General features: G+C 35.2%; 4 protein-coding genes and 11 non-coding genes across 19 annotated transcripts; 2 read left to right on the forward strand and 13 right to left on the reverse strand.

Moving 5' to 3' along the window:
* The first annotated feature begins 12,339 nt into the window (after positions 1-12,339).
* Positions 12,340-26,550, forward strand: LOC100244584 (ADP-ribosylation factor-like protein 8b). Its single transcript, XM_002266385.5, has 6 exons — positions 12,340-12,529; positions 14,981-15,062; positions 15,166-15,198; positions 15,341-15,462; positions 25,561-25,722; positions 26,061-26,550. Exons 1-6 carry the CDS (start codon positions 12,492-12,494, stop codon positions 26,176-26,178), a joined length of 555 nt encoding a protein of 184 aa, XP_002266421.1. The 5' UTR covers positions 12,340-12,491; the 3' UTR covers positions 26,179-26,550.
* Positions 26,551-40,564: 14,014 nt separating this feature from the next.
* Positions 40,565-40,637, reverse strand: TRNAP-UGG (transfer RNA proline (anticodon UGG)). Its single transcript has one exon. It is a non-coding gene; the product is annotated as a tRNA-Pro (tRNA).
* A 16,984-nt stretch (positions 40,638-57,621) lies between these two features.
* On the reverse strand, positions 57,622-57,693 carry TRNAP-AGG (transfer RNA proline (anticodon AGG)). The gene has a single exon. It is a non-coding gene; the product is annotated as a tRNA-Pro (tRNA).
* An 825-nt stretch (positions 57,694-58,518) lies between these two features.
* On the reverse strand, positions 58,519-58,590 carry TRNAP-UGG (transfer RNA proline (anticodon UGG)). The gene has a single exon. It is a non-coding gene; the product is annotated as a tRNA-Pro (tRNA).
* A 1,590-nt stretch (positions 58,591-60,180) lies between these two features.
* Positions 60,181-60,252, reverse strand: TRNAP-UGG (transfer RNA proline (anticodon UGG)). Its single transcript has one exon. It is a non-coding gene; the product is annotated as a tRNA-Pro (tRNA).
* A 3,936-nt stretch (positions 60,253-64,188) lies between these two features.
* On the reverse strand, positions 64,189-64,260 carry TRNAP-AGG (transfer RNA proline (anticodon AGG)). Its single transcript has one exon. It is a non-coding gene; the product is annotated as a tRNA-Pro (tRNA).
* A 1,158-nt stretch (positions 64,261-65,418) lies between these two features.
* Positions 65,419-65,490, reverse strand: TRNAP-CGG (transfer RNA proline (anticodon CGG)). Its single transcript has one exon. It is a non-coding gene; the product is annotated as a tRNA-Pro (tRNA).
* A 1,568-nt stretch (positions 65,491-67,058) lies between these two features.
* On the reverse strand, positions 67,059-67,130 carry TRNAP-UGG (transfer RNA proline (anticodon UGG)). Its single transcript has one exon. It is a non-coding gene; the product is annotated as a tRNA-Pro (tRNA).
* Positions 67,131-68,705: 1,575 nt separating this feature from the next.
* TRNAP-UGG (transfer RNA proline (anticodon UGG)) lies at positions 68,706-68,777 on the reverse strand. The gene has a single exon. It is a non-coding gene; the product is annotated as a tRNA-Pro (tRNA).
* A 1,315-nt stretch (positions 68,778-70,092) lies between these two features.
* Positions 70,093-70,164, reverse strand: TRNAP-UGG (transfer RNA proline (anticodon UGG)). The gene has a single exon. It is a non-coding gene; the product is annotated as a tRNA-Pro (tRNA).
* A 1,431-nt stretch (positions 70,165-71,595) lies between these two features.
* On the reverse strand, positions 71,596-71,667 carry TRNAP-UGG (transfer RNA proline (anticodon UGG)). Its single transcript has one exon. It is a non-coding gene; the product is annotated as a tRNA-Pro (tRNA).
* Positions 71,668-72,246: 579 nt separating this feature from the next.
* TRNAP-UGG (transfer RNA proline (anticodon UGG)) lies at positions 72,247-72,318 on the reverse strand. Its single transcript has one exon. It is a non-coding gene; the product is annotated as a tRNA-Pro (tRNA).
* Positions 72,319-76,078: 3,760 nt separating this feature from the next.
* Positions 76,079-77,671, forward strand: LOC100266902 (LIM domain-containing protein WLIM1). Its single transcript, XM_002266463.4, has 5 exons — positions 76,079-76,399; positions 76,494-76,590; positions 76,690-76,736; positions 76,930-77,019; positions 77,165-77,671. Exons 1-5 carry the CDS (start codon positions 76,265-76,267, stop codon positions 77,378-77,380), a joined length of 585 nt encoding a protein of 194 aa, XP_002266499.1. The 5' UTR covers positions 76,079-76,264; the 3' UTR covers positions 77,381-77,671.
* A 692-nt stretch (positions 77,672-78,363) lies between these two features.
* LOC100251573 (uncharacterized) lies at positions 78,364-100,788 on the reverse strand. Of its 4 annotated transcripts, none has more exons than XM_059735952.1 (18): positions 100,642-100,787; positions 100,018-100,080; positions 98,909-99,002; positions 98,653-98,761; positions 98,530-98,568; positions 94,303-94,386; positions 93,985-94,046; positions 92,524-92,626; positions 91,712-91,861; positions 91,440-91,508; positions 91,285-91,341; positions 90,924-91,151; positions 89,615-89,698; positions 89,293-89,403; positions 84,581-84,651; positions 79,673-79,897; positions 79,363-79,456; positions 78,364-79,038 (listed from the first exon to the last, which is right to left on the reverse strand). In XM_059735952.1, exons 2-18 carry the CDS (start codon positions 100,076-100,078, stop codon positions 78,694-78,696), a joined length of 1,986 nt encoding a protein of 661 aa, XP_059591935.1. In that variant the 5' UTR covers positions 100,079-100,080; positions 100,642-100,787; the 3' UTR covers positions 78,364-78,693. The 4 variants fall into 4 exon arrangements, with proteins under 4 accessions (XP_059591935.1, XP_010647911.1, XP_019074568.1 ...); XM_010649609.3 differs by having other exon boundaries at positions 90,888-91,151; positions 100,642-100,785; XM_010649611.3 differs by lacking the exon at positions 78,364-79,038 and having other exon boundaries at positions 79,707-79,897; positions 90,888-91,151; positions 100,642-100,788.
* Positions 100,789-104,986: 4,198 nt separating this feature from the next.
* LOC100261713 (telomere repeat-binding factor 1) lies at positions 104,987-123,370 on the reverse strand. 2 transcript variants are annotated; one of them, XM_002266830.4, is made up of 7 exons: positions 123,099-123,370; positions 120,215-120,403; positions 119,827-120,044; positions 115,634-115,718; positions 110,608-110,691; positions 106,872-107,222; positions 104,987-105,438 (listed from the first exon to the last, which is right to left on the reverse strand). In XM_002266830.4, the coding sequence occupies exons 2-7, from the start codon at positions 120,362-120,364 to the stop codon at positions 105,424-105,426; spliced, it is 903 nt and encodes a 300-aa protein (XP_002266866.2). In that variant the 5' UTR covers positions 120,365-120,403; positions 123,099-123,370; the 3' UTR covers positions 104,987-105,423. The 2 variants fall into 2 exon arrangements, with proteins under 2 accessions (XP_002266866.2, XP_010647910.1); XM_010649608.2 differs by having other exon boundaries at positions 120,215-120,412; positions 123,099-123,250.
* Between the last annotated feature and the right edge of the window lie 20,809 nt (positions 123,371-144,179).

Here is a 144,179-nt window from a genome sequence, read left to right on the forward strand (position 1 = left end):
TTGATCAAAGCAGTTTGGCGGGATGTCCTCAGCATTTGTGCTAGTAAGAATTTTTAACATGGTTGACACAGCTAAGATAATCACCACCTTGCAAACTGATTTCCGAAGCACAAAGTAGCAACTGGAATTTTCGGTATTGGCAACATGTATCCTTCTTTAAATATAAATGATTGGGAATAACCATAAAATTTAGCTGCTCAATTATTGTACGAAAATGTCTTAGAGATCTCTCTTCATGTGCCTTCTGTAGAAAATTAACTATCAACAAGTAATGTGCATTATGGTTCCAAGACTCTCTATGTAACCACTTCTGTAGCTGTGGTATTGCCTCTGGTCTACTCATGCACCAGTATCTGCATGCTGGGAAAGAGAATTTCTGGTTGCTCTCTGCCACTGGCAAAACAAACAACTGCTCTAGCACCAAGGATCTCAAATGCTGATTTTGAACTCTCTTTATTGGGAGAATGGGAGGGGTCTACAATACAGCACCTACTAGCATTATGAGCATCTTCCCCTTTGTGAGAGGATAGTAAAGAATAACCGAGAAGATTCCTTATCAAAACACTATTTAAGGAACATGTGAAGAGCTTTTCTAAGGTGATGAATTCCATTTTCAAATCTAAGGCAGTGCTCTGATCCTTGTGTGGACTCATCACCAATTCTAATGATGGGACTGTCCATCAATATGTATAATACCTCCAGTATCTTCAAACTCTGCCTGTGGATTGAATAACCTGTTCTTTTCAAGCAGTAAATAGAGGTCCTCCCAAGCGTCAGGGAAAGATTCTTTAACTAAACTTCTTACACAGTGGTGCAGAGCAAGGAACTCATCATATATCGCCAATACAGCCAACTAATTTTGGGGATTTCCACTATCTGGCCAAATTATTGTTGCGTCTCTATAACAGGTAGCAGTAACTGACCAATCGCAACTCTGAATATCAGGTTTTTCATAGAGTTCTCTGTATCTTTAGATTTGATATTCTGTCTTGCATCAACTGGATAATATTCATTGACAATATTGACTCCTATTTAGATGTCTTATTGGTCTTCTTCATAACTGAAGGTCTTCTACCAATTTTCTAGGATTGATGAGACTGCATATCTTAAATCACTCTGACAGGACCACTTCAAGCGGGGTTCACAAGCAATGGGATATTCTTTCCATAAAACTTCAGCATGCCATCTGGTTACCTGTCCCGTTTCTACACAATTCTCACACGATCGACCCAGATTCATAAAATAAGCTCCAGTTATGGAGTGTTAGCGGGACCCAAAACTGAAGAAATTCATACCACATATTCACCACTTTTCTGGTAACCCATGTCTCAACCAATGTAAAGCTTCCAAACTTCGGTATCAAAGTTTCAGCAGGCATTATCATTTGGTGAAGCACTTATGATTATGCACCCAAAATCCCTCATGAAGAACAAAGGGATGCAATCGAGAAAACAGAGTATAAAGAACGAAAACAACACAGAAAAAATAAATAAATAAATAAAACTGAGGAACTCATGAAAGCCTTATTTCAAATTTCATTCAACAGGCTCGGATCGGTGGGAGGATGATCAAGAACAGATTCGAGGCAAACTAGCAAATAACCAATATCAACAAACAATTTTGTGGCCCTCTTCGTCCACACCAAAGAACAGTATATTAAACATTAAAATGAACATACAGAGGAAAAATCAGATATGGGTAAGAATCCCAAAAGTAACGAGAAAAATACCTGGATAAACTCGGTTGCACTTGCTCCTTTCCTGGTCCTTTGTGCTTTCTCCAACTCCTCTGTGCTTTCTCCTAAAAAATCCTCAGAATTTCTCATAATCCTCCAATGCGTGCTGCTCCACTAATCTTTTCCTTTTCTCACATATATATATATTACCCCCCTAAAACCTAAATCTCTTTAAAAAAAAAAAGGTAAATTCTCTTATTTCCCCTCTTCTTTTCTCCCTTTCCTTTTTTTTAAATCTTCCAATTCAAAGGCAATCTTCCTAATTTCAAATCCCTCTCCAAAACCTTCCAAGGAGAGTCCCACTTTCCTTAAACTCCAATGGTAAGTTTCCTTGCAAAAGCATGAAATTTTTTAAAGTAAATAATTGAGTGAATAACTAAACAAGTAAACAAAATAAATAAATAAATAAATAAAATAAAATAAAATAAAAGTCTTAGTAGGCCTAGTGTGCCTAAACGGGCCTAAGGTGAGACTAAGTGGGCCAAGGTGGACCTAATGGGCCAAGAGTGCCTAAATGGATCTAGGGTGCCTAAATGAGCCTAAGTGCCTAAGTGGGCCTAAGGTGCCTAAGTGGACCTAAGGTGCCTAAATGGACCTAAGTGCTTAAGTGGGCCTAGGGTGCCTAAGTGGACCTAAGTAGACTACCCTAAAAGCTATCTTAAAAATGAATGAAAAGCCTAAGTCTAAAATTGGGCTGCCAAAGGTCGCAATAAGAGGTCAGATAATCCCTCAGCTAAAATCTCTAGGGTGACTCAAAAAAAGGTAAGTCGTACGAGTAGTAATGGGCCACCAAGGAGTTACTATGGGGCACTGAAAACGAATTTAAAGACATGTGCTAAAGGAACAAAATTGAGGGTCTACAGGTAACCTGTCAAAGCATTAAATGCTCTAACAGCTAGTGATCCAATCAACCCCCAGCTCGACCAATCAAGGTTACCTTTTGCTATTTTTGGCTCTCGAGCTTAGAAACCTATAAATTGAGAGCTTCATTTCATTTATTGAAAAGATAACACTTGCAATCAATTGTCTACCTACATGTTCTTGACCAAAAAGCTCTCATTTCTTTCTTAGTGCATTAAATCATCACTTGCATATCCTTTAGTGCACTCTTGTGTGTCATCCTAGCTTTGTCTTGTATTTGAGTTATCCTTAAGCTAGGTTGAGGGATTCATTCTTGTAAAAACTGAGTGTTAAAGTTTTCAAGAGGTTTGAATCTTGAAGAGATTGTGTAAGAGCCCATTGGAGCTGAAATCCAAGTGTAAGAAGTTTGGAAGCTTGGTTGAAGTTTCAAGTTAGTGGAATCCTCACTCGATTAGGAGATTAAGGAGAGTGGACGTAGGCAAGGAAGTGTCAAGCCACTATAAAACCCGAGTTTGAATTCTCTAACTCTATCTCTTTATTTTTGTTTATATTGTGCTTGAACTTATTGTGTTTTAAAAGATTTTAAAAAACCCAATTCACCCCCCCTTTTGGGTGTTTTTCTTAATTAAGCATAGCTTTTATTTTCTCATATTCTTCTCAAAGATTTACAAATGAAGATATGAAATAATCTCATAAAATCCTAAAACAAAATTTTAGGCTCAAATGATATAAGATAAACTAAGATTGAATGGTGAACTAATGATATGCAAGTTTTAGAACAATTGTGCACTTAAAAACACTCTCTGAAGGCTCAAATATATTCAAAAATGGTTTTGAAAGATTGAATTCTTAAATCAGTGAAGATTGAAGCATTCTTAAAAAAAAAAAAAAAGGTCAAACTAGCTATTACGCATGTTTGGGGTCAATTGGTCAAGCATCAGTTCAACTGATTCACTAGTTGTTAGCATTTAATGCTCTGATAGGTGACTATTAGGGTTTGTCCGGACCTCAACTAGGAAAGGTCTAACCTCGACTAGGAGAGGGATACCATCAAACGAGAGAGAAATACCCTTGACTGGAAGAGCAACCCTTCTAGAAAAGAGAGAAGATTTCTTCACCCTTTGACCGGTTCTCAACCGAGAGAGGGTAACTGGTTGACCGATTCCTAACCGATTGAGCCAGTTCAATTCACCATTGACTGGTTGGACCATTTTTAGCCCAATAACCATCTTTTTCAACTCAAAACCTTTTAAACAAGTTTTAGAAAGTATTTAACTCAAGTTTTATTTGAAAATAAGAAATCATCCAATTATAAAATATTTTAAACAAAATAACTCTTAGATGATTTTTGGTACAAAACAAATAAAATAAAATGTATGAAAAACTTAATGCACTAACAACCTTACAAAAAGATCCTATAAAACTTAAGTCTTGAAAGTATTTATCTTTGAGGTTTTCTTTTTCTTCTTCTTAATTTCCCTTTAACTTAGTTTTATGCTTGTAATTGCTACTTTGGAAATATTCTTGCTTATATACACTTAAGATAAAACATTAGATCCAAACCTTATTTTATTATCATTAAAATCAAGATTAACCAAACCTTAGCTTCACCATTTCCCCCTTTTTGTAAAGACACCAATGAATTGTAAGGTTACAAAAGTTGTAAAGTCATAATGAATTGTGAAGTCACCAAGTTGTCAATTCACAAATAAATTGTGATGTTACAATAGGTGTAAAGTCACCATTAAAATTTGTGTGAAGAGTTATGTTCCAAAGTAATCATTCACATCAACCTACTTTGGTTAGAATTTAACTAACTTGTTAAGAGTCAGTTTTTTTTTTTTTTTTGTTAGAATGGGAAATTTCAATTAGGCAATTTGTGAGTTTTAAGTAATTTTCTATCAATATATAAAAAAAAGTACTCTATAGATTTTACTAGTATTGTTTTTACATTGAGTGTTGGGTGTAATTGGTTCTTTGCATTAATAGAATTGAAGATGATCTCAAATAGTGGATGTAGGATCATCTTGAGTTGAACCACGATGATTTTCTTAAATGAAGATTTATTTTTCAATGATGTGGCTAGGATAGGTACAATAGCCATTAAAATGTATGATGGGGTCACTAGAATCTTGAAAGAAATTAGGCATGTTCTTGATTTGAAGAGGAACTTGATTTCACTAGGGATACTCGATGAATTCGACTACTCTTTCAAAGTTGAGAATGATCAGCTTAAAGTCATAAAAGGGGCTCTTGTGGTTATGAAAAGAAGTAAAAGGAATAGATTATATATTCTAAATGAAAGCATTGTTGTTGGTTTTGCATATACAACAAGCAAGTCTAAATTAGATAAAACCAAAATATGACACCAAAAACTTGGTCATTTGAGTGATAGAGGCTTGCAAGAATTGTACAAATCAAGGATTACTAGGATGTGATAGTGTATCCAAGCTTGTTTTATGTGAAACTTTTATTTTGGGAAAGCAACATCGATTGTCATTCAAATTTGTAGTATAACAAAAGAAGTCTTGGAATATGTTCATTCAAACCTTTGGGGACTAGTAAAGGTTGCAACACATGGTGGTAATAGGCATTTCTTAACTTTGATAAATGATTATTCTAGGAAGGTATGGTTATACCTGGTAAAAACTAAATTAAGATGATGCTATTAATAAGTTTAGAACTTGGAAGTCTTTAGTTGAGAATCAAACTAGCAAGAAACTCAAAGTTTTGAGGACTGATAATGGGTTAGAGTATTGCAATGAAGAATTTGATAATTTGTGTAGAGAAAATGGGACCATAAGATACAAAACAATAAGAAAGACCCCTTAAAAAAAATGGTTTACCAGAATGAATGAATAGGACATTGCCAAATAAAGTGAGATGTATGTTATATGGTTCTAGTTTGTCAAAGTATTTTTAAGGAGAGGCTGTTACAACAACTTGTCATCTCATTAATACAATTCCATCCAATGTTATAGGTTTTAAAACACCTAAGGAAGTTTAAGGTGGAAAACCATCCAGCTATGGCTATCTCAAGATTTGTGGATGCGCTACCTATGCACATCAGAGTGAGGGAAAACTTGAACTAAGGACTGTTAAGTTTGTTTTTATAGGATACCCTAAGGGAGTCAAAGGCTATAGATTATGGGTTATAGATGCACATAGAGTAAAGATAATTGTTAGCATAGATGTATCATTTAATGAAAATGAAATGTATGCAAAGACTATCAATGCAAATGAAGAAAACTCAAGTGAAAATACTAAAGACAATTTTCAATTTGATTAAGAATGTTTTGAGTTTGAGGTGGAGTCTCCAACATAACAAGTTCTAGAAAATTCAAAATTTCCTATTGGTCAAGAAAGTAGTGGAGATGCAGAAGTACAGGATATAGTGCAACACACTAAATTTCATATGTCAATGCCATAGGATCTTTAATGTATGCAATGGTATGTTCAAGGTCAAACATTGTTTATGTAGTAAGCTTGAACCAAGGTAGAGATTGTGAAAAGTTATGTTTCAAACTAATCATCCACATCAACCTAAGTTGGTTAGAATTTAACTAACTTGTCAAGAGTCATTTTTTTTGTTAGAATGGGAAATTTATGTTAGGAAATTTGTGAGTCTAAATGATTTTTTATTAGTATAAAAAAGAGTACTTTGTAGTTTTTACATTGAGTGTTGGGTATAATTGGTTCTTTGAATTAATAGAATTGGAGGTGATCTCAAATGGTGGATATAGGTTCATCTTAAGCTTAACCACGATGATTTTCTAGCATGAAGATTCATTTTTTAGTTTGCATTTTTGATAGCTTATATTTGAATCTTGTTAGTGTGCATTCTTGATTGGTGCTCAATAAGTTCTTGAGTTTTATCAAAAATTGGGTTACCTAACAATTTGTAAAATTACAAAAGATGAAAAAAAAATACCATGATTTATTTGTTTTGTTAATAAAAGGATGAAAGTACATCATAATTTCAACACTTTTCATTGTTGGAATATAGGCTTCCGATTTTCCCTTTTGTTTATCTCAAGAATTTTAATTTTGTAGCACAAGACTAGAAGGGTATGCATGTGAGCTTGTGGAGGGTTTTGCACTTGTGAAACCAAAGTGAGGTAAAAGAATCTTTACTTCTCATTCCTAAGTTCATACATTCACATGTGAAGATCAAGGGTAATTTTTAAGGATTTGTTCAAGTTTTTCTAACAATTAGTTCTTATTTGTGCATTAAAAAGCTACAAAAAATTCTAAGATGTCATGTTTTATATTGATTAGTTAAAATAAATAAATAAATACTACTAGGAAACTTGGTTTAATTAGGTCAAACTATAGTTTGGAAGTATGCATTGGTGAAGGTTTGTTCCCCTAGGACCTAACTTTTTGAAAAGCTATAAGGATGTTAGGATCGATGGATGAAGAAGGAAAGGAAAGAATAAGATACAAAATATCGTGGCCTATTCAACAATAGAGATAAGAATTGTTTTCTATTTTCTAAAAATAGATAAATTATAATATTACAAAAAATATGTTTATCATCTTGTCTGAAATTGTTTTGATAAGTATTTCCTAGAAAATAGGAATTTTTTAGGCAAAATTTATTATCTTATTATTCATTTTTAAGTATTTTAACAATGCTAATTTTTTTTAACTTGGTATTTTTTTTCCCAAGAAATGCAAAAAAAAAAAAAAAAAAAAAAAATTTGCTATTAATAAGGCCTTCAATTTCAGCCCTTCCTTCATGAGATATAAAATAAGAACATGCAATTGAAGTTAAGCTCGGGAAATAGTAGAGAAAAAAGTACTATTTGACTTAAATTGAAATTATGTTTTCACTCCATTTTTTCTTGCTATAATTTCCAAAAACAAATTGATTCTAAAAGGTTCGCTTGTTTGAATCAATCATTTTCATAAAAACAAGATTTCAATTTTTTGTCCTCCAATTATTGTAGAGATGTTATAATGTTTCCTTACACACCAAGAAATGTTGGTTGAGAGATCGAAAGATTTTTTTTTTTCAACATTCTACTCAAACTAATGGATGAAGAAGTCAACATTTTATAAAATAATGGTTGATTGTGTCTATGGACTTATGATGCTAATATAGCAATTTTTTTAGGGAGGATTATGACTCTAAGAGCTTGGAGATATTGAGTGGACAAAATGTTCAATCATATATTTAGACATGTAATTGTTAGCTAGAACACTTTACAAGCTTTGATTAGTTTAATATGTAAAGGAAGCAAACTTGGTTTAGTATGTACAAGTTAAATGTTTAAGAATGTTGATTCAAACATATGTATGCATGTTTATATTAATGAGATCGAAAAAATAAAGATGATTGATATTTTATGAAGTTTTTTTTCTTTGTATGTTTCTTTCTTTAAATTCTTCGTTTAATATTATGTTTATATGAGATATTTGAATATCAAGGTGTAATAATTGTATGATAATGAAATTAATAAAAAAAACAAAAAAAAAAACTAACACACAATACACTGGCACTTTTATAATTGTCAACGTAAGAAAATAATTGAACATAATGATTTTTTTTTATAAATCTCATTGTCTAGGTGATAACACATATGATGATGCTTTCTATGAGTGTCAACATAACTAATGAAACTTGCCTAGCCAATTTGATAAAATTCACTACAAAACAATGATGCTTATTACAAGCGTCGAGGAAAACAGTGCATCATATAGACTCTTATTTTGAGAAATGATGATGTTTTTTTGAAATAAGATGATGTTTCTAATAAGTGTCAAGGATTATTGGCACCGAAAATATGGGGCTCTTAGAAGTGTCAACATATGATATATTTATTTTTTATAATTGATAATATGATGCTTCTCTAAAGCATCATTTTATCTCTTCTTTGACACTTTAAAAACGTCATTAATTTCTTTTTTTTTTCTTTTAGTGAATTTAATTATAATAATAGTTTTTCATTTTATATCTTATATTTTAGATTTAAAGATGAATAATATCAAATATAAATACCAACGGCTATCACACATGGATGATAAAAAATAAAAAAATAACTAACATCCAATATCATGTCAATATTATTTCTTAAATAATTCATTTATTGCCATCTTGGACAACTGTTAATAATTTTACAAGTAGAAAAATTCATCTAAAAAATTAAATTATTTTTAAAAAGAAATAATATAATTTAATATAATATTACTTTATATAATGAAATTTAATTGAATATTCAAATAGACATAAAATAATTTCCTATATACATATTTACTATCTATAATATTAAATAATATTATCTATTAATAAAGAAATCGTTCATCAATAATTATCTGAGACATATAATAATTTAAAATATCATAACTTAGAAACAAATGAGAGATTTTTTTTGCTAATTTTTTGAAAAAAAAAAATTGTCAATATTTTACCATTTATTGGTTTTTTTCGTTGATTTTTCGAGAATTTTTTAGTGCTAGCTCTTGGTTAAAGGGCGCTCCTCTTGTCTGGTCAACCCCGTCAAACTCCCCAGGTCAAAAGACTTAAACTGAACCCTTGGCAACCCCCGGCCAAATCTACCCTTAGATATATATTATATGCACAAACATTAATATATTAAAGCCCATTATAAAACAAAAATATTAAAAGAATATTTTAATAAATTATTTAATTTTAATTATTTTATATTAAAATCATCATTATAATTTTATTAACAAGTCTTTTTTTAATATAATTTATATAATAATTAAATATAAAAAATATAAATATTAAAAAAATCATATATGTGTCATCATTTATTTTATATTATTGAATAAATTTGAATTAAATAGATTATAATTTTAATATTAAATATATTTTCAAGTTGAACATATTATTATTAATGTTATAATATTGTTATCAAATAATATTTAATATAACTTAATAATGGATACACACTTACAAAATTCATTTTTTTTTTATTGATGCACGTGATATTATTATTGAATATGACAAATTATATCAAACATATATCAATTTCTTCAACAAAATAATATCAAAATGTCTATTATTACTTCTTTTATCATTCTTTCTTAGATTTTTCTCAATATTTTCATGAGTTTTAATCAATTTTTATGTCATTGATATTTTGTGTTAAAATATGTACCAATATTTTTCGATATATTCTGATATATACATAAAATAAAGTTAGCGATATATTTACTAAAATCAATATTTTCATCCTCACTTAGAAATTCATTTTTGAAAAAACTATATTTTATGTCCTAAAAATAGCTATCAAGGTAGATTATCTCATAATTATTTTCTTTTAATTTCATTAAATACATTAAGTGATCATGAGAGGTCTAGAATGAATCTAAAATGGGGCTAAATATTCATCCAATCCCTTTTGTGAGTCACTCAAGAGATTCAAATAATCAAAAAGCACTTCAAAACCCCTTGGAATCACTCCTAAATCTTTCACATAAATGATTCTTTTATCTGCTCATGCATCACTAATTATATGATTGTCTATAATAATTTAATTATTTAATATAGCACAACTAAATATTATAATGAAAGTCAAAAGAATATGCTTCTAGAAAATTTGGGCCATGGTATGGAAAGGATATTAATATTTAAAGAATATAATTTCATTTTCTACAAAGATAATAAAATTAAGAAAATAAAAATGTTATAATTAAATGCTAAATGATCCTTGTTAAAGTAACAAACACATAATTGGAATATTTATTCCATATTGCATAATAATAAATACATAAAAAATAAAATAAACAAATTTACATGATAATATATAGAATCTTCATCACTAAATGTAATGGGGTTTTAAAATTAATCATGAATTTTCTCTATAAATATAACAAGAATCGGTTTGATAGTGATTATAGGAAGAGTCTTTAATTTTTTTAACGTTAAATTTTATTTTATTTTCAAACATTAAAAACGCTTCTTAAAATCATTATCAAATACATTCAAAGTGTTCTTCACTCCACACTAGAATTCAAAGATAGAATAGAACACAAATTGTATTGAAATAACTTCAAAAATTCTTGAGTCAAGGAACAGATCTAGTATATGTTTCTTACACATCTTACAATGAAAAGAAAAAAAAATGGAAGAGAAAAATTGAATATACTTTGCACAAGAAAAAAGAAAGAAAGAAAAAAAGGGGGAAGAAAATGAGTGGGAAGTAGGAGGGAGAGAGGCTCAAACTCATCATCACTTTCCTTGCGCAGGCCTGTGAATAAGAAAATACATGTACATGATCTCATTCATCATCGTCTTCTTATTGCTATAAAACACGAAATAGCAGCCATTATCACAGTCATCGCAAGCCAACTCACGTCGTCAAAGATGGCTGAAAACCTCATCTCCTGCAGATCCCACAGAGTTGATATACAGAAGCTCATCCCATCAACCATCCCCATCAAAATATCCATTAATATTAATTTTCTCTCTCCCCAAACACCTCCACCCACTTCAACACATATAAGTATATATCAACACAAAAAGAAGACCAGCTCACTTCAAACAACCATACATATATACTCAACCTTTTTCAGAGCCGTACTGTGTGATGAGTTAAGAGAAAGGAGTCCATCTCAATTACCATATACCACTTGTGTGTGTTTTTGAGCTCCTTCCTGGATGCTTCCTTCACATTTCTGCAGGCTTCACTGTGGGTCCTCCCAGTTTAACTTCACCTCCAAATTCATTAGTTAAAAGTGGGGGAAAATTGAAGTGAGAAAAGGAAAAAGGATGTAATAAATCTAAATTTGTCACTTTGTCTTAAATTTTTAATTAATTTCTTGGTGGGTAATTTCACTTTCATGAAAATGGGTGTTGCCTTGTCATGATCTTTATCAGGTAGAGAAAGCATTTGAAGAAAATTTTTTGAGGTTGATGGTAAATGTCCTGGGGAGTTGTCATTAAGGAGATAGGGAAGTTGGGGAAGCTTGTAAAGAAAGAGATGGTTAAGTTGGTGGAGAATTGAAGCTTATTCAAGGGGTAAAACCCAAAAAAAAAAAAAAAAAAAATTCATTATCGTGCTTATAAATCGAGACCATAAAAATAATGTGTGATTTTTTATTTTTTTTATTTTATAGATACATTTGTAAAATCGTGAGAGTTCATTTAGATATCTGATGACATCTGACATCGAATAACATTTTTAAATTATAAATTTGAAACAGAACGAGTAACACTTGTACGGTCGGAATATAATTTAATTAATATTTTAAATTAAAAATTTAGAAAAATATGATTTTTTTAAAACTAATTTTTTGTCAACTAATATGAATAAGTTATACTATGCAATTATACCAAATGACTTTTGTTTTTAGGGCAAATTAAATAAATTTAATTTAAAAATATAAATGCCAAAAGGAGGTTGGAATTTAAATGATGAGTCAAATTATAGGAAAACGAACACGTGGCCAGGTGGTGTCCTAGAATGACATAATTACCCTTACTTTTTATTAAAATGACGAAAGCACCCACCAGTGTGGGACTGGGAACATCGTGGCGTCTGCTCTCCCGCAGAGCGATTTTATTGAAAGGCCTTAAAACGATGTCGTTTCATAAGCGTCTGTTCCAATTCGTTTCACAAGAAAAATCTATAATCACACTTAGATCTAGCGCGTGTAAATCACTGTTGAAGTAAACGATGTCGCTTAGGAGGCACTCTCCTCCAATGCGCGTCGAGGTCCTCACTTTTATTATTTTTTTATATTTACTTATTTGTTTCATCGCTTTTATTTTAAATAAATGTTATTTTCATGATTAAATTTTAAGAAAAGTTTTCAAAAAGTGATTTTTATTTTCTTCTGTTTTCAGAAAACGTAGAAGTTCTCAGAATTTCGCCATTTCAAAACCCTAATTTTTTTTGGTTTTGAATTCTGAGTTTCGTTTCGAATGGGGTTGTGGGAATCGTTGCTCAATTGGCTGCGAAGGTAAATTAGGTCCCTCGTAATCCTCTGTTTGGTTGCTGGGAAAAGAGAATTTTGAGTTTTGTTTTAATTTATGAAGATAAAGAAATGATAAACTCACCTCAGCGAGGTTGAGTGGTTGCATTGAGCGGAGCTGAGTGGAGGTTTTTGTTGCCAAACAATGGCATTGTGCGATTTTGGATTTTTTTTTTCTTGCATTTTCTGAGGAACGAAACGGAGCCTAATGTGTTTTGCATTTGGGATCTTCTGTGTTGCATTTCTCGGTGTTTTCTCAGGCTACATGGGGTTTGAGTCTCAGAAAAATTTTGAATTTTTTGTTTTTCGCACACTGGTTTCTTTGGTTTTGGTTTGTTACTTGAATTGTAAGGTGGATGGTGATATGGAGTCTTTATATATTTTCCGTTTGAAAAATGAGTTTCTCAGATTGAACTACTAATTTGAATTGTGTAAGATCGAAGGTCATCATGGTAACCTTGATTGTTGAATTGATCAATGCCCCTTTGCTGCTTTAGTTATACTTATCCTTTGATGACCATTTTGGGTGCATTATTTAGGTTGGAGTCTGATAAAAACTTGCGGCATAATGCAAGGATATTAGGATTAGGCATTTTTTAATTTCCTTTCGCTGTCTATTAACATGTTAATCTGAGTTAAAGCCTCAGGATGCCAATGGTATCATAAGATATGCTCTCATTTCTGACTAATGGTATAATTTTGAAGTTGTCTTGTCTGGCCAGAGTAACCCACTGCATGCATTAGGTCCAAGGCAGGAGGTTGGTAAAGAAGTGATGTTTGGATGCTGCAGTTGCCCAGATCATTGTCTGGTTACATGGTTTCTTGGGCACTTTAGTTGGAAAGTTCAATATTAAGACCCTTGAATTATTCTAATTTCATGTTTTAATCACTACGGATAAGGCGCATGTGATATGTGTATGCATTGCAATGGTAATGGTGTGTTGCAAACTTGCAGAACGTTAAAATAGTGGTGAAGGTGGTGGTGTGATGGTGCTGTCCTGTGGTGGTGGGGACTGCCAATGGTGGCTAGTGGTCGTGGAGGCAATGGTTATGGGGAAGTGGCTGTGGTGGTGGGGGATGCTATTAATAATTTTTGCTAATTATTGATTGTGGTGGCAATAGTCCTTTGCTGACTGTGGTTTTGAAATGGGCTGGACAATTAGGTATTGTAAACGCTTGGCAATTATTATCTATGGCCTGTGGGATCTACAGAAATCAAGAAAGTTGCACCGGTTTTGCCCTCTAGGAGCTTTTGGAGCTTGGTGAGGCCAATAAAGTGGATTTGATAGCTCTTTTGATGGATTTGAAAGAAACTTTGGCATCCATATAATTTTTGTGGAATGTGATACATTGAATCTCATCAAGTGGATTAAAAATGGGACATAAGGCCCTTGGAAAACCTCATATCCTCTGAAAGAAGTTGATTTGCTTTTAGAACAGGGATTATCCTTTGGGTGTGTTTCTAGAATTTTTTTTCTTCTTTTGGTTTAAATGGGTGCCTAGTTGCTAATTGAGAAGTGAACACTCTATCTAAGAGAGGAACTGTGACCTTGCTTCAGTGAACTCTTTCTCTGTAGGAATTCAATATCCCCATACCTGCTTGGTCCTTATGTTTTATTTCTTGGATATGTTGGCACTTGCTTGTATAATTTATATGCATTCTTTTGCCTATTTTGTTTGAGGAATCCTCTTTGTCCCCTATAGGTTACCTTTGTCTCCTTGAAAATTTTTGTTTCTTAAAGAACAAGTGGGAGAACCATTCTGGTGATGTGGTGTGATGGTTTAGGGACAATGGTGATATTGGCACAGTATTAAATTAATATTTGAGAGTTTAATTGATATATATAATGTAAATTTGGTTGTGTTAGAGCTTCCAATATGGCCATCTGTTATTTTTGGAAAAAGAAGATGCATAGAAGCATAAGTATTATTCACACCGTGGCCTTGAGGCTGGGCTCAAGTGGTAAAGGATTGGGGAGGGCCTATGGGAGGTTCTAGGTTCAAGTCCCAGTGGGCACAAAAATCCATCTATATAAAAAAATTTATTGTTCAAACCAGTGCTAGCTGCACTACAAATGTGGTTTTATTAAAATTATGGTTATTGGCTCCAGCTCCTTCACACCACCATCACCAGTGCTGCCTCTGCTATCTTTGGTGCCATCTCCAAGCCACCACTAAATCATGACTATTGTCTTAATCCATGCCAAAATCTCATGCTGGGACTGGTTCTTCCACTACCTCCCTTGCCTTTGCCTTGTACATCAATACACCAGGGTTAACATAAACTTTTTTTAATATGTGTATGCTAAACAATTTTCCTAATGCACATTGCTTTTTCTCTTGCCTGAAATTACTTCTGATAAAAAAATTTATTTAAACAGAGCTCAACTGAGCCTCAGTTGTCTTGACTTTTCCTTTTACTTTATTTTTATTCTGCAGCCTCTTTTTCAAACAAGAAATGGAGCTATCTTTGATAGGCCTTCAGAATGCAGGAAAAACATCACTTGTAAATGTTATTGCAGTAAGTAAAGTTCATGCAAAATGTGAGTTTTCTTTTATTGTTTCCCTCTCCTTTCTTTGGTTTGGCACTGGTGGCTAAATTCCTTTGTGGATCTTGTTGCAAGACTGGTGGATATACTGAAGACATGATACCCACAGTATGTAATCTTTCTTAATGAATCTTTTTCTTTTTCACTCTAAGTGTGTGTAGAAAGATGCTATTCTCCCATAGCATTGTTATTTGTAATACAATCACTTTATGTGTGGACATATCATGTAAGTCATATCTTTTGTCTTTAGGTGGGATTTAACATGAGGAAGGTAACTAAGGGGAATGTCACAATAAAGTTGTGGGATCTGGGAGGACAACCTAGGTTTCGCAGTATGTGGGAGAGATATTGCCGTGCAGTTTCAGCTATTGTGTATGTATCTTAACTCCCCTTTTTTCAGTTACATGTTCATAATGCTGTCAAGTACTTGTATTTTGTTGAATTTTATATCATATTCATTTCCGTCTATATGGTATGAAATTATCTCTAGTAGCTATTTTAACACAATCATTCTGATCCATTTCTCCTTGTTCTTAACTTGTGTTGGGATAAGCTGGTTACAGACAGTTGCACCCGTGAGCTTCATTAACAATGTATTTGTAATATAATGTATGTTCTATCGGAGGATTGAATTATCATATTCTGTCATCTGAGAAAACTCAAGAAAAGAAAAATGAAAACCTTGCTGTATTAGACTAAGTTTATCACTCTTTAACTCCCCAACTAATATCCTAGTTTATCACTTTCCTGAGGTGTCATTTCTTTGGCCAGGTAACAACTAGACAACATTTCTTTTATTTTTTAGACAAACGGGAAACATGAAACATGAATTAGAACCTATATGTAATAGATTTTCAGCCATTAGTTGTTTCTTTCAGCTAAATGTTGAAAATCCTTCTATTCTTGTCATGTTATAGAAATCCTTCTCCTCCATGGCTGACTTTAGTGGTTGTGCTTTAAGGCTTTGCTAGTTGTGTGGTATTTTTGAGTTCTATTTTATTTCAGAGGGCACAATTCTCAGCCTTCTACAGTTTCCAGGGAGGTGAGGACACTTGCTCCCTTTCCCTTGTGCTTCCAGAGATCCTGTAACATTTCAACCATTATTCTCGTGTTCTACTTCTCTCTGAGTCTCCAAACTTAGGATGGTGCTTATAAATCTTTTACTGTCTTTGGGATCTCTTAATAAGTTGAGTTTATTAACAGATCTGTGGATATCTTTACGTAGAATGAAGTTTAGTTTTATGTGTTCCTTGTTATAGTATCAGAACTGAATGCTGTGAGCTAATGAGCGAATTTGGCTTGAAAACTGTCAATTCTTGACCATTTTAAGTTATTATCAGTCTAAATTGCCCAATAAGCTCTTAGAATTTGATTTTCTGTACTAATTGATGTGTTTCAGATGGTTTTGAAAAAGGAGAATTCTTTAGGATCCAATTTTTGGTTAGCAAAATATGATATTGGCCTCTTTAAAGGCTTTGATTCCCTTGACATGTTCATCTACTTCCCGTTGAAGGTTGTCATACATACATACATGCATATATATATATATTTTGAACCAAGGATTTTTATTAAAATTAGTTTTCACATATGTGAAAACAATTAAGTATATAGCATTCAAGCATGATTTAATTGATGAGCAGATTATTTTAAACCCTAATTTTCAAATTAAGTTTATTAAACGAGAACATTCCATTCTTGATTACTTAACTCGTGAAATTTGCAAGGTTCACGAGACCATGGCCCCTAAAAAGAATGCCCAAGCTCCTAACCCACAGAAAACCCAATCTAGTCAAGCTCCTTCTCCCCATAAAATGCTTTGGAGTCAACAAGTAGTGAAGAGATCAATTATCCTAAGATCCAAAATGATTTAGATGATTGGAAGTTACCCAAGGTATCTAATTAAGAAATTTATAAGAAAGGAACCTTTAAGTTCTTCACAGACTACACCATTAGGACCTTTGAAATGTCAGTAAGCTTAGAACAAGACAATCAAGTCATAAGACTCTTAGATAGTAAGTCTGTTGAGAAGCATAAGAAAGACCACTACAACTTCATACACTTTGGTATGATTCAAATTGCAGCTAAGCCTTTAACAAGATTAGGTTTAAACACCTCTATTGTCATGTGTTTAAGAGATAATAGACGTCTCGACTATCAAGATTCTATTATAAGTGCAGTCCAAGCTGGACTGAATGATGGCCCTGTTTACTTCCAGTGTTTCCCTTACTTCATAGTTAGACTAAGAGATGCCGATATCTTAGATTTGGTTGTCCTTCATGTTAAGACCCATGGCTTTAAGTTTAGGAAAGGAAACAGTCCTGTTTCCATCATGACTAGGTTTGCCTATAAGAGCATGACCACAAGCGTTGGATCTGGAGCACTGTGCGCCAGTCCCAAGGGTGAGACCACTCTCTTCCACTCAGATGTGATAAACAAGTCTAATTTCATAGTCCCCATGAAAATCAAGTGAAATGAGGTTGAGTTTCCTGAAAATTGGCATTTTGCTAATGCCGTTCCAGCTATAGAGCAGAGATTTGAAAGGATTGAACAGATTGGTCAATATCCTAATGGAGGAGGATATCTGATTTTCTCCAACTCTTTTCGTCATTCTAGCAGCCCTAGAATTTCAGATTTTGAGCCCTCTAGAGCTTCAAGCTCTTCTATCCCTGTAAGAACCACTAGGGAAGAAGAAGGTTTTAGTTCAACAAATCCTAAGAATATTAAGCTAACAGGTGTTAGAAGTAACACCAACGTGGCCAGACCATTTCACACGGAGGAAAATGAGTCTACTTAGGAATCACAACAGGATGAGTCCCTTGTTATGTCTCTTACATATTCCCAAATGATTAACGCTGTAAGCCTAAGTGATGAGGAATTTGAGATCAACAAGGATCTCTTAAGAAAAGACTTCTATTCTGAAGTCAATAAGGAAAGGAAAGAATGGTTCTTTAGCACTGTTCTTAAAGACATTAGAACCCTCTACCAAGAAGAATTCTATGAGTACTTAAGACAAGAAAAGAAAAATATTAAGTTTTGGATTTGGTTTGAACTCTTCAAAAAAGAGGAATATCCAGACTATCCCTATAAGCGTATTAACAACACATCTACAAAAGCTAAGATATGGAAAACCAGTGACAACATTGTCATAGAATCCTTCATCCTCCTGAAGCTAAGATAGAAAAGAATGTTAATGGAACCATAGTTAAAGCTTCACCTTTTAAGACTAAGCCTGAGGATAAAGGAACTGCTAGTGCAATTGATATTAGAAGAATCATGGAATAGAATATTTACACTAACATGTTTCTTAAGACTATTGGTGATCAACTCAACAGGTTTGAGGAGATCATTGAAACTCAAGATCACATTAAGAATTCCTTTGTTAAGAATGACAAGAAGCCTTTGTTTAAGCCTTTTGAATGCTCTAAGAAATTCCAGGAAAATCCTCATATTGATCAAGCTTTCATTGATAGAATTAGCCAAAAGGTTAAAGACAACCTTGTTATCCCTGAAACACCTCAGCCTTTTGTTATCCCTGAAACACCTCTGCCTTCCCATAGGAGAATTAATTTGGTTAAGAGAAATATTAGTTCTGAAACAAAGGTTAATGGACTAATTAAGATAGCCAATGGATCTTCTAACCAAAGGGTTTTTAGGATCAAAAACCATTGCGATAGCCAATCAAAGACTATAAACATCCTAAGCCAAGAACAAAAGCTTGTCCCAGATACTTTAACTATTAAGGATCTTCAAGAAGAAATAAAGCAGTATAAGAAGGAGATTAAGGACTTAAGACAACCTGCAAGCTTAGAATTTTTTACCCTCCATGATCAAATCAACAGGGTTGGTATTTACCATCGTAATCCTAACCAGGAAAACCTTAAAGAAGTTCTTGAATCCTCACAAGTCAATAATGAAGAGATAAATGCATACTTAAATACTATTAGTAGAGTTATCTTCCAAAGGTGGGAAGTCTCCCTTACTATAGTAATTAAGAATAAATTTGTCATTGATATTATTGCTTTGATTGATTCAGGAGCAGCTTTGAATTGTCTTCAAGAAGGTCTAGTACCTACCCAACTTTATGAGAAAACCAGACAAACTCTTTTTGGAGCCAATGGCAAAAAACTTACTATTAAGTATAAGCTGTTTGATGCTCATATTTGTAACCAAGGCATTTGCATTAAGCAAACCTTCATTCTAGTTAAAGATCTTAAGGAAAAAGCTCTCCTTGGAGTCCCCTTTTTAAGTTCTATCTTTTCCATGTGGGTAGATGACCAAGGTATAAGAACTAAGCTCTTAGATAAAGAAATATTGTTTGAATTTGCCAACCCACCTGGTGAAAGAAGTATAAACACCTTAAAGGAACAGGTGATTAAGGCTAAGGAAAACCATGTTAATCTCTTAAAGCAAGAGATCGCTATGGTTAGAATAGAAGACTAATTAAAGGTTAAGAAAGCTCAAGATGCCATAGAAAGATTTAAGAATAAAATTATTGGAGAAGTTTACTCTAACATTCCTAATGCGTTTTGGCATAGGAAACAGCATGACGTAGAGTTACCTTATGAGCCAGATTTTAGTGAGAAAAATATTCCCACTAAAGCAAGACCAATCCAGATGAACAAGGAGTTATTAAGCTACTGTGAAAAGGAGATCCAGGATCTTCTTGATAAGAAGTTGATAAGGAAGTCTAAGTCCCCTTGGAGTTGTTCAGCCTTCTATGTTCAGAAACAAGCTGAATTAGAAAGAGGAACACCTAGACTAGTTATCAATTACAAGCCTCTCAATGATGTTTTAAGATGGATTAGGTATCCTATCCCAAATAAGAAAGACCTCCTTCAAAGATTAGTTAAGTCCAAAGTTTTCTCTAAGTTTGACATGAAATCAGGATTTTAGCAAATCCAGATTGCTGAAAATGATAGGTATAAAACAACATTTGTGGTTCCCTTTGGACATTATGAATGGAACGTAATGCCCTTTGGTCTTAAGAATGCACCTTCAGAATTCCAAAACATAATGAATGAAATATTTAACCAGTTTTCTAATTTCATCATTGTATACATTGATGATGTTTTGATTTACTCTGATTCTGTTGAGCAGCATTGGAAACATCTCAACAAGTTTGTTGAGACTGTTAAAAGTAATGGTCTAAGCTTGTCAGCCACTAAGATTAACCTCTTTCAAACTAAGGTAAGATTCCTAGGTCATCATATTCATTAAGGAACAATCACCCCCATTCAAAGATCAATTGAGTTTGCTGATAAGTTTCCTGATGAGATTAAGGATAAGAAACAACTACAACGTTTCTTAGGAAGCCTTAATTATGTGTCAGAATTTATTCAAGACTTAAGCCAACTTTGTGCCCCTTTAAGACAAAGACTTGAGAAAAATCCAGTATCTTGGAATGAGGATCATACCAAGATTGTCAAAACTGTCAAATCTAGAGTCAAGACCTTACCATGCCTTGCCCTAGCTGATCCAAAAGCCTTTAAGATTGTAGAGACTGATGCCTCTGACATAGGTTGTGGCGGGATTCTCAAGCAAAGGATTGATAACCAGGAGAAGTTGGTTAGGTATACTTCAGGAACCTGGGGAAGTGTCCAACTCAACTATAACAGTATTAAAAAGGAAATTTTAAGCATTGTTTTATGCATTTCAAAATTTCAAGATGATCTTTTAAATCAAGAATTTTTATTAAGAGTTGATTGCAAATCGACAAAATCAGTTTTACAAAAGGATGTTAAGAATATAGCTTCTAAGCATATTTTTGCTAGATAACAAGCTATTTTAAGCAATTTTGATTTTCAAATTGAATATATTAAAGGAGATAATAACTCAATCCCTGATTTCTTAACTCGTGAATTTTTGTAGGATTCATAAGATCATGACCCCCAAAAAAGAAAAACAACCTCTTAGGCCCATTAAGAAATCTATTGCCTCTATGAAATCTCATTTAGCTTTATCTGAGAAATTCATGCCTTTGTATTATGAACATTTTGATGTTGCAAGATCTTCAAATGATCCTATTTCTTTAGCAACTCTTAAGCATCCTTCTTCCCCTAACAAGGATAAAGGAGACATTTCGGATTCTCTACCTTTTGTGGAGGATTCCTTTCCCACAAATCCATCTTCTATAGACACTAACCCTTTATCTGTTTATAAAAGTCTTTGTGATTTGCAGGACAGGTGCAGGGTTTTGGAAAGAAAACTAGATCTAGTTGACTTTCCCAAAACACATCCGGATGCGCTTAAAAACCAAGCCCTATTTTCCCCACTGGGAAATGGAGAGAATAAGCAATTCACCCCACTGGTGAATGTAAAAAATTTAAGTGAGGAAGAGTGGAGTTTCCTCAATTTAAGAATGTATTTTCACAAGAAGCAGATTTTCTACTCTCTTAAGGAAGATGATGTTCGTCTTCTAATTTATGAAAAAGCTAAGGCTCTTGCAAAGGAAAAACAAGTTTTTATCTCTGCCTATCTTCAAGATCTTCACATCTATCTTTCAACCATACTTGGTCTTAGGGTTCCAGGGTTAAAATTGGTTAAAGATATGGAGTTTGACAATTCTAAGATTTGCAGAAGCCTTAGTGAGCATCTTCTCCATCAGCAAGACAACAAGCAGTTTTGTAATTGCAACATAAACTTTACTATCAGCAGAGTTTGCATTGACTTACAATATTACCAGCCAATTAGCTTTGCTTTCAAGAATGAAGTATTAACCCTAACCCCAGAGCTTCTTCTTGATTATGGGTTAGTTCACCAGCTGGTCTGCTTTGATCCCAGCCAAGCAAGTAATTTCAGAAGAAAAATTAACTTAGGATTAATTCAGGGTTTTAAGATGAATAAGAAGTTTGCTGACGCTATCATTATCAGCAAAGCTCTTGAATGGATCTCTAATAGTAGTCTTCTCCCAGCACAACATTATGTTTCTCTTCATTATCAGAACATGAGACCTACTCTATTGTCCTGCCCTTTGGAGCAACCTAATATCTGTGTTGAGCCTCTTATTAAGCAAATCAAGCATTGGAGAGCCAGAATCATTAGCAGGGATTTTGAGGCTTATCCTAAAAATATGGGATATTTTATTTCTGAGGATTCCCTTCATCAGATTTTTTGCAGTAAAAGGATTGATCCCCTGCCCTCCAAATCCATCGTTGAAGATACGCAGCTACTAATGGAACACCGGTCAGATTATATTCTTCCCTGATTCCTCATCAGTCCTCCTCCAATGACGTTGATTTTCCACTAAAAAGCTTTAAGCATTATCAACACCAAAAGCAACCTTGTCTCCCAGCATGTGCATCCACAGTTCAAGAAATGGCCTACCAGTCGTTATTTTCGCCGAAAGTAAGATTCCTTGCTGAAAAGTCTAAAAGTGCTACAGTAACATGTTACTGTTCACTTTTACTATTTATGCACGGGTTAACTATTCACAGCAGTTGGTCAAAAAACAAATAGTGTTTTGTCTCCTGATTGGTACTATTTAATATTCTCTTTTTGGCTATTTAAAGGGGCTTGATCCTCAGTTGTAAGCATCTCTCATTTTTCTCTTCCAGCTTATGCTCTCCCATCTCTCTTCTTTCTCTCTCATCATGTAAGCTCTCCAGCCCAAAGCTTTCTTCAAAGCTTTCCTCCCTTCTCCCATTGTAAGATATTCATCTCCTTATATAAGTATGTTTTATGTTACACCTCCTATTATGGATGGTTTTCAAGCTATGTAGTTATATAAGTATGTTTGATGTTTTCATTATATCTCCTATTATGGATGGTTTTCAATTTATGTAATTAAAAGTTTGTGGTTCCTTCTCTTTAAATTTATTGTTAAATATCTTGTGTATTTTCTGATTTCTCTTCTTTGTTTTGAATTTTGACATAATTCATGTTTTCATTGCCAATATCTTGATTTTGCTGAAAGTGGTGTGGGGTTGGCAGCCACCACAATTTGCTTATTTGAAAAAGAAGAGCTTGATGCTAATTCCTTTTGAGAGGGATTAGCTTTAGTAACCTGCTTAAAGGTCTAAGACCCTAAAATAGTTGGGTATTGGGTAGTCTTGACTGGATTAGAAGGATCTGAAAGATCACAGTACAAGGTCATCATCTTGTTGGGCATAAGATTAGAAGAATGAAGCCTTGCTTCTTCTTCAAGTTCAACTTGTTGACTCCAAAGCATTTTATGGGGAGAAAGATCTTGACTGGATTGGGTTTTCTGTGGGTTAGGAGCTTGACTGGATTGGGTAGCCAGAATACCCAAGCTCCTAACTCACAGAAAACCTAATCCAGTCAAGCTCTTTCTCCCCATAAAATGCTTTGGAGTCAACAAGTTGAACTTGAAGAAGAAGCAAGGCTTCATTCTTTTAATCTTATACCCAACAAGATGATGACCTTGTACTATGATCCTTCTAATCTAGTCAAGGCTACCCAATACCCAACTATTTTAGGGTCTCAGACCTTTAAGCAGGTTACTAAAGCTAATCCCTCTCAAAAGGAATTAGCATCAAGCTCTTCTTTTTCAAATAAGCAAATTGTGGTGGCTGCCAATCCCACACCACTTTCAACAAAATCAAGATATTGGCAAAATGATTTAAATCAACCTCTTTTGGTTATCGAAAGAGAATTTTTCTCTGAAAACCCAAGAGAGATTGCAGCAAAAGCTTTTCATGAAAATTTTCATTATCCTTCTGGTGATCTTTTAAAAACAAGAGAATTTTATGAGGTAATCCTCGTAGAAACTGGTTCTGTTAAAATTAAGCATAACGTTGATAAATAAAGTAATTTGGATTTGACATTTTCCACCTGTCATATCTATAAGATTCTTACTGTTAAGCAATGGGGAGGAAATCCCAATTTCTCAAGAGAGTTCTCTAAACCTTCAAAACTAAGATTTTTCAACTATTGGGATTATTAGAGATTATGGTTCAATGCTTTTCTGATCCAGAATAAGGACTTCCATCGTTCATGGATGTTCTATTTTCCATCTAAGCATCAACTTTCTTCCTTCCCATTTTGGTTCCACAATTGGTGGACTTATTTCGGTCCATCCATTAAGATTCTTCCTAAACCCATCTTAGATGGATTTGAGCTATTCAATAGTTCTTTTGTTATCCCCAGAGAACTTTCAGCTTTTCCCCCTTCATTATTCTTTTTCAATAAATTTGGCCTTGCTTGGATAGTCCAGTGGGACTACATTATCATTGCGGATGAATCAGCAGCTTTTCCAACTCTTGGAAGCAGTTAAGCAATATTTCCTCAAGCATACCACACAAGCTTCAGCTAATGATGATATGTCACAGTTTCTTCTCAAGAAACAACAGCTTCAAACCATGCTCGCAGCAACAAAAACCCCTCAAGATTTCCAGAGAATCCTTGATGAAGGAAGCTCAAGTTTTTATCAAGAAAACTCTTATGTAGAATCTGATGATTTAACAAGCTACCTTCCTGATAATGGTGATGACTGTGAAGGTATCCTTCCTCCGATAAGGAAATCCAAGTAATCTTTTGCTTCATGACTACAAGGTTATTCTCTCCAATGAGCTCATTTCAACTCCAAAAGCAGTTTTGTCTTCCAGCATGTGCGTCTACAGTTCAAGAAATGGCCTGCCAGTTGTTTTTCCCGTCGAAAGTAAGATTCCTGTTGAAAAGTCTAAAAGTGCTATAGTAAATGTTACTGTTCACTTTTACTATTCATGCACGAGTTAACTATTCACAACAGTTGGTCAAAAAGCAAATAGTGCTTTGTCTCCTGATTGGTACTGTTTAATATTCTCTTTTTGGCTATTTAAAGAGGCTTGATCCTCGTTTGTAAGCATCTCTCATTTTTCTCTTCCAGCTTATGCTCTCCCTTCTCTCTTCTTTGTCTCTCATCATGTAAGCTCTCCAGCCCAAAGCTTTCTTCAAAGCTTTCCTCACTTCTCCCATTGTAAGATATTCATCTCCTTGTATAAGTATGTTTTATGTTACACCTCCTATTATGGATGGTTTTTAAGCTATGTAGTTATATAAGTATGTTTGATGTTTTCATTATACCTCCTATTATGGATGGTTTTCAATTGATGTAATTAAAAGTTTGTGGTTCCTTCTCTTTAAATTTCTTGTTAAATATCTTGTGTATTTTCTTCTTTGTTTTGAATTTTGGCATAATTCATGTTTTCATTGCATATGACCTTGTCCTGGGTGTATATATATATATATATATATATATATATATCAATATTGCCTTGCCTTTTTAGTGTACATAAATTTTTTACTTGACTTTTTACTTTTTCCTTTGGAGCCGGTTACAAATTAATCATATGACTGATAGTCTGTTGCACATTCGAGGTTTATTTGTGATCATCTGTTTCAAAATCATTCATGATATGTCATCAAAGATCAGTGATGTTTTGTTTGTTATCCATCATTTAAGTTATATTTGACAAATATTGAAGCACTAGATTTTGACAACCCAACAACTTTTTGACCTGATTTTTGTTGTAGTTATGTTGTGGATGCTGCTGATCCCGATAACTTGACTGTCTCAAGAGGTGAACTTCATGACCTGTTAAGTAAGGCTTCCCTGAATGGCATCCCTTTGCTGGTACTAGGTAATAAGATTGACAAGCCAGGAGCTTTGTCTAAACCAGAGCTGACAGAGCAAATGTAAGTGGAGATGATTTTACCTTAATTATGTTGAAATAATGTGGGATTTGAGTAGTTTTTCAAAATGATTATCATTTTTTGTGTTAAACGACGGTGCATGATAATAAAAGTTGTTTAGTTGTTTGTTAAACTGTTAAAAAAATGCAAGAACTGTCAGTTCCTTTATCGAATGGAACAAACTGCAAAATATTCGATTTTCTCATTTTCAATAAACAACATTCAAGTCTTGAAAAAAAATGTGAATCCAATCCCCTTCCTTTTGCTTGGTTGTGATGGTTTAAGGTTCATGGCTATTTTATTTATGGTGTTTAGTGTTGAGAATGGTGCTTGCTTTGCAGGGAGCTTAGATCCATTACCAATAGAGAAGTATGTTGTTACATGATTTCATGCAAGAACTCAACCAACATCGATACGGTTATTGACTGGCTTGTAAAGCATTCCAAATCAAAGAATTGAGTATGATGATTCCATATACTCTGCAGCTACCACACTTTGATGATTGAGCGGCTGGATTTGAGGCTGGTGGTGGTTAGGTCTGCTGTTTGTCTAACTGGGTTTGTCACTATCATCTTCTAGTTGGCTTCAGTTATACTATATAAATATTATTTGGGTTGACATCTGTTTCTCGACGACACCCTTCTCTCTTTTACCAAACACAAAAGTGAGTTTTGAGGTTTTTATTTGATGATGTTGATTGGTGTGAATAGCATTCTAAACATGACAACGGGTGTAGTGATTTTTGATTGAGTGATGGATTTCTTGACACTCTTGTTTACTTGTTAGAACACAGAAGTAATTTGAGTTTGATTTATGATGTTGATTGATGAATCCTTGATTTCTTTTAGCTTTGGCGGGTTTTAGGGTTTTCAGGCTTGGATGGCAACCCAGATTGGAATGGAAAATGACCACCCAAAAATCTGGACTTAGCAATGAGAAATTCCCCAAATGTTTGCAGGTGCCCTTGTTCATCCATTGCCCTCTCCCCCTATTTAAATACTTTTCAATTTTCCAGATGGTAGCTACTGCTCAGGTGTGATCTCATATTGCATTGGCTCTCATGTAGAGCAGCTGAATCCTGAAAATGATTGCAGGCCATTTGGTGCCTTTCGCGTGGGCAGTTATTATTATCTAATATCATAATTTTTTTTTAACATATAGTTTTTCTTTAAAAAAAAAAAATTAATATATGTATTGTTGTTTATTTATTATTTCTTAGATATTTTTAATAACATTTTTATGGGTGAAAAACTTTTTATGCCATCATTTTTAATAACATATTGATTACATGATGAACATAGTTAGTGGGAGTTAAATGTTGAAATATAATTGTTTTTAAGACATTTATTCATCAAAAGATATGCTAACATGTTTTGGCATTCGCTTCCTTCAAGAAGTGACCACATTTTTAGTTGATTTGTAGAGTGAATATTACATTCATTGATGTTTGGTTGTTAGCACCATGACTCGGAATAATGTAGCACCAAGGCCTCGTGGGGGTGGCACCTTGCACCAATGATTGCCTAATGAGCAAGGCAAGGTGGAATCGAGGCTTACAACATGATGTGTGGAGGCTTAGTTGGGGTTAGACACCCCAACACGTGTGTAGACACAACAAGCAGGATGGCATCCGTGGGCAATATGTGGCCTAGCTCGACTTAGCTTGATTAAGACAAAATTAAAGTTTGAGATTTTGACATGCTGATATTTTTCCTTGAAGAAAAGTTTAAGATGGAGTCTCCGAATTAAATTTTCATTTTGTCTCCTTAAACACACCTATGATGTCTCTCCTTCAAGCATTTTGGAAATGACTTAAACTGCTCTTTTAAGAGGAGGTGCATGACTAAGTCAAAGGTGGGCAACAAGGCTTGAACTTGGCCACACTACGACCACATCTTGAGGGGCTTAGACATGAATGAGCCTGGCTAGTGCACATACATGAGCTTCACGGGGTGTGGTGCAACTTGTGAATACTGTAACATAAGGCACGATCGTGATACACACACATGCATGGTTCACTCAAGGTGGCTTGATCAAGTTTATTGACTCCCGTAATTAACATGGCAACACATGGTTCTGGCTTGATAAAATAGATTAAATACTTAATAATATTTAAAGTGTATTTAATAATAATTTTAAAAAACGTTTTTAACACTTGAATAATACAATTTTTAAAGTGTTAAAAATTTTAAAAACACTTCCTAAAATCACTGTCAAATAAATTTTTACTTTTCACTTTAAGTCTAATTATTTTGTGTTAGATTTGAGCTCAATGTATCCTTACTTTTTCAAGTTTAATTAAGTTTGAGTTAAATTCAAATTAATTGAATTAGACTTAAAATATATCGGTAAAATTTGAGTTAGGTTAAGTTTAATATGATTGAAACAACTTTTTAAACTGTCTTTTATAATATAAAATTTAAATAATAAATAACACTATTTTAAGATAATATAAAAATATATATATTTAACTTTATAAAAATAAAATAATATGTAATATAATTAAATTATTCTTTTTTTTAAATTATTTGAAAGTATATAAATTAAATAATATTATATATAAAATATAAATATCATAAAATATTAAATTACATTAAGTTAAACTCGGGTTATTCAAGTTCTTGGATTTAAACTCAACTCATTCGAGTTCAAATTAAGAAAATTCAATTTAATCCATATTTAGATATTAAAAACATTTTACCAAAATTTGGATTAAATTAAATGTTTGTTTTTTTATTTAATTGTAAAGCATGGATTAAAATCTATTTTTTAAAAAAAGCATTAATTTAATTTCTCTTAATTAGTAAATTAAAAAATAATTTTTAAAAGAATGGTATTTTTGTCAAAATCAGTAGGAACACGGAATTTACTGTGGAGAGTAAAGCACTAGAAAATATCAAATAAAGCGATCTTTACGAACAGAATTGTACGTAAATGTAAAAATCCAATCTTGTTTTTTACTTTTGTCCTTTCGGCTCGGAAATATCCCATAGACAGCACTCATGCTCTGTTTGTTTGTTGAGAAAATCTAAATAAAATAAAAGAATTGAAAATACTTTCACGCGGCAGTTTGCTTTGTAATTTCTGCTGCAACTGAAGAACAAGCAAAACGTTAACCTTTACTATTTTTCTTCTTTTCCTTCAGTTTCCAGTATTTTCCAGGCAGCCAAACAGAACGTGAGTGCCAGCCACTGCAACTGTTTCTCCGTCTTAGAAACTTCTGTGGATCACAGACGAGCTATGCTCCCGTGGTCGTGAATCTTAACGAGTGACAACCCGCAATTTTACCGTAATTACTGAAGCCTTTCCCCTCCTTTTTTTTTTTTTTTCCTTTACCCTGACTGAACATGGATAAATGCTTATCTTGAATTTGAGGAATGATAAATGAAGATTTTGAGTTATAGATTGTGGGTTTTATTTGTGTTAGTAAATTTTTTTGGTTTGGTTGGGTTCTGTTGAGTTTTTTTGGTGGTTGAAGTATCTTTAATGCCTTCTTGTGCTTTGGTTTGTTTTTTCTTTGCGGTTTTTTTAGTTTTACTGATATTACTGTTAGAATGGTGCTATGACAATTCCATTTATTGATTTATTTGATAGATGCTTCACAATTTTGTGTTATCATGTGAATTTTATGGTGCCCTTGTATCATCTTGAACAAAATCAACTTCTCATTTTTGTAACTTTTTGAGTTTTGGAATTACTTATTTGAGTTTTACTTCACGAGGGTTGTTGTGGAGGTAAAGGAAGAGACAATGTCCAACATTAATAGTATCACCTAACACATTTATTGTTGAACACCTATGGGTGATCAGCTTGGAAAATGAGATAATGGGCTTTCTACTTGTCTATGCCATATCGGTCTGGGAATTACAGTCCAATCCTGTGAAGCCTCATTGAAAATTTGGGGTCATCTTCTAAGAAGTGATAGCCGATAACAACTCAACTTCAAGGCCAATATGAACATTTTAAAAGTTTGAAAAGGTATGTCTTCTTTTTCCATTGAAGAAGTTTGTGATGGTGATTCTTCCATTTTTCTGTTTTCAGAGCTTTGTGCTTGTATTTCTTTTTGCTCTGTGATGCAGTATGTGTTGAAAGATCAGCAACTGAGACCTAGAGAGCTAGAGCGCAGATGGGAAGCTGAATTCTTGAGGTACCACAGGTGTCTTCTTGCCTCAATGTAAATAAAGGCTGATTGAGTAATTGGGTCTTTTTTCTTTTCCTCTCTCTCTCTCTCTCTCTCTCATGTCAGGTGCTTATTTATACCTTAATACTTGGTGGCATTTGGCTAGCTTTAGTTGTTTAGGTCAATAAATTAACTCCTAATATATAACTCATTTCATTCTTTTAGCTGATTGTGATATCCCATATTGGATAGGGGAAAAAGTTCATAGAACTATATATGTATGGGCTCCTTTTAACCTTGTAGATGCGTTTTAAAGCTGTGGGAGTCCCTATCTACATGGTTGGGAGCAAGCCATTACAAATGGTATTAGAGTTGAGTCTTGATCTCGATGTGGAGGTTAGTTTGGACTCATGAGGGGTGTATGTTTCTTTGGCCTTGCAATCTTGTAGGACACAATGAGGATGTTGTGTGTGCATAGAGGGGGGATGATTATGATATCTCATATCGGATAAGGGAAAAATTTTCTGAGGCTATATATGTTTAGACTTCTCTTAACCTTGTAGACGTTTTTTTAATGCCATAAGGGCCCTTTAGGCCTGGAGCGAACAATATCTATATGGTTGGGAGCAAGTCATTACAAATTTGGATCGACCCGCTCCCAATTGTGTAAATATTGTCCGGTTTAGGCTCAAAGGGCTCTTAAAGCTTTAAAACACATCTAATTGGTTAAGATGAACCCAGACATATATAGTGCTAGAGACTTTTTCCCTTATCTGATGTGGAATATCATAATTACTCCCCCATGTAGAGAGAATATCCTCGTTGTATCCCATGGGATTGCGAGGTCAAATAGACAGACTCTCCTCACAAGGCCAAACAAACTTCGCATCAAAGTCAAAGGTTGACTTTGATACCATTTGTCCACTCTGGCTCAGAGAGCCCTCATGGCTTTAAAACGCATCTACTTGGTTAAGAGGAGCCTATACATGTCGTAGAAGATACAATTATGTTATATACAATTGTTTCATATGCAACTATGTGTGTACACAACTATGTCACATAAAACGATGTGTGTACACAATTGTGTATATCTATGTACAATTGTGTGCATACACAGTTGTGTGTGGATTTGTGTATATAATCCTTGATTTGTAGGGATCTTTAATATTTCTTTTTTGTTGCTATATATATTTCAAGGGTTGTATACATTTAATATATGAATGAAAAATACAATTTTTCTCCACATGGTACCAAAGTCGAATTAGGCTCCTTGTGATTTATTTATTTTTTTTCCAGCCTTCATTGTTGATTTGTAGTACCCTTTATCCTCTGTTTTTTTTAACCCCAGTTTAATGGCCTTTATTGTCATTTCAAAAGCACTTTGCTATATTTTTCTCTAGAATTATGTCCAAAACAACAAATAAGGACACTATTTAGTGTACCTACTGCAAGAAGCCGAAACACACAAGAGATCAGTGTTGGAAACTCTATGGAAAACCTCAAACTTTGAGTAAATATTGAGGTTTCAAGGGTGGACAGTAGAGAACTCAAGCACAGTTCACCAAATCTTAGATCAATGAAAACCTGTTACAAGAGAGGTTGAATTCTAGTGGTAGTGAATATATTAACAAGAGATTGAGAAATTGAAGAATCTCCTAAGAACGCTTGAGAGTCCTAGTGAAGTTTACTTTCTTGCTCAGTTAGGTAAGCATTCCCTGTCTCTTACTTTTAGTGTCTCAGATATGTCTTTCCTAGGCTCTTAGGTCATCGACTGTGGACACATATGGTGTGTACATTAAACCACTGTCCAACTTCTCCTTAATAAAATGTCTATCTACTTCCACATGCTTGGTTTTGCCATGTTGTATCGGGTTCTGTGCAATGTTGATGGTTGACTTATTGTCGCAATAAAGTCTCATTGTTGTCTTCCATTTAATCTTTAAGTTCTCCAAGATAATCTTTAGCCAAAGCAGCTTACAGATTCCTTGATCCATTGCACGAAACTTTGCTTCTACAATAGATCTTGCAACAACGTTTTATTTCTTACTCCTCCAAGTTACCGAGTTCCCTCCTAGAAAAGTGCAATATCCTATAATAGACCTCTGACCAACAACTGATCCTACATAATCTACATCAATATAGGCCTCCAATGATAGCTCAGTGCTTTTCTTAAACAAGATTCACAACTTGAGGGGGAGTGTGAAAGATATAGCTATGTCCTATATGAGGTTGTGTGTGTACACAACTGTGTATATCTATGTACAATTGTGTGCATACACATATGTGTGGATTTGTGTATATAATCCTTGATTTGTAGGGATCTTTGATATTTCTTCTTTATTCTTTCTGTTGAGCTGTAAATAGAATAGGAGAATTATTTTCCTATTATGTTAGTTTCCTATTTTTGTAAATAGATAGTTTTATGATTTAGGAATAAGTTATGATTTAGGAATAAGTTAGTTTAGGAATAAGTTAGTTTCCTATTTCTTTTCTTGTAATCTCCTATATAAACTGTGTATAGTCAATCTAATAGACAAAACTTATTATTTTTCATCCCATATTTCGTGTCATGGTATTAGAGTTGTAGGTTTTTAAGACCTGAGCATCATTCTGGCCTTCATCGCCATTTTTCTGGCCTTCATAGCTGGATTTTTTTTTATTCACGTGTTCTTTACAAACCTATTGGAACTTGTTCAATAGTGAAGAAATGGAGAAGCTGATAAGCTTGTTGGGATCCCTTGACAAACCTACTGGAACTTGTTCTTTGGCTCTTTCAGGTACACCTTCACTCTCTTTTTGCATAAATGCCTTACATAGGGTTTATGATGATTCTTGGATAATAGACTCCAATGCCACAGACCATATGACCTCCAAATCTCAACTTTTCCATACCTATACCCCAAACCCAAGTAACAAGAAAATTGCAGTGGCTAATGGCTCTTTAGCTACCGTTGCAGGTTTCGGAGACATATACATCACACCTACCCTTATTCTTAAAAATGTCCTCCATGTACCAAAATTGTCGGCCAACCTTGTTTCCATTCAAAAGCTTACCCAATATCTTAAATGTTATGTTATTTTTTTCCCTTCTTATTGTGTTTTTCAGGAACAAGGCTCGTGGAGGAGGATTGGACTTGCTAAGGAAAGGAGCGGTCTTTATCACCTTGAATCATCTCAGAAAACTAGTAATAATTTGTCGTTGTCTTTTCTCAGTTCCTCAAATAAAGATACCATTTGGTTGTATCACCTACGTTTAGGTCATCCATATTTTAGGGTTTTAAAGGTCATGTTTCCTTATTTGTTCCAAGGATTAGATATTTATGAGTTTCATTGCGAAACTTGTGAATTGGCAAAACATACTTGTGTTTCTTTTCCTATTAGCAATAAAATAAGTTCTCATCATTTTCATTTGATTCATAGTGACATATGGGGTCCTTCGACTATACCTAATGTTTCTGGGGCTTGTTGGTTTGTATCCTTAATTGATGACTGCACTTGGGTTACATGAATCTTTCTTCTTAAACAAAAATCTGATGTTAGTATTGTTATACCTAATTTCCACTCAATGGTTCAAAACCAATTTGGGGTTAAAATAAAAATGGGCATTTACTCAACACAACCCAAGCCTTACTCTTTCAAGGGAATGTTCCTAAGTCCTATTGGGGGGAAGTTGTTCTTACTGCCACATACATGATAAATAAAATTCTCTCACGAGTGTTAGACAACCAAAGCCCCGTAGAGATACTTAAGAGTTTCTATTTAGGTGCACTGCATTTGTTCATGTCCACAGCCAACATAGAGACAAGCTAGACCCCCGAGCCATAAAATGTGTCTTCCTTGGTTACTTATCCACTAAAAAAGGATACAAGTGTTACAATCCTTCAGCCAAAAAATTTTACATCTCTGCAGATGTCACCTTCACAAAAAATAAATCTTTTTTCCCCAAGTCCTCTCTTCAGGGAGAGATTTCAATAATGAAAGATAGTCCTTGTGAGTCCTTTGAACCTCTTGATCTTCCTCATGTCTCAACCCATGGTGATGAAGAACCTGAGTCATTCGAGTCAATCACACCTGAGTCACCCAATTTTACCACTGAACCCGTGTCATCCCCTGTTCCAACTAGTGTCACTTGCAATTTTTCACAGTTTCCTAAGGTGTATTCAAGGGAAAAGGCCATTGCAGAACAAAAGCATGTCCAAGAATCCAACTCAGACCGTGGGAGTGAAATCACGGTAAGATCAGACCCACCTTTACAAACACAACTTGGTGAAACTTCCACTGACTCAATAAACAACCTAGACCTAGACCTTCCCATTGCTGTCAGAAAAGGCACCAAAGAATGCACTAACCGACCACTTTATCCACTATCACACTATGTGTCTCTTAAGCACCTATCACCAGCCCACAAGAATTTTATTGTGAGTCTAAACACCACTATCATCCCTAACATTGTTTCTGAGGCATTGACAAAAAAGGAATGGAAGGATGCTATGAGAGAGGAGATGAGTGCATTAGAAAAGAATAAAACATGGGAGATTGTTGAAAGACTGAAAGGGAAAAACATTGTTGATTGCAAGTGGATTTTCACACTGAAATATAAGGTTGATGGATCTCTTGAGAGACATAAAGCAAGATTAGTAGCCAAATGGTACACTCAAACTTATGGAGTTGATTATCAAGAGACTTTTGTTCTAGTTGCAAAAATGAATACTGTAAGAATCCTGCTGTCACTGGCTGCCCACTACAATTGGCAACTCCTACAGTATGATGTTAAGAATGCATTTCTTTATGGTGATTTAGATGAAGAGATTTACATGAACATCCCACTGCGATTTGAGGGAAACACAGGTAACAAGGTGTGCAAGCTGAAAAAGGCCCTTTATGGGCTAAAACAATCTCTTAAGGCTTGGTTTGGGAGATTTGCAAAAGTCATGAAAGAGTCTGGATACATACAAAGCCAAGGTGACCACACTCTCTTTATTAAGCACTCGGTTGTAAGGGGAGTAATTGCTCTTCTAATCTATGTTGACGACATCATAGTGACTATAAATGATGAGAGAGAAAAGCATGAAGTGAAGTAGAGATTAGCAACAAAATTTGAGATAAAGAAACTAGGGAAACTGAAGTGCTTCCTCGGTATTGAGGTGGCATATTCCACACAAGGGATCTTCATCTCTCAAAAAAAGTATGTGACTGATTTATTGGCAGAAACAGGGAAGATTGGGTGTAAACCAGTCTCTACCCCAATGGATCCAAACCACAAGTTTGGAGAAGCTAAAGAAGAACCAGTGGTAGATAAAAGAATGTACCAAAGGCTGGTTGGTAGGCTCATATACCTTGCTCACACTCGGCCAGACATCGCCTACTCGGTGAGCGTGATCAGTCAATTCATGCATGATCCAAGAGAACCTCATCTTCAAGCTGCTTACAGGGTGCTGCGTTACTTGAAAGACAACCTCGAGAAAGGAATTTTATTAAAGAAGAACAATACTCTTGCTCTAAAAGCATACATCGATGCTGACAATGCAGGTTCCCCAGTGGATCGAAGATCAACTGCAGGGTATTGTACTTTTCTTGGAGGTAATCTGGTAACATGGAGAAGTAAAAAGCAGAATATGATAGCAAGGTCGTCTGCAGAATCAGAGTTTAGGGGCATTGCTCAAGGGTTATGCGAACTACTTTGGCTGAAGATTATTCTAGATGAATTGAGAATCAAGTGGGATGATCCTATAAAGCTCTATTGTGACAACAAGTCAACTATCAATATTGCTCATGACCCTATACAACACGATAGGACAAATCATATTGAGATTGATAGACATTTCATCAAAGAAAAATTTGAGGAAGGAGTAGTGTGTATGTCCTATGTTCCATCAGAACATTAATTAGCCGATATTCTAACAAAAGGACTGAATAATTCAATGTTTCGCGATCTTATATTCAAGTTGGGAATGGAAGACATCTATTCCTCAGCTTGAGGGAGAGTGTTGAACTATAAATAGAATAGGAGAATTATTTTCCTATTATGTTAGTTTCCTATTTCTGTAAATAGATAGTTTTATTATTTTCCTATTTCTGTAAATAGATAGTGTTATGATTTAGGAATAAGTTAGTTTCCTATTATGTCTCTTGTTTCCTATTTCTTCTCTTATAATCTCCTATATAAACTGTGTATAGTCAATCTAATAGACAAAACTTATTATTTTTCATCCCATATTTCGTGTCACGTTCTTTTCTACTACTGTATATATTTTAAAGGTTGTATACATTTAGTATATGAATGAGAAATACAATTTTTCTCCACATATATAGCGTTAGTAACTTTTTCCCTTATTTGATGTGGGATATCACACCCATTGTTTGATTCTCTACCTGTGTGCTATAGTTGAGTGGATGGCGCTCTTTTTGTGTTTATGTAGGCAAGAGGTTTCACAATCAGTTCATCCTTCTTATTATTTATAATGATGGGATTATCATTTTGATCTAGCATGTTATTACTTCCCTAAAGCTAATAAGCCTCTCTTCCCCACTTAAAAGAATCTTTTCAGAGAACAAGTATCAAGGAAAAATTATGTTATGAGGTGAACTTGGTTGTCTGCACTCAGAATAATGGAGGGATAGAAGGCCTTGCTACACTGCTTCCTTGTTGTTTTGGTTTTAGCCTTTGATTGGTAGAGTGAGTGGGGACTTTGCCTCAAATTGATTAAAGTGTGGATTCTGTGTTTCTTAATTGATAAGACTGTGGATTCTGCATTTCCTCCTTTTGGAAAAACACAACTAGGTCAATGTAGGCAAGTAAATATCCTGGTCAAAATGAGTTTTCTTAGAATTAAAGTTAGGTTGTCTTTCACCAACAAGGATCATACCACTAAAATCAATTCCTGGTTATAGATTTGTATTGCGTCCTATTTGTAATGGAAAAGATGATGTGTTTGATATGACTTTGTTCTAGTTGCAGTTGTCTCTTCCTGCTGCTGTAATACATTATCCTACCTTTGTCCTCTTTGCTGCATTAGGTAATGCTGCTATGTTTAGTCTTAGGATTGGTTTGTATCATGTACTACAAGATGATTTCTTACCTTTGTTTCATTGGTGCATTAGTTAATGTTTATGTATTCAACTATAGAAGGGGAATATATGGCCTGAGATTTAATTTAAGTGGCACCTCTACTAGGCAATGACTGAGTGGTGTCTCAGCAAGTTCTATGTTGCTCCTATGGTACCTTCATCTCTTTCATCAAGTTCTGTGCTTTTGATTTAATATCTGTTTTGATGCTAGTAGCTCTTTTAGTAAGTCAAGTGAGTGCTCCTTTGTGATAGCGGGTGTTGGTGGGTCATGTCTATGTCATGTTCAAGCCTAGGTATTCCACTATATTGGTCAACCCAAACCCGACGCGAATAATAGCCGTGTCCAAAACTTAAAACCCAAATACTACCTAACTATTAAACATGTAATACGTCATGCAACCTATTTAAAAGAAAATTTAAAATAAGTCAAAATATGGGTTAAACAATTTATAGTTATAATTAGGTTAATCAACTAGATTATTATATGGGTCAATTCAGGTCAAATTTGTGTTATGTAGGTTGACCTAAAAATTACCTATTTATTAAATGGGTTATGCAAGTCAACATGAATTTGATTCAAGCCCAATTATACTCAACCCAAACCCACGAAAAGCGTGTTAGGTTTTGAGTTGTGTTGACGAATTGTCTCAAACTTTGCCATCCCTACTCTATGATTGACCATTTTTTGTTGAGAATACACATTATGACATACTCTAGTAAGCTTATATTAGAGCAATGATCCTCACTTGTCCACTTTGATGGTGGGTTTATGGGCTTTATCTCCTACTTTCTTGGTGGAGAACTTGAACCTACCAAAAACACCCACCAAAAAGAAAATTGAAATTTCCTAAATTAGTGTCTCTACTCCTGGCCCCTGAAGTTATTTCCAACATCACTGTAAATTAGAGAAGCATGAACGTACAATTTAAAAAAAAAAAAATGAAAAATATATGAGGTTCATACCTTTATCCCAGTGGGATCCCAAGAAGTAAACTTGGGATCTCTTGTGCCTAAAGCAGGATCTGTGCCACCAGTGAAGATTTGCAATTCTTTGTGCTTATCATGTCTGTTTTTGGACCTGTGTTTGGTTTAATATATTGGTCATTGCAATTCACTTCAGCTGCTGTATGTTAGTCCAGGAAGGATGATCTATTTTGGTGCTGTATAGTGGGTAAATTTACTCTTACATGAATGTTCCTTTGCACTTATTGCAGTTACCTTTGGCTTTAGTTGATCGAGTAATGATTTTTTTGTGTATTTATGTTTGGTCTGACATGAGGGCATGTCTTGATGATCAATTCTGCTTCCTTTTCTTTCTCATTTCATGGATGCAGATCCCTGTCCTAATTATTTTAACGAACTATTCTGTTGCAGGTTTTGGGTTGATTTGGTACCCAACTATGTTTATATAAAATAGTTGTAATATTCCGTTTGTGGTCAAAATGTTCAGCTTCAATTAGAAGTCATGGCAGTTGACTTAGTTTACAATGTGTTGACTTAGCATCCTATTGATCCATAGGCTGTAGACTCTACTTTTTAGGGATGCATTAACTAATCTTGGGTCTGAGTTGAAACCATGTGCTCTTTGATGTACTTTGACTGACTGATGCACATATCTTCACGCACCCACCTTGATTAATATGCAGCTTCTCAATCTATTGACGAAGAATCTTGTCAGGAAAGTAAAAAATATTGCATTAGTGAATATGTTCTGCTGATCTTCTAAATTCAGGATCAGATCATTCTGTTTGAATATTAAGATGAACTAAAATAGAACATCAAAAATTATATAGAAATGAATTCAGTGATTACTGTGGGGCATTCCAAGAATCGAACTAGGGACCTCTTGCACCCAAAGCAAGAATCATACTACTAGACCAAATGCCCAATTGTTAGTAATATTATGTTTTATTTTTGGTCAAGTGTTTGGTTGGATTTACCATTTTTTGCAGTAGAAAATTTTTGCTGCTTGTTGACTGAATGTACCTTTAGTCATTAATATTTCAGTATAGTTGGCTGTATTCTTGCTTATATATCATGTTATACTTATGATGAAGCTAATGCATGTAGCTTGATTTTAGTATTTGTAGCAATCAACTTTATGTGCACTATGTTGACTTAACATGCTGTTGATCCATAGACTCTAGTGTTTAGTGCTCCATCAACTAGACTTGGGTCTGAATTGAACCGTATGCTCCTATGGTTGCTCACATTCATGCACACACACATATGTTTCATGATACTTCTATGTAATTTGTTCACGTATTTTGATTTCTTTTGGTGGGTGTTTGCTAAAATAATATGTTTGATTTGGGTGAGAGCATTATTCTTCATTATGCCACCATTATAGCTTGCTGATAGCTCTTTTTTTTCTGTTCTAGTGGTTTTTATTTGAGTTGAGGCCATTGCTTAATTAGACAACCTTTGTAAATTGTCCGTGAGATCAATTTGTAGGTGGGAATCTCATCATGGAAAAAAAAAAAAGATAGTAGATTTTGATGATTTACAAGGTCTTCTGCTGCACTGAGTTGGCCTGGGTTATAATACTGAGTCAAGTTTGTGTCAAAATAAATAAATAATTTATAATAAAACCGTAAGTTTGTTTAATCCCTGATCTGGGCGGGGGCATTCCGTGAATCAAAATTGGGACATCATGCACTCAAGCCGAGAATCCTACCACTAGATCAATTGCCTTAGGTGTGTTTCTGTGGTTAGTTGTGTGTGCCATTAACTTGGTTAGGTTAGCTTTTTTTGGTTGCAACTGAAAATGTTTTTTCTTTTATTCTCCTCAATTGGGAAACTTTTGAATTGCAAGAAGAGGTGGTCTTTGGCTAGGCAGGTACTTAGAGGGTCCAAGAAATATGAGAGTCTTAATCAAATTTGATGCCCAGATGCTCTTGTGGATCTTTACAGTAATCTTAGAAGAAACAAAATTTCTGGGTCTTGATCTTTAGATCTCCCTGAGCATTCTCTATACCCTGCAAGTGACTGCAGATGACTCATCTGAGGTATTGGTCTTGAGATGGATGTGGTTATATATTTTTCCAATAACCACTAGATTGCGAAAAGAAAAAGGTTATTTGTGGTATTAAAAACTTCCTAATAAGAATTCATGCAATTTTTCATGTTTCTTCACTTGTTGATCCCTAGAAGTCATGACTGCAGCCTTAAACATGAGACTAGTAGTAATATAAAATTCAACTCAGTGAAAAAATAAGTGATAAGTACACATTACAAAAAATTAAGTATCCTTAATCACTATGCTCTGCCTTGGGGTGCCAAAAAGTAGCATATCATGTTGAGTAGCTCAAAAATTTGTCAGAGCTCAACTAAGGAGCTGATGCTAACTGTCCAAAAGTTCGATGGGGGTAATCCTTTTTTCCAACATCTCATTCCTATAATTTGTCATTGGCAAACTAAATTTGTATTTGGTGGGTACTGTATATTTCTCTCTGCACACTCTCTAGTTCATAAAAAGTATTTGGCTCAAATGTTCAAAACAGAATGGAATGTTATTTATGTTTGGTGTGTGCTGTATAACCCTTGGTGAACACTTTCTGGTTCCTACATGCTTCTCTGCTGCCTTTTCCTGATCAAACCATTCTGCTCAAATATTTAAAACGGGATGAAATATTGAAATGAATTCCTGATCAAAAGTGGGTCATTCCGAGAATCGAACTCGGGACCTCTCGCACCCAAAGCGAGAATCATACCACTAGACCAAATGCCCAAATGTTGAATTTTATCATATTCAACTTGTGATCAATGTGTTTGATTGGATTCAAGGGATTAGTCATTTTTTATCTCCAGTCACTCCTTTTAGTTTTTAAGTGGACCTTCATTTAAGGAGCAGACTGTTCCTGTTGCCTCACCTGTGTTGAGGTATAAGTGTGCCTAGCAGGGGTTGAATTTGAAAGCGCTACTTCTTGTATTCTTAATTTCAGAAGCCATTAGTTGCTTGTATAGGGTTTTGTTTTCAAGCTAACTGTTTGGTTTGGGTTTGTTTTCAAGCTAATTGCTTGGATAGGTGGGTTTTGTTTTCAATCTAATTGCTTAGATAGGGTTTTGTTCTCAAGCTACAAACTATTGCATTGATCCTTTTGTGAATCTCTTTGGAGGAACCAAAATTGTCTGATCTTGAACCTGAGGCTGCTATAGTTATTGGATTCTTCTCCTCAGAAATTGATTTTGTTTCTGTAGCCTCTGCAAGCATGGAAATCTTTTGTACGACAATAGTGTTCAATTTATTTCTTCTCTTTATTAAATGGAACTGTCTTGCTATAAAGTTCCACTGCAGGCTTCAGATGACTATCAGAGGCAATCAAGTCAGTCTGCAGTGTCAATCTTTTTTGTGTTAAGCTGGAGGAAAGCAGTGTAAGACTTGAAAGCGAATCTTTGTCTGGTGGCATTCCAAAACTAATTGGAATTCTTGCTGATGCTATTCCCAAATAAATCAGGCATTTTCTTTTTTTGATATGTAAAAGACAAAAGTATTTTATAAATAAAGAGAAAAGGCACCCAAAGGACAGCCCAAAGCATACCGGGAGTATACAAGGGGTGCCTCAAGGTGAAAGCCAAGAAGAAGAGGGGTTACAGAAACTTACCCACCCTCATTTAGAACCCAACTAATCAAAAAAGTCGATCAATGATAAAGGACCTACATCTATGACAACTTATTCCAAGACCAATAATTACAAACAAAAGAATTTTTCAATCTTTGAACCAAAAACTTCCCATTTTCAAAAGCAATCTTGTTTCTTTCCTTCCAAATAGTCCAAAAGAGGCATAAAGGGGTTGTCTTCCACAAATTTTGACGCTTCTTGCCCACAAAGGAACCATTTCAACCAATAAGAGTCTCTTTAACTAACAAAGGAAGAACTCACGACACCCCAAAGAGAGCAAAAATTAACTCCCACAAAGCCTTAGCCTTGGAGCAATGAATTAGGATGTGATCTATAGACTCTTATTTAACAAGGCAAAGGAAACATCTATTAGCTAGAGTCTACCCCCTCCTTTTTAATTGATCCAAAGTTAAGACCTTACCCCATGATGCTTCCCAAGTAAAAAAGCCCACTTTGGAGGGCACACATGTCAAAACACTCAGAAAAACCCTAGAAACTGAGAACTCTCCACCTTTATTATCCTCTGCATCCATCTATATACAGACGTATATCCTATACATGGAGTCTAACTGATTCCTAAATTGTATATGGTAACATTAACATATACATGGTAAGCCAATTCTGTCAATCTTTTCGTATATGTACAACCAATCTGATTCCTAAATTGTATAAGGTAACATTAACATCCCTTCTCAAATTGATGCTGTTAAGTCAACAAGCAACAATTTGCCAACAAGAAATTGATGCCGCTGTCGAGTCAAAGCTTTGGTGAAGATATCCGTCACTTGGAGATCAGAAGAGATGTGAGGAAGAGATATCACCCGACTTTCCAAGGTGTCTCAAATAGAATGACAATCAACCTCAATGTGCTTGGTACGTTCATGAAAAAGGGGATTGGTGGCAATCTGAATAGCACTAGTGTTATCAGCATGAAAAGGTGTAGAAGTTGTCTGAGGAAACCCAAGTTCCTCAAGAAGACCGCGCAGACATACAATTTCAGAACAAGTAGTAGACATGGCACGATACTCGGCCTCAGTAGAGGATTTAGAAACACGATCTTGTTTCTTACATTTCCAAGAAATTAAGGCATCACCTAAAAACATACACCAACCTGTAGTAGATCGACGTGTATTTGGACATCCAGCCCAATCAACATCACTATAGGCAACAAGTTGAAGAGAGGAGCCAGTAGGAAAGAACAACTCACGAGTAGGTGAACCTCGAAGATAGCGGATGATGCGTCGAATTGCAGCAAGATGGAGATGCCGAGGAGAAGGCATAAACTGACTGACCTGATGAACAACATAGGAGATATCAAGTCGAGTAGTGGTCAAGTAGATAAGACTCCTAACCAGGCGCCGATAGAGAGTAGGATCATCCAAAAGGTCCCCTTCATCTTTCCTATATTTGACATTTACCTCCATAAGAGTATCGATAGAAGAAGCGTCCTCCAAACCAGCCAAAGTGATAAGATCTTGAATATACTTATGCTGGTTCACATCCATCTGATGCAGTTGCCATGACTGTGAAGCGGCAATAGCTAAGATGGTTCAAACCGTGGTCATTTTGGCAACAGGAGCAAATGTCTCCTCATAATCAACCCCATATTCCTGCTTGTTACCCAGAGCTACGAGGTGAACTTTGTACCGGTCCAAAGAGCCATCAGAACGAAGTTTTACAAAAAAAACTCATTTACTCCTAATAGGTTTGACTGTAGGAGGACAAGGAACAATATCCCAAGTACGATTCTCCTCAAGTGCTTGAAGTTCTGCTTGCATTGCATTTTGCCAACACTCGTGTTCAGAACTTCTTGGGACAATCCCGAGCAATATGACCAAAATCTTTACAACTAAAGCACTAGACAACACGCATGCCTTGACCCTTATTTCACCCTTGTGCTGCATAAGCCACAGAAACAGGTGCACTAACATTAGCCCGATGTTCCATGGTAGCTTGAGTTACGATACACTGCTCCTCACGCAGAATTTCACTCAAGCAGGCATCCAGAGATGGTACAGGATGACGATTCATCAGATTAGACTGTGCAATTTCAAAGTCGGGTCGTAGCTTCATCAAGAATTGATCTCGCTTGCTAGTTGCATGCACTACTTGGACAACAGAGAGAGCTGCAGTAGGAACATTAGCATAAACAATGTTGGAATAATCAGTCCAAAGAGTTTGAAAACCAGAAAAATATTCCTCAATTGAGAGACTTCCTTGTGTGAAATTAGCCATCTCATACTCCAATTGAAAACGCCTAGCAGAGTTGTCTTGATTGTAAACCGTGTGGAGATAATTCCACATAGCAGCAGTAGTTTTATAAAGCCTTAGATTGAGAATAAGGTGAGGTTCGATCCAGGTCATAACTCGAGCATACTTAATTTCCCACTTAGACAAAGCCTCGGCATCACGAGGTGCAGGATTACTCTCATCAATATGACCCCATAATTCTTTTCCTTGTCAAATAATTTAAATTGAAACTCCCAAGCACAATAATTTTTGCTAGTAAATTTAATAGGAAATTATTCTAACTTATCTAATGACATGATGCAACCGAGAGACAAAGGAAATAGCCCACCAAAAAATTGAAACAGAAACACTCTTAGCTCTCTGTTGTCTGTCTGTTTCTCTCTCTGACTTTCTCTCTAAAATTAGCTTGCAGGTTTTGGTGTGGGTTTATGATGAGAGAGAAATTAGAGTTTCAGAGGTCATCTGTGAATTTCTATGATGGTTGTTGCAGTATCAACTACACCAAATCCGAAGACCTCGTCACGATGAACCCGATCAACACTATTTTCGATGCCAAACATTTGATTGGTAGAAGGTTCTCCGATGCCTTGATTAAGAGTGAAGAACACTATTGTTACAGTGCCTGCCTACTTCAATGACTCTCAGCGTCAAGCCACCAAGGATGCGGGAGTTATTACCGGCCTCAACCTGATGCATATCATCAATGAGCCAACAACTGCCGAGATACACCCCTCAAACGCAGCTACTAAAGGGATTGAAACCCAGAAAAAAAACACCCACAACAATCACAAAAAAAAAAAACCACAAATGCCCCACAGGAAGTGTCTAAATCTCCAAGAAACACGAACTCCACTCAGAAGGCGCCGAAACCTTGCTCTGATACCATGTCAAAACACTTAGAAAAACCCCAGAAACTAAGAACTCTCCACCTTTATTATCCTTTGCATCCATCTATATACAGACGTATATCCTATACACGGAGTCTAACTGATTCCTAAATTGTATATGGTAACATTAACATATACATGGTAAGCCAATTCTGTCAATCTTTTTGTATATGTATAGTTAATTTGATTCCTAAATTGTATATAGTAACATTAACAATGCAAGGGTTCCAAATGATGTTCCACGGAAAAGGAGTTGCATTCCTTGTCTCCAAAGCACCATAAAGAGACTTAATAGAAAACTCCACACTTTTAGTCTCTTTCCATAGCATCCTATCCTCCAAATCCACAAACACCCTCTTTTCTTGAATTATCAAAAGGAATCGCTCCATCAAATCCACCTCCCAATCATTGAGTAGGATTCCATCCCCCTACTTCACTCGATAAATCCCATACCTCCGCCACCCAAACCTCTTTAGAGTCCACCAAAGTATATACGAAGATGGGAAAGAATCGCACAAAGCAACATCACCACACCAATTATCCTTCTAGAATCTCACTTTTCTCCCATTACCCACTGAGAACCCAATTTTATTACTTAATAAAAATCCCTCCCTCGAAATTTCCTTCCACAAACCCACACCATACCCCTCCTTAATTGCTCGAGTACTCCACCCCCCTTTTTCTACCCCAAACTTCCTACCAATAATGATATAGGACAACCCTAGGATGGTTGCCTACACTCAAGGGTAGGTGGGCTAGGGTTTTATTTTTAGGGTGTAAGGAGAGGAACAAGGAATAAATTTTATGGTAGAGAAAATTATAAGATAAGAAATAGAGAGAGAAAAAACAATGAAGAAAAGATGGAAAACCTTAGAGCCTCAATAAGGCCTTCTAAGAGTCTCACCTAGAAGAAAATCAATGAAGTCTCACCATTGAGGGTTGCAACCTTGTACTGAAAGAAAGTATAATATTATTCATCAAATTCAACCCTTTAATTTACTTTGATTAGCCTATTTATAGGCTTCTCTAAGAAATCCAAAGTCTATTAGGATTCTAATAACCTGTTATGATTCTAATTCTAATTATAACATCCAAAGTCTACTAGGACTCTTCAAATTCTAATTATATTATAACTCAACTAGCTAATCCTAATTAGACTCTAACAAATATTAATCCTAATTTAATTCCAAGTAATATTAATACTATTTTAATTATAACTAATACTAATTCCCTTTCTTGATATATATCTTGAAGATTCATCCTCATCAATTCCCCCTGACTTGAAAAAAAACTCGACCTCGAGTTTTAGTGATTTTCCACGATCAATTGATATTCCGAGCAATGTCTTCCACCCTTTATTTCTTCGTCGTCTCTTTCCCATGGTAAGACAGGATCTCAAGATCTCTTGAACTTGTTCAATTTCATGCAAGACAAATATTGTGCTTCGAAAAACTTTTTGATGTTGTATGGGGAAAATTGTTGGGGGGAGTTCATACGCAACAATAGCAAAACGTGCTTTGTTGGGTAATCCAAACGCGATCGCAGTGAAGGTCAAAAGAGAGGAATCGATGGGATTGTTGAAGAAGTTGGAACACTGCGTTGTGGCGAGCAGGAGGGGTAACGTAGGGGAAGAGGATGATCTTGAGAAGCTGGGACAGCATTGGGCAAAATCGTGGGAGCTTAAAGGTAGCTTAGGGTTGGCTAAAATGGAAAAGGGAAGGGTTCTACTGGACTTTGAAGACTTGGAAGAGGCGCGTCGTGTTGTTTCTTCTGGGAATCGCACGATGGAAGGAGTCCAGGTAGGGCTGGATTTTTGGAGTCCGAGGAGTGGGTGCTGGACAGAGGAGGAGAAGGCAAAGGAGATTTGGGTGAGATTATTTGGACTTCCAGTCTCGTTTTGGAGCCCAGAGATTTTGAAGAAGGTGGGGGACGAATGCGGTGGCTTTATAACAGCCGACGAACAAATGAAGTCGTTGGGCGAGCTACAGTGGGCCAGAATCTTAGTGAGGGGAAGAGGTGATGCTCGTCCGAGTGTTCTGGAAGTCGAAGTGGAAGAGGAGGTCTATGAGATAGCATTATGGTGGGAATGTCGTCCGGTGATAAGGAGGTCTTCCAGACAAGCAGACGGTCGTTGTAGAAGCGAGGTTGGGGGTGAGGAGTCCTCACGCGCGGAGAAGCGAGTGACAAAGGGGTGGGTGAGCGTGAGGCTCGAGGACCTGCATCCGTCAGGTGATGGGACGGGTGGGTAGAGGGCTGTTGGGGGTCGGGTTGTATCCAATGAAGGCCGAGGCCCAATATTCCCGTCTTGGACTCAATTTGGTGCAGTCCACCCTTTAAGCCCAAATGCCAGCCCAAAGGTGTTAAAAGGGGACGGTGGGCCTGGGCTGAAGAGTGGAGTAATGGGATTAAAGATGAAAGGGGTGGCTTTAAGTTCAGATGCAGGCCCGTCGTGTAGGCCCGATGAGGTGGGCTGTTCCACTATAGGCCCAGTCTCGACATCAAACAAAGGCCTAAGTTCAAAGGGATATGGTCCACAGTCCGTTAGAAGTGTAAATACAAGGGAGGGCCCATCTTCTTCATCAGCAGGCCAAGACCATAATATCTCTCAGAAGAAGGACTTAATGTTGATGGGGCCTGATCCAGGTAAGACTCATGCGCCAGAGCCTTTTGTTGCGTGGGAGACTGAGGACTTGAGGAAGTTAAATGGCTTGGTTAGGATATCAGAGACGGATAAGGCACTTGAAGAGGAATCAATGAGGTATGGAAATGGGTTGTGGTCTTGGGGAAAAAGGGTTCTGGGGATTTCTCATCTCAACTCTTTTAATTTTGATCGGACTCCGGGAGTGGAGTCTTTCGGTCATTCTGGGGATTGGAATGAGGGAGTTCGGGTTGACAATACAATGTGGCTAACGGTATATGAGGGCTGTGTTGAGAGGAGCAATGGATGCAGGGAGGTGGGAGCAAAGGAAAGTAGCAGTGATACGGGAAGGGGGACTCTTGAGGTCGGTGCCATATATGATACCCAAACAGAGAGAGGAATGCAGGAGTATAAATGGGAGGAGAGTGATCTGGAAAAATTTAGTCAATTCCTGGGATTCCCCACGGAGGGATTGGAGAAGGAAATACTGAAGTTTCTGTCTCAAATCAGAAAGAGAAGGGAGAAAATCCATAGTAAAGAGCTATTGGAAAAATCTAAGTTTGAAAGGGAATTAAAAAGACTGGAATGCTCCATTAATTATGAGGGGGGGATTAAACAGAAAGGCTTGGTACAGGGCAAAGGGCGCCAGATTGTGATTGTCCAATGAAGATGAAAATTCTGAGTTGGAATGTGAGGGGAGCAAATGAAAGCTCTAAAAGAAAAGTAATTAAGACGTTTTTAAGGAATCAGAGGGTGGACGTAATCTGTATTCAGGAGACTAAAATTCAAGCGATGTCGGATAACATTGCGAGAAGCATAGGCTCCGGCAGATTCCTAGAGTGGAAGGCTATGAATGCGGAAGGAGCTTCAGGAGGAATTCTGATGTGCTGGGATAAAAGGTCCCTGGAGGTTCTAGATTGGGAAGAGGGCCAGTTTACCTTATCTTGTAGATTCCGGAATATAGAAAATGGGGCAATTTGGATTTTTACGGGAGTGTACGGCCTGTTCTCCAAGATGGAAAGGGAGGCTTTATGGGATGAGTTGGGGGCGATTAGAGGGCTGTGGGAAGACCCTTGGTGTATAGGGGGGGACTTTAACATAACCTTGTTTCCGAGGGAAAGGAGCAGCCAGAGGAGAATGAATTCAACAATGAGGAAATTTGCGGAAATAGAGGATGATCTGGGGCTAATGGATCTCCCACTTCAAGGGGGAGAATTTACTTGGAATGGGGGACAAAACAACTAGGTCTGGGCAAGATTGGACAGGTTCCTTGTTTCCCCTAGTTAGACTGACCAATACAATGGGATTAGTCAATGTAGGCTGCCCCGTCCGGTTTCCGATCATTTCCCAATTATGCTAGTGGGGGGGGGGGGGGATAAGACGAGGCCCAACTCCATTCAGATTTGAAAATATGTGGCTTAAGGTTGAGGGCTTCAAAGAGTTAGTGTGCAGCTGGTGGCAAGGAATTGAGGTTAGGGGCAGTGGTAGTTACAAGTTGGCTACTAAGATGAAGGAAGTCAAACAGAAATTGAAAGTTTGGAATAGAGAAGTCTTTGGGAAGCTGGAGACCAATAAATCCTTAGCCTTGCAGCAGGTGGAGTTTTGGGATAGGGAGGAAAGTGGGAGAATTCTGATTGTGGAGGAAACAGAGCTTAAGAAAGAAGCAAAGGATAATTATAGGAAATGGGTGATTATGGAAGAGACTCATTGGAGACAGCTCTCTAGGGAAATATGGCTGAAGGAAGGGGATAGAAACACGGGCTTTTTTCATCGTATGGCAAGCGCTCACCGTAGAAATAATCAGTTGGAGAGAATAAAGATCAATGGGGAGTGGCTGTTAGAGGAGCAGGAAATCAGGGAAGGAATTGCTAGTACGTTCCAAAGCTTGCTTTCAGAAGATATGGGGTGGAAGGCGGACATAGGGGGCCTTCGGTTAGACCAGATCAGCCAACAAGAGGCTGAGACCTTGGAGAGGCCCTTTACAGAGGAGGAAATCTACGTGGCACTGATGGAGATGAATGGGGATAAAGCCCCTGGTCCGGACGGCTTTACAATGGCATTTTGGCAAAGTTGCTAGGAGTTCATTAAAGAGGAGATTTTGGAAATGTTCAAAGACTTCTATGACCACAGTTCTTTCCTCAAGAGTCTCAACAATACCTTCTTGGTGCTGATTCCCAAGAAAAGTGGGGCTGAGGACCTTAGAGACTTCAGACCGATTAGTCTCTTAGGGGGGCTTTACAAGTTATTGGCTAAAGTGCTAGCTAACAGATTGAAGAAAGTAGTTGGTAAGGTGGTATCCACTTCTCAGAATGCCTTTGTGAAGGGAAGACAAATCCTTGATGCGTCTTTAATTGCAAATGAAGTGATAGACACGTGGCAGAAACAAAAGGAAAAGGGCATTATATGCAAGTTGGATATAGAGAAAGCCTATGACAGCATCAATTGGAAGTTCTTGGTGAAGGTGTTACAAAAGATGGGATTCGGGTCCAAATGGGTGGGGTGGATGTGGAGTTGCCTATCGTCAGCTAAATTTTCAGTGTTGGTTAATGGAGTGCCTGCAGGTTTCTTCCCTAGCACTAAAGGCCTTAGACAAGGGGATCCGTTGTCTCCTTACCTCTTCATCATGGGGATGGAAGTGCTTGATGTGCTTATCAGGAGAGCTGTGGAGGGGGGGTTCTTATCAGGATGCAACATAAGGGGTGGAAGTGGTCCCTCTTTGAACATCTCTCACTTGTTTTTTGCTGATGACACAATTATCTTCTGTGAGGCCAGAAAGGATCATCTAACTTACTTGGGGTGGATTTTATTCTGGTTTGAAGCGGCTTCAGGCTTAAGGATTAACTTAGCCAAGAGTGAAGTCATTCCAGTTGGTGAGGTGGTGGAGGTGGAAGAGTTGGCTGTTGAGCTTGGCTGTAGGGTGGGGACTTTACCTTCTCAGTATTTGGGTCTTCCTTTAGGGGCCCCAAATAGAGCGCCTTATATATGGGATGGGGTGGAGGAAAGAGTGAGGAGAAGACTAGCTCTTTGGAAACGGCAATACATTTCTAAAGGAGGAAGAGTCACCTTAATAAAAAGTACATTGGCTAGCATGCCAATCTACCAAATGTCCATTTTCAGAATGCCAAAGGTGGTTGTTAGAAGGATTGAGAAAGTACAAAGGGATTTTCTGTGGGGAGGGGGAAACATGGAGAGAAAAGTGCATTTGGTTAAATGGGAGGTGGTTTGTACAGACAAAGATAAAGGTGGGCTAGGCCTTAGAAAGCTAGCTTTGTTGAACAAAGCTTTACTTGGCAAATGGATATGGAGGTATGCATGTGAAAAAAATATTTTGTGGAGACAAGTGATTAAGGTGAAGTATGGGCAGGAGGGTCTTGATTGGAGGCCCAAAAAGGGAAATGGGGCGGTTGGTGTAGGGGCTTGGAAGGAGATTTGGAAAGAATCAGATTGGTGTTGGGATAACATGACATTCCGCGTAGGAAAGGGCAACATGATATGCTTTTGGACAGATGTGTGGTGCTCAAACTCTTCATTGGCTCAATGTTTCCCTCATCTCTTTGGTATGGCTGCGCATCAGAGTTTGACGGTTGAGGAAATGTGGGATCAAAATTCGGGTCAAGGAAACTGGAACCTACACTTTTTGAGGGACTTCAATGATTGGGAGATTGAGTTGGTTGGGGAGTTCCTCCACATTTTGAGGGGTTTTAAACCTTCTTTGGAGGAAGATTCAGTTATTTGGAGAAAAGGAAGAAGTGGTCAGTTTAGGGTTAAGGAAGCTTACAGTTTGTTGACGAATTCTGATGTTATGGGATTTCCTCATAAAAGCATTTGGGTGGCAAGAGTGCCAACTAAAGTTGCTTTTTTTGCGTGGGAGGCGTCATGGGGGAAGGTGTTAACTTTGGATAGTCTTCAAAGAAGAGGATTTCAACTTCCAAATCGGTGTTTCTTGTGCGAATGTGAAGAAGAAAGTGTAAATCATATCCTTATATATTGTACAGTGGTTAGAGCCTTATGGGATATTGTCTTTGGTTTAGTTGATGTAAAATGGGTTTTTCCAGGAACTGTAAAGGAGGTCTTAACTAGTTAGAGGGGCTCGTTTGTGGGAAAGAAAAGGAAAAAGATATGGGATGCCATTCCGTTGTGTATTTTTTGGACGGTATGGAAGGAGAGGAATAGATTAGCTTTTAGGGGGGGGGGAGGGGTTTGAATGTTCAAAAGTTAAAGAATTCTTTTGTTTGTAACTTGTGGAGTTGGGCCAAATTGTATGTAGGTGAGAAGGCGTTCTCCCTTATAGGCTTTTTAGAGTGGATAGCCTCCACTTAAAGGGAGGTGATTCTCTGTTTTGTTTTCTGAGGCCCATGCTATTTTGTATACTTCCTGTATGCTGTGTGGCGTTCAGCCTTTCTTAATGCATATCTTTTACTTATCAAAAAAAAAAAAAAAAAAATTTTGATGTTGTACAACAAGTTGATAATTCTCGAAATAATTATGTGTTTTCAACAAGCTTGTGGAAAGTTGTTTCCTACACTCTTCTTGTAAATTGTTTTGTGGAAGAATAAGATTCTTGAATTCCCCATATTCAAAAGAAATTTCAGCAGATTCTTCATGTTTGCCACCACTCATGATAATGTTTGGCCTTGGGAAATCAAACATCGATTCTTCTAAAACTTCTTCAACTTCTTTGAGTTCTTCTATTGGTTGATCTAGGATTAGTTTCATCACCTCTTGCTTTCTAGATTCATCACTGATGATTTCTTCCTCCTTTCTAGTAACTTCGACTTGCTTTTTAATAAAAATATTTGATGGCTCTTCTAGTTTCAAGGGTGCTAATTTTTCCTCTGGTTGCTTATGTGATGGAATTTCCTTCATTGGACGAAGGATCTTCTTACACCCATTGCGCACAAGTGTGTAAGTGTTCTCATATCCATCATGTTGGACCCTTTCATCAAAAAGCCATGGTCTTCCAAGCATAATATGAGCAACTTTCATCAGCAAAACATCACACCATGATGATAACTCAAAATTATTACTGAAATTAAACGTCACTAGACAACGAGAACTCGCCAAAATAGATGTGTCATTTACCCATGCTATTTGATAGGGATTTGGATGATCTTCTGTCTTTAGATTAAGCTTCTCAACAAGCTCCTCTGAAGCTAGATTGGAACAACTACCTCCATCAATAATCAAAGTACATAGTCTTCCTTGACAAACAATACGAGTTTGGAATATGCTAGTATGTCGCCAATCCTCCTCTTCATTTAGTCTTAGTATGTTCACCAATGGCTGCATAAAAAAGTTGTAGCTTTCAACCATGGTTGCATATGTTGCTCCACTCCTCAATTACATATGCCTTCATGCCAAGAATTTTCGCTCTGATACCAAAATTGATGTAGGACAACCCTAGGATGGTTGCCTACACTCAAGGGTAGGTGGGCTAGGGTTTTATTTTTAAGGTGTAAAGAGAGGAACAAGGAATAAATTTTATGGTAGAGAAAATTATAAGATAAGAAATAGAGAGAAAGAAGAAACAATGAAGAAAAGATGAAAAACCTTAGAGTCTCACTAAGGCCTTCTAAGAGTCTCACCTAGAAGAAAATCAATGGAGTCTCACCATTGAGGGTTGCAATTTTGCAATGAAAGAAAGTATAATATTATTCATCAAATTCATCCCTTTGATTTACATTGATTAGCCTATTTATAGGCTTCTCTAAGAAATCCAAAGTCTACTAGGACTCTAATAACCTATTATGATTCTCATTCTAATTATAACATCCAAAGTCTACTAGGACTCTTCAAATTCTAATTATATTATAACTCAACTAGCTAATCCTAATTAGACTCCAACAAATATTAATCCTAATTTAATTCCAAGTAATATTAATCCTATTTTAATTACAACTAATACTAATTCCCTTTCTTGATATATATCTTGAAGATTCATCCTCATCAAATAACCTGCTCCCAAAGAGCCCCCCTTTCAACCATAAAATGCCAACTTCATTTGCACAAAAGGGCCCTATTGAGTGTAGAAAGACATCCAACATCCAATCCACCCTTTCTTTTGTTTGAACAAACCACCGCCTACTTAACTAGATGAGGCTTCCTCCCTAAAGCCCCCCCTAAAGAAAGTCCCTTTAGATTTTCTCTAATCTCAATCTAACCACTCTTTGCATATGGAATAGGGACATGTAGTAAATAAGGAAGCTAGACAATGTACTCTGAATAAGAGTGATTCTCCCTCCCTTAGAGATAAATTGCCTTTTTCATAGAGCTAGCCTTTTGCGAAACCTCTCCACCACCCCATCCCAAACTGCCACAGGATTATGCGGAGCACCTAGAGGAAGCCCCAAATAAGAGGAAGGAAGCTCTCCCACCTTACAACCAAGCTCAAGGGCCAAAACCTCAAGAGGAAGGGAGGAGGATTCCATCCCCCTCCCTAGAGGAAGCCCCAAGCATTTTCTTGTAGATAGGGTAGCTATCTAAATTCTACCATCGATCATCTTTGGTTGGTTAAGTTGATTGAGTAATTTGAATATGCTCTTTGTGGATTTGTACTTTATGTTGCTGAGTAAATGCTCCTATATTTAAGTGATGGTCAAGTTTTTTCTTTTTGAGTTCTCAAGCATAGATAAGGAAAATTTAGTAAGCTAATTCACCTATTAAGGTGGGGCATCCAAGAGTTGAACTTGGGACATTTTGCACCCACAGAAAGAATCATTTTAGTGTATCAAATGTGCAGATGTTGTACATGTTTTGTTATATCAATATGATTGCTTCTTATCACCATTGTAACTCTTAAAAGTTTTTTATGCATGTTGAGTGAATGTGCATTTGGTTGTTAAAATATCAGTACAAAGAAGTGGCAAAAACAATAGGAGTAGATTTTATCCAGTAGCTTCAGAAATAATCAAAACTTAAACAGGAGTTCTGTGCCTACAATCCATGATTTGAGTGTCTAGCATGTTTGTCTCTAAAGTCTCTTGTTTATACAATTGCTTGTTTGGCATGGCAAAAAGCTGTTTCCTACTGTACAGATGGAATATTTTCTTGATTAGGTTTCCATCTATATTCTAACTTTGGTTGTGTTTGGTTGGTACTGTTGATTTATTAACTTGAATAATTGATTTCATCTTTGTGGATGTTCATTCCATGCAACACTTTCTGCTCTTTGTTATAGTGTATGTGTTGGGATTGGGCTGATGCATTTTTAAGGTGACTGAGGTGAAAGGTTTTGTTTGTCTTGCCCATGTTGATATTATTATCTGCTGCTTACTTATCAATGAAGGATAATTAACATTTTCTGTGGAAGTGTTTAACTTTGGATGACATCTTTGCCTAAATATTTAGAACAGAAAAATAGCAGTAAAAGATTGTATGTGTAGGTGAAGTCACTGATTAAGGTGGGGCATTCTGAGAATCAAACTTGGGGCCTCTTGCACCCAGAGCAAGAATCACACCACCAGACCACATGTCCAGTTCCTTTATGCCACAATATTTATATCAAATTTTCCATAGTGAGATGCTCATTACATGTTGACTCTAAAGAACCTTTTTGTCATCAATGTGTTTGTTGGAGCATACATACTGTGATCATGAATGTTGTCATGAACACAGAAAAATTAAAATGTTTCGTGGCAGTTTTTTAGTTGACAGGGAATTACATAGTTAAGCCAAAAAATTTAAATTAGAATGAAGTAAAAATATGCCCACTGAATTGGTTCATTACCACTATGATAACGATGGAGTATTTAGAAAAAAAATTCACTATTTCCTTGTTGAAAGAAAAAACTACCAGTCGACCAAATATCTCTCTCTCTCTCATCAGTGTTCAATTTGGCATGTCCTTGTGCTGTCCTTAAGTCTAGAGAAAAGAATGCCTGCTTGGATCCACTTGTTATTTTTTTATGACATGCATACTTTATCAATTGCATTGCTATAGTGTTTATATTGGTAAGCTGCTGAGGAAATGCTAACAAGTGTTATGCTTTGGGTTTGACCCTATTTCCATGAAGCCAAGTGTTCTTGCTGGAAAAGAGTCAAAGACCACTTTGAGAGACCTTTTTTTTCCTAATATGGTCTTGATGATAAAAGAATGTCCTTGAGCTTTTATTCTCTTAATCCATGACTGCGCTCATGCAACTCAAGCTGAAGAAACTTATTCAATGGTCACTGCTAACCACTTTTGGTCCCAAATCTTTGATGTTTACATATGAATCCCTACGTCGTTACATTCCATTTAGGATTAGGAATAGGCGTAAGAAGGAAGTTTGAGCTTGATGCAAATGGCTAAAATATCTTCCGCTTAGATAGATTATAGATATAAGAAAATCTAATAAAAAATGTTGCATTCATACCAAATCATCTGGCAGTTGTCCAAGGGGACATTCTAAGAAGTGATCTCAAATCCTTGCACCTAAAGTAACAGTTTGATTGCTAAACCAAACTCCCAATTGTCGTTTCTTATTGTTTTCTTTTCATTTTCACCTTTGTTGGACAACCCAGCTGCAACTGTGATATGTTTGTCTAAGATGTCCTTCAAAGGTAGGTAGCCTCCAGACATGGCTCCAGAGAGCTAAAATTGGAAAATAAAATTTTATTTTGTTGTTTTTTTATTTTTATTTTTATGAACAAAACTCTTCTGAATTAGAGGTACTGAAATCTTTTAGTCTATGGTAGTTTTACATTGCTCCTTTGAGTGATTAGATGATTTAGAAAAAATAAATTAATGATGAAATCTTAATAATTTTCGTGGTTCTTCTCATCTTTTATTGGCTAAAGTTCATTGAGTATTTGAATTTGTTCTTCAATTGGATGTTCACACCATGTGACAGTGCTTTCTCATGTTCCAGTGTTAACTGCATGTGTTGGGGTTGAGGAAGATGGCTTTCTGTGCCAACCATAAGGTTGCAGGTTTGATTTTTGAGATGCTCACCTTGATTCAAGATCTGCTTCTTGCTTCTTCTCAATTCATCCATGAAGAATATTGTCAGAGCAGTGTTGTGTCTGTACCAGTTAATTCTTTTCTCTTTTTAATTCTACTTCAGATCAGATTAATCTACTCAGAATTTTTAAACATATGATATTATGCTATAGTTCTTGTAGATTTTTTATGTTTTGTTTCATTGAGTACGTGAATGACTGCTTCCATTTCTTCTAATATTATGGCTAAGTTATGTGCTGCAGTTGAGGCAGCTCATGCTTGTTTCTTATTAATTAATTGTAAAGAATTTTGTCATGTTACAATTATTTCTGGTCTTGTTAAAACTTTCGATTACAGATTTTGAGTTGACTATAGGTCAGATTGTTAAAATATTTAAACAGAATGAAAAGGAGAACTGAATACTGTATGGGTAAACTAATTCCTGATTAAAGTATGTTATATCTGGCCTAGTGAAACTTTCCATAACAGATTTTGAGCTGACATTAGGTCAGATTCCTCGAATATTTAAAATAGAACGAAATGGAGAACTGAATACTGTATGGGTAAACTAATTCCTGATTAAAGTACTATGCTTCTTTACTCAAAGCAGAATGAAATGGAGAACTGGATACTGCATAAGTGAATTAATTGCTGAGTAGAGTACTTTGCTTCATTATTTAAAGCAGAATGAAATTAGACAAATAAAATGACTATGCATGAATGAATTCTTGATTAACGTATGTATCTTGGACTGACAAAGAAAGTCTATTACTTAAATTTATTGATAAAGTATATCTTAGTAGGTTTGGGTTGGAGTACTTGGCTCAGTACCTGAATAAATGAGCAGGGATAAGGTGATAAAACTGCTCGGTGGAGAACCCAAAGACAACTGCCACATCCCAGAACTGACAAACTTTTTGTGACCATGTAGAGCAGTTAAGCTGGAGATTCAGAAAGTTTTCATAAACTGAAGTTACCTACATAGGTAAGAAAGAATAACTCATTTTCTTTTCTTCTTATGCTATTGTTCTATTCGGTTTTAGTTGTATGAGTACTTGAAATTTTTTGTTTAAATGGATGTTCACACCACGTGACACTGAGCAAATTCTTCCATGTGTCCTTGCATTATGGTTAAGTGTGTATGCTGGGATTGAGGCAGATGACTTTTTTCTGCCAAACTCTGACAATGAGGCTGCAGATTTGAACTTTGGGCTGCCTGCCTTGATATCAATATCTGATTCTTTTTTCATATCCATTTATTAAGCCATCTTGTCAGAACAAAATTATATTTAGAGTAGTTAAATTTTTTTATTGCAGTTTGACTTTTAGGTGAGTCTAGAAGAGAGTGAAATGGAGAACTGGAAAAATGTGTAGATGAGTGAATTTCTCATAAAAATGGGGCATTCCGAGAATTGAACTCGGGACCTCTCGCACCCTAAGCGAGAATCATACCACTAGACCAAATGCCCATTTGCTGATTTTTATGTTTTCAGCTTCTGATCAATGTGGCTGATTGGATTTAAAGGGGTTAGTAGCTATTGCTCCAATTTCTCCTGTTAACTTCTAGGTGATCCACCTTCATCTAAAGGAGTGTGCTTTCTTGTTGCCCTCAACCTCCTAAGATTTGGATCTCACAGTCTGAACCCAAACAGCCTTTATTTTTATATTGTTTATCTTATAGATTCATAAATATTATGTAGCCTAGATATTGACTTGTTTGGTCCCTGGATACCAAGAGCTAGAAATTTAAGATTGTATTCTGACCAATTAGTGGTGCCCAAGTCTCTGAGTTATTGTCATCTTCCTTTGCTTCTTTGGTTAGTCAGACTGGAGGAAGATGAGATTAAATTTGAAGTCTTCCATGAATTGGTGGTTGTATGATTCAAAATATATGGGATTAACCATTTTTTTTAATCCCATAGTTCTAATAGATTTACCTGTATAAGTTCTTGAATTTGTTCTTCAAATGATGTTCAGGTGATGTGGCACTGAACAAATTCTTCCATGCGTTCTAGTATTGAGCTTAGGTGTAAGTTCTGGGACTGGGATAGATGGCTTTCCCTGTTGAGTGCTGGCAACACGATCACAGGATTTATTTTGGTCTGCTCATATTAATTGCTTCTTTTTTCTCATCAATTTATAGATGGAAAATCTTGTCAGAACACAGTTAAACCTGGACTAGTTAAAATTTTCATTGCAGTTGGACTTCAGGTCAGTCTACTTTGCTCAGATATTTAAAATAGAATAAAGTAGACAACTGAAAATATATAGGTAAATGAGCTTGTTATTAAAATGGGGCATTCCGAGAATCGAACTCGGGACCTCTCGCACCCAAAGCGAGAATCATGCCACTAGACCAAATGCCCAGTTGCTGATGTTGTGCTGTTCAGTTTATGATCAATGTGGCTTATTAAATTGAGGTCTTTATCACTTCTGATCTCCTATAGCTACTGTTAATATAAGGTGAACTTTCTTCATTTAAAGGCCATTTTTTCTTGGTACCACCCATGAGATTTGTATGTGATATTTCGAACCTGAACAGATTTTAGTATTATATTGCTTACCTAATAGATTCATAATCTTATGATTGCCTAGATATGGAGTTGCTTGGTTCCTGGATAGTAAGGACTACAATGATTAATGGCATCCAATTCTCTAAGTCTTTGATCAGTTTACTTTGCTTCTTGGTTGCCCAGAGAGTGGTGGAAAAAGAAATTAAATTTGAAACCTAATATGAATTGGAGGTTGTATGATTTAAAATATTCCTTTTCTTCCCTAAGATATCTTTGCAACCAAAGCATATTTTTAGCCTCGAAGAACAAGTTGAGCTAGAACATCAAATCCTATTTGTTGTCACAGCAAGATTAATCAGAATGCTTGTGTATCTTAATTAAGATTAATCAGAATGTCATGCATTGGGTGGTGACCTAACCTCAAAATCTTCAGTAATTACTGAAGTTTTGTTTGCTTAGTTTCCACGTAATTGTTACTTCTACAATGTTGTTGTGCACTGAAAGGTTGAGATGCTATTTTCAAGTACATTTAAATCAGGATGCAGATCAACTTTGAAAAGAGATAATTTTACATAAGGAAATCATTGATTTTTATGTTTTTTTAATTTTTAATTTTTTTTATTTTTGTATGGTGAAAAGCATGTTTTTTGATCCAAGAAAAGGTCTGTTACTTTCTTAATTTATTATTGGAGCATCTCATTGATAACTCTTAGGTGTACAAGTTGACCAGATCAGAATGCTTGGTAGAGCACTTGGAAAAATGAGCAGCAGACTGGAAAATTTGGTGGAGAGCCTAAACACAGGGTACCATATCCCAAGAAAGAACTAAATCTTTTGGCAACCATGTGGAACTGGGTGGTTGGACTTCCGGAAAATTCCCATAAACTGATCTCAACTACTTATGTAAGAATGGATGGCACACTTGTTTTCCTTTTATACTTTGGTTGTGGTAAACTTTTGCTTGGTTTAAGTTGATTGAGTACTTGAGCCTGTTCTTCAAATGAGCAACCACTTCCAAATTTTTTCTATGCCCAAGTGTTTGTGCCACGGTCAAGGCAGCTGGTGCTGGCTTCTTATTAGCTCATTGATAAAGAATCTTGTCAGTGCATAATTATATCTGGCCTAGCTAGAAGTTTCCTTGCTGTTTTTAAGTTGACTTTAGGTAAGATTGCTCACATATTTAAAGCACAGTGAAATAGAAAACTGAGCACTGTCTAGGTCAATGATCCCTGATTAGTTTATCTTGCTGTTTTTGAGTTGACTTTCAATCAGATTACTCTAATATTTAAAACACAATGAAATAGAGAACTGAATAACTTACCAGATTAATGATTCCTGATTAGTACTCTGCTTAAACATTTAAAATAGAATGAAATAGGTGAGTGAAAATTTAAAAAAACAAAATAAAATCTGTACAGGCAAATGACTTCCTGAATAAAAAGTGGGGCATTCCGAGAATCGAACTCGGGACCTCTTGCACCCAAAGCAAGAATCATACCACTAGACCAAATGCCCGATTATTGATGCATATTAGTTTTATTTTTAGTCAAGTGTTTAGTTGAATTTACATCTTTTGCAGTTGAAAATTTTTTCTGCATGTTGACTGAATGTACCTTTAGTTATTAATATATCAGTACAGTAGGCTGTATGCTTGCTTATATATCATGTTATACTCATGATCATGCTAATATCTGTAACTGGATTTAGAATTTGTGGCAATGGACTTTATGTGTACTGTGTTGACTTAATATGATGTTGATCCATAGGCTCTAGTGTTTAGTGCTTCAATACCAGACTTGGGTCTGAATTGAACCATATACTTGTACATTTGCTCACATGCATGCACACACACATGTGAGTTTGAAGAGGTTCTGGGTACTTGTATGTTTTTTGTTCACATATTTTGATTACTCGTGGTGTGTGTTTACCAAAACAACATGTGCTATTTCGGTGAGAGCTATATTCTTCATTATGCCACTAATATAGCTTGTTGATGGTTCTTTTCTATTCTAGTGGTTTTTATTTGAGTTGAGGCTATTGCTCAACAGGACAAGCTTTGTAAACTGTTCATGAGGTCAATTTGTAGGTGGGAATCTCATCATGGAAAAAGGAAAATTGTGATGATTTAATTGGTCTTATGTTGCAGTGAGTTGGCCTGGGTTATAATACTGACTCAAGTTTGTATCAAAATAAATAAATAATATATAATAAAATTGTGAGTTTGTTTAATCCCTGATTTGGATAGGGCATTCTAAGAATGAAAGTTGAGACATCATGCACTCAAGGGGAGAATCCTACCACTAGATCAATTGCCTTATCATTGATGGTTATCTATTATCAGAAAATTAGTGTGTTTCTGTGGTTGGCTGTAATTGCAATAACTTGGTTAGTTTTAAGTTTTATTGGTTGCAACTGAAAATGCTTGTTCTTTTATTCTCCTCAATTGGGAAACTTTTGAATTGCAAGAAGAGGCTTTCCTTTGCCAGCAGGTGCTTAGAGGGTCCAAGAAATATGAGAGTATTAATCAAATTTGATCCCCATTTTCTCCTGTGGATCTTTACAGTAATCTTAGAAAAAACAACATTTCCTGGTCTTGATCTGTAGATCTTCTTGAGCATTATCTATACCTTGCAAGGGACTTAGGTGACTCATCTGAAGCATTGGTCTTGAGATCGAAGCGGTTACATATTTTTCCAATAACCACTAGCTTGCAAAAAGGGTAAGAATGCTTGTGGTATTAGTAACTTCCAAAAGATTTCCTGAAATTGTTCATGCTTCTTCACATGTTGATCCCTAGAAGTCATGACTGCAGCCTAAGACATGAGATTTTAGTAGTATATGAAAGACAACCCTGTTGAGAAGATAAGTGATAAGTACCCCATACAAAAAATTAAGTGTCCTGAATCACTATGCTCTGCCTTGAGGCATAAAAAAGTAGCATATTCTGTTGAGTAGCTTGAAAATTTGTCAGAACACAAATAAGAAGCTGATGCTAACTGTCCAAAAGTTTGGTGGGGATAATCCTTTTTTCCAAAGTCTCATTCCTATAATTTGTCATTGGCAAGCTAAATTTGTATTTGGTTGGTGCTGTATAATCTGACTGGGCATTCTCTAGTTCATAAATGCTTGTCTGGTGCTATTCCTGATTAAAAGTATTCTGCCCAAATATTGGAAACAAAATGAAATGTTATTTCTGTTTGGTGTGTGCTGTGAAACCCTCAGTGAACACTTTCCAGTTCCTGAATGCTTGTCCAGTGCCTTTTCCTGATCAAACTACACTGGTCAAATATATAAAACAGAACGAATATTGAAATGAATTCCTGGTTATAGTACTCTGTTCAAATATTTAAAACAGATAAAAATATAGATAAAAGAAAACTGCACTGGTTAAGGAATTCCTGATCAAAAGTGGGGGCATTCCGAGAATCGACCTCTCGCACCCAAAGCGAGAATCATACCACTAGACCAAATGCCCAACTGTTGAATTTTATCATATTCAACTTATGATCATTGTGTGTGATTGGAATCAAGGGACTAGTCACTTTTGATCTCTTGTCACTCCTTTTAATTTTTAAGTGGACCTTTATTTAAAGAAGCAACCTGTTCCTGTTGCCTCACCTGTTTTGAGGTGTATGTGTGGCTAGCAGGGGTTGAATTTGAAACTTCTACTTCTGATACTCTCTTAATTTCAGAAGCCATTAGATTGCTTGAATAGGTTTAGTTTTCAAGCTAATTGCTTGGCTAGGGTTTGTGTTCAAGTTAATTGCCTTGATAGGGTTTTGTTTTCAATCAAATTGCTTAGATAGGGATTTGTCCTCAAGCTATAAACTATTACAGCAAGGAACCAACAGAATGTCAATTTCATTCCAGTATCAAATGTTCCAAATTGATTCTTTTCTGAATATCTATTTGGAGGAAGCGAAATTGTCTGATCTTGAACCTGAGGCTGCTATAGTTATCAGATTCTTATCCTGAGAAATTGATGTTGTTTCTGTGGCCTCTGCAAGCACAGAAATCTTTTGTACCACAATAGTGTTCAATGTATTTCTTCTCTTTATTGAATGGAACTGTCTTGGCATTAAGTTCTATTGCAGGCTTCAGATGACCCATCAGAAGCAATCAAGTGTAGTCTGCAGTGTCATTCTTCTTAGTGTTGGGCTGGAGTAAAGCAGTGTAAGAGTTGAAAGTGAATCTTGTTCTGGTGGCAGTCCAAGATTAATCAGAATGCTTGTTGATGCTATTTCCAAATAAATCAAATGTTTTCTTGTAAATAGGGTTGCTATTCAAATTCTATCTTTGGTCATCTCTGGTTGGTAAAGTTGATTGAGTGATTTGAATATGCTCTTTGTGGATTTTTACTCCATGTTCGTGAGTAAATGCTCCTATATTTAAGTGATGGTCAAGTCTTTTCTTTTGAGTTCCCAAGGATGGAGCAGGAAAATTTAATGTAGCATTCACCAATTAAGGTGGGGCATCCAGAGTTGAACTTGGGATATTTTGCACCCAAAGCAAGAGTCATTTTAGTAGATCAAATGTGCAAGTGTTGGTACATATTTTGCTACATCAATGTGCTTGCTTCCTATCACCAATTGTAATTGTTGATAGTTTTTCATGCATGTTGACTTAATGTGCATTTGGTTGTTAAAATATCAGTACAGAGAAGTGGCCAAAACAACATGACCATATTTTATTCAGTAGCTTCAGAAATCATCAAAACTTAAACAGGAGCGCTAGGCCTAGGATCCAAGATTTGGGTGTGTCTAGCATGCTTATCTCTCAAGTCTCTTGTTTATACAATTGCTTGTTTGGCTTTAAGGTGAGTTTACTGTTCAGATATTTAAAAGAGAAGGAAATAGAGAACTAAAAAATGTATAGATGAGTGAATTTCTCATAAAAATGGGGCATTCCGAGAATTGAACTTGGGACCTCTCACACCCTAAGCGACAATCATACCACTAGACCAATTGCCCATTTTCTGATTTTTATGTTTTCATCTTCTGACCAATGTGGTTGATTGGATTTAAAGGGATTTGTAACTCATGCTCCAATTTCACCTGATAACTTTGAGGTGATCCACCTTCAAATGTGCAGATGTTGGTACATATTTTGCCATATCAATGTGCCTGCTTCTTATCACCAATTGTAACTGTTGCTAGTTTTTGATACATGTTGACTTAATGAGCATTTGGTTGTTAAAATATTAGTAAAAAGTAGTGGCAAAAACAACAGGAGCAGATTTTATTATGTAGCTTCAGAAATAATCAAAACATAAACAGGAGTTCTGGGCCTTCAATCCAAGATTTGGGTGTGTCTAGCATGTTTATCTCTCAAGTCTCTTGTTTATATAATTGCTTGTTTGGCTTTTAGGTCAGTCTAGTCTGTTCAGATATTTAAAAGAGAAGAAAATATAGAACTAAAAAATTTATAGATGAGTGAATTTCTCATAAAAATGGGGCATTCCGAGAATTGAACTCGGGACCTCTCGCACCCTAAGCGAGAATCATACCACTAGACCAAATGCCCATTTGCTGATTTTTATGTTTTCATCTTCTGATCAATGTGGCTATTTGGATTTGAAGGGGTTTGTAACTTTTGCTCCAATTTCTCCTGTTAACTTTTAGGCGACTCACCTTCATCTAAAGGAGTGTGCTTTCTTGGTGTCCTCAACCTCCTAAGATTTGGATCTCACAGTCTGAACCCAAGTAGCCCTTATTATTATGTTGTTTGTCTTATAGATTAATAAATATTATAGCGCCTAGATATTGACCTGTTTGATCCCTGGATACCAAGAGCTAGAAATGTAAGATTGTATTCTGACCAATTAATGGTGCCCAAGTCTCTGAGTTGTTGTCATCTTACTTTGCTTCTTTGGTTTGTCAGACTGGTGGAACATGAGATTAAATTTGATAACTTCCATGAATTGGAGGTTGTATGATTTGAAATAGTCCTTTCCATTTTCTTCACTGAAATTTCTAGGCAGCCAGAGCATATTGTTAGTATGTAAAGACAACAAGGTGAGCTGGAACATTAAATCTTGTTTGTTGCTATGGACAGATTAATCAAACTGATTGCATCACTTGATAATTTTCTCTTGCATTCCCTCAAAATTTCCAGTTATCACTGAAGTTTACTTGCTGTAGTCTCCACATAATTGTTGCTAAATGATTCTGTTACCTGCTGAATGGTTAAGATGCTACTTTCAGGAAATGCTGGATGTAGATCTACTTTAAGAAAAACATTCTAGGTTAGAAAAGCCATTGAGAACTTCTTCTATATGGCTAATGCATGCTTCTCTAACCAAATGGAAAAGTATGTTCTTAGTTTATTGATGGAGTACCTTACAGTAAACTATTTGGTAGTTGACTGTGTTAGCATTACTTGAAAAAATGACAGGATGAGTTGACAGGACAGTTAGGTGGAAAGCCCAAGAGTAAAATATCATATCAGGTTGCAGGTTTGATTTTGAGCTACAAACCTTTATATCTAGACCTGCTTCTTGTTTCTTCTCAATTCATGGATGAAGAATGTTGTCAACAGAGCTTTATCTGGTCCAGTTGAAGGATTTATTTTCTTGCAGTTTGACTTCAGGTCTTTATTGCAGTTCGACTTCAGCTCAGAATCTTTAAACAAAAAGTAGAGAATTGATAAAACTGTCTGGTTAAATAAATTCCTGATTGAAATGGGGCATTCCGAGAATCGAACTCGGGACCTCTCGCACCCGAAGCGAGAATCATACCACTAGACCAAATGCCCAATTGCTGATGTTTATCTTGTTCAATATTTTACTAGTGTTTTTCTATTAGATGTAAGGGATTTTTTAGACCAGTAGGTGCTCTTTTTAATTCTTAAGTGAACAACCTTGAACTAAAAAAGCATGGTTTCTTGCTTCACTCCTTCGAAGATTTGGTATTGTGTGGTGCTTGTGTCCCTAGCAGGATGGATGCAAAAGATTCTCAAAAGTTACTCAATCATGCATACATGATATGCACATGTACACACCACACACATATGGATCTCAGCTTTTGAACCTGAAGTAAATGTTTAGATTCATGATGTTAGGGGTTGGCCAATAGCCTCTCTGCATATGTAATTTGCCTGTCCATGGATAGCAAGAACTAGAAAAGTAAAATTCCTTCCTACCAAATTAGAGTGACTTAATTCTTCAAGTCTCTCATCATTTTACTTTGCTTCTTTGGTTGTCCTAGATGATGGGGGTAAAGAGATGAATTTGGATGTTGTATGACTCAAAATATTGGTTTTCTTGTTTCTTTCCGGGAAAAGGAAACTAATATTTGAAATTTTGTATGAACTTGGAGTTGTGTGAATCAGAATATTGCTATTCCTTATTTTCTCAGATTTCTCAGCAGCCGGACAAACCATACCAGTAGCCTGTTGAGAAACAAGGTAAGCTGAAGGTGAAATCCTGTATGCAAGATTAATCATAATGCTCATATGGCTTGAAACTTTCCACATGCTTTCCTTGGTGCTACCTCAAAATTTAACTTGGATTTTGTTTGCTGTAGCCTCTATTTTTTGGTACTTTGTGATGTTGTCATTCATGGAACTGTTAAGATGCTATTAAATTAGAATGTGGATCATCTTGAAAAAAATGATTTTACTTTGGAAAATCATCAAGAATCTTCTGTGGATATTCAAAATATGTTACTTGTACCAACAAAGGAAGTCCTGCTTCTTAATTTAAAGACCAAGTATCTTCACAGGTAATGACTTGGTTTACAAGTTGACCGGATCAGAATACTTGGCATAGTTCTTGAAGAAAATGAGATGAGTTGATAGGACTGTTAGGTGGAGAGCCCAACCAAAAGATTCCACATCCAAGAAAAGACAAACTTTCAGCAACTATGTAGAGCAGTAAGGTGGGCTGCCAGGAACTTTCTATGACCTGAAATTACCTACTTATACAAGAAACACTGACTTTTAATTTTTTTTAATCCCATACTTCTAATAGGTTTACCTGCATAAGTCCTTGAATTGGTTGTTCAGGCGATGTGACACTGAACAAATTCTTCCATGTGTTCTAGTATTGAGCTTAGGGGTATGTTCTGGAACTGAGGCAGACAGTTTTCCCTGCTCTGTGTTGACAATGAGGTTTCAGGTTTAATTCTTGTCTGCTCATATTGATTGCTTCTTTTTTCTCTTCAATTCATTGATGGAGAATCCTGTCAGAACACAGTTAAACCTTGACTAGTTAAAATTTTTATTGCAGATGGACTTTGGGTCAGTCTACTTTGCTCAGATATTTAAACTAGAATAAAGTAGAGAACTGAAAATATATAGTTAAATGAGCTTGTTATTAAAATGGGGCATTCCGAGAATCGAACTCGGGACCTCTCGCACCCAAAGCGAGAATCATACCACTAGACCAAATGCCCAGTTGCTGATGTTTATGTTGTTCAGTGTTTGATCAATGTGGCTGATTAAATCTAGGAATTTATCACTTCTGATCTCCTGTAGCTACTGTTAATTTAAGGTGAACCTCCTTCATCTGAACAACCATTTTTTCCTGGTGCCACCCCTGAGATTTGTATCTGATATTTTGAACCTGAACGGATTTTAGTATTATATGTTTACCTAATTGACTCATAATGTTATGATGGCCTGGATATTGAGTTGCTTGGTTCCTGGATAGCCAGGACTACAATGATTAGTGGCATCCAAGTCTCTTGAGTCTTTGGCCAGTTTGCTTTGCTTCTTGGTTGCCCAGACAGTGGTGGAAAAAGAGATTAAATTTGAAACCTTACATGAATTGGAGGTTGTATGACGTAAAATATTCCTTTTCTTCCTAAGAGATCTTTGCAGCCACAGCATATTGTTAGCCTCTAAGAACAAGTTGAGATAGAACATCAAATCCTATTTGTTGTCACGGCAAGATTAATCAGCATGCTTGTGTATCTTGATAATTTCCTCCCGCATTAGGTGGTGACCTAACCTCAAAATCTTCAGTAATTACTGAGGTTTTGTTTGCTTAGTTTCCACGCGGTTGTTAATTTACTTACTTTACAATGTTGTTGTGCACTGAAAGGTTAAGATGCTATTTTCAAGTAGATATAAATCAGGATGCAGTTCCAGTATGAGAAGAGAAATCATTTTACACAAGCAGAATCATTGGAAACTTTTTTTTTTTTTTTTTTTTGGGTATTATGACAAGCATGTTTTTTGATCCAAGAAAAAGTCTGTTACTTCTTAATATACTGATGGAGCATCTCATTGGTAACTCTTAGGTGTACAAGTTGACTAGATCAGAATGCTTGGTAGAGTACTTGGAAAAATGAGCAGCAGACAAGAAAATTGGGGGGAGAGCATAAACACAAGGTTCCATATCCCAACAAAGGACTAATCTATTGGCAACCATGTGGAGCTGGGCAGTTGGACTTCCGGAAAATTCCCATAACCTGATCTCACCTACTTAGGTAAGAATGAATGGCACACCTGTTTTCCTACTTCACTTTGGTTCTGACAAACTTTTGCTGGTTTTAGTTGATTGATTACTTGAGCCTGTTCCTCAAATGTGTGACTGCTTCCAATTTTTTTCCAATATCATGGCCAAGTTTGTGTGCTACAGCCAATACAGCTGGTGCTTGTTTCTTATTGATTCATTGATAAAGAATCTTGTCAGTGCATAATTATATCTGACCTATGTAAAAGTTTCCTTGCTGTTTTTAAGTTGACTTTAGGTAAGATAGCTCAAATATTTAAAACACAATGAAACAGAAAACAGAACACAGTGAGGTCACTGATCCCTGATTAGTTTCTCTTGCTGGTTTTGAGTTGACTTTCAATCATATTGCTGCAATATTTAAAACACAATGAAATAGAGTACTGAATACAGGTCAATGATTCCTGATAAGTACTATATTCAAACATTTAAAACAGAATGAAATAGGCAAGTGAGAAATAAAAAAATAAAAATCTGTACAGGCAAATGACTTCCTGAAAAAAAAAAATGTGGGGCATTCCGAGAATCGAACTCGGGACCTCTCGCACCCAAAGCGAGAATCATACCACTAGACCAAATGCCCACTTGTTGATGTTTATGTTGTTTGGTTTCTACTTAATGTGTTGATGGATTCCCTTTCCCCCATCCTCCATCATGATAGTATCTCTACCAGGACAGTGCTGAGATGAAAATACAAATTATCTCATTTTTTTAACTTGAAACATCTGTTAATATTATATTGTCTATCTCATCATTCAAACTTTGTGGTGGCCTTTTCAGATATGAAGCTGAGTAGGCTCTGGATAGCAAAAACCAGAATAATAAAATTGCAATCTAGCCAATTAATGGCACTAAGGACTCTGAGCTCGTGGTCATTTTCCATTGCTTCTTGGTTACCCAAACCATGGATAAACAAAGAAATTAAGGTTGAGATCTTTCATGAGTTTTGGAGTTTGTATGCTTCAAAATATTTTTTGCCATCTTTTCTTTTCTTCCTAACATTCGGCAACAGAGCTTTTTGTTAGCCTGCAGAAAAACAAAATGAGCTGCAAGGTTGAGTCCTCTTTGTTGCCATGACACTTAATCAGAATGCTCATATAGCTTGATAATTTCCTCTTGCATCAGATGGTGATCTACCCTCAAAATCTTGAGCTTCTATGATGCTATTTTCAAGAGCAATTAAATCACAATGTGGATCATCTGTAAAGCAAAATCATACATCAGGAAAATTGTAAAGAACTTCCTTTGTATGATTATAAATATGCTTCATTAACCCAAAGTTTGATTTTTCTTTCTTCTTAATTTATTGGAATAATAGGCTGCTTGTAAATATGTGATTTACAAGCTGACTGGGTTAGACTTCTTGGTAGAATACTTTCAAAATAGATAAGCAGCTGAAGGAAAGTTAGGTAGAGAGCTCCTAAACATGAGATGCCACATCCCAAGAAAGGACAGAATCTTTTGACAACCATGTGGAGCAGTGAAGCTGGACTTCCAGAAACTTCCTATGACCCGAAATCACCTACTTTGGTAAGAAAGGATGTTCTAGTTATGCTCTAGTTGTCAAATTTTTCTGGTTTTAATTGATTGAGTACTTGAATTTTTTTGTTCAAATGAATGCCTGCTTCCTTTTTTTCTAGAATCATGACTAAGTGTATGTGCTTAGGTTGAGGCAGGTGATGCTTGTTCCTTATTAATTCATTGACAAAGGATATCAGGGCATGCTGACTTCTGTTCTCAACAAAATTTTCCATTGTAGTTCTTCAGTTGACATTAGATCAGATTAGCTCAAGTATTTAAAACACAATGAAATTGACAACTCTACTGTATGGGTCAATGAATTTTTATTTTATTTTTTTTTAGAAAAAGTACAGGTGAATTAATTCCACATAAAAAGTGGGGCATTCCGAGAATCGAACTCGGGACCTCTCGCACCCAAAGCGAGAATCATACCACTAGACCAAATGCCCACTTATTGATGTATGTGTTGTTTTGATTCTGATCAAATTTAAGGGATCAGTCACTATTGATCTCCAACTGCTCCTGTTAATTTTTAAGCGAAACTACCTTCATCTGAAGGAGCTTACTCTTCTTGGTGCCCCACCACCTGAGATTTAGTATTTTGTGATGCCAATGTCTTTAGCAGGATGATGTAGAACATGATAAAATTACATCTGGATCTCATATTTTGAACCCAAAACATCTGTTGGTATTATATTGCCTATTTCATAGGCTCAAACCCTGTGGCATCCTTCAGAGACAAGGAGTTGATTTGGCCCTGGATAGCAAGAACCAGAAAAGTAAAATTGTATCCTAAGTTCCTAACCAAGTAATTGCACACTCAATTCTTTGCCCATCTCATCGTTTTAGTTCTTTGGTTGCCCAGAATATAGAGGAAAAAAGAAATTTATTTTGAAACCCTTTCATTAATTTGGAGGTTGTTCTCTTCCAAAATATTCCTTTTCCTTTTTTCCTGCTTAAGATTTCTCTGCAGCCAGCACATACTGTTTGCCTTTGGGAAACAAAGTGAGCTGGATGGTTAGTTCTTGTTTGTTCCCATGGCAAGATTAACAAAAAAGCTTGCATAGTTTGACAATTTCCTCTTTTATCAGAGGGTGGCATTCAATCAAAATCTACTTTGCTGTAGCTTCTGCATAACGTTTACTTTCTAATGCTGTTCATTGTTAGGATGCTATCTTCAAATATGATCAAACTGGGATGCAGACCAACTTTTAAAAATCAGGAAAATCAGAGAGAATTTTCGTGGGGTCAAAGTGTGTCTCCTTGATCCAAAGAAAAAGTATGTTACAAAGTTAAAGTGTGTTCCTTTGACCCAAAAATGAAGCCTATTTACCTCCTTCTTACAAGACCGAATTAGAATGCTTGGTGCAGTAGTTGAAAGGAGGAGCAGCTGAGAGGAAAGTTAGGTGGAGAGCCCAAAATCAAAATGTGACGTCTCAAGAACAGAATCTTTTGGCAGCTGTATAAAGCAGTGCAGCTGGACTGTCAGAAACTTCTCACTGCCCAAAATCAATTGGTTAGAAGAATAGAAGTTGTGTGATATTTCAATATTGGACTGGGGAAGAAGTTCCTGACACTATATATATATATATATATATATATATATATAGTCAGCTCCACTCAATCATGTATATGCATTTTAAAGCCATAAGAATCGTTTCTTCCTAATACTGTCATCTTTTATCAAGGTTACTTGATTACTTAAATTTCACTTCAAATGGGTGTTTCTTATATAAATTCATTAATGAAGACTTTTGGTTGCAGGTTTTGGGTTGACCCCTTTGGTCAGATTGCTCAAATATTAAAAGCAGGGAAATGAATTCCTGATTAAAGTACTCTGCTCAAATGTTTAAAAACAGAACAAAATGGATGAAGGTGGAGGGGCATTCCGAGAATCGAACTCGGGACCTCTCGCACCCAAAGCGAGAATCATACCACTAGACCAAATGCCCAGTTGCCATTGATGATCACATTTACAAACTTCAGTTAACTACTATTGTGGGTTTTGTCACTGCTAATCTCTACTATATATATATATATACTCTTTGGTTATAGAATTTGGATCATTTGCAGTGTAGATGGAGTGATGTTAAAGGCTCACCTAATTGCATCAGACAACTTTTTGAATCAGAAATCCTTTTCCTACACATTTTCTTTTCTTCTTTTATTGTTTCCTTCCTCCCATTGAGTTGGTAAGATGCCATTTTCGTAGGCAATGCACTAATCAAGCAGTTAACACCCCCACCCCCAATAAAAAAGATTAAAAAAGAAAAAAAAGGACAGCCCACCAAAGAAGGAAAGAAAAGAAAAGGCCATTTGGTTGTGAATTGTCAACATTGTTTGTTTTTCCTTTCCTTTCCTTTGGGTGGTTGGCTGATGGTCATAATTGGCTGCTGCCGCTTGCTTCATTGACTCAGAATCTTCGGGAAAAAAAGAACAAAAAGGAAGTAGGAAAATTTTGAAGGTAGGTGATGGGTGAATTAGAAGTTAGGCTGAAATATATAATATAATATTCATAAAAGAAAAATGCGGGGGCATTCCGAGAATCGAACTCGGGACCTCTCGCACCCAAAGCGAGAATCATACCACTAGACCAAATGCCCACCACTGAAGTTATCCAAAAAGAGATAAAATTTTAAAGTATAATACCATGGCAGCCAATAAAGACTAAGGTTTTTATAATATTCAACTACCATCATTTTGAGTAACTCATCCTTAGGCATTATTTTTCCCTAATATTTCTTACACATGAAGTTACATTAATTTTATATTTGCACGATTGAGTACACTTGCACATCAATTTCACCCTTCTTTGAGGTAGGGGGCATCCTTGTATAAGCCTTGAGCAAGATTAAAGTCATGAGGTAGAACAACTTTTTAAGTTCATGCTAGTAGACTTCTCAAGCATCCCACCATAGGCAACAATAGGAGTTACAAGAGATGACATGAAGACCAATTTTTTTATTAATATCTAAATTACAAATAAAAATGTGTCTTACGATTGTTGTCTAAATAATAAATATATAGATTTTTTAATAAATAAAATAACTTACAAACAATATGTTGATTGAGGTTAAGTTTTACTCTCTGTCTTTAAAATAAATTTTACCTCATTTAGGCAATCTATGTCCTTAAGACGAATTTTGTCTCTCTTAGATGACTTATATCTTTGAGACGAATTTTGCATGTGGCTTAGACGATACTCCAAATCACATGATGAGCATTGCTTAGGCGATATATGTCCCTTGGATTGGACTAGAAATGTCATTTTTGGGGGTGGGGTTAGGCTTGGGTGTTTGATTCATGTCATTGTGTCTAAATACAAGACACAACATACCCTTTCATGTTGGTAACCAACTTTTTTTATTGGGCTTGCATGCATGTGGGCATAAGTCCAAGCCCATATTAGCTTATAAGTCAACTCAATACTTATGTGAGCATAAAAAGGGTATAATTTGTGTACTCACTAAAAGTCACATGTCAATAAATTACCCATTCTTAATTGACACTTGTGTTGAGTAAAGAAATAATTAAATAAATGATTATCACACATTACAAAGCACTTTTAATAAGCAAAAAGACTTTGTCATTATTAATTTCAACTAAAAGTAAAACCATATGTCCCAAATGTGACATTTATGACATACAAACTTTTTTCCATGTATCATTTAAATCTTGAAATAAGATTATGGTATATATCACATGGGTCCACATAAAGAAGACAAAGTCTTTCTATAAAATAAAAAATAAATAAATTTTTTGATAAATTAAAATAATAATAAATAAATATTATCATTTTTAATTTTGGATAATTACAAAGATTATTATCAAAATAATGATGTTTCTTCTTAAAATATTAAGGGATGATATCAAATATGATTTCTCAACGACCCTAAAACACTTTACACACAAGAAGATTTGAAGAGAGCTCAATGTCAAGTCTACATTGAAGGTTTAAGGATTTTTTAAGTAAAAGATTGAAAATTGTCATCAAAATTTAAAGATTTTAAGAATAAATCCTAAAAGAAATCCATGCAGTATGTTATATGAATTTAAAAAAATTGCATAAAAAAATTTACAATTAGCTATAAACATGCTTCAAATATTCTTCTGCCATCATATGAGCTTTAGAGAAAACGATTTTCTCTTAAGTTTGTGGTTGAGAAAAAATAGGTTTAGAGAAAAAGGAAGGAGACAAGAATGGATGTTTTGGGTATTTTTAAAATTATAGGATAGATAGTTTTAAATTTTTAAATGGTTGTATAAATAGGATAGTTTGAGAAATGCAAATATAATTTTCCTTTATAAATTAATTAAAATTATAATTTTTCTCGCATCTTTCTATTTAAGAAAAATATGTGTGTAAAATAAGATTACTTTTTTAAAAAAATAAAATAAAATTATCACAACATTTTTTTAATCAGATAGATCACTTTAAGCTCAATTTCTTATTCATCCATAAATAATTTTGAGCATGTAAAGATGCTAGTTCATCTACCATGACTATTAAAGATGTTCAACGGGGTCTTGCTTAAATTTTAGCTTGAAGTTGTATTTTTGTTACTTTTTTAAAACCATTTTTTTTCCTCAAACTTATTTTTTATTAGAAACAAATCTCTTTAACATTAAAGTGGTTATAGACTTCGAATGATTAGAAAAATATCTTCAAGCAATTAAAAAAACAACCTTGAATTTAAAAAGTTGATTTGTAAGGTAAAACCACTTCCAAACGCCTAAAATTTATCTTCTAGGAGTGAATGGAATCCTCAATAAAGTTGATGGACCGCCTGGTCTTGGGCTCGGGCACGTGGGTTAGGTTAATATGGGCCAGATGGACCCAAATAGAAGACCTCTTGACATGACCAAACTTTTAGGAGAAGATAAAAGAACCCAATAATTAATATACTATAATTACACTATGGTATACCATATATTATTATTCAGGCTGAAATTGATTCCCTCACCTATTGGTGATCTACCTATGTCACTGACCCACTAGTGATTTGTCCAACAATTCATGATCATTTATCAAATGGACTACTTTCATGATGCACCCTTGATTCAAGATTAATCTCATCCTATTCATATGATGAAGAAATTAATCCAATTAAATGAAAAGAAAAAAAAAAAAAGGAAGAAAAGGAAAAGAAAGCAAGCATGCCATGATGGGAAAATATGCTTGTAATCAACACTTGGCTCCACCACCTTTCATTAAAGGAAATAATAAAATAAATAAATAAAAGGTCATTCTCAATGATTTGTTTACATCTCACCACCCTTCTTCCATCTTACTTTGAATTAATTTTTCCCTCTTTGTTTTTTTCTCTTTGTTATCATATTACTTTTCATGAAAAAAAGAAATATATTATTTGTGGCAATGATGAATTAATAATAATAATAATAATAATACAAACTTAACTTGACAAATGATTTAAACCAAGCTAGCCCCTAGACCTTCCTTATCCAATGAAACCCTTTAGTTGACACTTTTAATACCATATTAAGTAATCAATTTTGTAAAGAACAAGTAAATATATATTAGCTTGTATTTGAACTGGCTTATAAGAAATCAAAAAATGTTTTTTTTATATTAAGGTTTCTATGCATATTTGGTTAATTTATGGTTTTAAAAAAAACTTAATGGGAAAATTAGAAAAATGTTGTTTCTTATAAAAATTTTATTTTGACTAATATAAGTTCTTTTATATTTAATAAAACTTTTATAATACTAAAATTGTCTTTTCAAAATTATGACTTTGGTTTCAATTTAAAAAAAAAAAAGATTGATTTCATACACTCATATGAAAAAAAAACAAAAAAACAAAACATAAGAACCCAAATTTAGAAAATACAAATTTAAAGTAGTTATTTAAAAATAATTAGTATTTTATATACTTTTTTTTTTTCAAAAATACTATCTTTGATAATTCAGGTACTAACTTTTAATAATATACATACTATATTTGATTATTTTAACTACTATATTTGACCGATGAGTACATGAAACTTAAATTATTTTTAAAATATTAATATTTTGTAATTATATTGTTAACACTCGTACTTTTACTTCTACTTTCATTTTCTCCTTTGGTTTGATAAATGAGGTCATTTAAACCCATTTTAATACATTATGTAGCATATTCATGAGTATACCTCATCAATATAGAGTAGTATTTGTTTTTCCTTACTTTTTCTTTGATTTTGGTTTTTTTCTCCTGCATTAATTTATCTATACGTAAATATAGTATGTATGCATGGCATCGGAACATTGCTTAAAGTTGGGATAAAATGATTTGAAAGTAGCCATAATTCCCATCAATTATGCATCAATATTATTGCTTTATGGTACCCTCAATTACAATGGCAGCCCACACATGTCTCTCGCTTTTCCACTGCTTTTTATCTCCTCCTCCCGTTCCTCCGTTTCTATGCATATTAATGGAGGGGTAGGACACAGAGAAAGAAAGCAAGAGAGAGAAGCAGATCAAAGAAAAAAAACAAAGATCTCTTCCTCTTCCTCTTCCTAGCTAAGGGAAGGTGTTGGAAGCCATGGCCTTTGCAGGAACCACCCAGAAATGCATGGCCTGCGAGAAGACCGTGTATCTGGTTGATCGGCTGACCGCCGATAATCGAATTTATCACAAGGCCTGCTTCCGATGCCACCATTGTAGAGGTACCCTCAAGGTGATTTCATCCTTTCTACATTCAAATCAACCTCCTTTTCCTTTCATTTTCTTTCTGGTTGTAAAGGTCACAACCCCTTTTCTTCATTTGGCAGCTCGGTAACTACAACTCGTTCGAGGGAGTTCTGTATTGCAGGCCTCACTTTGATCAACTCTTCAAGAGAACTGGCAGCCTAGACAAGAGTTTTGAAGGTGAAAACATAGGATTCAAGTGCCAGATCTCTAGGCCTTTTTTCCAAGTACTCAGATAACTTAAATCTCCCCACATTTTTTTCCTTTATTTTCCTGCAGGAACCCCGAAGATCGTGAAACCAGAAAAAACAACTGATCATAGTGAGGTAATCTCCTAGAATCCATTTTCTTGTGATTCAGCAAAATACTTCCAAACATGGATTCTCGCATATGTCTCTACAAATCCCAAACAGTTAGCCATGGACGTTTTATAATCTCCATTGAGTCTCTTCAACACAATGGTTCCTACATGATACTATAATAAACTCCTAACTCAAACATGGAATGGTTTCCCAACAGAATGCTGCTACGAACAAAGTCTCGAACATGTTTGTGGGCACCAAAGATAAATGTGTGGGGTGCAATAAAACCGCTTATCCGCTTGAAAAGGTAACAACAGTCCACCATCGAATTTGATTTTGTTCTGAAGATTTCGGTACACTGACAGTTTCCTTGGAAAGTTTCTGAAAAAGAATCAGTTTCATAGCTTTGTTTTTCAAAACATGAAGCCTAAGATAATGATGTTGTAATGAAGGTCACGGTTAATGGAACTCCATACCATAAGAGCTGTTTCAAATGCACCTATGGAGGATGTACTATAAGCCCATCCAACTACATTGCACATGAGGGAAAGCTCTACTGCAAGCACCACCATATCCAACTCTTCAAGGAGAAAGGCAACTACAGTCAGCTTGAGAGTGACAACGAAAAGGATTCGGTTTCCGGTATTCAAGTTGCTGCTGAATCATGATCCATGGAAGTAGATTTTCTCCTCATTCCATCTCCCTCTTCTTCTGGTTTTTCCCAGTCTCCATGTTGCTGTGGTGTCTACAGAGTTTTCTTTTTCTTGTTTTTATACCAAATAGTTGGTAATGGATTTTTGGCTTGTAAGAAGAGATCTGTGTATGCCTAGTACTCATAAAATTTGTGGAACCTCTGGCTTGTAAGTGGTTTATCGTGGGAGATTTGTGGGAGTTGATACATGATGTGCTATGGCTTGTTTCAACATTTGAATGAAATACGAAATTTTTATGGCTTGAAATTCTGCTACTTATTTTGGTTTTCTTGTTGAACGAGTTTTTCTGTTTTCCCTTCGCTGAGTATTTCAGATTGATTTTGGGTATCAATGAATGCACGTTATGTTCCATGAGCTCACTCCAAGCTCAAGTTGGAGCCATTCAGACTGTACCCTTAGCACCAAACGCAAAACTCACAAAACCCTAAACAAGTGCTAAGTCCACAATATGGGACTTGCCCAAGACAACATCTTATTATGTGTAATATCTCGCTGGACAACCACCATGTCTATGTTCTTTCCCATAGAAAGTGTGTATCCACTTAATAACAGAACGACTTCCTCTTTCTCTTTGAACAATATAGAGAGAAACAACTAAAACAAATAAGAAAAAGGGAAACCTCATTGTCCATATAAAATTCTGGTAAGAACCAATTCATTGAAATAGAAAATTTAGGAAGAACAGAATTCAAATTTGGCTGCAGAAGACAAGCTTGAATTAGGTAGAGACAATAAAATTTTTCAGGATATCGCCATTGTTACAGAAGGTTATATTTCCAACATGGTTCGTGGGCATACCACCAGAAAATATCATCTTCACAAGCATACCATCCGAAGTGATATAAATGGTAATTGCATCCATCTAGTGGTAGAACAATGCAGTGGTGGAAAAAAAAAAAAAAACATAAAATAAATAAATAAATAAATAAAATAAAAAATTGAAGAGAGAGCACTATAACATAACACCCATTGGTATCAGGGCACTGAGAAGCCTAGTCTAAAGCCTTTGCAATTAAAGTATCACTGTACAACATAGAAACAATTGATAAATACATACATTGTTCCAGGGATTGAACCATAACCTATTCTTAAGCATTGGGTTTACAAGACAAAGGTGATACTGCACAGATTTTCTACATTACCCTATTTTCTGTTTTGTGTTTTTTTTTCCCTCCTTTTTCTGGAATTAGCTGCACAACTTTCCATATATAAATAAAGCACAGATTTTCAATCATTTTCTCCTTTCCTAGTTGCCTTTCACAAGACCATCACAAACCAATAGAACCACCAACTATGCCTTTCACAAGACCATAACTGGAACTTCTTTTGATTGTGCTGTCCTTCAACACCTGAACTGCAAATATAAGAAGTTCTACCATCTCAAATCCTGCAGCACATACGGAGTCTATTTTCTCACTGCTGGAATCCCCATGAAAACAGCCTGGCGCATTGTCCATACTTTCACCAAATGATTCCCCATCTGCCTCTGCTGACCAACTAACTGGAAGAGAACTGCCAAGAGCAGTCTTTACAAGTTTTGCTTCATTAATAATGTCATCCAGTGCTTCTAACACGCTAGAAACTGTGCCTCCAGATGTAACTGACTCTTTAGCCTACAGAGCAGATAATAGTAGAAATACAGAACCTATCAATTTCAAGCATAAGAACAATGTTCCTACAAGGAACCTGATTTTTTACTGAATGCTCAGAAACATTTCAACTAGAAGATAGAAGAAAAAGATGCCCAAAGCAGCACGACACTACAACTTCCATCATGGAAGGGTATGGTAGGTCTGACGTTTGTAGTTGATGTTCTTAATTATGAAATATTTAGCCACTCCTATGACCTGCCCATTCCCCCTCTATCCTAACTAACAACATATCCCCTGCTCCAGATATAAAAACTTCTGTTCAATTGAAAGTGTAAAAAGAATAACCTCTAGAAGTGTGAGACGAAGCCTACGAATCGAAGAGGTCAGATGCTCAATGCTTTCCATGCTTTCCTTTAGGGTTGCATTTTCAATCTTCATTCTGGAAAGAAAAAAGGAAAACATAAAAGTTAAAAACATATATATATATATATATATATATAGAGAGAGAGAGAGAGAGAGAGAGAGAGAGAACAATCAAGTTTTATAAATGCTTTTCTTTATGATAGATCAGTGGAGAAAAAAGGGGATATGTTTCCCATGCATAAGAAATGCCTATATACTGTATGCATCAAGCGCTATAAGCATTTTCCAAGACCTGGCAAAATCCATGCTATAATTGGACTTTCTACCAGAGAAATTCCCTTCACTATTCAGGTGAGCTTCAGCTTGATTTCCACTGTAATCTAAGGCACCGATCCAGCGTCTCAGGTACGTTTTCTTCAGCAGGTTTTTCAATTTTCCATCTCTTTCAAGAGTAGCATTTCTTTTTTCCCCAATGTCAGCTAAAAAATTTCCCTGTTTCATGTCATGACTGATCTTCCTGCACATATTTCCATATTCCAGTTAAATTTATTTTCAATATTTCATTGAACAAAACTCACATAATGCAGAAGGTGTAAAAACTTTCAAAAGGCAGAACTTCACAAGGAACAAGAAATAGAGTAAAGCCTAATAATGAGAAAATGCAGAAGCAACTGTTTGGAATAATTCATTATCCAAATTATATTAAGTAATTCCTCACTAAATCATGTCTTGCAAAAAGTGTGAAAATTTTTCAAACAGGAGGTGTTAGCCCAAGGATTCTCCTAAGCGTGTTTTGATGATAACAAAACAAGGTTAAGTAAGCTAATAGGTTCAAATCAAGTTTCAGGTTATAAACAAGAAAATCAAAAGAAGAGGTCAAGTCAAATTGAAAGATCTCAAAGAAAGGGAAATCAAGGATACATGAAGACCAATCAAAATTTAGAAAATCAACGTAAGATGAATCCTTTGGGTGCACTTAGGATTTAAACTTTTTACATGCATTTCTTCAATACTTAGTTTCATTGAAAACTTGCTTAAACGCTTATAATTTGTTTGAAACTAAGAAATCATCCAAACACCTAAAGCAAATCTTTTCAAAATTGAGCTACAAAGTCACTTAGAGACATTGCCTAAGTATTAGAAAGCTTTTGGAAAGAAAAAGGAAGGTTTTAGGCCTGTTTTGGTCCAACCGGTCAAGGGGGACCTGAACCAGCTCAACTGGTTGGGAATCGGTCAAACTGGTTGCCTTTTTCCGGTCAAGTTTTGGTTCAGGTTGCACAAAATTTTCTCTCTTTCAGAGGGCTTGCATTCCCAATCTAAGCTGCCCTTTTCCTAGTCGAGGCCTGGTCAAACCTCAGAAAGGACAAACGGTCACCTGTTGTGCATTTATTACTCAACGATGTCAACTAGTCAAACTGGAGCTCTATCCGTCGAGACTAGTTTGTGCTTTTTGGGGTGTCCAAGGTTGGAAACCTATAAATAGAGAACTCTTATGTATTTATTGAGAAGAGAATACTTGCGTTGAATTCTTTATCTACCATTTTCTATCATTCAAATCTCTCATTCCTTTGTGCATTAATCATTCACTTACAAATCATTCTTAGTGCACCCCCTGTATCCATCCTAGCCTTCTTCATACTTGTTCATTTATTGAGCTAGGATTAAGAGAGGTTAAACCTTCATCATTTTGAGAAAGATTGAGTGTTGAAGCTTCAAGTTGGGTTTGAATTTGAAGAGAATTGTAAGAGCCCATTGAAGCCTTGAATGCAATTGTATCGCTTGAAAGCTTGGGTTGAAAGCTTCAGTTTAATGGAACCTTCACTTGGAAGAAAATTGAGGAAGTGGACATAGGTGGGATTTGCTGAACCATTATAAAACCAAGTTTGCATCTCTCTCTCCCTCCCTCCCTCTTTCATTATGCTATTAATTGTTTAATTGAAGGTGTTCATCAAAAAAGTTTCAAAACCCAATTCCCCACGTTTTTGGAGAAGTTCTTAAGACAAGGAGATTGAAATGGTTGTTCAATGTATGAACTCTATGGTGGCAAGCAAGAACTGCCTGGATAAATAGGTGTGCACGCCAGCAGGAATGATAACTTTCCTGTTTGATTTTTTTCCTCTGGAGTCCAATGTTACCTTCTCCTTATCAGATAAGGAGATTTAGAGACGTTTGCTACCTTCTCAAGTCAATTTCTTCACTTGAGGAGGCAGTTAGTCAGAAAATCTTAACAATGGATCAGATTGAGCAGAGGGATTGATCTAAAGTGAGTGGATGCTGCCTTGCAAACAGAAAGAAGAATCAGTGAACCATTTGCTCATCCATTGACAAGCAGTTCGTGGACCTTCATTTTCACTCTGCTCAGGATGGATAAGGTGCTGCCCCATTCTTTAAAGCAGTTGTGGCTAGGTTGGCATGGAAGTTCTGTTAGGAGGATCTCAAGGAGGAATTGGAGTCTTGCCCATCTGTTTAATCTCATATGGAAGATGCAACTTCTTCCAAGATGCCAATCCTTACCTAAATCTCTCCTTTATTACATATCCCAAATTTTAATGCACTAGTAAGATGCTCCCAAAGGCAAACCTAAATTTTTAGTGGGAAGTTGATCCACTGTACACCTAAAACTCAAATCCAACTGCTCAACCTACTCTTACTAGGCCCACTAGAAAAAGCTCACTATTTTCCAAATTTATTTTTAAACCTGAGACAGCTTTAAAACAAAACAACACCCATCTCAAGTATAACAATTGCTCACTACTAGCCTTGCAAAAAAGAAGGGAGTCATCCACGAACAGGATATGCAAGATCAGAACCCCACCCCCATCCTTTCCTCCTACCTTGAAGCCATTATGGTCCATAATGCAACTCAACACCTCCATCCCCAACTTGAATAAATAGGGAGAGGGTGATGAATAAAGAGTGAGAGAGTGGATCATCTTGTCTCAAGCCTCTTGAGTTATGGAAGAAACCAGTTGGTGTCCCATTCACTAACACTGAAACATGAAATGTTGAAATACAGAATTTAATCCAATCAAATACAGTTTTAGCAGAAATTCATACTACTTATCACTGAAATAGGAAGTTCCAGCTCACGTGATCATGAACCTTCTCCATATCCAATTTGCAAGGCACCCATGCTCTCAAACTTTTGAGTCTAGAGTTTCAATGGACATAAGCTGCATTCAAAACTAGCCTACTCTCAACAAAAGGAATTTCAGGACTCAATCCTAATCTTGCCAATAACTGTCTTAAGCCTATTTGCAATACTTTTTGCCAAAAGCTTGTACACTCCACCACTGAACTGATAGGACAAAAGCCATTAATACCCTTCACTCTTTCCTTTCAGGAGCAAGACCAACAACGCCGCATTAAGGGTTCTCTGGAAAAAACCAAAACAACAGAATTCATAGAAACAGCTTATAACTTCATTTCCAACTGTAGCCCAACAAAGTTGCCAAAAGGCAATTCTGAAACCATTTGGCCTAGGAGTTTTATCGCCCCTAAGTCCAAAAGTGCCACCAAAATATCCTCTTCACTGAGAGCTCTCTCCAAGATCCAACCCCATTATCCCTCCATCTAACTGCTTGAAACCAGCTCTCTACAAACCAGAGTGTTTGTCTCCTGAATCAGGATACAAATGGTGAAAGAAATTGACTATCTCCCTTTTAAAATCGAATTCCCCCTCCAAGAACTCCGTGAAATTAGATGGTTTTCAGTGTTAAAATGAGCAAATAAAAACATTTGCTGCAGCTGTTGCCCCTTCTATGGATATCATGTAGACAGGTATCTGCAGTCCATCAATGGACCACGTACACAAAGCAGAGCGTATGCTAACACCAAAATGTTTAACCATAGCACAAAACCCACAATTTAAAACACAGGTGAAGCCGTGAAGGTCCAAATTTCACAATTATACTGTTCTGTATGTTCATAAAACAGGAAAGCCAAGATGCGTCCACTTCATGTCCTATCAATGTCAAACAAGCAATGGCCACATGTAAAAATTCATTTAAATACTAGAAATACCCAAGACACGTGCAAGATGCATTTAAGCAGTCTGTGTCCAACACATGCCAATCACAGACTGCTACCTTGATAAATATGCCTGGTATGTATTACGTTGGGTCATTTGACACTGCTTTAATAATCAAAGAGTGAAGTCTAGAATGTTCAGTTTCCTTCTTTTCAACTCTCATATTACATCAGTATGATGTTAATAATTTTATTCAAATCCTACCGCAGTTTCATCTTTTCCTTTCCCCTTTTTGTTTGCTTGTACATTGTGACAACTTTATTAAGAATTGAAGATTGAATTTTTATTTAACTATTGGTAATTTCTCTTTTGTATCCTAATTTTGCACAATAAGTTGCATGACAGTTTTAAGTGGCCAAATTTGCCACAGGCCTAGTTATGGCCATTGCCCAGGCTTGCCTTGGAGTTTTGCCATTTTGTGTGGACCTAAACCATAATAGCATTGGAATAATAAATGGGTTTCATGCTAAGAAAAGTTCTGATATAAACACCCAATTTTACAACTGAGTCATATGATTTGGACCATCTTCTTGAACCATGCAGGGATGCATTAATCAAACCCAAGGCACACTTTACACAGTTTGAGCCTCTAAAAATTCAAACTTTAAGGTGTTTTCCAGATTTGGATTCAAAGCAAAATCATGAGAATAAGGCTTCTTCCTGCCAAGTACCTACACACTACTGCTAATGATGGTTGTTACTAAAAATATGTTCAAGATTGAAGTTGAACGTGAACAGATGTCAGGAGCCAGCAACCCCACTATCTAAACTTCTGCTTACCCTACTTCCCATCTACAAATTTATTATCCCATCCTCAAGGTTCATCATCACCGGAATGCTGACAAGATCTAAACCAGATAGGAACTATATTAATCTAAGACAGTTTCAAAATCAATCCTCAGTTCACTAACTACTCTGACAAGCTTTTATAATATTTGACAGACAATTTGGTTATTTTCGGTTCATCAAGACCACAAGACAAAGGGTCCCTGTTCAAGCCATTGACATGGTGCAAGCTTTGACACTGGAACTGCTAGAAACCGCAAAATTTACAAGTCTCCCTTACTAGAAAACAAAGGCACTCGAAAACACAAGTAAACATATAAGATATTATTTATTTTGTATAAGAACATTGATATTTATATTCAGAAAGATAAGAAAAAATCATACTCTTGTAGTAGTTGATATTCCTGCTTCAATTGTGCCAACTCCATAAGAGCTTTTACCTTTTCATTGGTAACCTGAACAAACAAAATATTTGCTCAACCCATTAACCACTCCAGTAAAGAAAATAATTAGAAGCCAAATATCAAGCTGCATAGAGCACTGCTCAAGACCGAAAAGAGAAGATATTTTGCCTTTGAATAAGGACACCAAAGAAGCATACATAGAGATAATAGCACCATCTACAGGTGGCAATAAATAGCAGTTTACTCAGCTAGTTCATTCTTGATTAGAAGCTGATCCACTTAAACCATACCCAACCAAATAATTGGGTTAAGAGTACTAATGAACTAACCATATTAAGATACACCACTTTTTATGATAATACAGGCTGTGTTATTATTTTTAGTTTGTTGTTCTGTCAAATTTTTTTCATGCTTACAGAAATATTAAAAAATTAAATATTTCTTATTAAAACCTAAAACCTAAGGATCTAGTACTGATGAGGGTGCAGGACCAACAATTGAATTGCTTGAACCATAAACCCTGAATCATGGAGATAAAAGGGTAGGGTATTGCTATATTAACACTCATCTAGAACCAGACAGATGACAGTGCTAAGCACATTAAACAAGTTGAAAATTACAGGGCCAGGATGTCAGAAAGGAGTAAATTGGTGCAAGGTATCCTTTGCAGAGGAAATACTCAAAAAGGTTAATAACTTCATTACAATGAATTTCTTTTGTGCAGGTGCCCAGATATAAGCACAAATTTCAGTTAAATTTGGAAATTTTAGCACATCCATGTCGTGAGTCTGCAAGCAGTAAGGGTGGTAAAATTACCATGAGCAGAGGAAAAAAAAGATATGATTCCCAGTAAAATCATTTTATAATTCCTTACATGAGGAGAATTTAGAGAAATTTGGGGTACCCCATTTAGAACTTTTTGTTCTTTTTTCTTTTTTTTTTCTTTTTTGGCCTGGGAGGTGGTACAGTGTGAGAGGCAAGGACAGATAATGGTGAACAGATGCAATATTTGTAGAGTAAGTGATGAATCACAAAATGACATCCAGAAAATTGCAGGACATAATGATAGAAATTTTAAGATGCATTAAGTCTTTCCTATTACAGGGATGGAAGTTTATGTGAATGGATAAGAGGAAGGTACAGAGAATGTCTCCCCCTTGCCTGTTTTGGTGCATATGGAGAGGGCATAATGATCAAATCTTTGATGAGGAAAAGCTTCCTGATCAAAAATTGAATGAGAACCTTGTTAAATCCTTTTTGGGGCAGTCTGGAGCACCACTGGGTATAGACAAATATACATTTTGGGACTTGTTAGATAGCCCTAAATTGTGGATAATTGGTTTGAGGCTTTGAGCTAGACTGTTTCAATTAGGTGCTTCTGTTTTTTCTTTTCTTTTTATTAGTGCCTTTCTATACCCCTTTGTGTACATAGGATCCAATCACTCTTCGTTAGGGCTATTTAATAAATTCTCTCTTTGCCTATCAAAAAAACCAGAGAGAAAGAGAGAGAGAGAAGGAAGGACCCCACCCCCAAGGGTTCCCTCAACCAAACATACAAAAATTTGACAAATATATTTTTCAGATCCTCTAAGAGCACAAACTTTCAAAGATTCTTCTACTGCTCCTTCCATAAACACCAAATGCACACTCAAAAAGGGAATCCTCCCTACTTCTACTCTTACTTTCGCTCACTCAAGTAGTGTGCTGAGAAGACTCCAGAGGTCAAAAATAGCAATTACTGGAGATCCCAAGCCCCAACAATGCATGAGCAAGCAACTAATAGTGACTCATCCTTACACCAGCATATGCAACACCAATTCTCAAGAATCCTCCCCTTCTCATGAGCTGGTCAATGGTGAGGATCTTCTCCCAAACAACCTCCCATATGAAGAAACCAAACCTAGATGGTGTATTTTGATTCCATGCTAGCCATATGGGAAAGATATAATGGCTCTAGACAGAAGTGTCTCATATAAGGAGTTAACTGAAAAATAACCACTATTTGAGGGCTATCGCAGTAACTAAGCCTCCTTAACCCTCCTAGACTCTGATTGCCCTCAATGGTATAACCTTATGTAATCTTGCCTTTTTTAATGGGCTCCATTTTTCCAGAAGTCTAAAAAGACTAAACTGGATCAAAGTTTTGTGGTAAAATTGTCCATCATAACCAGTACAAGCATGTACTGTGATGTTTCTAACACGATTCAAGAACACAATGGACATATTGAGCATGACTGTTTAGCTTCAATAAAGAAAAAGAAAATAATTTTGATTAAAAAAATATATCAGCAGAGAAGTAATATTAGTATATAGAGCATAATCATAAATACTGCATTTTTTCCTTTCTTTCTGGTTCTATAATAATGAAATCCCTTGCTTTCTTATCAGAAAAAATGAGTGAGCTATCCTTGAAGTAAGAGGAACCTAGATCCCTGCCCCCAAAATACACGCAGCCTAAAACTAAACACCACAAAGAGTATGTATGAACCAATACATAGAGCCTGAAAACAAACACCACAAAAACAAACACCACAATGAGTATATGTATGTATGTATATATGTATGTATGTTTGTGCAGCCTAAAACCAATACATACGGTCTAAAACCAAACACCACAAAGAGTATATATATGTATGTATGTATATATGCATGCATGTGCAGCCTAAAACCAAATACCACAAAGAGAGTATACATATATGTATGTATTTATGTGCAGCCTAAAACCAAACACCACAAACTGTTTATAATGTATGTGAGTAAGCTATCCTTGGTTCTATAACAGTATAATTCTCTTGCTTTTTTATCAGAAAAAATGGGGCTATCCTTTGAAGAAGAGGAACCTAGATCCTTATGTATGTATGTCTATATGTACATAAGGATGGATGTATGTATGTATGTATGTATGTATGTCTGGTTGTATGCATGTAGGCATGGATGTATGGATACATCTATGTATGCCCCATAGTTTCAAAAAGCACAAGATGCACCTAAGGTGAAAAAGTCTTTTTAGGCTTAGGCACAAAATGCAACACAAGGCAAGTGCCTGAACAAAATGAAGCACAACATAGGGTCTATATCAATTTTATAAAATACGATCCAAAAATAGACAAAATGCGCCTCTCCAACAAGGTGCAAGCTTTGGCAGGTGAGGCACTATAGCTACAGTGTGGCTGTGCCTTGGGCCTAAGAGCACCTTCTAAGTCCCTAGTAAACTGTCCCCTAATCCAAAGAAATCGGGATGCATGGACTGCCTGCCTTCTATGTCCCCAGTAAACCGTCCCCTAGTCCAAAGAGATCATGTATGGATGTGTGTGTGTCTGTGTCTGTGTGTATCTGTATGTGTGTGTGTGTGTGTGTGGATGGATGGATGGATGGATGGATGGATGGATGGATGGATGGATGTATGTATGTATGTTGGATGGATGGATGGATGTATGTATGTATGTATGAATCTCTGTGTGTATGTATCTATGAAATCTCCGTATGTATTTATGTATGGAATCTCCTCCAGGGCATCCCACTGGACAACCCAAAAGAGAAAATAAACTTTCAGAAGCCACATAAAAAAGGACATGAACTGAGATTAACCAAAGACATGAAATGAGATTTTGAATCAACCAAATCATCTTTCCTAGAATCATATAAACCACCACATGAAAATCTTCTGATATTTGTCAATTCTACTAGTAATCTCAACCAGCATTTAAACATAGGCATGAAATACTTGCATTTCATTCTCGGAAATAACCTGTTTCTTTATAAGTGGAGACATCATATTGGGGAGTTCATGCCACTATATTAGAGTTCAAGATTGTATACTTTATTGTAAAACTAATATGAATCTGCAGGGATTTTGCATGTCTTTAATTATCATGGTGGTTGGTGGGTTGGTTTGTTGGGCTAAGAGAGGTTTTGGAATGATGGTGGCATAGGATAATGACCTACTTCTTTATAAAGTGAACATAGGATGGAGACTTGAAGCCTAGCCCAAGTGGCAAGGGATTGGGGTTTAGAATGAGGGATTTCACCCATGAGAGAACATTTTAAAAATCAATTCTCAAAAAATAGTTTTAATAACAATATTTAAAAACTGTTTTCAATTGTTTTCAGGAACAAAATTTTGTTAGGAAACTCAAATATTGAAAACAGTTTTCTTGGCATATTCTCTATGACGGAACTTCGCACTTATGTACACAACAAAAGTTTCCAAAACATTATTCATATTTTCAATTGTCATAACACTTTTTAAAAAAAAACAACTAAAAACACTTAAAATTAGTTTTTTGAAAAAATAACTTATTTTTAAAACAGATTTTCATAAAATTATTTTCTATCAAAAGCTTGTCAAATGTGTTTTTTGAGTTAGAAAATTGTTCTGTTATAAGAAACAGAAAACTACTTTCAAGAACATTTTCCAAACAGGGCCAAAAGAATCATAAGACAGGAGAGAGGGAGGGGTTTTCCAGATATAATTTAATGTCTACCAGCTCATATCCCGCCTACTGAAAATTTTCCTACAGTGCAATCAGATGATTTCATGAGTCAGCAATAATCATATATACATGAAAGCTTCCTATCTATCATTTTCCTAGCAATCAAATTCATAGGATAGGATATTGAGTAACCAAAAGGCAACATGCTATTAAAATCCTGGTATTGAAGTGCAGGAAACAAAAACCATATGGAAGTTACTTGTAATAAGTTTCTCTGAAGCTCCTCCATTTTTTTCTGAAGAACTATATTAACATTGCTCTCCAGTAGATGCCGTTCTTCCTGCTGTGATAAAAGTAACAACGCTGCAACCTGACAAATTTTCCAAAGTAATAACACAAGAAATTAGCAAATCAGCAGCACATTTCCCTCCCTGTCTTTTGGTTGTGTGGGTGTGCAACAATACTTTAAACACTCTCCTAGGTCCTTTGTTGCTGACATATCATCAAAATATTTTCCTCGAATGTGCATACAATGGAAAAACCTAATGCCAAAGGGTGGGACTTGCAGAGATACACATTACCTTCTCTTGCATTGCCTGAGCAAAGGCTTCAGAGGCATCACCCATTCCATCAATCACATTGTTTTTTAAACCAGGAATGTTACTCTGGAACAATGACAAGAATTAGTGAGAACTCAAATTTAAAATTTCAGAATATAGAGGCCATTTAAGAAATGAATACAGGAAGATGTTTGGTGTGGTGGGGCGGGGTGGGGTGTGTGTCACAGTATATAGAGAGCATATTAAAGATGAACTAGTAGTCTAAGTACCATAGAACATTCTCCTTTATGCAAAGATTTTTTTTCCCCTTTTTTTAACTTTCTTAATCCTGAACTTTAGTCAATGTTTCCAAAAACTGACAGTGCTTTAAGGGTATCCATTGAGAAAGAGACATTATCTAAGGCCAAGAGATAGATATTTTGACATCATGCACAGCAGATACAGCAATTTTCATTGAATAGTGGAGCAATATATCTATTGTTCCAGGAAATATTTTCATCAGGTCATGGAGAATATATGATATTTCAACTGATGAAGATATTTCCTAGAACAAAAGATATATTGCTCCACCACTCAATGAAAATTATATAATATTTCATCCCTCCCTGTCCTGCCTCCATTTTTCTTAAGGTATATTTATTTTCAAACACATAGACACAAACAGATCAAAAGGAACAAATGATGGCATGATCAATGCCTGATATGAACAATATAATTAAGAGGCACCAACTGCATGTTTCAGGCATTGAGTAGTGGAACAGTATACCTGTTGTTCCAGCAAAAATCTTCATCAGGTCTTGGAAAATATATAATATTTCCTCCCCCCTTCCCCACTATGTTTTTCAGTATATATTTATTTTCAAACACACACACACACACACAGGAACAAATGACAGCATGACCAATGCCTCATATGAACAATATAATTAAGAAGCGCTTGCATATTCCTCTCTCTTCTCTGATTTTCCTGATATGTATTCATTTCTCACAGAGATGGAGAGGAACAAATGATACGATCAGTGTCTCATATGAACAATATAATTAACAGGTACTCCATCATGTGCTTGAATAATTGTTAAAGGTCCAAGATACCTAATTTGCTATAAACATAGATGTCTCATGAGTAATCTCAAGTCTAAGAAACTAAAGGACCCATGACAAACCCAATACCAAATATGCAGAGGGGAAGACAGAAGAGGGAAGAAGGAGAGAGGGAAAAAGGGGGGGCAAGGGGGAGGGGGGAGAGAGAGAGAGAGAGAGATAAGAGTGCAGAACAAGCAAATAGTCAACAAACCTCAGCTACTGAATTATGATCCCCAACAATACTAACATGTACATCTCGACACTCATTTTCATATAACTTTAAGTCTCTCTGAGGAGGTTCCAAATTTTGTTCTCTGTCTGCATCAAGCTGTCGAATCTTTTCTTCTACCACATCAATAATTGATTTGAGATGGGATTTCCCCTCATCAAGTAAATTTACAACATGAAGTCTGTGCTGAGAATGATAATGAAGCAACCCTGATATTCTGTTCTTGAACATTTGGTGTGAAATGATCTGAATGTAAATCAATTAGATCAAAAACAAAGAAATGCAATTCAGAATTGACACTTAATTTCAGTAAGTTTAAAAACAAAGCAAATGCAATCCAGGACCAAGTCATAATTTCTGAACATAATAGAGTTCTTACTTTCTGCTTTTCCAATTCACTAACTTTCTTCTTCAAATGATTTTCAATTTCCAAACCCTATATGCCACAAAAAAAAAAAAAAAAAGGTTGATTAATGAGCAACTAAAAACTCAGTATCCAACAAAACTGATCTTAGATGAGAACTGAATCCATACCACCCTTAGCTTGTTTTGAAGATTATCAACAGAGTTTCTCACCATCTCCAGCTCCTCTTCTAATGCATCCTGTCTAAGGAAAGTTATTCAAGTAGCAAATAGTAGAAGAGGAAAAAAATGCAAATAAAAAATTCCAGAATACACAGCATAGAGCATCATAAATCATATAATATTCAACTTTTCCCCAAAAAAAATGGTATATCAAGTATCCTGAAACAAAGAAAAAAACTAGATAAGGATATAGAGAGAAACAAAAATGAAGAAAAACTCACAATGTATTTAGAGGTGGAAGTTTCCTCATTAGTATTGAAACTCCACATTTCTACCGGATCAGATAACAGGCAACCACATTTATCATCCCAATTTGCATCCTCAAAAGCTTCAAGAGAATATTGTCTGATCTCAAAAAACTTATTAATAACCTGTTATAATACAAAGTATGATCATCAGAACCAAAAGAGCATGGAAAGCAACAAAGTCATGTCTAATGCTCCGATGTATTATTCAATATCAGAATTTGATCTACAAGGAAAGTTAGAGAGCAACACATAAAATGACAGGTATGGAGAAGAAAGAAATGAGAACTGAAAGATTAATGGGTAGCAAAATAGGCAAAGGTAGAACCAAAACTCACTTTCTCAACTCTCAAAGAGTGAGAGGCGTGATCTGTTCAAGACAAGATCAAGCAAAGTTCATTGAAATTCTTTAACGATGTCACGCAATGAACAAAAAGCATGTCACATAGAAGAGTGACCAACTTGTTCCAACTTGGTGACTAAAAAGAACAATGACTGAGGCAATGAGAAAAGCCATGATTTCCAAGGATTTAACAGTGGATAAACCCCAAAGTAAAGTACAAAGGCAAAAACAGATTCCAGCTGATTGCAAATAGTTGGGATCAAGTTGTTAGGTCATTAAATGTTCTCTCTGACCAAATTGACATGGGTAGGTACTTAGTTGGCCATTGCTTTTTGCCAGTCTATGATCTGTGTCTTCTTTGTGTACAGCTTTTAAATACAATACCATTGCATATCAACTTAACAAGATGTTTCCTGGAGAGACTAAAATAAACAATGGCAACTACCTTCTTGAAAGTTTCATTCTGATCTTCTTGGTTCGCTAGATCAATCTGCAGTGCAACATTCAGTTGTTTTTGCTTCAAATTATCTGACTCGAGCTCTTTTATCCTGCCTCACAAAAAAAAATGCATATCTAATAGTAAAACAATTTTACTTCAGCTGCCATCTGCCTACAGTGACAATGATTCAAGTACAAATTCTATTTCCAAAGCATCCTAAAACATGGGAAATCATGAAACAAACTAAACAAATAGTTGTTGCAGGAATGCATTATAACACACACCTGGGGTTTGTATTTATAAAATTAATTTGCATTTTTAATTCACAAAATAATAGATTGCAAGAATGCTAATAAATCACAGATTTCTTCTGCAACAAGAAGCTCTGTTATTGCAGTACCAAATCTACAATAATTTAAATTCATTTTTCCCAAAAGAAAATGAGTTATGTCCATCCAAAAAGAAAAAAAGAAAAAAGAAAATGAGTTATAAAGAAACAGTAACTGGGCCTGTTTCTGAAGTCACAGTCCATAATTCCTTTTTTTTCCATGGTACTCAAAGTTGGTGCTGCTTAGCCACTGGAATTATTCAGAGTTCATTTAGCCATGGAATAAGTGATGCCAAAACTGGATAATGAATGAGCCCAAGACATGGGAAGTGCAAGAAGGAGAGGACACTTTAATTTGAAAAGATGATAAGAGGGGGAAGCTTCAATGTCAAGTCATATTGCAATTCCCTAAGAGCTGAGAATACTTTAGTATTCCCAGCCAAAGAGATTTGGGGATCCCATGCTCCTCTTAGAATGTGTTTTTTTTTTGCTTGGAAAGTCGTATGGGGGAAGATCTTAAATGTAGATATGTTAATGAAGAGGGGATGACTCATGGTGAATGGATGCAGCCTTTGTAAAGATAGTGAAGAATCGACTGATCACATTCTTATTCATTGTGATAAGAAGAGTGCTATGGACTTTGTTGTTAGTAGTCTTTAGCTTGTTTTGGATGTTTCTGACCTCTGTGAGAAATCTCCTCCTAGAATGGAAATTAAGGGCCTAGATAAGAAGAAAAGAGTAGTTTGGCACTTAGCTCTGATTTGCTTATTTTGGTATATTTGGAAAGAGAAAGGACTTTCAAAGATGAAGAGCTATCGGATCAATGATTGGAGGAGTACTTCAGTTGTTCACTTTTAGAGTGGTCCCAGGATTCAATGAAATCCCCTCTATTTTGAATTTCATAGATGCTCTTTCTTGTGGTTAGTTTTGCCCTATCCTTGTAGGCTAATCTTGTTTTTGTTTGGTGCTTGCTTTGGGATGTTTTGTGTATATTGTCTGTATACATAGGGTGTGCCCTCTTTTTGGCACTTCTTAATACATGTTTTTCTTGTCTATCAAAAAAAAAAAAAAAAAAAGAGCCCAAGCCATGGAGAGATAAAAGCTTGTTATTATTGCAAGTGATCTACCACCTCAATTACCTCTTCTGGAAATTATTGAATTCCTGTAATGCAAGTTCCTCCTTCTCCTTAGCCTTCTCAGCCTGGTGTTAACCATACAGAAGTTTCAAAAGTCTTCTTAGGATATTTTTGGGTAAATAACTTAATAAATTTAAGAAGAAGAAGAAGAAGCAGAAGCTCCTAAGAGCTAGTGTACAAATACAGCAGAAATTGAAAAGAGAAAACAAAATTCAAAATCGGGGGGAAATCAAAACCCGTTAAAAAGTATTATATATATAGAAAATAAGCTAAGTTGCTCAAAAAAACCCTTAAGGACGGAAAAAGGGTAATTGACATAACCTCCATAATCGAATGATCCCGTTCAGCAAATGCGGCAGCAACACAACCTTGGAAAAATTTAATCTGCTTCTCTGCATCCAAATTCTGGAAAAAAATTTGAAATGAATCAGAATCAATGAAATGCAGACATACTCCAGAAAATGCACAGGCTTATCAGAGATAAATTGCTGTCAGATCAATATCTTTTATGCCCACTCCAATTCCCAAAATCAACAGAGTGGAGAAACTTAAACATTGATGACTTCTTATTTATTTCCATGCCAAAATAATACCCATATTCATTTGAAAATGGTTTACAACCTCATCATCATCATTATCATCTTCCCCCAAATCCCCCTCTCTGGGAATTCCTTCCAAATTTCCAGACATTTCTGCTAATAAGACCTATAAGAAGTATCTTAAGAAAATAACTCTTTCCTAGCCAAGAAGTGATTCAAATGACTTAGATGATGATTTAACATCTAGGTTCACTTCAGAAAATGAAAATGATTGCTATGGTAGCCTCTAATGTTAGCATTTCAAGACTTTTTTTTTATAGGCAAGCAATCCAAGACTTTCTTCAAGGATCTGCAAAATTTTCAAAATTGGCAAGATATGGAATGGGAAAGTTCAATAATTCAAGATTTCTGATAGCAAGAATCCACATCAATTTAGTGTTTATTGTTTGTTCTACTTTTGTTTTTTTATTTCGCTTTATCATCCATAAACCCAAGGTTAAAATGGTATTAGATTTCTGACTCTTTAAGGTTACATCATTAATTTAAACTAGAAGCCCTTATAGTTAAAATCGCCTTTAGATGTGCTGTTTGGTCGACCCATAAATCTGATTGGTCAACCAATGAGTGATAGAAAAAGGTGGCCCCACAAGAAATTAAACTAAGTTAGACTATAAAAGGCTTGATAGAATTTGGGGAAAAAAATGACTAAGCTATTAAGACAATTGCCTTGTAGCTCAAATACTAATAATAAGGCTAGAATTGATGTTTAAGCCCTTGGAAAGTTTTAACTCAAGACTAGACAATCAATTAAAACTTTCAATAGGTAAGATGGAAAACTACTTGAGAAATTGGTGGGTTCTAACTCAAAATATTAAAAATCCATGTCAAATACGATCTTATGAGCTTAAGACATTATTCGATCAAGATAGCTGAAAATAACCCCTCCATGGGACAAGGATAAGAAACGGACAAATCATTCAATCCAAAAGACCTTCAACTTTTGAAGACAAAAATATAAACTAGTATAGGAGCAGTTCAAGTAGCAATCAAACCATTAACAAGACCTAGCTTAGATAAACCTATTTGTGTTTGTCTAAGAGACACTAAACACAATAATTTTGCTGATTCAATACTAGGGCTCTTAGAATCAAATATTACAATAGACCAGTCTATTTCAATTGCTATCCTAATCTAGAAGTTGTATACATAATGATTCCACAAACAAGGCCTTAACATTGAGCATACAAACTAGGGGGTAATTCAAGAGCAAAATACTTGTTGGTTGTCTATATAATTTATTACAAAGTTATGATTACATCCTTGAACCCCAAGTGCATAGTCATCTTCTACTAAAAGAGAACTTTAATATTTCAAGCTAATGATGAACATGCATCAACCATGGTTCCAAAGCTATTACCTGGGTATTAGTTGACAAACTCATCAAAGTGGTACTTAAAAAACTTAACAACTCCTAAAATACCCAACCACTTATTCTATGGAAGATAGAGATAGATCAATAACTCTTAATTCCTATCCAACTTCTAAAAATCAAGAACTTAGATTTAGAGCATCATCATCAAGGTCTCTTTTAGCTACACCTTTGCCAAAAACCTGAACCAAGAATTGCAAGGAGTAAGCTTTCAACCTAATATATGAAGACCCTTTTATCATGATAATATTAACATAAAAAAAGACTCACCTTGTCCACCAACCAAGATGACCCATCAAAACCAAGGCAATTGTTTACCATAATAAAAAAAAAACTTTTCCATAGATAAAGAATAGATTAGAAAAAAATAATAATAATAATAATAATGGAGAAAAATAAAGGAAAAAATAAAATAGTGTTGCTCAACATCGGCAAGTAACTCATGGGAAGGTGAACACCAATGATAAGTTGCAATTGAGAAGACCCTACAAGTCCCTCTGTCCTCAATGGTGCATTCTTTGCAAAGGAAATGGAGAGTCGATTAATCACCTTTTTCTTCATTGTCCTATTACCATTGGACTCTGGAACAAGTTGTTCAAGCTAGCTGGGTTGGTTTGGGTCCCTCCAAGGAGTTTTGAGGACATGTTGGTTATTGCTTTTAAAGGCTTGGGGAACTCCTTAAGAGGCAAGACTCTTTGGCAAGTTGCTTGCCTTACTTTGGTTTGGATAGTGTGGCAAGAGCAAAACAATAGGATTTTTGAGGATAAGGGGAGATCGGAAGAGACGTTATGGGATTTGATTTTGTTATATTCCTCTCTTTGGGCTTCTTGTTCTGCAGCTTTTAGAGGAGTTCCTCTAAATGTGTTACAACTCAACTGGAGTGAGGTTTGCGCTTCAAAAGTTTGAGTTTGTGGGGGTTTCTCTTTGTTTTTAGCTAATGTTGGGTGTTTTTTCTGTTGTTCAAATTGTGTAGGAAGGACCTCTCATCCTTCTAGTGGTTTCTTTTGTTTCTTTTTTCTTTTCTTTCTCCTGTATCTTTCCTTCTATTAATATATTTCTCTTCGTTTCTGATCAAAAAAAAAAAACATTGGCAAGTAACTACTGATAAAGTCATCACTTTGGTACACCCTCCCTTAGAGGAAATAAAAATTAGTGCACATAATATAGAAATAGGTCCTTAAAAAGGGGGCATATAATATTTGCACTTCAGACCAATCAGTTTAGCAGGCATGTGAGGGGGTAGGGGGAGAGGGGTTGGGAGCTATACATGCTTCTAGCAAAAGTCCTAGCTAACAATGGAGCAGGATGTGGTTTGCTGAGTCTTCCTCACTCTTACAGAAGTAGCACCAATTCACTGAGGGCCACCTTCTCCTTAGTTGGTCCCCAGTCATATCCTATCCCAATAGCATCCCAAGCAAAGAATTGCACTTTTCAGAGAGCTGCAAATCCCCAAATCATATAACAGAGAGCAGTCCAGATCCCCATATCATATAACAGAGAGCACCCCATCCTTGGAGCAACCCCAAGGATGGTATATATTCACTTTTTCTTCCTCCAAACACAACTTACCACCTCATCAAAGTCATCAAATAGGCAGTAAATGTGTTTGGAAAAAATATCCTCACCTTAATTTTAAAAATATCGTAGTCTCCGGACCAATGGTCATAATGCCATGGTTCATAACTCCTGGCCTAGGCCCAGGAACTGACTGAGGATCTCTAGACCATCAAAATTCAAGCATTACATTCCAAACATCTACAAGTTCGAAGGATAGTTAGGCAGGATCACAGATAAGCCAAGCATATAAAAAATCTGGACTGTTCACACAATTCCATTTCAAATTCCAATGAGCATAGCCATTCAGTTCCGATTGCTTTATCAACATCAAATTATCAACCGTTCATATTTTTTCTAGAACCGGGGTCCAAAGGAAAAGGCCACCTTGGAAAGGACGGGTGACTTCCAAATTAGCTTTTATAATTTCTGCTATTTGAACCCTCTCAGGTCAGAAGTTAGAGCATCCTAGTGATGGCACAGACAAAACCATCAACATTATAAAGCATGGACACATAGGATTAGACTAAAAACATCCCTAATAGTTAATTGGGAATAACTGCCCTTTTCTGCGTACTTGGATAACCAACCATTAGGTGTCTTATAATGTACTTTTCTCTTGCTTATCAAAGATACATAACAACACCCTCCTTCATAGTTTAAGGTCCAAATCCTCTTTCTTTCACCTTCAAAGCAAAGTTTAGCATTTTATAATAATACTCTCAAAATCCAACTCCCAGTTTTAAAGATCTCTCTGTAAAATGGGGCGCACTATCAATTGTCAAATCTGGATGAGTATTGAGCCTTGACATATATTTGCTTACTTGTCTGCAGCAATCAAAAATACATCCAGGAAGCCATTTTAAGCAAGATATATTGGCCCTTTATTTCACACCTATAATTGACCAAATTAGATATCCATGATTTCCATAACATAAAGAGGCATAAGTTAGTCCCCCACCCAAACCTAGAACAAAAAGAATGTGTGTGTGTGAGAGAGAGAGAGAGAGAGAGAGAGAGAGAGACCTTTGAGACCTCTGCATTATGCAAATCTGCCAGCTGGCTCTGGAGAAGGCAAAGTAAACATATAAATTGTGGGCAGACAGATTGCTAATAATGTAAATTTAGAAGGAAAAAGAAAAACCTCACTTTGATACGATAAGCCTCTGAAAGCTCCTCTTGAAGATTTAAATTCTCTCTTGTGGAAGCAGCTACCTTCTTTTTCAAGTTCTCAATCTCCTGCTCCAAACCAGCTGTCCTAATAGGGCATTAATTTCAATATAGAGCATTTTTATTGCTAATCTAAAAAGATAAATACCCCTTCTTGCCGCCGCCACCTGTGTGTGTGTGTGTGTGTGAGAGAGAGAGAGAGAGAGAGTTGTCCTCATGGAGCGGCAAAAAATACCTCTGAAAATGCATTCGAGTAGCTACAACAAGGTAGCTAGGTCCAGCTTGCTGAATGCACAACTGTTCAATATCTTTACGTAATTCATCTCGCTCTACAAAACAGAGAGGAATACTCAATATCAAATATCATTAAATAGATTTGAAATTCAGAAACAGCTCAGAGAATCAAACAGAAAACATGGTATCCAGGAAGCATAACTTAACCTGCCAAGAGCACAATGTGTTTATCTATAATTTGACCACAATACAAAACTATGTATTCTAGAGTCAGTTAGTTGACGGCAGAGGGCAGTGCGCCAGGTTCAGAAACAACCTAAATAAAAAGATTGGAGATTGGGTCATACGGATAATCATGGAGTTCAGAGAATGGGTAGAAGTGTTTTGCAGAGGCTGCCAAAATAAATCACAAGCTCTTCTGGTGGTTTTAGGGAGTAAAAGAGCAAGTGGATTCAATGCCAAAGTGAATTATCCATCCAATATATCTAGCATTTACCTAAGTTACAGAGAGAGATATGAAATGGATAGACATAGAATCCATTCAAGAAACATATGTGCTCATGGGCATAGAAGCCATATGAATAGGTGAGGTACCAGGTTGCACAGAGGCAGATAAATGTGCGCACTCATGAAAATATTTGTATCAAGGAGGTGAAGAGTTGGGAGGTGTGTCAAACTCAGCAGAAGACTAGGCATTCTTGTTAACCAAAACACTAACGGGTGAGAAGTTAAGTGACAATAAATTTAGACAATGAGTTTTTCCAGTGCCTGTAAGTTCTCTAATGGGGTTAATCACTGATGATGATTTCCAACAAGATTAGTGCTGGACTGAACCAATTCCTTTGTTCACACAAAAGATTAATGACCAATTCAGGCATCTCACCACACCATATAGTGAATCTAATATCCCTTCTTCATTAAATCTGATCTCTTCACTATTTCATGTATGAACAATAGTAACACATATATATACACACTATGAAACCCAAACACAGAATCCATTATCTAGGTGCTGATCTATCAAAAATAACAGTGTTGTGTATAGACCCAAAGTACCAGAAGCTGTTGACAAAGGAATAACTGCATTAATCAATAAAAAAAACCACATACCATGTTCCAACTGTTGAATGCGAGCAATCAAGGACTCATTGTCATTCGATTTTTCATCCATGTCTGAAGCAGAAAATTAATCATGAGAAGTTAACCCAAAACAAAGCAAATAGTTAAACCACAAAATTAAACACTAAATTATCAAACATTAATTTAAAAAATAAACTTGATCCTCAAGTATAAATACCCACTTTGGACCACTCAGACCCCATCAAATGAACACAATGAAAATCAGAAACCCAATTTCACAAAGTTTAACCCAACAGTCGAAACTTTTGCACATTGATTTCAGCATTCAAACCCCCCAAAAATTTGACTCCAAAAATGAAAAACAACAACTAATAATACATGAAGCGATTAAACAAGTGAAATTCACAGCATGGTTTTTTATGACAAAAGATACTTCCCGAAAAAGCCGAATTTTTCTTCAAAGCTATTCACTGGAATTTTTATTTCCCCGGGAAGTTCTTATGGAAAAATTTTCCGTCAGAGAAAACAGAACCGGCCAAAAAAATAAAAAATCAAGTGAAGTAAAGAAAATAATTTCCAGAGCATCAGAGAAATTATCGAGAATTTGAATTCCAAATCAAACCAAACAAAAGAAACAAGGAAAAAGGAAGCTACCTGAATCGTGCTGAAAAACCCTAGAATTGAGAAACGGGAGAGGGAATATTTCTAAATATCAAACGGCCTCCCCCGAATTCCTTCTGTAACCAGCAACTCTATTAGCTGGTTCCTGATAAATATCAATCCGCACCCTCCATCTTTTTAAATATTAAATTCCCCTCATGGCTTTCATTGAATACCATGCCTTAATTTTTTTTTAGTCTGGATGGGCATTTAAAAATAAAAAATTAAAAAATTAAAATAAAATCAAATAAAACCTAAAGCATAAAAGATATAAAAATCTTAGTTTACACTATTTTGTTGTAATTAAAAAATAAAAATATAAAATAATGTTAGAATTAAAATTATATTTAAAATCTTTTATTCTATGATAAAGAAATGTTGAGTTTAAATTTAATTTTTGTTTTGCTTTTTTTTTTTTCAACTCCTCTTTTCTACTCCATTTTCGGTCTATGTTTGGTTTGGGGAAATTTGAAGGACAATACCAGAAAAAGAAATTTGAGAGGAAAAGTAGAATGAAATAAAATAAAAAATATATTTAGGTTGTATTTACTATTTAGTTCTCGAAAAATTTGATGAAGGGAAAATGTAAGAGAAATAAAATATAAAAGATAAGTAGAATGGAAGAAAAATAAAAAATAGATTACAACTCAATAAATTATTTTTATTTATTGATTCAAATTCATTTTATTTATTTTTAAGTTATCGATATAAAGATTAAATATTTTTAAAATATATGAATTTTTAATTAGTTTTAATTATATATGATTTCTTTAATATTTTTCATAGAACAATTAACACATGAAAAAATCATTTTTCTTTAATATTTTTTTCTTTTCTTAATACTTTTTTAGAATCAAACATAATCTTAAAGTCAATAAATTATTTTTTTATCTCACTTAAAAACTTATTTAATTTATTTTAACTCTGAATAAAAAGATATTATATAATTTAAAAATGTATAAGTTAGTAATCATAGTTTAAAAAATCGGGATATTTCACTGAAAATATCAGCAAAATATCAAATATTGAATATAGGAGGTGGCCGAAACAAAATCGGTCACTAATCAAGGGAAAGAAATTTCGTCAAAAACCCATTTTATTTTTATTTTTATTTTATTATTGTGTTTAAATTATTTATTATTAGAGAAGAAAAATAAATTTTGATTCATTTTGTCTTCCACGGCAGTCTAATAGATATGATTTCCACTCCTATTGCTTGCATACCAGATCAACCCTCTAGTGAACACAAAATAAAGCACAAGTCAAAAAAAGTGCTTACAATATATTTATAAAATATAAGGTCTGAATTTAAGACATTAAGCCATGTAAGCCTCGAATCTAAACCGATTTAGACAATATTTATATTAAATAAAAATAAATTGTTGCAAAATATATTAGAATCTATTATTCTATTATATGATAAGTAGTGCTATTTTATCAATTATAAGTGATTTATCAATATGGCCATGGGTCCTTTTTTCTGGGGTTTTTTTTTATAGAGTAGTGTATTTTTAAAAAAATCCTAACATAAAAAATAATTTTAAATTTATAGCACTTTTCAATTTCGAATAGAAGAGTTAAGTTTTAAGGGGATTTTAATGTAAAAAAAAAAAAAAAAAAAGTGAATTTATCTTTTTAAAAAGACAAATTTGAAATAAAAATTTTAAAGTAAAAAGGAACTTGTCTTTTGAAAAGACGATTCGGTATAAAAATGAACTCTCCTTTTGAAAAGGCGAGTTAGGTGTTATATTTTTATATTTATTTTTTAAACAATTATATTTTCATAATATTTTTTTAATTAAAAAACATTTAGAAAAAAAAATCCCTTTTCCCCCAAAGTTAATAAATACGTGGGTTCTATTGTTTTCTTAATAGGAATGAAATTTATGATTGTTTAATAATAATGAAATAAGAATGGAAAAAATAAATTAACAATTACACTATTATATATAATTTAAATTATTATTTTTTTATTTTTTAAACAAATATTTTGAGAGTTCCTTTTTTTTTGTCAAATCTAAGAAAGATAATATTGTCTCAATAAATAGAAATTATTATAAAAGGCGTATACACCTAATGCAAATGAAGGGATAAAATAAGAATTTAAATATATTCTATATTATTTATCGTATTAAAGGAATTAAAATACCTTCTATTGAAAATTCATTAAAATCTCATTTACAAGTAGAATTTTATTTTTTTTAAATCTATTTTTATATTTTCTCAAGATTGAAATTATTATAAAAGGCATATACACCTAATGAAAATGAAGGGATAAAATAATAATTTCAATATATTCTATATTGTTTATGGTATTAAAGGAATCAAAATACCTTCTATTGAAAATTTATTGAAATCTCATTTAGAATTTTATTTTTTTTAAATAAATTTTTATTCCATTTTTATCATCATTTAAATTATTCAAAAAATATAAAAAAAATGATATTGTAATAATTTTCTTGACCAATTCTTTTTTTATATCTTTTATATTATATAATAATTAAATACAAAAGAAATATAAATTCGTAAATAAAATGATAAACATTTAAAAAAAAAAATTGTAGATGTGATATATCATCATTCCTTTTATGTATACTAGTAAATGTACATGTTTCCTAAATCACATGAAGGAGTATGAAAAAAGTTCAACCAAAAAAATAGTATATAAACAACTATAATTTATTTCAAAACAATGCATATAAACTCTTAAAATATAATTCTAATTCCGTGTCAAAAAATATCTAATTAATATCAAAGTTGAATATCATTAACCAAAAGGTTTTTTTTTAAAATAAAAAAATAAAAAATAAAAAATAAAAAAAGAAAAAATGAATCAATTTGAGCAAGAAATTTGTGGATTAAAAAAAATTTCTCAACATGATAACATTGTCCGACAACATCCATTGACATTGTCACACAACATCTATCGAAAGAGCTTAAGAAAGTTAGAATTTTTTTCAAAAAATAGAGAATAGAGAAATATTTTTTAAATCTTAAATGATGAAAAATGGAATGATCACAAGAATTTTGAAAAAAATTCAAACTTTTAATGATAAACTTTTGTAACATTAATTAACATTAATAGAGTTTTAAAGAGAGGATGAGAAATTTGAAAAGCTTTCAAACTCTTAATATAAATTTTTATAACATTAATTAATATTAATAGATGGTTTAAAAGAAAATGAAATTTATAAGGTAATGAATATTAATAGGGTGGCAATAGATTAAATTTTGTTAGGTTGTAATAAAGATATTGTTAAGAGGTATTTTTAAAATTTAAAGTGATAATTTATTGACCTTTTTTTTTTATATCTTTTATATTATATAATAATTAAATACAAAAGAAATATAAATTTGTAAAAATGATAAACATTTAAAAAAAATCATATATGTTATATATCGATGAATATATTTTATATATACAAATACATCCAAATCATCATTTTGATATTAAACATATTTCTACTTATTATTCTGAATATCACAAATTTTATGAAACAACTTTAATATATATATAAATTTCAATATTTCTATGAATTTTAATTATCAATATTTCTACATTTTCCAATATTTTGATCCTTGCATATCATATCACCAGTAATAATGGTTCATACTTTCTTTGATAGACACAATAGAGACATCCAAACACACCCTTTCTCATTGCCTTCCATTATGTAGAAAAATAAAATCATGCAGGGTTAGTGATTGGGAGTGGGAAGTGTATCATGAGTTCCTTGCAAGAGTTGCTCTGAGCATATTTCTTTTGCTTTGCTTTTCAGTTTGGAAATGAATGTGGAGAATTTAAAGCGTCCTTAAAATGTAAACCAGCTCTACACTCAAAATACAAAAACAAGACCACTTAGTTAGAAACCCAAATATCAGTATCACTTTGACAAGCCAAGGAAGTAGCAAAAAATACTGACCTTCCAAGACACCAGAGCTTGACTGAGCTTGAGTAGCATTAAGCCCAGTCCCCTGTTTTAGCATGAGAAGGACAGCCCAGCAAAGGCATCTGCTAATGCGCATAAGAGCATACAATCCCAAGCTTTGGCGCTTGAAAATTACCATATCTTTGCCCTGCTAGAAGGATAATAGAAAGACAACATACTAGGACCTCCTCACCTCAAATTAGAGTAGTAAACCATTGTGTTCTTCATAAGGTTTGGGGAAAAATTTAATGTAGGCGGTTTCGGTTGTAGCCCTGTTTCAGTAGGGTAAAACAAGAACAACTCAGGTGATTTCAACATTGGAAGGATTTTCTACCATGCCTTAGCCTGATAATAGGGTTGGCTGCATTGGTCAAAACAAACCACTTCCTCCATCTTAATGTACAGAAGAATTGTAGAACCAAAAACAAATGGAGGGATAATTTATTAAATTGGCAATCTGACAAGAATCCATAACAGACAACAGAGATAAATGCAACAACAGATGTTGATATCTTCACAATCCATGCCCCAAAACTTCCTTCTATCCATTCAATTCTATCTCAAAAGTTGAAACACTAAGTGGAGAGGACTGTATAACGAACACCCATAGTTAATTCTACAACACTATATTTTCCCTGTTCCTGTGTTTGGCAGCATCGTCAAAGTTCCCAAAATGAAATGGAGATCAGCCCTAAAAGTGAAAGTTCCCAAAATAGAGACAAATCCAGAGATGAAACTGTCAATGTGAAAGTGCTGTCTATGTGTCTACTAATTCAACTTTGGTAGAAAAGGTACAGGCATCTGGGCATCAATCCAGAAGACACAGGTTCATTGATCCTGGTTTGTATCAAGGATGGCCATTCTGCACATTTTTGCAAAAGATGTCAACACAATCAACAGCCAGAGAAACAAGTTTTTAACACAAGCAAATGCTACAGAAGTGCTGATGGAATATGAGCTACATTTTAAGTAGAGCATCAACTCACAAAACCAACAGTTCAGGGATCAGGAACTCACAAATTAAAACAATAATACATGGTTAACCCTCTGATGATTAAACTTTGCAGGGCACAATTTATTAATTTTAATAAAATTATTAAACATCAAATTCTTTGGCTTTTAATTATGAAAAAATGCCCACAAGTACACAATTACATCTTTCAGCATGAAGATACCAGTATAACCTTTTTACACAGCAGACACATATCGTGTCAACTCTTACAGCTCTAGAAAGAAGACAGAAAAAGAGATGGATAGAGATGCAAAATGATGAATAAGGAAAAGGAAGAATCTAGAAAGAACAGAATATCTGAGAAGCTTACATCAGGGAGCGAAAAAAAGTATTGATTTCATAGAGTCCATATAATCAAATGTTATTCATGCAATGGCTGTTCTTATACTTGACATTAGGCTTCAGTTTGAGAGAGACTAAGAGTCATCAGATTTAAGTCCAACTGACATCACTAAAAATAGAAAAAATGGAAGGATTGGTTGAGTTGTGGAAATGGATAACTTACAGAAGTAGTGTTAGTCAAAATGCTACTTTAGTCTTTACCCACTAGGAATGATGGCTCGAGAATTTCATTGACCAAAGCCAATGAATGAACACAAGTAAGATTACTAAATACATACATATATAAGAAAACAATTTGGGGAAAAATGTTAATCATTAAAGATTATTAAGTAATAAAAAACTAAAACTAGAGGCACAACTGTGGAATGGTAAGAGTCCTATCACTCTGACTCTGTGAATGAATTGTACTAAGAGTATATTGCCATACTACTGCCAAATTGTCCAAGTCATGTGCTATACTCTAAAAGTTAGGGGTTTTCTAGAAGGAAAACATCATTGCAGTTGTTAGGTCAACATTCATCAGGAAAAGAAAAAAGAGAAAGGGAACGCTTCCCCCAACCATTAAAGGAAAGGCCTGATGGAGGGAGGGAGGGTGGTTGAAGATTAAAGCCACAAAATAAGTGACGATAAATAATCATTTTTGCACTTACTTGGTGCCAAAAATAAATGATAATAAATAATCATTTTTGCACTTTGTTGGTACTGAAGACTCATCCCGACTTGAAGAACTGAACATGTCATATATTTCAGAAAAATTTGAAATCATAGGTTAAGTTTCATTTGTCTTAATTTTAAAGATGAGTATGGGATTTTTTAAGAACAGAAAATTTCACCCCTCTTAACTGCAACTTAAACCTCCTGGTCAAGCAGGTCATGCAACTAAATTTGAGCAAATGTACACAGACCTAATAAAAAAAAACTATAGTGTCATAAAGATTTACCGTCTTTGGGTTGCTCCTGCCTTTCAGTGTTTTCATTGCTGCTGCTGCAAAAGCTTGTGCTGCTTCTGCATCAGCTTCTGCTGCATCTGCTTCCCTTGCAGCCTCTTCAGCTTCTGCAAGGGCAGCTTCTGCCTCTGCAACTGCTCGAGCAGCAACTATAGCTGCTTCTTCCGCAGTCATACCCCTCATCTGGGCCAACTCAAAATCAACCTGGGCTTTAGTGAGAATATGGATATCATCCTTGTCAACTTTGGGAGAAAACCCCTGTCTCCCCTCCAGGAATGGCATAGAAGAGTTTCTTCTTCTCTCAGAAAATGCTGGAGTATGTGCAATCCTGTACTTACGTTTCACCTGTAAGAAAGTCAGCAATGTCTAACATTATAGTCCAAGACCAGAAACAACTATATCAAATCAATTTCATCAACTGACCCATTTTCTGAACAAGCCACCTAATTTTCCAGGGTATTTAATACAGTCCCATATCGTTGTAAGGCACTGTTTTCCCAACCATGACACAGTTCTTCTGCAGTTTGCTTGAAATACTAATCTCATTTTTTTTTCCTTTTCTCTTGCAAAGAATCAAAATAAGTATCATAAATAGCCTACATATAAGAAAGATGAGACGTCCTTCCATGAGATAGAAAACTGCTAGAAAAGAACAACAATTGACAGCAAAAGAGAACTAGAACCTATACAATATATATCCTAGTAGGGTCAAGAGGAAAGATGATGCTAACAAAGCACAAGAGGGTGTTGCTCTCCTCTCTAGGTGAGGCTATTGGCTTATAAGTACAAACCTCAATTGCCAATCCAGATGATTGTGATGATCAAGACAGAATGGTTTCAACTTGAGAATAAAGTTCCATCAGGGTACATATCTCACCATACAAAAACAATATATACAAGAAAATCCAATTTAGTTATATATCACCAACTAAAAAACCATATATAAACCAAATTCTAGAAGTACCAGTGAATAACATAAAAAGTTGCTTGGTTTTCTGAGAAATTAAATGATCTTTACCCTCTAAAGAAATTTGATAATAAACTCTGTTTTTCCATTTTGATATGAAGTCCCAAAAAGACAAATCAAAGATACGAATACATGACTTTGATCAGAATCTGTATATAGTTTGAGATGGTTGGGGGTTGCCCTGTATATAGTTTTTGTATAGTGGGGTGTAAGTCTTTGATCAGAATCTGTATTTTGAGGGAAGGACCTCTCACCCTTCTCTTGTACCTTTATTATTTATTAATATAATACATGTTTTGTATCTGATAAAAAAAAAAAAAAAAAAAAAAAACTAAAAGAGATAAAAATACATGACTGAGGTCGCAATAAGTACTTCTAAGGCCCCGGTCATTCATCACAAACTTTTGTCCGCTTAGGCGTATGACCTACTCCCCACAAGGAGGGTTCCCATATTTCTCCCAGTCGTCTTGGTGGAGAAAATATTGCTGGAAAACATCAAATGCTGTTTTATATATATCATAAAGTTAATACATTTTTTTTTTCAAAAATAATATAAGCACTACAAAAATTATCACATTTGAATAATCGCAATGAGAATACTATAATGAGATCGAATAATGGCACTCAAAACATTATAATGAGATTGAGAAAGTCAATTTAATTGCCAAAGGTACAAACTTTCAAACTAGGAAGGGAAATAAGCCAAGCCAAGCCAAGTAGAGTCAAGTATTCTTATTTCATCTTGATTGGTTTTGTGCCAAACTTCACCAAGCATATTCCAGATTGGCTAGACATTTTTCCCCAAGCTCAAGTTTGATTCCAATCAACTCAGTGCATGAAAAAATGGTTCATACAAAGCAAAACCTGTGACAAATGACACATCCGCCAAAAGGATCAAAATCACACCAACCTTCACAGTTATTTGAACCATGATCTCCAAGTATAGAAGATAATTGAGAGAGGTAAGTATGGGGAAGAAGGAAACCAAACTCTTGTCTCTAAATCCTACAGGAAACTATCGGGCTAGGGAATGTAAGAGGATGAGGAAACCCTAAAACCCTATGAGCCAAACATAGCATTTAAAGATAAAATTCCAAAACCAAATAACAAAACAAATAGGAAAGAACTGAGAGTAAGAGGAGGCGGCAAGAGAAAATTACTAAAAAGGAAAGAAGAACAGAAGAGCACTTACCTGGTGGGATTCCTTCATCTTTCAACTCAAACAGTCAAGACAGAGTTGTCGTAACCCTACCTCTCTTTATATATCTCTCTCACATGCACTAGCACTAAAAACCTTTTGAATAAATGGACTCAACCAACCCATACAAGCCAACCAAGTGGGCCTTTCCTCACCAGCCAATTGAGCCTAGCCCAAAATATATCGGCTTGATTCACAAGTCAGCCTATGTTAGAGTGAACTCAACCAGATAAGGAAACAAGATTTTTATGGAGATTCAGAAATGGCCAGAGATGGTATGAACTGCTTAACAAGTCAAGCTGATTGCTTCAAAGTGGCTCATTATTACCATGGTCCCATATTTCAAAATCAACAGGTATGTCGATGATCCAAAAGCATGAAGACATCAACAGGCATATTGAACAAAATTGAATAACAATATTGATTTGGAAAATGAAAGGAATTTGCAGCGGAACAAGGAAATCTCGAATGAAATTTTAGAAAGAGTTAAATTAGACAGAAATGCATGATTTAGGGTTAAAATTTTGTAAACAAAATTTTAGCTTAACTAAGTGGTGTATATGGTGAAAAATGTATATTCCATTGGGTACATATTATGTATCTGCTTTGAGAGTCAACAAAAACACAAAAGCTTTTGAGCCAACAAAAACACAGAAGCTTGTTTTGCCATATGATTATATATTCATAAAATTTTGTTGGAGAATTCCTTCCTTTTTCAAGTCATTTGAAGAAGCTTCTTAACCTGAAGCATTGGAACATGCCCCTGAAAGACTGAAGTTTCATAACAAGAGCCTTAAGAATCAAACAAATTAAAAAGAAAAAGAACTATAAGAAAGGAGGAAGAAATTGGGGTCCATCTGTTTCTCGTTAACACAGCCCATATGTCAAAATATATGGATGCCATATCAGCTGTATCATTGAGAAACTGTGTATTCTGGCCAGTGGTATTAGAAGATATTAGTTAGAAAATATTGAGATGCAGATATAGAAGACATAAAATTGTGAAAAGATTTAGATGTGGCTATTTATGATGAGAACTACCACAAAAAGATTCATTTCTTCTTAATGGATCTTAGACCATGTCCATTTCAAGTACCATTACACTATATGAACCTAAAAACCATTAAAACACTCCAAATTAAACTTCACTAGTGAAAGCCCCATCCATTCTGTTCTTGTTTCAACTTCTTTCTCTTATTATCAATACTGACCCTTTATGAGATGTATAACACATGTCAAGTTCACAGATCCAACAAAGATATTTTTCCTGTTTTGCTAGCATTGCATAACTCTTGGTAATACCCTATACATAGAGAGTGGATAAAAGGATCCATATAATGAATTTCCTCAACAGATCAACTGACAACTGTTCAAGGATCAAAAACCGCTCCTTGAACTTCTTAACCATGAATCTAGCTAACTTGTCCACTAATATTTTTGTTTCATGAAAGACCACATAAAAATGTAGAATAAATAGGATATGTTCATCCAAATAAGGCAAAGTGCCAGCATGTAGTCAATAAGTTCAAAACCATTACACCTCCAATACGTGGCATATGATTTACCTTAATCAATTTTCCATTTGTTGTAAAAAACTTCAATTTTGCGGACAATAGTCTTTTGAAGTTTGGAGGCGCCCGATATTGATCCTACAAAATAAATCTTTGAAGGTCAGAATTGATATCAAGGACTACAACAAAAAATCATGGACAAGATCCAAATCTACCAATGTTTTTTTTTTTTTTTTTTTTTTCAAAATTTACAATATGAAAAATCAAACAACAGTACTGAAGGTCCATTGACAAACAAATTTGGGAGCCATAGCTACACATTGTCATGGAGTGTCCTATTGAGTTTTCAAGCTCAACAGTTCATTACATCCATCAGCTGGTAAGTATCACTGATGAATATGGTGAAATATACAATTTGCTTATCAATTTTTAAAGTGATATGGAGAATCATGTGCTTTTGAAGCTCAAATAAGAAAACCATACTAATTAGGATTTTGTTGGGAAAGTGCTGAGTGAGATTTGAAGCTTACTTCTCATGACCTACAGGCCATGTAGCATTATATTTCTAGTACCATGTGGAGTGTCCGCTGGTGTATATCCTCCAAGTACAAGATAAATAAATCAGGGGGAGAAGGAGAGAGTGAGGGGGGGAGGGAGGGAGAGGGGAAGAGGGAGAGAGAGCGCATTGGGGAGGGGGGTGAGGAAGTAGAGAGTTGCTAGCAAGAAAGGTTCAGTTTCATATGAGCCCCTCACTTCCCTTTTGTACTAATTTGAGAATGATATTGGAACTTATCTCTAAATAATATACTCTTTCGAGTCTTGCAATTTGAATAAAAATCTTTTTTGACAATTTTATCTAAATTTTTTCTAGAGAAGGAATCCAGGGGAGTCATAAATAAACACATTTCGTTAAGGGTACACAAGGAAAGGTATATTAGAGAATACTGGGCATCCACAGCCTGAAAAAACTAGATCAATAATATAGGCTCCATCCAATAAGCACGATTCCAGAGCTAGAGGAATGGTTCAAAATCCAGACAACTCAGAAAAATGAAAATCTTCAATTATGTCATAAAACGCATTTTAAATGAGTCTCATTTGCTTTTTGAAGTGTTTGGAATAACTCTGCTGAATTGCACATCATCATTTCTATGTTTCAAAGACAAAAAATTTCCATGTTTATAAACATTAGGCCCAAAAATTAAGCCCATGGCCTGGCATTCCCTATGAATAATTTTTGGAAAATAACAAAATCAATCGACCATCTTTTTCTACATTGTCCATTAACTTTGGGTTTGTGGCATAAGCTCTTTAGTTTAGCTAATTTGGCTTAGGTGTCACCAAGGAGTATTGGAGATATGATGCTTATCACTTTTAGAGGATTGCGGTCTTCTTTGAGAGGTAGACCCTTTAGCATATTGTTTGTCTCCCTAGTCTTTGGATGGTGTGGCAAGAAAGAAATGCTAGGATATTTGAGGATAGATGGAGAACAAAAGAGATGTTGTGGGACCTACTACATTTCTACTCCTCCCTTTGGGCCTCTTGTTCCATCGCTTTTAGGGGAGTTCCACTTAATGTTATTCAACTAAGTTGGCTTTCAGTTTGTAATTCATAGTGGATGTGTAACCTCTTACTTTGATTAGGTTTTGTATTTTGAGAGAAGGACCCCTCATCCTTCTCTTTCTTTTAATCAATAAAAATTTATCTTTATGATTAAAAAAAAAAAGGTTTAAACTATATCATATCATATAAAAATATTTAATGCTAAAGTTTTGACAAGTTTAAATTAACAAAATATGACTTTATAGATTCATCACACAATCTACAAAAGTAAACTTCTTCAATTTTTAGCAATGATAAATTCTAACCAAGCATATGCACTTATTGTGTTGTTAATTGATCTCTCTCTCTCTCTCTCTCTATATATATATATATATATATACCTTTAAAAAAAACTAATATTTTAAGTAAAAAATTTTATTCACTAATCACCATCATTTTAATTGTCAACTTTCAAACCATTCAAATGAAAATTTTCCAATATTCATTGTAAAAAGAAACTCACTTGACTTCTAATATAGCATTTGATAACAAGAAGGTAGATTTTCATATAAAATTATTTTACCTATTTCTCCTTTTTATGATCAATTTTTAATCTTTTAGCATATTTTAAACAATCAATATAATAAATTCTTTATAAAAAAATGAATTTGATTTTTTAAAAAAATTATAGAAAATAGTTGAAGTATATATCATTGTATTGTATTGTAATCACATATCATATCGTGTATCGTATTATGTATTGTAAGAGACGCTTTAAAGTAAGATACAAAATACGTATCGATTTTCATAAAAAATGTATTGTACCATTGTATCATATAATGTATTATAAGTTTTTAACAACTATGACCCCCACATAAACTGGATGAGATAGCAAGGACCTCATTTCCAGAGACAAGGGTCTCTAAAGCCTCTAAATCAGTACTAGACAAGGATTCAAGGGACAAACCACTAATGCTCGATCTCCACTCCCCTAACTCAGATAGTGTCATGTGAAAAACATTTTTTATTTTATACATATAAGTAAAACACAAAACTATATTATAAAGAGAAAAAGGTGCCCAAAGGACAACTCAAAGCATACTAGGAGTATACAAGAGGTGCCTCAAGGCAAAAGCCAAGAAGAAGAGGGGTTGCAAAAACTTACCCACCCTCATTTAGAACCCAACCAATCAAACAAGTCGATCAATGATAATGGACCTACATCTATGAACAACTTAGCCCAAGACCAATAATTACAAGTAAAAGAATTTTTCAATTTTTGAACCAAAAACTACTCATTTTCGAAAGTAATCCTGTTTCTTTCCTTCCAAGTCGTCCAAAAAAGGCATAAAGGGGCTACCTTCCACACCTTTTAATGCTTCTTGCCCACAAAGGAATCATTCCAACCATGAAGAGTCTCTTTAACTGAAGAAGGAAGAACCCACGTCACCCCAAGAGCAAAAATTAACTCCCACAAAACCTTAGCCTTGGAGAAATGAATTAGGAAGTGTTCTATGAACTCTTCTTCAACAAGGCAAATGAAACATCTATTGGCTAGAGTCCACCCCCTTCTCTTTAATTGATCCAAGGTTAAGACCTTACCCCATGATGCTTCCCAAGCAAAAAAGCCCACTTTGGAAGACACACAAGGGTTCCACATGATGTTCCACGGAAAAGGGGTTGCATTTCTCATCTCTAAAGCACCATAAAGAGACTTAACAAAAAATTCCCCACTTTTAGTCTCTTTCCATAGTATCTTATCCTCCAAATCCACAAGCATCCTCTTTCCTTAAATTGTCGAAACGAATCGCTTCACCAAATCCACTTCACAATCATTGGAAGGTCTTGAAAAACGAGGATTCCATCTCCTTACCTCACTCGATGAATCCCATACCTCCACCACCCAAACCTTTTTAGAGTCCGCCAAGGCATACAAAGAAGGGAAAGAATCGCACAAAGCAACATCACCACACCACTTATCCTTCCAGAATTTCACTCTTCTCTATTACTCATTGAGAAACCAATTTTATTACTCAATAAAAATCCTTCCTTTGAAATTTCCTTCCACAAACCCACACCATACCCCTCCCTAACTGCTTGAGTACTCCACCCCCCTTCTTCTACCCCAAACTTCCTACCAATAACTTGCTCCCAAAGAGCCCCCCTTTCAACCGCATAATGCCAACTCCATTTGCACAAAAAGGCCCTATTGAGTGTAGAAAGGCATCTAACACCCAATCCGCCCTTTCTTTTGTTTGAACAAACCACCGCCCACTTTACTAGGTGAGGCTTCCTCTCTAAAGCCCCTCCCCCCAAAGAAAGTCCCTTTGGATCTTCTCTAATCTCTATCTAACCACTCTTGGCATATGGAACAAGGACATGTAGTAAATAGGCATGCTAGACAATGTACTCCGAATAAGAGTGATTCTCCCTCCCTTAGAGATAAATTGTATTTTCCACAAAGCTATCCTTTTGCGAAACCTCTCCTCCACCCCATCCTAAATTGCCATGTGAAAAGCATTTGACACTCCTTCCTTAATGTTAACTTCCTCGGTATACACTAAACAAGAAACAGAGGAATAACATGTGCAAGTGTGGAAAAAGTGAGGTAAACTAAATATCACATTAGTCAAGTTCCACCATATTGCAAACCATGATGTTCAAGGGAACTACACTAAACAAGAAACAAAGGAATAACACGTGCAAGTGTAGAAAAAGTGAGGTACAAAATATCACATTATTCAAATTCCACATGCAATTATGGAAAAAGTGAGATAAACTAACACATTATTCAAGTTCCACCATATTGCAACCAATGATGTTCAAGCTCCATTCAAACTCAAGTTTAGCTTACAAACATTCATGGCTTAAGGTAGGTCAAAAGTCATAAAGCATTTGGATAATGCCAATTGTTGTAGCTCAAGTCAAAACATGCTCAATATTATGCAAATGTTTATTTTTTACTCACCACTTGTCAACCTTGTATTGAGTTTGAATTTAAAACTTGAGAAATCAAGTAAAGGGCAAAAGGTTTACCATTTTTATAGACAATTACATGCATGTGTATGAACTAATCTGATGCCATGAAGCCCATCAGGCATTTCCTTTCTTGTTATTTTAAACATCAAGTTATAAGCAACTATAAGACTTCTCAAAATATTGATAGGGGCATCAATAAATTTACATTTTAGACAATCGACCAATAAACTAATGTTTAAGGTACTAGAAGACTTCTTAAACTAAGACAAGGTCATGATATTAAATAAGAATATCTCCAATAAGATTCAAACTACTTAAAGTAATCAATTGGAACCACCCTGAAAAGTTCACATGCTATGTCATCCACAATTCCATTTCAAATCTTCAAAAACATTTTTGCTTTTTAGTAGGTCCACTGAGCTCATAATGTCACTAAAGGCCAAGGACTACAATGTGCCATAGTTCAATCACTATAAGAACACTACAGATTGACTATTAAATTACTTGTTTCTTGGTACAAGATCGTAAGTTATCATAACTCAAATAAGGGTATAACTACCTCTATGTATGTAGCAATAGTAGTTTTATTAGAACCACCAGGCTCCTTCAAGTTGGTTATAGCTTCCAATATTAAATTATCCAACCTACAACAATGGAAATAAGACATGATACGTGAATAATCACACATAAGACAACTATGGTTTCTAATAAAGAATGTCCAGAATTGCAATAACGAATAAAAGATAAGCCTGGACTATGTATTTACCTGCAACAACTGATAATCACAGTGGAAACATTTTTTTAACAGTAATTGGAGAGTATTATTTACAAGTAACAAATTTTTTGTTTCTGAAAATTATCATTCCATGTTCTTTAGTGAGTTCATTGTAGGTTTCTGTGCAAATCTCATATATACATGTGGAGAAAAAAAATCAATATTAAAGGTTAAAAACACCCCAACATTCTTAATAAGTCGTCATGGTAAACAAAAAACCAAGAAGGTAGTACTGTATCTTGACACATCGAATTATATCATTATGCTGATGTCTCTAAGATTATTTACTTTGTCACTTTCAGTATTCCAAAGGAAGTGTTTTGGTTCATAGGTGGATACTAACCAAGGAATTGATAACATAATGAATATCTAGGCATACATAAATTAAATTACATGTTCTTATACTTATCCATAGACAAATATAATCTAATACTTGAAAATCTACATGAAAATCCTGAAAACATGATGAATTATTAAATATTAGAGAATATAAAAGCCATGGAAACAAGTTGGCTCTTGGAAAGCCATATCAAATAAAGTTACTGGTCTATAAGAAGGAAATGTCAGATGCATCAAATGGCATGAAATAATATTATTAATTGCTAGTAGCCTGGCTCACATTGTAAGCACAAACAAACAACCATGAAAAATGCAAATGTCTGCTGGATTCATTTGATTCAGAAAATAGAGCGTACAAGAAAATCAGATGTTAAGATTACAAATTACTAACACATGAGCAATGACATTAGAAGGCTTCAAACGACAGATGGAAGAAACCATATCATCAATTTTATTCTTCTGTATAAGAGTGGACTGGTATCTATTTGAAAATTGATCCTAAAAGAGTAATAGGGACAGGAGTTTCTAATTCACTATTTAATGAATATCTAAATATATGGCTATCTAAAACTCCATGGATCATTTCAATCCCTGAATACACACACAACCATCTATGGACTGTGGACCTTTTAATGAATTTAGTATCTATCTGAATTTGATAAAAGAACAACAACATGGATAGTAGTCTTTACTCAATATTTGATGAATATCCAAATATAAAGCTATCAAAAAATTGATATATCAAACTTGAATCTCCCTTCCAATCCTTCAATATGTTTATATATACATATGGCTATCTATGGATTAAATCATCTCCTGAATATATGCACACATGGAAGCACACACTCTCAATTGCACCACTGCTTCAAAAATAAACTATTTCATTCTTGCCATAATTTCAGGAGACTTTTATTTGTATGTTTTTTTCTTGTTAGTGGGGATACATATATTTCAGTTGATATTTCAAAATATAGGAATCTTTGTTGTAGTGTGTAGATGCCACCAGTTAATAATCTTCTGGTGTTTATGGAGCACAACCAGAGGATTTTGAAGGGATGAAGATGTCAGATCTGACTGAAAGATTTTTCATCTAAAGCTTTATGAGTGGCTTAAGGCTTCTTTGGGGATGGAAGGCTTCTTTTCAACCTTTAAGAAAGAGCAAACTGAGCTTTTTGGCGTTAGGTGCTTTTTTCTGTTCTTGTCTCTCAGGTTCTCTTTTTCCCCATGCATTTTTTTAATATATTATTTCTTATTTGCCAAAAATACATAGGAATCTTTGTCAAAATACTAGCAATTTTTTCTTTAAGTAGTTCTGCTTTATCATTTCCATATCGTTTCAAAAGCCAGGGTCCTGATCAAGTTTCTACTGTTCATACAGATTTAAAACTGGTCAGGAGAATTTGTATATTTTAATTTTTATTATTTTTGCTATTCAACTATAGAATATAGAGCAGAGTTATCTTTAATACATGCAACTTTTTCTCTATCTTTAATTTTGTAGTAGTAGAGATTTAAGGCCAAATAAAATATTAGGTATGATGAAGATTCTCAATATTCATCATATCATAAATGGGTACAAGTCCTTATTTAATTTCCTGGTTAATGAAATCAACTTTCTTGAAGATTGAAAAAAAAAAAATACAAATTAATAATGATAAAAGACTCGGGAATTTGTGTAATGGAATTGAGTAGAATGTAAATTTCCCCACTTGATTATCATCATATTGTATCATTGTACCATATCATAGCCAGATGTTATAAAGTGGTTTAATTCACAGATGTATTCTGAGTATGCATGTCAATAAGTGCATTTCCATTTTACAATAAAGCAGTTGTTTTATATAAAAATGTTCCAATATTATGAGTTTCATATGAAATCATTTTCAACATTTCTGTGGTTTCATCGAAAATTTTCCCAAAGTTATATAATCTTCTAACATCAACAATGGTGTTCATGTATCCCGTCATGTATATGGATGGTCGGATTCTAGGTACTATCATGTTGATTAACATGCACTCTAAAATATTGGGGCTGTGAGTCAAAAGTTTGTCAAGCATGTTTTCTAAGGTAGTTAAACATGGTTTTAAGTTAGAAAACTTTTCCTTTGAAAAACAAATTTCAAGAACATAAAACTATTTTCAAGAACAATTCCCAAACAAGCTCTTGGTCTATGGCTTAAAAGTCCTAATTGTTCGGCATACTCATAGTTTTATAGGCAAAAAAGCAAGAGGGAAAATGCTTTATCCCCTGACAAGTGAGTCATGACCTTCATGCTAGGGTGCAACAATGTTGCTCTTAAGCTTAGGATGGATCACCCAAATGATGGCAGTCAATTGTCATAAAAGGTTTAGCTTACCCTAATTGGACACTAATTGGTTTTCAGATCAAATGTTCAATGTCTAATATCAGAATTGGTATCAAAGCCAAGGGTCATGGGCTCAAGTCAAAGTAGTGTCATGTCGGGGGAGGGATTGTTGGGGTGCAACAATGCCACTCTTAAGCTCAGGGATGGGTCACCCAAATGATGGTGATCAAATGTCATAAAAGATTTAGCCTATCCTCACTACACACCTATTGGATTTCAAATAAAATAGTCAAAGCCTGATCTAAGACTTCAAAGTGAAAGTTGTAAGTATAATTTGAAATGAAAAAAGTCAAAGTGATTTTTTTTTTTTTTTTTTGATAGGTAATCAGAATCAATTTATAAAAAGTAACGCCAGAGAAGGTGCTCCAAAGTACATAGGAAGTATAGTAAGAAACACCTCAAAGCGACACAAAAAAAGGAAAAAAAAAATAAAAAGAGGAAAAAGAACAAGAACATTTTATTACTAAAGAGGACAAAAAGAAACCAAGGCCCTTTAAATCTCATTAAGTTGAATGAAAAATAAGTATCAAACTTTTTAGTAAAAATTATTTTAACCATTGATCTACCAGCTAAAATTGATAAAAAAATCTCCGTTGTTATTTATTAGGAATTTCAAGTCTGTAAAGCGAAAAAGAGAAAAAGAACAAGCTTCATTCATCAATCATAAAAGACCATATTTGGCTGGCACTGCAGCTGGATATTTCAAAATATGGATGCCTGGCAATGCAGCTTAGAGGCACTTTCCTTGTGCCTCATTCTAAAATATGCATCAAGGCATAAACCTCAAAGGACCATTTGAAAAACTGCAGATGCAATTAACCTCACTACTATACTGCCAAAACTAATATAAGGTATCATCAGATTCTGGTACTCCTTTTTCTTTTTCTTTTTCTTTTCTCCCCTTTTTAATGAAATTGAATTTGGCACCTCATTTTGAATTCACTAGTCGCCATTTCAGATTGAGACACCCAATCCAGATAATGAAACAATTTCAGAATTCAAAACCTTATTTAAACCAGGTGGTTATAACTTGAAACCCTCAACCTCATGTCTACATTAAATTCACATTAAATCACGTCATTGTTGTCATCAACTCATTGCCCCTCAAATCAACCGCACCTTTTACTCTGAAGTTATATATAAAAATATAGAAGCCTTTCAACTTCCACAACGCCCATAGCCACCCAATTTTAATTTTAGAGTGTGCCACTACTTTCCACATACCTAAATGATGAAAACATTAGTATCAATATCAAAGGATAAGAAGTGTACCTTGAGAATGACCGTTTTGAACCAGTAATCTGCACAGGATTGCTAGGTAGTGCAAGGGCCTTAGTATCAACAGTTTCATCATCACTTTGAACTGCTGTACCGAGAGACAGAGGGTTCTCTTCTGCTTTAGGGGCTGATGGCACCTTTCTGAGAGCCAATCTAGCCTTCTCCCTTGAGCCCCATCCATTTGCCATCACACTCATGTTTCTCCACTTGTCCTATCCCACACCAAAATCAAATAAATGAACATGACAAAATCATAAGCAAGCTAAGTTCAGCATAAAGCTTCTCCTTTTAGTATATAATGATGGAAACTGATCAAACTCCACAATTATTTCATGAAAACTTAACTTTACCCATAAAATAAAGTAGGTTAAAGAGTCAATACCTTGAGATCCACATTTGAACGCAGAAACAAGACACCGCTAAATTCTGGGTCCTTAAGTATTGTGCGCCATTTGCCCGCCCCATGTTTAACAACTCCAGCTTTAAGTGCTGCTTCTTCTTCTGGTGTCCATTTCTGCTTAGGAGCACCCATCAGGTGTAGCAGAAAGACAACTCTCCAAAAGAAGCTGATCTGTAAAACCTAGCACACTGTATCAGCAGATGCACCCAAAAATAGACAATCAACAGCAACAGACAACATATTCCAGACTTGCAAGAAATAAAGATCAAAATAAAAAGGAACTGCCGACTATTTTCCTCCACTTAATCCTGATTCAAAGATAGATATTGAAAATAGAAGATAATTTTTTCATCTAAACCACAGGCATAAGTTATCACTTTGCATGAATTTTTTTTTTTTTTTTTTGATAGGTAAGTTATCACTTGCATGAAATCAGCTTCAAACATTTTAAATCTTGCCCAAAGATGTCTTCCTATGATGAACAACAGAGTGCAGACCAATACCAAATGCAAAAATACAAGGCCACACAAATTTTAAATTTTAAATCTATAATACAAAAGAAAAAAAGGGGTTTTTCAGAGTTAAAAAGCCAGTTCAAAGAGAAGATTCTGAGCATCTAAAAAAACCCAAAACATGAACTCATACTGCTGCCAACTTTTAAGCAGTCCAAAGCATTCAATAATTCTTTTGTGCAAGGCACAACTGACTTTTCATGCATACTAAAGCATGGGAATATAAGAACCTACTATTTTATTCCAGATTTCACTTTTTGACACATGGAAAAATTCAAGATGCTGCATCTTTAACAAATCAGCTATATTAGATGGACATTTGTATTTTACCAAAAAGAAGCTTGCAACTAATAATGAATCAATAAACTTGATATCATTCTGCCATTTGTAAGCAGTTGTAAGCAGTCCAGAGCATTCAATAATTCTTTTGTACAAGGCACAAACTGACTTACAATGCATACTACTGAAGAAGAATTTCAGAATCTATGTTATTTTTTCCTTTCTTTCTCATATTTTACTTCTTGACACATTGAAGAAGTTCAAGATACTGCAGCCTTAACAAGTCAGCCAAATCAGCTACATTAAATGGGCACTTCTATTTTACCAAACAGAAACTTGGGAGCAATAATAACCAAAAACTAAATCTATTCTGCCATTTGTATGCAGTCCAAAGCATTCACTTTTTGACAACCATGACAAATTCAAGACACTGCAGCTCTAAAAATTCAGCTACATTAAATGGAACCTTCTGTTTTACCAAAAAGAATCTTTCAACCAATAGAGAACAAAAATTTGATCTCATTCTGGCATTTTTAAGCAGTTTGAAACATTTAATAATTCTTTTATGAAAAGCAAAAATTGACTATCATGCATACTGAAGGCGGGGAATTCAAGCACCTATGCTCTTCAATTCCTGCTTTAATCTTTTGATGCATTGGAGAAATTCCAGATACTGCAGATTTGACAAATCAGTTATATCAAATGGGCACTTCTAGATTGCCAATTTTGTTCCCTTTTACACCCCATATCTGTGAGGTAGCGATAATATTTAGGTATCAGGTTTTTTGGAGGAAACCTTACATGTGCCTGACACTAACACCAATGTTAATTATCATCCTTGGATATTTCAATGACAGAGAGCACACACATTATGGTTATGTTTGGTTTTCGGAAAATACTAAGAAAAGAAAAAAAATGCTAAAGAAATGATTTTTTTATGTTTGGTTATTTTATGAAAAATACTAAAGAAAATCAAATATAATTAAAACTATTAAGAAACTTGTGCATTTTCAAATTATTTAATCTTTATATCAATGAGCTAAAATCAATGAAATGGATTTGAAATAACATATAAAAATAATTTATTAACTTTAAATCTATTTTTTATTTTCCTTCATTTTTTCTTTCCTTATACCTTTTCTCTCTATTTTCTTTCCCTTTCATTTTCCCTCAAATTTTCTGAGAACCAAACATTTAGTACCGAAACCAGAAAGCTGTGGCTAATGGGTTGGAGTAACTCTGGTATGCAGTTTTGCTACATGCCAAATCAAGACCTACTGTAGAAGAAAACTTCGAGATGCAGTATTTATAGGCTATTCAGACTTGAAGCCCCCAATTCAAAATCCACAATTTGGTAGGTTTATAAACCAATGGGTTTGGAATCAAATCTCAATTCCAGAAGCCCCAAACCGCCAGAGACAATTCCAAAGCAAAAAGGAAGACTTTCTAATTCCATATAATTGGAGTTCCAAATCAAACGCAATTCCATACGACCAAACAGAGACCTAAATCAACTTCAATACAAAAGAAACCTCTCCTTCACAAACTTAGTCTGCCTACGAAGATGTAAATAAATAAATAAATAAATTCCGGTTCGTGTTACGAGGAGCAATTCAACATGAAATAACAAATATCACTGGGAATTCCAATTGACCTCTGTTTGGTTGCAGAGAAAACGTAGGAAAATAAAAGAAACAAATAAAAATAAAAAACTTGGAACCAAACAAAACAAACCTCCAATCCCCACCCTACTCGGCTAGACCCAATAAAACCATATAATTTATCTCAGTCGAATTCTTCAAAATTAATTTCCAAAAAGGCAAAAATAAACTGAAAGACCCAAATTCCCTTTTCCTCGATTTTCCCAGCAACCAAGCATAACCCGCCAAAGCCAACACATTGTTATCAATTTCACTAACCAGAAAATCAAAACAGAAAAGAGAACAATTTTTATTTTTTTTTTGAAATTTTATGACAAAACAATCAACACAGACAGAAAGAGGGAAAGCAAAGGGAAAAAAAAAATCATGAAAGAAAAGGTGAGATCAGAGAGAGGATAATGGAAGTTGGGTCACCTGTGGATGGTTGAGTTTTGGGGTATGTATCCGAAGATGGTTCCAAGGCGTTCAAGGCGTTACTCTCAGATTCTCTCACACCTGTGATTTTGTATGGTGGGAGAGGACACATTTTCTGAGGAGGTTGATTTCATTCCAGTTACATGTATGGAAATTAAGGGTGGAGGTGAAACATATGGTATCATGGGTTTTTGGTGAAATGAAGGTTAGGGCCTTGACACGTGTAATAAGTATGCTACTTTTGTCCCTCTATGATCCTCGCACAAATGAATCCATGTGTCAGGGTTTTAGGGCTACAACTTGAATGAATCTATTTTAAGTATTATTTTTTAACCATGTTTGAAAGTTTTGGATACATGTTAAATTGATGAAATGATAAAAAAAATATGTATAAAAAAAAAATCATTATTGTATGGAAGAATCGAAGTCTCAGCATAAGCAAAAAAAACTGATTTTGTACCATATCACTTGATCATATTAATATTCAATATAACCTATTCTGAAAGCGAACCTTTTCTTTTCTTGAACCACATAAGAATTCTTCATCCGATTGAATCTTTTTGTTTTTAGATGTTCCATAGGAATCCATCGTTATTCCTTTTCTTCTATCAAGAAAGGTTCATTCCGAGTCACAAGCGCAATCCTTTATTATTATTATTATTCACTTTTCATTTAGTTATGGTAATGCAATGCAAAGTCAGGTTGCTTCTGATGATGAAAAGAACCTTTTTTTTATGTTATGTGAAATTTATGAAAACTCAAAATCGTATGCATCCTTAATTAGGTTTCCACATGTAATAAGTATGATACCTCCATCCACTATGTAAGAGTCACACTAGCGTGTCTACATATGAACACAATTAGATACGATGTACAATTATAATTTATACAGATTGAATCTATTTTAGTATTTAATGTTTTGATGTAATGTTAGGTTAATGATATAGGTAAGAAATTTTTTTTATTTTTTATAATTCAACATTTTGCTTCAGTAATATGTTTAATTAGAATTTGCATCAAATAACTTACTAAAAAAATTATAAATAATTAGAGAAATAAAATATAAAAATAATATTGTTATTTTAGTTTTATTCTGAAATCAATTTTTATTTGAATATTTCCCATCTTATTCTTTGTAATTACATCAATTTATGTTTTATCTTTTATTTTCTAACTTGGTTTTTTGCGGAGTTTATACTCTATTATATTTTTAGGATGGAAAGGAAATATTTCATTATAAACATACTTTTATTAAGAGAAAAATGTGCTATTTAAGGACATTATTTATATAAGTTACTTTATAAAAAAAACATATTTGAATACTGTGTTGGGAAGTTAAAAAGTAAGTATAGAGTATTCACTCGTAAAAGTTAAAATATTTCTCTATACTAATAACAACCCCTCAACAATAACAACAAACTAACAAAAGTGAACATAACCATACCTAGAGTAATTATCAACAAAAGTAATGAAATACTCATACCCTCCACGTGCATGAATATTAAAGGGTCCACACACAATAGTATGCACTAACTCCAAACATTATTTGACTCAAACCCCTTTAGCAGTAAATGACCTCTTGATCATTTACCTTCTATAAAAGATTTATAGATTAGAAGGTTTTTTGGAGCCAATAAGTGCAATATTCCAGACTTAACCAATCTTTGATTCCTATTTAGATTTATATAGCGTATACATTTATGTCACAAGTATGTTTGATTAGTGCTAGGTACTTTTTTCTTTAATGAGACTTGATAATTTCCAGTACAAGGCAAAAAAGAAATATGAATAATACAGAAAAGACTGTCAACCAATGAGCCTCAACAAATAAATGATAAAAACACTTTTATTAAAATAAACTGAATGATTACATTTATTTAAACTAGAAATTGAAAAAAGGCTCTTTGTAGACTCAGATACACAAAAACAATCTTTGAGTTCTAGATGACATTTATTTTTTAAAACTAGGGTAAGATCTACCATAGCTCACATGGTTGTTCTCACATAAGATGCTAGAGTCAGGTCCATGTCTTTTTCATTCAACCTTTTTATTAGTTGAAACACTTGAAAATAATTACAATTATGGTAAGTGGTCTTGGAATCTATCCATCATGAGTTGGTGGATCCACCACTAAACATGACTCAACTAAAAGTGAATGAAATATATCTTTTTTTTTCTTCAAGTAGTTAGACATGCTTTTTTCTAGTGATCCTTCTAACCACAAAGGAAAATCTTGTCATTTCCTTTGCTCTTTCCTTTCCCAACTTTGGACTTTCCATATTTGGTGTTATTGAGATTATTATTCTTCGTCTTGTTAGAAGAACTTGAAGAATATTTTCCTGCCATATGAATACCTATAGGATCCTTAAGAATTCACTTAGTTGTCTAGAGTTCCCTCATTAGTTCTAACATGCTCATCAACAACTTATTCATGTTGGGAACCTTGGATTACTTTATTCCCATGCCCTAGATCGAATAGGTATATGCAATCTATCTTAAGCCTCTAAATCCTATATAACAAAATCAAAAACAACATTTTTAACATTCAATGATCTAAATTAAAAGTTATAGAAACTTTACCTAGATCTAGATGTTCTCATATCAAATTTGTTCGGTGAAGGAGATGCTTGAAAACTCTACAGGTCTTGTACACCCAATATCTTTCGTCCAATGAATTTAACCACAATCTTGATGCTCCAAAAGGTGGGCAATAAAAGGAAGAAAGCTTTGACCCCCACTCTTTGGAGGTGGAAGACAATAGTCACAAAAAGGTCTATGAAATCATAACCCCTAAGAGACTATTTATAGAGTCCCCAACCGGGCTTAAGTGACTTAAGCTCACATGAGTTTAGATCACTTAATCTAGCCTAAAACAGGTTCTAATTGATTAATTAACCACACAAGGTTATCTAATTAATCAATTAGCTCAATCCAAATACCTTGTTCACTATCCCTTATGCAACATTGCATAATTACCAAAATACCCTTATGCATATGAGTGAACCTAGAGCTAATCCAACCTCTATAAATCATGTCATCTTGGTATATGAGCTTAAAGTGGGGACCATTGGAACCCATAGGAGTACTGACTCTCTCATAATCCAATTTTGAAGTTGATTCAACATCCCACTATAAAGAATTAAGTGAACTTCAATACCCTATGCAAATAACAATGAGATGAAGCTTGGGTTCATGACCCACTATCCAATATATGCAAACTCCCCATAAACCGGTGTCCATAATCTAATAAGGTAGTGTTATCACCTATCAAGATTACTTTTCTAATCCTTGAGTTATAAATCCCACTTATTATGTAATCGATTGACAAACTTTAACTCCAAGGAGCATATATCAAACTTCTACTAAATGAAATGTTATTATTATAATCTTCTAGATCACATGTCCTTTGGATTACCCAAGGGAACATACTGTCTCAATCTCATGAGATATCATAGTGTCTCTATTAAGAATACTTGTTGCCACCAATCTTCATCAATAATGACTTAATCCATAAGAATATGTGACTACCTTAGGGTTTCACCCATATGTTAAAAGAAAATTTCTCAAGGTTGAGAGTCCATATAGTAGCTTGGTGAATCATGACAGTTGATAGTCTTATGTCATGATTCATCATAGGTCATATCTAGTGTGCATCACATACACTAGTGCACTCATTATGGGAAATTCATCTCGATAGTCAAGACAAGTCATCCCTCCAATTAGAAGGTAGTGTACTACAATCTTTACTAGATTGCTTAAATCCATAAACTGACTATGGACAATTTATCTACTTACAAGGAACCCATGACTTGTATCCTCTATGCAATTTCTAATATAGGCAAGTCATATACAATGTAAAAGATATGAGTTGAATACTCAAATCAATCTTAATGTATAATGGCATAGCTTGAAGAAAGTAAAGTTTAACTTTGTTATATCATGTCTTGCTTTTAGGAGCCTAATCCTAATAATTCATGGTATAGTTATGCTTAAACTGCCTAAAGGAATTTGACAAGGTCTCTAGAATCATATTAACCTAGATTTCCCCATTGATTTCAACTTCAAGGATCTTTATTTTGTTAAGAAGTACAATCATACAAATTATATGATCTCTAACAGGAGTTTCTTCTATCATCTTGGTGTTCATACTAGTCTTAGGGGTAGCTTGTCTGACTGACCTACTCTTATTACCAAACATTTCTTACAAACTAAAGAGAATATCATGAGTAGTAGCAATGGACAAGTGTTTCTATTACAACACATTATCAATAAACCCAAGTATAACACAACGAATCTTTTCATATGCTATTTGCCACTTGGAATGAACATTTTTCTTTTCTTATGTGGAATGTTCATTAGGGATGAGTGAAGCAGACTCCTGAGTTACCCATTTTAGTTGTTTTATTGTGAGTACTAGGTTCAAGTTTGTTTTCCAATTAACAAAATTTGGTGTAGTTAATTTGTTATCAGTGAGAATAAGGTTGATTGTGTTAGGAATCTCGGATTACTCTATTCCTAGGCTTTGGATTATTAAGGTGCATGCAATCCTGTCCTTGGCTAGGCTCTCTAGATCTAAACATAATAGAAATATGACATTCAAAACCAATAATAAAACCTAGATATAGAGATATATTCACATATGTTGGGAAATCCTAGATTGTTCTGTCCTCAACCTTGGATCATTGGGGTGCGTAAAATCCTATGATAAGCTTCTCTAGAACTATCGTAGCAGAAAAGTATGACTTTCAAAAACCAAAAACATATCATAGATTTAGAGATTAGTGTCATACCTGTGATCTAGATGTTCCATAATCGAATTCCATCGGTGTAGAATACTCCAAAGCCGAAATAGATCTCATAAACATTGAGATCTTTCACCCGATGACTTTTCCTTAAATCTAGGCACTAAGATGGTGATCTCAGGATTGGAGGCTAGAGTTCTTTCTCTGGATTATAGGGAGAGAATGAAAAAATTTAACTAGAAACCCTAACCCCTAAAGGGGTATTTATAGGCTTCTTACTAGCCTTTTTAAGCCTAGTAATTTGCCCAGTCCAAATATACCATTTACTTACCCTTATGCAATATTGTGTAGTTACCAAAATGCCCTTATGCACACTAATGAATTAAAAACCCATCAAACCCTCATGAACTGTGCCGTCAAGAAATATAAGCTCGAGCAAGGATCATTGGGACCTATAGAACAGTATTGGATCCCTTATAATCAAATTCTGAAGTTAACTCAACATCTCATTACAAAGAGTCAACTACACTATAGTACCCTATGTATATTACAATGAAACACCAAGTGCCCAGATATGTGACTTGCTATCCACTGTATATAGTTTCCCTATGAACTGATCATTTGTAATCTAATAAGGTAAAAACAATCAACTTTTTAATACTATATTTATCATCCTTAAGTTATAAATCCTTTATTATGTGATCAAATGACATACTCTAACTCACTTAGAGCATATATCAAATTCCACTAAAGGAATTGTTGTGGGCTCATAGATTTGGGGCACACTATCTCAAAGTCTATGAGACATCATGGTGCCTCTATTGAGAATTCCTGTTACTATCAGCTTCCATCAATAGTGACTCAATCCATAGGGAATATATGATTATTTTACAATCTCATCTATAAGTTAAAGTCATTGCTAACTTTTGCACAAGCTCAATATTCCCTCAAGGTTGAGAATCAATATAATATAACAACTTGGTGAAGTCATGACTGTATGAGAATCTTATGTTATGACTCACCATAGGTCTTGTCGAATATATAACCATACACACTAGTACACTCACCATGGAAATCCCATCTCGATGGCCAAGACTAGTTTTCTCTCCAATGATTAATATACTTTTTTCATTTAGCCCCTAGACTATGCAAGTGAGATCACTTCGAGTGATTCAATCACTTCATATCTAAGTTAAGTGTGTAACCAAGATCCTTGGCTTCAATGTTACCAAGTGAAGAGTTTCATTTTAGGATTGACCATCCTTGTTACATACATATGTAATTTTTTCCTAAAAGGAAAGTTCATACCCCTTGATTCCTTGGGCTACCTTGTCTTTAGGATGATGATGGACCAAAAATCAAAATAGGCTTGATCTTGGAGGTTATGGGTTTACGACCCTCTCCCATTTAATATTTTGGAATAAGAGATTAGCTTTAGTTTTGGTAATTTTCTAAAAATAAATTCTCTATCATGAGAATTTTCAAATTCTTTATTTATTCCTTAAATTGGAATCAATGTGCTCATAAGGAATATCTATTTTTATATAAATATTTTAAAATAAAATAATTTTCCTTTATTAAGAAAATTCCTTGAAGATCGCAAATTTTAGGAAATTTGAAAATAAGATCATTTAAAGATGTTTTAAAAGGAAAACTAAATTCTCCTAATTTTCAAAAATCTTTTCGTATAAAAAACCTCATTTGAAATTACTTCTCATGAAAATTTACTTTTCATAAGAAATTCCAAGATGATCTATTTTAATTATTTTAATTAATTCCAAATTTTATACAAAGATAATATTATGCAAAATAAGGAAATATAATAAAATCATAAAAATGTTTCCCATGGGATTTTGTTGGATATTTGCTAAGCCCAACTATTAGATTTTCACAAAATATGTGAAAAAATATAAGGTTAGTAAAAACTACAAAAACTCGAAAATACCCCTAAAAGCCTAAAAACTACTACTAGAGATGCTTGAGTGTTGGACGCAAAGTTGGAAGGGCACTTAGAAGCTTGACGAATACCTAAGTAATTGCATTAACACTTGAGGCCTACTGTCAGCCCCTTAGACCCTTGACTTAACCATGGAGGAATAGGCCTCATGGGTAGTCCTTGCACCCATGAAAGCCTAGAATGAAAGCAGGGAAATCCTGGAGGTTTGGTGGTTCAAACTCCAAGAGTCAGACGCGCACCGCGCGTGCACCACGGGCGAGCCAAACATGCACAACGTGTGCACCAGATGGGTATCGCGCACGCACCTGACTTAGGTGGTGCAAATGAAAGCTGAGGGACTTGGAATTTTAATTTATAATTAAAATTATTATTCCATTATGACTCCTAAGACATATTGATGTCTCTTCAAGAAACAATGAAAACGACTTGTATTGCTCTCTAAGAGGGGGTAGGTGACTCAAAGGAGGGAGCCACCAAGAGAAGCCTTCATCGCACCAAGAGGGCACCATGGCACGACCTTGGGCATGCCTAAGACACACGAAGCGACTCAAGCACACACACATGGGCTCCACGACATGTGTGGTGTGCACCCCGTGACCGCAACGACACGGGGCTTAGTGTAGCCTACTCCCTCCCCGCGCAAGCACGAGGGCGCCGAAGCCTTGTGCGGTAAGCCAGCTGATGAAACCATGGGCACAATGCCATGGTCTAATGGCTCCAAGCGATAGCTGACTCGCACCAAGATGCCTACGCACAACACATGGGCGCAATATCCTGTGCACCAAGAGAGATCAACTATGGGCACAATACCATGGCTCGTTGCTGGGAAGCTGGGAAGCAAGCAACAAGCCCAAGCCATGGGCACCTAGACATGGCACGGGCTCATACATCAGTGTGAGGAAGGCACACTGATGCACCAGACGCTTGGTCAGATGGGTGGTACACGCTGCCTGACTTAGAGGGCCTTGATCAAAGACATACTGATGGGCACCTAGTCACAAGAGGCACCTTGCGAGGAAGAAGTCGGCCTGTTAGGGGCACTCTCCAGCAGCTTGGCGAGCAAGACCTAAGGAGATGGCAGTGTAACTAGCTAGTGGCAGCTAGCTCAAACAACCAGTGACCAAGTCAAGTCATCATTTGACCTGCAGTTGGCTGAGGGATGATGGGTGGTGCAAGTGGGTGGCATGTGCAGGCCACTATCTGGATGGTGGGTGGTTATGTAGGGCAGTTGAGGGCGGTTCTGGCCAGTTGCATAACCACCAAAGTTGGCTCCAAGATTTGAATTAGGAAATTCAAATTTGTAACTGCAGCTTGAGTTTTTTAAAAGGGCTCCTGCAGCCTTGAAACAGAGAGAGAGTTTGGGGAAAGGGTTCTTTTTCGTATGCCTTGGGTGAGAGCATTGTACTCTGGTTCAGGAAGCAATTTTGTCTTGTAAGAGTGATTAATACAAGTTGGGAAAGGATTCTCATAACCTCGTGTGTCCCTGTTGCTTTGTTATTTCTGTGTTCTACTCTATTTTTCTAAACACTGGGAAGGGAAGGTTGGATAAGGACGGGTCCTTAGCACCGCGCACTCGTGAAAAATTCAGTGAGATATTCAGGGGTGTGACAATTAGTATCAGAGCTCGCACCAAAGATGGCTGGTGGTAGTGCAATGGACGCCCTGCGTGAAAGAATGACTCGGATGGAAGAAGCATTGGGAGAATGGCCAGGTGAGGAAGACACTATGGCTTCGTGGGCTGAACACACCATGGGTGAGATCCAAGTGCAGAGGAGTCTTCTGGAAACCCATGACAACTTCTTTGAGGAGAAACTTGTTGGGTTCAAAGCCGAGATGCAGTCCCTGATGGGCGACTTTAAGGACACCTTGCAATCCTATGAAGATGATGTTGTAGTGCTTAAAAAGACTATGTTGCAGGGTCCTCGTCAGGTCCTGTAGCCTCTTCTTCTAAGGTTCAAGTCCCAGAGCCTAAAGGCTTCAACGACAATAGAAATGCGAAGGAGTTGGAGAACTTCTTGTGGGACATGGAGCAGTTCTTCAAGGCTGCTCATGTACCTGATGGCGAGAAGGTGACACCAGCATGTATCTGACTGGTGATGCCAAGCTATGGTGGCGAACCAAGATGGAAGACGATGCAGAGTTGGGAAGGCCCCAAATCACCACTTGGGAGACTCTGAAGAAGGAATTGGATGATCAGTTCCTTCCCACCAATATTGCGTGGGTGGCCAGAGAAGCGTTGAAAAGGCTCAGACACACTAGATCTGTGAGGGAATACGTCAAGGAGTTCAGTTCCTTGATGCTAGACATAAATAACATGTTAGAGGAGGACAAACTCTTTAACTTCATGTCGGGTTTGCAAGGATGGGCTTCAGACGGAACTTCGGAGGCAAGGAATTCGTGATCTCCCTGCTGCCATGGATGCAGCAGATTGCTTGGTGGACTACAAGATGGGTGGTGCCATCTCCACCACGCAGAGACCCAAGTCAGATGGGAGCAAGAAGGCAAAGGTTGAGGGCAAGGTTTCTAAGAAGCCCGGGTGGAAGAAACAAAGCAAGAAGCCTGCTGTAGGAGGAAAGCCAGTGGAGAAGACCACTAAGTTTGTGCAGCAGACCACTCGGATGGCAGGATGTTTCATCTACAATGGCCCTCATCGAGCCAAAGACTACCCCAAAAGAGAGACTCTCAGCCCTTGTGAATGCAGACGACAAAGGAGACTCTGACTCGGAGACCGCTCCTAGAGTCAACCCACTACAACTTCTGAACGTGATCAATGGTGAGACCACAATACAGAAGTCCCTGATGCATGTCCATGCAGTGGTAAATGGTGTGCAAGTGAAGGCCTTGGTGGACAGTGGTGCCACTCACAACTTCGTGGCCACCAGAGAAGCAACCAAGTTGAGACTTAAGTTGGAGGAGGACACCAGTCGGATCAAGGCAGTCAATAGCAAAGCCCAGAAGATCCAAGGGGTAGCCAAGAACGTCCCTATGCAGATCGGCGACCGGAAGGGTACATGTAGTTTACTTTGTGTGTCTTTGGATGATTTTGACTTGATTCTTGGTGTAGACTTTCTTTTAAGGGCTAAGGTGGCCTTGATTCCACATCGTGGTGGACTGATGGTGCTAGAAGAGAAGCAACCTTGCTTCATGAAGGCCTTGAGGACGAAGGATGGTGGTAAGGGACAACCTGAGATGCTGTCTGCAATTCAATTGAAGAAAGGATTGAAAAAGGGTCAGGAGACCTATGTTGCAGCCTTGATCGAGATCAAGGAGGGACAATCTGTGGAAATCCCCGATTCGGTGGTCAAGATCTTTAAGGAGTTCAGAGAGGTGATGCCTGCAGAACTCCCCAAGGAGTTGCCACCCCGACGACCTATTGACCACAAAATCGAGTTGCTGCCTGGAACAAAGGCCCCAGCTCAAGCCCCTTATCGGATGCCTCCTGTAGAGTTGCTGGAGTTACGTAAGCAACTGAAGGAGTTGCTGGATGCAGGTCTGATCTAGCCCTCCAGGGCCCCATATGGTGCACCAGTGCTGTTTCAAAAGAAGCATGATGGCTCACTCCGCATGTGTGTGGACTACAAAGCCCTTAACAAGGTGACCATCAAGAACAAGTACCCGATCCCCTTGGCTGCTGAGCTGTTTGACAGACTGTCAAAAGTCTCTTACTTCACCAAGCTAGACCTGAGATTGGGCTACTGGTAGGTTCGAATTGCAGCAGGAGATGAAGGGAAGACCACTTGTGTAACTTGGTATGGATCATACGAGTTTCTGGTAATGCCCTTTGGCTTGACAAATGCTCCTACTACATTCTACAATTTGATGAATGATGTTCTGTTTGATTATTTGGATGCCTTTGTAGTAGTGTATCTAGATGACATTGTAGTTTACAGTAAGACCCTAACAGAGCATGAGAAGCACTTGAGATTGGTGTTTCAGAGATTGAAGGAGAACAAACTTTATGTAAAGCCAGAAAAGTGTGAGTTTGCTCAGGAGGAGATCACCTTTCTTGGGCACAAGATCAGTGCAGGCTTGATCAGGATGGACAAAGGTAAGGTGCAGGCTATTATGGAGTGGTCAGTCCCTACCAAAGTGACGAAGTTACGGTTCTTCCTCGGCTTGGCCAACTATTACAGAAGGTTCATTAAGGGGTATTCAAAGAGAGTGTCTCCCCTTACTGACTTGTTGAAGAAGGAAAACATGTGGGAGTGGAGCATGTAGTGCTAGATGGCAGTTGAAGGCTTGAAGGAAGCCATCTCCACTGAGCCTGTGCTGCAGTTGCCAGACTTGGACTTGCCTTTTGAAGTCCAAACAGATGCCTTAGATAAAGCCTTGGGTGGAGTCTTGGTGCAGGAAGGGCACCCTGTGGCATTTGAAAGCAGGAAGTTGAATAATGCAGAGTAGAGGTACTCCACTCACGAGAAGGAGATGGCGGTTGTGGTGCATTACCTGCAGCAGTGGAGACACTACTTGCTGGGAAGTATATTTACTGTGGTCACTGATAATGTGGCCAACACCTTCTTCAAAACCCAAAAGAAGCTGAGTCCCAGACAAGCGCGATGGCAGGAGTTCCTAGTCAACTTCAAATTCGAATGGCTGTATCGACCAGGAAGGCATAACACTGTGGCTAATGCCTTGAGTAGGAAAGAGGTGATTGCCTACATCACATCCCTCTCAGAATTCATCTCTGACTTCAATGAGAAGATCAAGCTAGCTGCAGAGCAGGATGCAACATATGGCAGGCTGAAGCAGCAAGTAAATGAGGGTATGATCAGGAGGTATTGGCTAGAGGGTGACCTCCTTGTGGCAAAAGAAGGAAGATGGTATGTTCCTACAGGCGGCCTGAGAAAGGATTTGTTGCAGGAAACTCATGACGCGAAGTGGGCAGGCCATCCGGAAGAAGAGAGGACTTTGGCGCTGCTAGCTAGATCCTACTACTGGCCTAAAATGGGTGAGGATGTCCAGGCATATGTGAAGTCTTGCCTGGTTTGTCAGATGGACAAGACTGAAAGGAAGAAGGTTGTAGGGTTGTTGTAGCCCCTCCCCATTCCAGAAAGATCTTGGGAGAACATTTCCATGGATTTTATCACTGGATTCCCAAAGGTTCGGGATTTCAAATCTGTCTTTGTTGTTGTAGATAGATTTTCTAAGTATGCTATGTTTATACCTGACCCTGATGCTTGTCCTGCGAAGGAAGTGGCTAGGTTGTTTTTCAGTAATGTGGTAAAACATTTTGGGTTGCCTAAGGACATAGTCAGTGATCGAGATGCGCGGTTCACATGCCTGTTTTGGGTTGAGCTGTTCAAACTCTTGGGTTCAGAGTTGAAGTTCTCTACAGCCAACCACCCTCAGATTGATGGGTAGACGGAGATGATCAATGCCTTGTTAGAGGAATACCTCAGGCACTATGTGACAGCAACACAAAAGAACTGGGTGGACTTAATGGATAATGCTCAGTTGTGCTACAACTTGCAGAGAAGCTCAACAACAGGGATGGGTCCCTTTGAGCTAGCTATTGGGGTGCAACCACGGATGTCTTTGGAGGTGGCTAAGCAGAAATGGGAGGAAGTAATCCTGCAGCATACAAGATGGCTTAGTCCCGATAGGAGATGTTTGATGAAGCCAGGGACAGTCTAGAGAAGGTAACTAGACGAATGAAGAAGTATGCGGATCATGACCGCAGACCCTTGGAATTTCAGGTTGGGGACAAGGTCCTCCTGAAATTGACTCCTCATATCTGGAAGAAGATTAGTAGCAAGACAAGGCAGAGGGGTCTAATTCCTAAGCATGACGGACCATTCGAGGTAATCAAATGAGTTGGGCAGGTGACCTACATGTTGAAGTTGCTTGAAAGGCTCAAGCTTCACCCGACTTTCCATGTGAGCTTTTTGAAGCCTTACCATGAGGATTTGGATACAGAGAGGGTGCAGACAAAGCGAGCCCCTCCCTTGGTCATGAAGGGGTTTGATCGAGAGATAGAGAAAATCTTAGATCATAGGACCATGGGACATAGCAAAAAGAACCGGCGAACTGATTTCTTGGTTCAATGGAAGAGGACTTCAGAAACATAAGCTACTTGGGAGAGGGATGTTACCTTGTGGCAATTTGAGACGACGGTCCAGACATACTGGCAGACTAAGTTGACGAGGGCGTTGACTTCAGCAGGCGGGGGTGGGTTTGTCAGCCCCTTAGACTCTTGACTTAACCATAGAGGAATAGGCCTCATGGGTAGGCCTTGCACCCATAAAAGCCTAGGATGAAAGTAGGAAAATCCTAGAGGTTTGGTGGTTCAAACTCTAGGAGCCATGTGAGGAGGCCACGAGCGAGCCAGACACGCACCGTGTGCGCACCGCAAGCGGGCCAGACGCGCACCGCGTGCGCATCACGGGCGAGCCATATGCGCACCGCGAGCGGGCTAAACGCGCACCGCGCGCACACTTTGGGCGAGCCAGACATGCACCGCGTGCACACCAAATGGGCATTGCGCACACACCTGACTTAGGTGGTGCAGATGAAGACTGAGGGACTTGGAATTTTAATTTATAATTAAAATTATTATTCCATTATGCCTCTTCAGACATATTGATGTCTTCTCAAGAAACAATGAAAACAACCCGTATTGCTCTTTAAGGGGGAGGGTAGGTGATTAAAGGAATGAGCCACCAAGAGAAGCCTTGACCGCACCAAGAGGGCACCATGGCACGGCCTTGGGCATGCCTAAGACACACGACGCGACTCAAGCATGTACACATGGGCTCCATGACATGTGTGGTGTGCACCCCGTGACCGCAACGGCATGGGGCCTGGTGCGGCCTACCCCCTCCCCGCGCATGCAAGAGGGCGTCGAAGCCTTGTGCGGTGAGCCAGCTGATGAAACCATGGGTGCAATGCCATGGTCTGATGGCTCTAAGCGATAGCTGACTCTCACCAAGATGCCTACGCACAGCACAGGGGCGCAATGCCCTATGCACCAAGAGGGATCAACCATGGGCGCAATACCATGGCTCGTTGCTGGGAAGTTGGGAAGCAAGCAACAAGCCCAAGCCATGGGCACCTATACATGGCACAGGCTCATACATCAGTGTGAGGAAGGCACACTGATGCACCAGACGCTTGGTCAGATGGGTGGTGCACGCTACCTGGCTCAGAGGGCCTTGATCAAAGACATGCTGATGGGCACCCGGTCACAAGAGGCACCTTGCGGGGAAGGAGTCGGCTTGTTAGAGACACTCTCCAGCAGCTTGGCGAGCAAGACCTGAGGAGATGGCAGTGCAGCTAGCTAGTGGCAGCTAGCTCAGACAACCAGTGACCAAGTTAAGTCGTCATTTGACCTATAGTTGGCTGAGGGATGATGATTGGTGCAAGTGGGTGGCATGTGCAAGCCACTATCTGGGTGGTGGGTGGTTATGCAGGGCAGTTGAGGGCGGTTCTGGCCAATTGCATAACCACCAAAGTTGGCTCCAAGATTTGAATTGGGAAATTCAAATTTGTAACTGTAACTTGAGTCTTTTAAAATGGCTCTTGTAGCCTTGAAACAGAGAGAGAGAGTTTGGGGAAAGGGTTCCTTCTCGTATGCCTTGGATGAGAGCATTGTACTCTAGTTCAAGAAGCAATTTTGTCTTGTAAGAGTGATTAATACAAGTTGGGAAAAGATTCCCGTAACCTTGTGTGTCCCTGTTGCTTTGTTATTTCTGTGTTCTACTTTGTTTTTCTAAACGCTGGGAAGGGAAGATTGGCTAAGGACGCGTCCTTAGCACCACGCACTCGTGAAAAATTCAGTGAGATATTCAGGGGTGTGACACCTACCATTGCGGCTACTATTCCAAGAGTGAATTAAATTGCTCTTCATTTGCATCTCAATCCAAAAACTTATCTTTTTCTAATTGGGAAACCATCATGGATTCTCTATGATCGATTGGATCACCTCCATATGTCTCAAGGGTTACAAAGAAAGATCAAATTGAAAACTCTTTATACTTGAAAAGGAAAAACCAATTCTTGTTCAAACCAAAGCTTACAACCAATCTATGAAATTAAAAACAAGGTTTTTACAACCAACAAAAATTCTTATACCCATAACTTATGGGGCTTACAACCCATCTAGAGGAACCAAGATAAAACATCCACACAAAGCAACATTCAATATATATGAACAATTAATAATAATTCATTCATTCATTCCTTTCGCTCATGGGATGAATAAACATAATCTACAAAATAGAGGTAAGCACATAGTAGAAAGGTTCTAGCATGTTTTTCCCTAACTTAAGGCTTTAATACTAGTTATAGAGAATCCCAAATTACTCAGTTCCTTAGCCCAGAATCTCATTAGGTGTATGCAACTTTCTATTGGGATAGAGCCCTAGAAAATGTAACATGATGTAATAGTTTTAGATTCATTAATAGATTTAATAAATTTATTTATTTATGTTTCTTATTCATTTTACTATCCCATTTTCATAAATTGGTTAATTAAGCGTTCTTATCACTTACATTGTACATAACTTAGGTGCATTGAGAGTTGTATAAATGATACAAGTCATGTACTCCTTGCAAGGTGATAAGTTTTGTTGTGAGACATGAAAAAAAAAATATTAAATCATATAATTAAGGTAATTAATGGTATTTATTATTATTATTAAAAATTAAATAATTTTAAATATTATTTATTAAAATTTATCAAATTAAACAACCATAGTACTATGAATATTTAAAAAAATTATATTTTATATATATAAAAAAAAGTTACCAAGAAGAAAATTTCAAAAGAAATAAAAATTATAAAGAAAAATCATTAGAAATTTTCAATAATTTTAATTGTAGCAAAAGCCTTTAAAACTATTTTAAAGAATTAAATCATTTCTATTATAAATTTTGATATTTTTTTTATGGAAAAGGTATGCACTTTTAGGTCTTATTGTTTTATAACCTAATTTTTTTTTTCTTTTTTTGAATAACTAAATATAAGATAGTTGATAATTAATCATTACTATTTTATTATTATTATTATTATTTTTATGATTTAGTTAAGTCCAATAAGCAGGATCATAAAAAATAAGTATAAAAAGGAAAAAAGATTGAATAAACAAGAAAAAAGAAATACTGATATTAAATGAGATTTTATTTATTTTTTACTTTTAGTTCAATTTTAATATTTTATTGGTAATTAATAGTAAATATTATTTTTTTGGTAATAATATTTCGTTTCCATTATTTTTTAAATTAAATTATATTTTTTTAGAGGGGGCAAAATTTTCGTTTTGGTTTTTATTTTCCTAAAAAAATTTAACATGTAAGGGATTTTTTTTTTTTTTAGAAAATTGAGGCCAATGATTATAAGAACAGTTTCTTATTCTTTCCTTATACATATTCTCTACTGGTGGCCAACAAAACAAAACTATATGAAAATGTGTAAAAACATAAAAAAAAATAAATAAAAAAGTAAAAAAATGAAAAATAGAAAATACATTTTTGTAATAACTTAATTAATCTTTTGCCTTGGAGTTTTTTTATGGACCGATCAAATTTCCAAAAAAAAAAAAATTGTGATTTTTTTTTGTCTTTTTCTTTTCTTATATATATTTTTTTATTGCATTGACTTTGTAAATAGATTACAAAGAAATTACTAAGATAGAAAATTTATATGAAGAAAATAGTAAATGAGAATCTATATTTTTTCCAAAAAAAATAGTAAAAGTAATTTACCATTGAGAAACAAATATTAAAATTTAAACTTTATAGAAAATGTCTCAAATTATAATTACATTTATTTTCCAATAATAGTCTTTCAAAAAAAATTTATTCTCACGCACTGGACTCATACTCTCATTTGGTATGATACATTTTATAATACTTTAATTTTTTTTTCTCCTAAATTTTTTCATAAACAATTAGATTTCAAAGAAAAGAAAATTTAGAACTTTAATCATGTTTTCTAAAACTTGTTTTTAAAAATTGCTTTTAAGTCAAATAACCATAAATAAATAAATAAACAATTTTATAATATTTATAAAAATAAAAGGTATTTAGCAAGTTGTCTTAAAAAATAAAAAACAAAAAACTTGTTTGTATAAGTTGTTTCTATTATTATTATTATTATTTTGGTTTTAGCTTTCAATTTATATAATATGAATTAATCTTAAATCAAGTCTTATTAAAAATGAAAATAATTTTGTAATTATAAATAAATTGAAAAATAAATAGTTTTTTTTTTATAGTAAAACATGAATAATGATATTATAATAAAATCATAAATTATTTTTTTTTGTTATAAAAAGATACTATTTTAGTATATATTAGAAATATAAGTATATTAACATTTTGTTAAAAAAATTTAGTTAAAAATAAAAAATAAAATGCATAATAAATAAAATTTAACTTTTTTAATATATAAATGTATGTACATATTTCGTATCAAATGTTAACATAATATTTTATAATATTTTGATTTAATTTACAATTAATTATATTGGTATTTTGAATTCAAAATTATTCTTAAATTTTTTTAAATCATTAAAGAATTTAAATTATTAATTATATCTTACTTCATTTATAATTTATTTACCTAAAATAAAAAAATATATTTATGTGTATTGGAAAAACAGTAAAATCATGATAATATTTAGATCTTGTTTGGTAGTGACTTTAGAAAGCATTCTTAACCTAAAAGGTGTTTTTGAAAAAAAAAAAAATATTTGACAAAATTTAGGAAATACTTTTAAAAATATGTTGAAAAATTACTTACAGTGTTTTCTAAAAAAAATATTTGACAGTTAATCCTTCTAAAAATACTTCCAATACTATTAAATAAAATCGTAACAATCATGAGTTTAATATTTTATTAAACATCTTCCTTATTTTGAATAAAAGAAGACGATAAAAACAACAAATGAGAAGAACATGGAATATATTTGATGAAATTTTAAATTAATAATACTAAAATATATTTAACCTAAATCTCAAAAGAAGTAAAATTAATTAATAAAATTATGTACACTGATTTAGAAGCCAATCCGACCCAACTCGTCAGGTCTGTCCAACAAGGTTCTTCTTTACTTAGTGTGGAAATCAATCATCTCCACTTCATAAACTTCATCTGAAAATGGAAAAGGATGTCTGTTAATGTTTTGGTATAAATTCAATATATTCTAATTATAATTGCTTACCAGTGAATCCACCTACACGCAACTACCTTCATAAATTAAACAGGACAACCCATAGATTCATGTGTTTCAAAAACAGAAAAAAAAAATGAAACAAAAAATAAAAAATAATGTTTAAATAACTTTTTCTTTTTTCTTTTTTCTTTTTATTTTGTTTTTATGTCCATCTTGACCAAGACGGATCCCCGGGACATAAAAGGGGAATTTTCTTTGTTATCACTAAACTATAAAAGCTTTTCGTTCAATTTTGTCCCCCTTGAAATAAAGAGTTACATGTTGTCATCATCAAACCATTTGCTGGTTCTACCTGATAAATAATAAGATTTTTTATTATATTTTAAAATGCCCAAAATCTAGATTGGCTGTTTCATTAACCAAATCTCCTCGTCTTAAGTTATGAATGAAATTATAAATACGAGAATAATTTGTTTCTCGTAGTACAAGAGCCTTAATCTTTATTTCACGGAGAAAATTAAGAATAATTTCAAGAGAGGACCTTTTGTTTCTATAGAAAAAATTATATTCTTACTCTTTTTATTTCCCGAAGAGAAAAGAAAATATATTTATTCTCTTTTTAGTTTTCAGGGAGAGAGAAGCCAAAATATCTCTCTCTGATTTTTTAGGGAGTGAATTCTTATAGAGAGAGTTTTCACTCAGAGTAAGAGAGATAAATTAAAAAAAAAAAAACTTTTTTTTAATAGTAACAATTTTTGGGTAGTTTTAAAATTCTCAAAAACTGCTTCCCCATTTTCTTATTTATTTGGGTTGGGTCGAGTCTGTCCACTTGGACACCCAAACCCAACTCCAATACTACCAATAATTGAGACTCATCCAAAACCTTCTTTGAGTCTTGTGGACAAGTTCCCCCAAATAGTTTTTACAAAGTAAAAAAACCGTTTTCAAAAATTTAAAGTTAAAAATAGATTATTTCTTTGAACAAGAAAAAATTAATTAATTAATTATACTCCAACCCCAATTTCTTTTTGTCCCTCCTTGTTTCCAGGCCTCATTATCATCTAGAAGCATCTACCATCTAAAATGGAGTGGGGGTCAATGGTAGACAGCTCCTCGGGTCAATGGTAGACAGCTCCTCCCTCCACGTGAACAAATTGAAGATAATTTGAAGGGTGGGTCCGATTGATTTGAATTCACATGATACTGACAACAAAAAAATAAATAACACATTGAAGAAAAACATAAGAACCAATAGTATACATCAACATGGTAGGTGTTATATCTTAAATTAGCGGCCCCTAGATATTGGAGGTGAGGTGTGGTCCACCCACTTTAAACATGTCATATAAAAAGGTCCAAAAATTCCTAAGGAGACTCTTCTGGATAAGTGTTTTCAAAAATTGCTAAAAAAAATAAACCTAATTGGTAAGAAGGAATTAAATAATTTTTTTATATTTGTGGATTTTTTTTTCTTCATAATTTTGCTTGAAGAATAACCCATTTTTTTTATATAAATAACATTAACTATTTCAAGTATTTATATATATGTTTTTTTTTTAAAAAAAAGGTTATATTTACAATAAAAAAATAAAGACATTTTTATCAAAATATGGTAAAAATAAAATAAAATTAAGGATTAGAATTCCAAAATTGGATTTTTAATGACCATTTTAATCAAATAACCTCAAAAAAAATAGTTGTTGTGGACGGTTTGTAAAATTATTGTTTAATATTTTATAGAATAAAAATCTATTTAATAACTTAAGGTATTCTTAATCTGTTTTTTATGTTTTAAATTATATTTTTAAAATAACCTATTTTCTATGTTTACAAAAATGTTTTATTTTTAATTATTTTGTATATTTATATGATTACTTTTTTAAACAACTCTTAAAAAAACATGTGAAAACAATTAAAAAATATTATTTGAAAATAACATATTTTTTATTATCATTATTTAGAAAAAAAAACTGTTTTTTGTTTTTTTTTTCTATTTTTTTATTTTCAAAGATATTTTATTGTTAATTTGTACCAAATATAAAAAAAAAAAATTTCCAAAAAGACGAGCTTGGACCCTATTTGCTAACTATTTTAAAAAGTGGTTTTCAAAAATAATTTTTGAGAATAATTTTTAAAAATTGTTTAATGTTTTATGAAACAAAAATTTATTTGTAACCTAAAATGTTTTTAACATGGTTTTAATATTTTTAAAAATAATTTTTATATCTAAACTTTATTTTTAATCATTTCACATATTTATATAATTATATTTTAAAATAATAGAAAAACAACAAAAAAATAATTAAAATATGTTATCTCAAAAACCATATTTTTATTTTTATTTTTAAGAACAAAAAATAAAATATAACTTGGGAAAAGTTTGTTTCCATACCTCTGAAAAAAAAAATCATAAAATAAAAACTCAAATGTATAAAATACAAATTTCAATAATTATTTAAAAATAATTAACATTATATATATATATATATATATATATATATTATCTTTGATACTACACCTTTTAATGATATAGACCTCTTAGCACATAAAATTTGAATTATTTTTAAAAGATTCTTAGTGAAAACTCATTTTTTCCAAATAATTTTCATTTGTCAAGCGAATTTTTAAATTGTTCTGTTATTGAAAACAGTTTCCAAACAGGCCTTAGTTCCAAGGGACTTCCAAACCTCCAATGTCAACCAAAAAAAAAAAGAGAAAATCTCAACCAAAAAATAAGAAAACTGTTATTGAAAACAGTTTCTAGTTTCCAAGGAATTTCCAAACTTCCAATTTTGACCCAAAAAAAAAAATGGAACCAACTGGATCAAATCCACGTTAGTACAAAGAGCCAGGAAGGAAAATTGATTTGTGGTGGATTGATGAGGGGTTGGTGAGGACTGGAGATGAGGATATGATTTTTCATGAAAAGTAAAAGGAATCAGAGATGAAGTTGTATACTCGAATCATTATTGGGAAAAGAAGAACGGGTCAACTTCATCACAGTTGTTCCCAGTTGCAATGAGAAATAAACGTCACAACAACCAAAGAATGAGACACCACAACTCCACATTTTCCTTCGTTTTCCTTTCTTCTTATCCAAACAACCATTCAAACACCTTCACCAACCAGGCCTGCTCATTACAGCACAGCATGTTCCAGCAGAATATGATATTTTGGGGCTGTAGTCACAACCTAGTTCAAAATTTATCGAACCATCACAGGAAAGAAAATCTGAAAACAACCCGTTTTACCCTTTTCTTCCAAAAG

The sequence above is a fragment of the Vitis vinifera genome, chromosome 3 (genome assembly GCF_030704535.1).
Source record: "Vitis vinifera cultivar Pinot Noir 40024 chromosome 3, ASM3070453v1".
In the NCBI taxonomy this organism is placed as follows: Eukaryota; Viridiplantae; Streptophyta; class Magnoliopsida; order Vitales; family Vitaceae; genus Vitis; species Vitis vinifera.

Coding starts and splice junctions, on each gene's coding strand:
- LOC100244584 (XM_002266385.5), top strand. CDS start 12,492: ATGGGGTTGTGGGAATCGTTGCTCAATTGGCTGCGAAG. Junction 12,530..14,980: donor TTGCTCAATTGGCTGCGAAG/GTAAATTAGGTC, acceptor TTTATTCTGCAG/CCTCTTTTTCAAACAAGAAA. Junction 15,063..15,165: donor CACTTGTAAATGTTATTGCA/GTAAGTAAAGTT, acceptor TCTTGTTGCAAG/ACTGGTGGATATACTGAAGA.
- LOC100266902 (XM_002266463.4), top strand. CDS start 76,265: ATGGCCTTTGCAGGAACCACCCAGAAATGCATGGCCTGCGAGAAGACC. Junction 76,400..76,493: donor ATTGTAGAGGTACCCTCAAG/GTGATTTCATCC, acceptor TTCATTTGGCAG/CTCGGTAACTACAACTCGTT. Junction 76,591..76,689: donor CCTAGACAAGAGTTTTGAAG/GTGAAAACATAG, acceptor ATTTTCCTGCAG/GAACCCCGAAGATCGTGAAA.
- LOC100251573 (XM_010649609.3), bottom strand. CDS start 100,078: ATGGATGAAAAATCGAATGACAATGAGTCCTTGATTGCTCGCATTCAA. Junction 98,762..98,908: donor ACTCGAATGCATTTTCAGAG/GTATTTTTTGCC, acceptor ATGCCCTATTAG/GACAGCTGGTTTGGAGCAGG. Junction 91,509..91,711: donor CTTCCACCTCTAAATACATT/GTGAGTTTTTCT, acceptor TTCCTTAGACAG/GATGCATTAGAAGAGGAGCT.
- LOC100261713 (XM_002266830.4), bottom strand. CDS start 120,364: ATGGGTGCTCCTAAGCAGAAATGGACACCAGAAGAAGAAGCAGCACTT. Junction 115,719..119,826: donor TCAAAACGGTCATTCTCAAG/GTACACTTCTTA, acceptor CCATTGTTGTAG/GTTGGATAATTTAATATTGG. Junction 107,223..110,607: donor CAAATGGAAAATTGATTAAG/GTAAATCATATG, acceptor ACTTTCTTACAG/GTGAAACGTAAGTACAGGAT.